We start from the raw sequence: 132,686 nt of genomic DNA, 5'->3' as shown, positions 1-132,686 counted from the left end.
CAAAGCGAAACATTTCTTGGCAATTACTATGTGGCAGGTGCCTTACTTTCATTATTTTACAGACTCCTTCCAATAACACTACGCGGTAAATATTATCTCTACTTCACAGACAAAGAAACAGAGGCTTGGATAATTTTTAAAAGGTTCTCAAGGTTAAAGCTTACAATTGATTTTAAAATCAAACAGATTCTTTCACAGACTAGTTACTAAATGGTTGAGGTCTCAGAAAATACCCCACGACTTCCCAAAGATTTTAAAAGATAAAAGAATACAAAGGTGCGAACCAGCTCCCTGAGGGGTTATCAGAGGAAGATCTCCAGGCAGGGAGGCTTTGAACATTGGCATGTACTGAAGATGAATAAATAATTACACAGACAAAAGAGAGAGAGAGAGAGAGAAAAAGGAAAAACACCATCAGGAAACAGTGTCGTCCATGGAGAGTCATGTATAAGGTACAGAAGAATAAATGGGGACAGGATAAGCCAGAAGATGCCTGGGGCCGGTTTGGAAAAGATCTCCTGGTGAATTAGAACGTACTGGTTGCAGAACTCTGAGGCTAAAGAAAGAGAAAAATGCATCCTTAAATCTGAAGAGAAGCTTCTCATGGATTTCAGTTTCAGACTTTTGTTTACCTAACAGAAGTTTGCCAACCTCTACCACTTAGTTTAAGCCACAGTTTTGATCATCTTCTTTAAAAAACTACCTTTGAAGTCGCCAAACAAGACAACGTTCCAACAACATTGAAGCGTCCGCTGTCCTCCTGCAGCGCTTGTCTGCGTATTTCCTGAGCCCCTTTCATAGATCACTCAACAGCCTCAGACCTGACCGCTCCCCTTCCCCTGCCCCCGGCGTTTGGAACACGGCCCGGTCCTCTCTCCCCTGCTCACCTCAAGTCTCCTCCTGCTCAGAAAGCGTCCCCAGGGCTACGGACACCCTCTCACTCCCAGCCCCGCTGCACTGGGATTCAGTGCCAAGTGCTCCTCTGGGACTGGGTCTCCCACCCTGGCTGCGTCCCTGGGTGCTTCCCGGCTGGGGCCTGGATACGCATTTTCGCAGGTCGTCTGGCTCACCACTAGACGCGGAACTCTCTTTTCTAATTTCTTCAGAATTATAAACTGGGGATCGTTGGGGACATCAGTTCACATGTCTCCCTCTGTTTCCTACCCCGGGCTCCCCTTTACAAAAGGAGTTTCATAATAATGATAGTAATAAGAACAGTAGCAACAATAATAAATTGTTCCTTATGGCATTTTTCAGTTTATAAAGAGGTTTTTTTCACGTACTATTTAACAGCGTAACAGGCCCACATATCAGTTCATTATTATCTCCACCTTGCAGATGGGGGACCTCAGACACCTAGGGTTAGGTGATCTGTCCACAATTAAAAGGTCACAGATCCAATCTTCTAATTCTAAGGCCAGTGTGATCTGTCCTAAACCACAACTGCCTGGGAAGCATCATGTCCACAAAACAGATAAGAAAAAGGATACTTAATTTTTTTGGCTTTGGTTGAAAAGAATTAATACATTTTCCTCACTCTGGGAATGAGATTACATTGAGGAAAAATCGGAAAACATTGGGTAAATGGGAAAAGTCTGGGGATGTTTAGCTAGATAAGTAGATGAAATACTGGCATATTAGTGACCATGTATGTCCATTCTCTTTGGCTTCATATTTCCACTTCAATTATTTATTTTAAGGAAATAATCAGGAATATGTATCAGGATGTATGTATAGAAAGTTTTCATGATATTATTTATAATAATAAAGACCAAAAATTATGTAAGTGGATAAAAGAATGATTACATAAATTGTAATATTTTCATCTGATCGGGAATTATGCAGCCATTACATACCTAAAAGGTGTGAACACGGCAAAATGGTAGCTACATAGACCATAATTTTGTAAAAATTTATAAAAAGGGAAAGAAGAAGGACTGAACAAAGGAAGGAGCACATTCAATGGCACACATGCCTTTAAAAAAGCTGGAAACAAATGTACCAAAATGCTAAAAATATTTTTTTTCTGGGTAGCTAATGGAGAATTTGAAATTATTTTATGTTCTCCATATAATCCAGACTTCCTGCCTAATGCTTCTCTTCTAAGAACACAAAGTTGGTACATGGAACTTTATAATGAGGTTGCAGAGAGGATTTAGGAGAAAACGTGGAAGTAGTGGGGTAGTTTCCCTTGGAGAAAGGAAGGCGACGGTGTCATGACCCACCTGAAGTCTCTGAACAGGCATTTGGTAGGAATTTGACCACCCAAGGGCCATCCAGAGAGAATCAGCTTCAGCTTTTAAAGACAGATTGTAGTTGCTAAAAAGAAAAACTTTCTGAACAGTGCTGGGGGCGGGGCAGGTGAGGCTCTCACCTTGTGTGCAAAACTTATGGCAGCGTCAAGGAAGTAATCAAGATGAATGAGAGCTTGCTGCACTATTTTTAAAAGTTGCTGCAGAATTCCATAGCGAACCAAATACTAAAATTTTACATAAAGGCCGGATCTGTTTTGACTATCACTACACTGGGATGCAAGCCTTTGAATAAGGGCAGACTTTGGAATGTCCTTCCTAAAGATTCTGAGAGACCGAAAGAGATAAAATATTTTCAAACTATAGAGAAAAAGGTAGAGCACAAATATGTGTTCGTTTTCCCCAGAGACGAAGGCCTAGCCTAGTCCTTACCGCTCCTGTTCACCCGAGATTCGCGATGCACTGCCCAGCAAGGTAAAACCCAAATCTTACGTAACTGGATAACCAATCCTACTTCTACTAGGAGGAATGAGAAAAATAAACTAGGCTATAGACGAGGAAAGACTGAATTTGCCGTCACATCGCCTCGCTCAGCAACCCCGCAGGAGAAGAAGGGCTGATGAAATGGCAGAGCTCCAGTGGATGACAGCACTCCAGGATGGCCGCCGTGAAATGGCAAGCCTCCCTCTGCGGGGCCCCTGCCACCAAGAAAAGCAACATGTGTACAGTTTTCTTAGATTCTGGATCTTCAGACAAAAATATCTCTCCCCACATAAAAAAAAAAAAAAAAAAATAAAAATATTTCCTTCTAGAGAAATCATTTTCTGCTCAGCCCTGACAACCAATCCTGGGCCAGGGGTTCATCTATCCATTTCATTATTCATGTCTTTCCAACTGGAAGCAAGCTGGAAATTCTCATGCGCTTGGTAGCTTTAAGACCTTTAAATAGAACTGAATCGTAGGACCTCAGAGTTAAGAGGTAATTTTAAAAGCACAGCATTCCTCACAAATAGTTCCCCAGATTCTGCGTTAAGTGCTCCCAAGGATTGGAAATTCATTATCTTACAAGTTAGCAACCCCCCACCTTTTTTTTTTTTTAAGATACCAAGTTTACTTAAAAATAAAAACTTGGCTTTTTATATTGTAAAAATGCTTAAGGAGGAAAAAAATCCATGTGTACAGGTATGAATAGGTTAGTTTTCTCCATCCCTACTGCATTTTCTGATCCAGAGGGAACCACGATTCATGGGCTTTTTGTTTTGTTTTGTTTTTTCTGTCTAGAAATTTTCTATGTACAATTATGCCTATTTCCATAGCCTTTCAATTTTATACAAATGGAATTAGACTGCACATACCAATTCACAACTAGCTTTTTTCATTTCGTATTACATCCCGAATACTTTCCATAATGGTACTGGAGATCTATCTCACTCTTCATTTCCAGTGATGCATTCTATCCCATTACAAGATCCACACAGATATACTACCATCAATTCTACTTCTGAATGGACTTAATTCTTATGAAACGTTACTTTCTATTGACTCAGTATCTGTCTCCCTGCAACTTGCCTCCCCCTCCACATTATCCCACCTTCTATTTCCCTTTCAACCTGATAGCATTTGAAATATCTGAAGATTAGTATCATGTCTCTGCTATATGTTTTGCCTTTGAATCCATCACCACAGCAAGATGAGCACGAAGAAATATAACATTAGTGGACGTGGGCATCAATACAACCAAACAAACACTGGAAACCAGAGAGAAAATAGGAAGATTTTGGAAAATACACATGGCATTCCATTTTCCTGTAGTTCTGCCCACAGCCACTCTCCTTCTGCCCTTGGCAATAGGAAGGAGTCACTTGCCAGACAGTGATCTGTGACAGGCATCCAAGGGGCTGAGTCTATTCAGAGGAAGCTGGTGAAAACACCTGTCTTCAAGAGACATTTGCAAGGGTTGCTGTGGGTGCATCGGCTCCTTTGTCTTGGGAAGCAGCCCAGCAAAAAAAAAAAAAAATCCAGTCTCTCATTTAAACTCTAGATTTCTGGAGCTCTGGGTATTCGTTTCCCCCAAGAAGAACAAATCTCTCTGCCCCAATTCTCCTGAGACCACCCCTTTGAAAATCCTGCCAGGGCTCCAAGAGGTAAAGAGGAGAGATCCCTAGAGCTTGTCTCAGGGCTTCATTAGGAACTTGGGTGGCAGGTGAGGGGGATGCGTTCCTTTGTTTTTACTTGCTGTTGGGGATTACTGTTGGGGTTTTGGAAACTATTACTGCACTGAGTTTCAGTCAAGTAAACCAGGGGAACACTGAGCAAACTTACAAAGAGAAGACCCTAAATTTTAGACCAGCCTAGTTCCTGAAACTTGTCCAAATAAGATCAGGGCAAGCAGAGGGTTAGAGGGGCAAGGGCTCCTCTTGTCCAGCTTCAGCCTATAGCCAGTATCCTTGTCTCATGGGCATACATGTCAGCCTAACTCTCCCATTAGGGTGATCCATCTCCCATGCTTGGAAAAGGCAGAGGATACTGTCCACCCGTTCCTCATGATCCCTTTGGTTCATGCTCAGATCTTGCTGGAGACAGTGCAGCAGCAGCAGATCTGTACTCCAGTGAGTTCATTTCCTGGCTCAGCCCAGCCCTGTCCACCAACATTCTCTGGACCCATGGGAGATGGTCAAGAAGTCATTTCAGCTCTGCCCTGTAAAAGGGAATTGCCATAAGAATCTTCAACCAAACTAAGAATTTTTTCTTCTAAAATAATCCTATTGTCCCTCTGATTTAAAAAGGTAGCACATGTTCATTACAGAAAACACAGAAAAGGGGAAAAGAAGACAGCATAAATCACTTATGATCTCCAACTTAGATAATTAACATTTTGATGACTAGTTTTCTAATCATTTTTCTATGCATCCATGTGTGTATGTATCTGTTTACACACACATACACTTATGTTTATGGAAGAGATGAAATGATTGTTATTTTTACAGTCCTTTATCCTTCTTAATAATATGAGATCATGGTATAGAAATCTCTTTATATTCAGCAATGTATTGTGAACTTTTTCATTATCATTGGACATTTTTCTAACTTACCATTTTTAAGTGGCTACCCTGCCTTCTATCATGGGAATGCTATTACAGTGTGGTTTCAAGATTCACATAAGCACCGTGCATTTATTGCATTTGGTTGTTAAGTCTTTAAAGTCTTTTTCAGTGGAGATCAGGGTTTCTCAGTAGTGGACATTTGGGGCCTGATGATTCTTCATTGAGCGTGTGGAGAGGGCGAGGCAGGCGAGAAGGGGAGGCGGCCCTGTGTGTTACAGATGCTCAGCGTCATCCTGGGGCCCCACCCACTAGATGCCAGTAGCATCTCTCCCCTCCTCCTCTCTATTGAAGAAGCCAAAACTGCCTCTGAATATTACCAAACACCCCCCCTGGGGGGCAAAACCACCCTCCTTTGAGCATCGTTGGTCCAGAGAATTCTACCGTCCTCCACCCTTTCCTCCCATTTCATTGACATGTTTAAAAATCAGGTCAAAGTCTCACTTTCTGGATATCTATTTACTCATTGTATCATTTTATTGGTTCTTTCATATCCTGCATATCCTATAGTCCCTGTAGATTGAAAGTCAGTTTTAAAGGCTTAGATTCAAGTTAAATGTAGTAAACTATATAAACTACATTATACTAAACTATCTGTGTAAACTAGATTTATAACTATATTAAATTATATATATACATAACTTTGTATTACATCAAGGATGGTTGTCAGATTTAATAAATAAGAATACAGGATGCCTAGTTAAATTTGAATTTTAAATAAAAAAATAAATAAATTTTTAAGAGTAAGAACATCCCAAACATTACAGGGGACATACTTGTTCTAAAAAATATGCATTGTTTATCTGTAATTCAAATTTACCTAGGCATCCTGTATTTTATGTGGCCACCCTAATTAAGACACACGTACCGTTTGGTTATCCCACTCTAAGCCATGCTAAATTGATTGGTGTTTCAGATGGCGATAGCTTGATGCTCTATTCAAAAAGATGCTGACAATCTTTTATCATTTAATCCTTTAATGACTTCTGTCTAAATCAATTTTTATCAGGGATTGCAAACAGTGCTTTTCTAATCCTGTCATTTCTTTTACATTTATTTTATAGAACTTTATCTTGTATAGAAGTTTTTTCATCAGTTAGGGCAAGAGAGCTGGATAGAACTAGGTGGATTTGGAATTCAAACCCAGGTCCTCCATTTCTGAGTCTAGTGTGCCTTCTATTCCATCCGGTGAAAAAATGATCTGCTTCTGACTTGATCATGTTACATGACTACAAGTAGTCATGATCCGGCAAGCCTATGTTTTATAATTAGCAGAGATGTAGGACACAGCATGGGGGAGGGGTGCTGCCTGCAAACCGAAAGATTCATAAGTGATCCTCTTAAGTAGAAAAAATTAAAGCTCTGGAAATAAGGTCAAAGGATGGCGTGCAAAACAGAAAAGACAATGAAAGGATCGGCGGCTTTTTCCCATTTTCCTTCCACGCTGGCCACAAATTCCGAGTAACACATTCCAGAATAATCCATGCAGCCAAGTATGTAGCCATGGATGTGCCAAAGAGAATCAAATTGCTTGTGGTTTCTGAAAAGACTATAGAGTTTCTGTTCACAAAGAAGACTGTGAAAGGCAGGTCAAAGGAGACTCCTCTTGTTCAGCTACTTGACATGTGACTGGGGTGAAGGGAGTCTATAGATCAGAATTCAGCAGCACAAGGAATTTCATCTTCCTTTTCATTTATTGACTTTATTATACTGTATTTCCAGTTAATTAAATTTATAGTTAATTATCCTGTGGCTAGAATATTAGAAAGAGTATTAAAAGACCATATCCTTTCCACATTTTACTTATCTCAATAGGGCTAGCAGGCCATCAGTCATAAAAGAAAATATTCTATGATACTAATTACCAAAGGAATTAATTGAAGACTATGGTCTTTGGTGCCAGTTTTCCTTAGTCCAGATAAAAAAGACAAGATTTGTGTCCTCACGCAAGATGAGCAATTGGAGGTAAAGCATTGTCTGGCATGTCTAGTGCACTTTAAGAGATATCTTTCTTTTTTAGAAATTGTCTCTGAGGAAGAGAAGGATGATTTATCAGGTTGCAACATAATGATAGGAATAAACAATGATTTAATTGCTCATTTATGTCTCTAATAAATATTTACTGGTGATCTAAACATGCCGTGAGCTGTGCTAAGTACCAGGTAAGGAGCAATGAATCAGACACACAATGTATGCGATGAAGAGCCTGACAGGAAAAGTTTTTATACATTGCGATGCACTCTTTGATATGGAGAATGGAGTGACATGGGTACAATAAGTAGCCTTTGGGCATGCATTTTAATATACTAAATGCCTTACATCCATCACGATGAAAAAGCCACACAGATGACTGGTCTGGTATATTTACCAGCACAAATGAATGGATTAGCCTTTGGGTTATCTAGTGTTTTAAGTAATGTCTCAGAGACTGGTCAGCTTCAGTGAGTTTACCACTGAGATGTGGGGCTTCCATGGCGGAGACACAGACCCTGGGTGATGGGGCTACAGCAAGATTTTTTGAATTTACCAGATTCATTGGGCTGTTGTTGACGCCTCTCCTACTTGATAACTCTGATGCATTCAACATCCTTCCAGTACTAATCACTCTTGTCTTGAAACTGCTCAGCCTCGATGTTGTGACATTACTATCTCCCGTTGTTGCTACTGAAGAGAAGCTTCCTAGCTGTGGCCATTTAGCATATGGTATATTATCTGTCAGTCTGCTCTGCAGAGGGGAGGGGAATGTCAATCTGGTGACGCAGTGGGCGGGACGTTGTTAACACAGATTCTACTGCACTGATATCACGTCAGTATGCGATTAACCTAAGTATATAAATTAACCACCCATTCGCTCTTTATCACATCACTCTGATTTAATTCTCTGCCTTGTTACTACCGGGTATTTTTTTGTTCATTTCTTTACTGTCTTCTCCCCCCACACTGGATTATAATGGCCCTTAAGAGCCCTTGGCCTCTCATCCTCCCCTCAGTCCTAAATCTTCGGCCAAAACAAACAAACAAAAGGATCCTCACAGCTTAGTTCTCTATTTGTCACTGATTAACTACCTAGATATGAAACTCACACAAACCACGTTCTGGGCTTCAAGCTTCTCAATCCCTAAAATGAAGGAATTTAAAATTGATTCTTTCAAAGGTTCTTCCCTATTTTAAAATTTTCTGATATTTTTCTCTACCTTTGGGCTTACGATACAAACGGAGCAGGAAGGTGACTATACCATCTTCCCCAAGTCACTTCCAACAAACGCCCTGTGGTCATCCTCCCAGCATTCTTTTACCTCCTTTCTTTCTTTGACTTCCACTTTCAAATCTGTCAGCACCTCCTGCTGCTTTCTCTTTTCACCTCTGCCAGCTCGGAGACAGAATCACAGAAGGCACCGTTACCGTATATCCTGAACTATCAACCTGGCGGACCAGATGGGAGAACGCCAGACTCATCAACCAGGCAGCAGGAGTCACTGCTCTTTGGGAACTGTCGCTGGGCCACACTGTCCCAGTAACTTATCTTCTCAAACTCCTACAATCCTCACTGCCAGACAGCGCTTGGATGTCAGACCTGCCGAGGAACTCGGAGTTCACATAGTCTGACCTTTCCATTTCACAGGCACAACTGCATAGAAAGGAGTCTCAACTTGTGAGATATAAATGTAGAACCTTTCTGTTTTCAGTTGCTACTACATTGGCCCTATTCCTGTTGGACAGCACACTCCCTTAAAGACGTTAGACCAATATCATAACCCTGTAATCACTCTGTGTTACTAAAACAGTCCCATTGGCACTATTAAACACAATCCTGTTACTTTCAAATTTTAATGTTATATTGTTTTAAATTCCCTCTGGTGTCCATCATCCCCTCCCCTCCTCCTGCCCCCAAATATAGAATATAGTTTGTGGCTCCAGTGGTTTGGTACATGTTGGGAGGTAAAGGGTGATGCCTTTACCTCCCCTCTCTCTTGCCACCCTCTCCTCTGTCCTCTTCTCAACCTCAGCCCTTTCCTTTTGGAGAGGAAAGGAAGAGAGAATGGAGACTGAAAGGCAATTATCCACAGTGTATTAGCCCTCGGCTCCTTGTTTTGCAGTAACTGCTGCCCCTGTATATGAACACCACTGCATAAGTGGGTTTCTGGGTTCTGGTGGTGTCCCCTTTTGTTAGTTGTCACCACTTCTTTAGCATTGATTGCTCTTTCTCCTTTGTCCATTATCCAAAGGTAGGCGCCCTCAGAAGCACAGCTTTGTAGGTTTCCAAGGGAATCCACGTCCCATCTGTCTGCACGGCTCCAGCCTGTCCACCTAAGGCTCCGCCTATGCTGGCTCTCACACAGGCTGCCCCCCCAACAGCCTCTTGTCGGAATCCCCATCGCCTGAAGAGTGGCCGCTTTGGAGGCACAGGCAAGATGGCTTAAGCCCGTCTAATCCATAGGACACAGGTTTAGCTTTGCCACATGAAATGGTAACAATATAGGCCAACTCCTGCCACCACCCCCCCTTGGGTCCATCACTTCTTTACAGGCCTTCCTGAAGGTGCTAGAAGCTTCAGACGCTGTCCCAGAATAATGCTTCATAAATTTCAGTCAAAGATGGCCCTGAGTTCCCACCTTCCTGGAGATGGAGGGAATGATTCAGCAATCCCAAATGGTGTGGAGAAGTGTTGGGGAAGACAGTTAGACAGCTGAGAGCCTTCCTTCCCCATACTTAAGAACCCGGCTTTTCAGACCTCTCACCCTCACACCCTGGCTCTGCCCTTCACCCTTTGTACATCTCTCTACTTCAAGAACAAACAAGGATGCTTACATTACCCACGTCATGGGGTTCTTATGTTAAATGAGATAAAGCACTCCGGCACACAGTACGTGCTCAGTAGATGGTAACAATTCTACTGTTGTTGGTATGTGTTTACTATTCTTACTGGAACATATTCTGGTTTCTCCTTTATTATTTCTACCTGTGGAAATGAAGATTTTGACAAAGTCAAATGTGGTTGGAGGAACCCCCTTTTTTGCATCTCTGCACCCCACACAGTACTCAGAATACTGCTATGCATATAGCAGCTGCTTAACAAGTCAAGAAATATATTACGGTTTATGTGAATCCGTGCATGTTTCTACATGCAAATACTCTATACCATATACTATTCATAAACCAAGTAATAATGTCAATATGAGGATGTTCCCTAGCATGCTGATGTCTTTTAGTATCAAAAAGTAGGAGCTGAACACCGACCATACTAGCACAGTGGACATAGCCAGGAATAAAGTTCCCTACACTACGATCTTTAAGGAATTTTTTCTTGACTTTGTGTCTGTCTCAAGAGTGTTTATTGCATGATTTTTTTCTGGCTTTGGGGCATTGTCTCCTTGTCACCTCCTTCTATCAACTTGCCTTTATCTTTGAAGATCAAGTCCTGTGTCTGCTATTGATTTTATTCATATATTAGAAATATAACATATCTTTTTAACTGCTGAATTTAGTGAGTAGAAATGTTGACGTTGATTTCAGTGTCTGGTTACAGTCCTGGCATGGTCTGCCACAGTATTTTTCCATCCAAAGACTTGTTGTTTTTAGTGTGCATTTTTGCAGAATGCAAGGTCTTTTTAAAATAAATGCGCATGACGTTAGAGCAGAAATACCTGTGTTATGTTCAAAACTATTAATTGAATTGAATGAGTAAAAACCATTTCTCCCTTTTTTGCTTATTCAAGGACTTAACTCTTTCAACTGTCTAACTTTGCCTTCCCTCATTCTCTGTCCCTAACTGGATTATTCCTATCAGCTGACCAATAGGATCCAGCGTCTGCTATGAGACACACCCCCTCTCATAACCCTGACTCTTCCTGTATCACCAGCCCACAGCAAAACTCAGAAAGTTATCTACACATACGGGCTCTACTTCTCCACCTCCTATTCATTTTTCAACTCTCTTCAACCTGGCCTCCATGCATGCTCATCCCCTGAAGTTGCCACTGTTAAGGTCCCCCCCAAAATTTCCATATTGCTAGATCAAATTTTTCCGTATTGCTAGATCCGAAGAATAATTTTACTCTCTTATCTTACTTTACCTCTCAGTATGATTCAATATAACCAGCCACTTCCTCTGGACCTGTACTCTCCCCTGGCTTCAGCGGCACACTTCTCCGGGATTCCTCTTCCCTACTGCTGCTTCCTCTGGTTTCTTTTCTGGGCCTGCTCCGACTACCTGTCCTCCAAATACTGGGATTCCTTATGGCTCTGTCCTGGGACCTCTTTCTCGGCAATATATGCCTCAAAGCCACCGGCTTGTCTGTTATGTAGGTATGTATGCGTATGTGTGTACATATACACCTGTAATGTATATGTACATGAAAAGCCGTCAAACCATTTAAACCGAGGCAATATATATTTGTGTGGACACGCAGACATGTATATCCATGTGTGTGTATATTCCCTTGCATAAAACAGTTCGACTGCTTTTCATGACCCTTCAAATAAAATCCTGACATTTTACCATGTACTCCTAAGTCCTCACCATTGGGCCCCTATACACATATCTAATCTCATTTTATGCCATTGTCCCCACTTGCTTACTACTATGCTTCAGACCCACTTGTCTTAATTCTTAGAGTTCTTGAGTTTTTCTTGTTATAGGGACTTTAAACTTCTTACTCGTGGAAATATTCTCACCACAGCTTTCAGTGTGGTCTATTCCATCTCATAGTTTAAGTCATTTTGTTGAAAGGCTTTCCTTAACTAAAATAAATTGCCCTTGAGATTATTTACTTCTTACCAATTTTAATTACACACTGTTACCACTTTATTTACTTGTTAATTGTCTATCTTTTCCAACAGAGGTCTCATTCCATACGCTTCTATCTAATTCTCTTTTGTATTACCAGCAACTTACAGAATGCTTAGCACATAAATGCTTGTTGAACAAATAAGGAAATGAATGCATGTGATGAATAATGTGCTAAAAAAAGTTTTCTTAGTGTTGGGTTTAATGGTAGAATGATCAAGTATCAGTTCTGGATCTATATTTAAGCCATTCTTATATTTCACCATAATAATTCAAGTTTAGGGATTGCCTATTTGGAAAAGCATGTTGCACAAAATGATACTAACATACTTCATGACTTAGTTTGTTCAACTCTGGGAAATTAGGGCATATAATTAACCAAAATACTACCAGGAATCTCTGTTCAAATGCTACCTTTAATGAGATGGCCCTTGATAACTCTACATAGCTCTCTTTCCTCTTAAAGATAAGATTAGCATTTTGACATTATCAAAATACATAGTAAGTTGATATAAATCCAATTTAGAAATTGGAAATATCAAAAGTTCATTATTTCATATTTACCCTTATACTTTCCTCCTAATTAACTGTTGCTCCGTGAGTCATGTGAAAAAAGGCTTTTCTTCACCGATCTTTCAGCAATGTGACTGCGGTATTAGCTGTGATAAAGAGGGTTGTTTTAGAAACAGACTCATCGATACAGGAAGCAAACTGTTGCCAAAGAGGGGAGGTGTTGTGGGGGCAGGTAAAGGGGATGAAGGTGAAGGGGATGAAGCGGTACAAACTTCTGGTTATAAAATAAACAAGTCACAGGGATGTGATGTACAGCATAGGAATATAGTCAATAATATTGCAACAACTTTGTACGGTGACAGGTGATAACGAAACTTACAGGAATCATTTCATGATGTACAAAAATACTTAATCATCATGATGTACAACTGAAACTAATAGGATGTTGTCCGCTATACTTCAATGAAACAAACAAGCAAAAGAGTGTCGTTTTGGGTCCTGCAGCCTATTTTGTGGTGGACCTTGTGTTGGTTCAATCTTCTCTCCACTTTCCTCTTTTCAAACCCACTTTCATGGGTGCAGCATGACTGAATTTGACAGTCCCTGGGTGCACTTGCAAACTGTAAACAAAAGCAAATAGGGGCACTGAAATCAAGCGGTCATTTTTGCTTATGGTATGGCCATCTGAACGATCCATAACGTATTTATACCAGTTTTAGGTAATCACCAATGAAAGATGTACAAATTTTCTCATGTAAAAAATTTGCAAATCCCTAATGAGAAACACTGGCCTCTAGAAATGGCCTCTAGAATGTCCTGAGTTTTCTAACATTGCATCTATTTCCAGTACTCCCAAAATCACATGCCAGACTGTACATTAAGGGTGGAGATTATATTGCTTTAAAATATCTGGTCAGACACTCAAATTCCCATGTTTTCTTGAAATGCATGATAATTTTGCCTGTTTTGAAGGAAAAGAAAAGTTTATTGAGAACTGTCTATGTTTATTGCCCCAATTTCACCTTCCTCTGGCCCTTTTCTCTTCTTCAAAATCCCATCAGAACCCATTTTATGGGACCCATTTTGTAACACTTTCTCTGTTTTCCTGAAAAGAAATTTGTAGATTTGGACTCAACTAGCAGAGATGGGTATGTTGAAGCTAATCTGAGTTTAGCCTCATGACCCCTCACTTGCAAGGGCCCCTTCAACGTCCTGGAAGAAGTCATACGTTTTTGTAAAATTTACAAAAGCGAGATATTTTAGCCACATTTGCATAAGACCACTGTCTTTTCCCACTGAAACTTCCCCTCTGCCACCCTTCCTCTCCCACAGGCAGTGTGGGAAGTAATGGCAGAAAGTTATTGGGATTCAGCTAAGGACAGCTTGAGTGGAGGGTATGTTTGGATCTGGTTTGGTGTAATACATGTACGTGGTTCGCAGTCACTTCCAGGTATGGTAAGACATGGTAAGATCCTGGCGTAGGAATCGCTTCCAGGAAAACTCCACCAAAGAGCCACCCTTTGTGGCTGCTGGGGGCCAAAGGTCAGGCTGCAGCTTGACCACACCCTCCAGTACTGGAAATTTGCGGCTGTGAAGGAAAGCCAGGGTCAAAATATCTGGAGTCAGAAGCTAATCTTGTCAAAAACTGTTTCCAGGCATCAGATGCGTGTAAAATTGTAAGCAGAGGATTTAGTTCATTTCTGTGTCCAGTGGAAATGGAAGTTCTCTCCCATCAGGAATATTCTCAGCTATGTTCGATACATTATAAAAACACCATGATGTTTCTGTCTTTTCTTGAGAGGAATAAAGCAATATCGAATTTATCAGAATTCCTGTGTTTGTTAGGCACAAACCTGTAGCAGTACTACAGATGGTAAGACTGTCTCATATAAATTGCATTTTCTATGCACCTCAACTATCAATAATAGAAAATAAATAGATGATAATAATAAATAAATATTAGAAAATAAATCTAGCATGCTGATCAGCAATGCTAGAGGCAAGAATGAAGCACATTTCTAGTTTCTCTATAAAAAAATGATACTAGAGTACACTGATAAAGAGATGGATGAGTAGGTAGGAAAAATATGTAGGAAAAGAGAAGTATTACAGTGGAGTGTAGCAGCACTTTAATTGTTATTTTTTCTGAATTTTATAATATTCATATCATTTTTTTCAGCTTTTATGTTTTGTGATTTGTTGTGGTTTATTTTCTTGTTCTAAAGAAATAATCGTTCTAATACCTGATGTATGCATAATTTTCTATTCAATTTTTTAAAGGAGGGGCCCCAAATTGTGGGTGTTTCAGGCACCTGAACCTGGCTCCTACCTGCACACACATATATATATATTTTAAAGCAATATAATTTCCACTCTTAATATAAAGAATAAAATGAATAGCCTTATCAGAACAAAATATATCGCTGATGAATGTGACAGCTAGAGAGGATGTGAGGGTCAGGTGTTGGTAATACAATTACCAGGAACCGGGTAGCTACTTGGTGATCTCATCTGGGGCAACAGGGAACGATGCAGGGACGCTGCTCCAGGAAAAGCAAAGAATAATCTTCCCTCAGTATACATGGCAGATTCCTTCCTAGTATATCCAGTGTATGTGAAAAAAATGTAAAAATACTTTGCATTTATTTGTCAAACAGTCATATTCAAAGCTCAGGTAATTACAAAATGTCTGGCTGGACACTCAAAACTTGGGCAGATGCAGAACGATTCTTTACTATGCGAGGCTATCCTGGCTACTGCGAGATGTTCAGTGCCCACTAGATGCTGAACAGGGGTGCTGCAAACCCGTCGCTGTGACTGGCAACATGCAGCTCCTCCCAACTCCCAGCCCAACACACACACATATGCACACACACTTTCTGATTGCCTTCTGCAGGGATAACACAGTCACTGTGATCTGAGAGGTTTAGATGACTCCCTCTGTCCTCGTTTCCCAACCCCCACTCACACCCACTTCATCCCCCAGAAACACACTTGTCCCAGTACTGCTTAGCCCTGTCCTGAAGGATTTAGGGCTTCAAAACTTACCTATTAAAATGCAAACGCCCTTGGCAGGGTTAAGACCTCTTGTCCTTATCTGCCAACAGCCTAAAGGGATTCCTAAAAAAGAAGGCTGTTTCCATTTTCTAACTGTGTAATTCTGGAAGGAAGGGTAAAATAAACCTGACCTACACTACTTTTGGCTCAAGGGCTTGTCTAGAATCCACAAGGGAAGGACCTCAGGACCCCAGGGAGTAACCCCACGCCCCACCTCCCTTTCAGGCCTCTGAGTGCGAGGTGCCATCTGCAACATGTGAGATGCGGGCTGCACCCCTGGCCTTCTGGACCCACCCGTGGTCCCCAGCTCTTTTCCCTCCAGATTGACCGGGAGCATGGGGCAGGGGCGTCTGTCTCTGCTGCTCTTAAGTCCAGAGGCACCTTACAAAATAATCATAACAACAATAATAACTAATATACCACCATCTGCCAGCTTCTGTTCTAAACCCCCCACTGTATTAACTCACGTAACACTCACATCAGCAGGTACTATTTCCATTTTACCGGAGAGGAGGCTGAGGCACAGAGCAGTGGAGTAATGTGCTGGCAGCCACGTAGCCAGTGAGTGGTCTGAGCTGGGAACCAGACTCCACGGTTCTGTTCAAAGGCTGGACTCTTCGTCGGTACTGCACTTAATCTCTTCAAAATATGCATGGATAATATTTCTTACATTTTTATTCTTTAAATTTTAAAATTTAATATAATAGTCCGGCATTTTATGAAACTTTTTTTTTTTTTTACCCACCACCATTCCCCCTGAAAATCTCCTCAGCAGCCTTATCATTCTGTCGTCCCCACTCTGAAGGAGAGATCAGCTCCCTTAACACGTGTATCTGTTGGAAGGGAGGTAGGAGTCAGTCTGAGGTCCTCTGGGGTCTCTAGGCTGGAACATGGAGTTTATAAGGCAAAGGTCATGGTCAATTTGCTTGAGCAGACCCTACGGTTCAGACTGCTCCCTAACTACAACATGCCACAGAGGTGCCTCATCTGGAAAGTGAGTGGCTGGTCACACATCACAGACAGGCAGCTTGATGTGCCGATACCCACCATATGCACTGTGACAACGGAACGGATTATGCTCAGTCAGTGGTCCAGCCCTCAAGAAATGTAAGAGACCTATTCAAGGATTTCCTCTGTCTTTTATACTTTTAGGGGATACCCAAGAATTGTAACAATTGCTAGGAAATCTTTTTCTAGTTTATCACATGTTTATGTCCACTCAGAATATGACCAATGTGCCTAAACCAGACCCTTTGACCTCTGGTCTTCCACTGATAACCTTTCATTGGCTGTCTGGTAGGACTTGCCTACAAACAGTGTGCAGGATATTAGCTACAGATAATATGCAAATGTATGGTCACTTTTGAATTTGAGCAATAGCCTATGTTATTAAAATCAGGTGCTTAAAATATATTTTGCAGCTAGTTTCCATCCAAATCTGTCTTTCTGTGAAAAATTCCACTGATTGTGCCTTCCATGTTAGAAAGCAGTTTGTCTCTAAAAATGAAAGGGAAAGTATCATCGTGGGGATAATTTCCTGAAGTCTCATTTTTCTTTTCTTGGGGGAAGAATCTCTGTCTACACCCAAGATTGCAGCTTGCCCTGTCTCCATCTCGTTCTGAGTGGCATTTACCTTGGGAGTCGTCGGAGATTCTGTTTCTTTCTTTTGGATCCACACAAAGCAGGTAACCATCCAGGTCAGGACAAGAAATTTAAGAAAGGATTAAAGCCACTGACTGTACTGTGAAAATCCACCAGACAGTCAGCACCCATATTGGGTGCTCTGTCCTGAGCAAACTCCTGTTCCAAGTGGCAGAGGAGCTGATGCCCTCCTGGACCTAAGGGTCTAGAATGAAAAGGCAAGAGTCTCTCCCCTCTTGTCTGTAGGCACACCTATGAAATATGCACAACGGATATGCAGCAGAGCCGACAGCACTGCCTGGCTACGGGCTTAGCAGTGACCTCCCAAAACCAAGCAAAGGCACTGTGGAGCAGGAGGTCGGACTACATCGGTGATTGCTCCAGTTGTGGGTTATGGCCCCCTGGGAATCCAAGGCATTTCTGCATGGGGACTAAGAATGCATGTGTACTTCAAGCACAATTGGGTGGATACACATTATATGGAAGTGGCCATGAGTACAGGCTGTTCAGCCAGTTGGCCTGGGTTCAAATCTTAACTTTCACTTAGGAGCTGCATGCCCAGATGAGTCGCTCAACCTCTCTGTGCATTCGTTCCCTCATTCTTTAACGACATAAAGTTGGTAGGCGGAGCTCAGCAGACAACACATGTTGCATACGTAACCTGGCACCTGGTCCTCAGGGAGAGATCGATATTTATCAAGAGCATACACACATGAGCAGACAGCTATTTTGCTTTTTTATCATTTCACATTCTATTTTATATGGACCTTGCCTGGTGTTAGAGCACATAGAGAGGAAGAAACCAGTAGATTGGCCCTTCTTTCTGTTTCCCAAGTTTGGAGAAGGGCACAAAGGCTCAGATACCCTGTGCACTGATCCCTCCTCTGCCAGCATGTCCCAAATCACAAAAGTTCTTGTCAAAAACCTTTGACTCTGTGACCTACATTCAAAAGACAAACAGCAACAAATGTTGGCAAGGATGTGGAGAAAGGGGAATCCTCCTACACTGCTGGTGGGAATGTAAACTAGTTCAACCATTGTGGAAGGCAGTATGGAGGTTCCTCAAAAACTAAAAATAGAAATAGCATTTGACCCAGGAATTTCCCTCCTAGGAATTTACCCTAAGAATGCAGCAGCCCAAGTTTGAAAAAGACATATGCACCCCTATGTTTATTGCAGCACTATTTACAACAGCCAAGAAACCTAAGATGTCTATCAGTAGATGAATGGATAAAGAAGAGGTGGTACATATACACAATGGAATATTATTCAGCCATAAGAAGACAACAAATCCTACCATTTGCAACAAGATGGATGGAGCTAGAGGGTATTATGCTCAGTGAAATAAGCCAGGTGGAGAAAGACAAGTACCAAATGATTTCACTCATCTGTGGAATATAAGAACAAAGAAAAAACTGAAGGAGCAAAACAGCAGCAGACTCACAGAACCCAAGAATGGACTAACAGTTACCAAAGGGAAAGGGACTGGGGAGGATGGGTGGGAAGGGAGGGATAAGGGGGAATACAGGGCATCACGATTAGCACACATAATATAGCGGGTGGGGGGGACACAGGAAAGGCAGTATATACAGAGAAGACAATGATTCTATAGCATCTTACTGTGCTGATGGACAGTGACTGTAATGGGGTATGTGGGGGGGGGACTTGATAATAGGGGGAGTCTAGTAACCATAATGTTGTTCAAGTAATTGTACATTAACGATAAAAAAAAAAAAAACCCTTTGACTCTGGATCTACCTGTAGGGACACCTTGCAGTTTGAAGGCCCTACAGAGCATGCATGGCCATTTAAGTTTCTTTCTCCACTGCTACAAAGTGAAATACAAATGAAGATTTCCAAGAACCAATAGGTCAACATTTGGGGATAGGAGTGCTATTTATGAGCGTTAAACACAGAAATATCCAGACTCGAAGCTCGTCATAAGAAGTGAGATTAAGACGCACTCCACTCATTTCCTGAGCACATGTTTCTGATACTGACGGGAGAGATACAAGATATCAACAGCATGTTCCACCTAGATAGTGGATATAAAATTTGGAGGACTTTTAAAAATTCTATTTGTAAGATAAAGGACGTGTGGAATTCAACTGGTACCTCTGCCAGTTCCGCCAGGATGGAATGGAGCTGTTCTTTCCTCTTAGGGTTGATGTGTTCCTTCCGAATTCTCGCTTTGCTCCTTTGGGTACATGTATACCGGGGGAATCAGCACAGGGCTTCCTCTTCCTGACGTTAGCCGGGGATGGATGGGTGGTTCGGTTGGTATCTGGGGCTTTAATGAGCTGCTTGTGTCGAATCTATTCAATCTGCATCACTGCTACCAAACACTACCCTCATTTCAATGCTGGATTGTGAAACAAAAGCTTTAGGATGGATGACAAAGCAAACAAAAGTGGTCTCTCTAACACCAAAGCTGACACTCTCCAAAGCAGGAAGCAGTTCACTCGAGCTGCACTTCCTGTCCATCCCCTTCAAGCAGCAGATGTTGGCGCACTGTGGCGCCTTAGGAGGAGGCCTTGAAATACACTAGTTGAGTCACAGACAAGCTATTGTCGCTGAAGGATAATTTCACTGCAGGATCATTGTCCTAACTCCACGTCGCCTGGATACACTCCCAATAAAGTGGAACCTGTCTCTTTGGGATCTTGGTATTCAAATATTGTCTCCGACAGCACCTTGAAAGCTGCGTCTTCCCCACTTCTTTCTCCTTCCCTCCCCCACCTCCATCAAACAATCTTTTATGTTCTAGTCTTTTCTCTTTTTCGTGACTATGGAGAGGCGTGAAATCACTTACATGAATTATACTGGCATCAGATACTGGTTATCAAATAAAGCATCCTATGTGGTGGCCAATGGCCTTAACCCAGTTGAGATGAATGTTTCTCCTAAGAGTCTCAAATAATAGTAATAAAAGAAGGGGATGATATATTTTATTCAGCATCCTTTACATACCAGATGCTGTGCTATGTACTTTCCACCTTTATTAAATTATTAAACCTTATAATAAAGCTGTGGTACGGATACCATTATTGTCCCTATTTGAATTCAGATCTTTAAACACAAACAACTTTGATTTTTTCAAAATAACCTGTTGCTTTCTTTAAAGATCCATTGCTAAAACATTGCATGACCTGGGACCAGTCACTAATCTTTCTTATCTGAAACTTTCTATTTATGAATTGTTAGTAGTGCTATATTTGCTATTACCATAGAAGCTGGAAGCTTTGGTTAGATCTTTACGTGGAGTAACTTCATGCTCAATTCAGTAGACTTCACTCAACAGCCCTGTGAGGAAGCATGGTACAATGGCAGGGGACATCACTGTCTGCGTATTGCCCCTGCCTACTTCAGAGTTTTGGTAAGGATTGAATCTAATACTGCCTGTGAAGAAAGCTTTGTGAATGGCAAACCACTGTAGATATTGGCGGGGTCAGCTCCAGTGTCATCATCAATACCAAATCCTGGAGGAAGGAGACCATCTCAAACAGAATAAACAGTCAGAGGGGTCCTGGAGGGAAGAGAGCTCATGTGGGTTTAGGGAGAAAAGGGAGATCATGCTGGAGGAAAAAAGATTGGGCAGAATCTGGGAAAGAAAAGAGAGTCAATTATGTGACCCACATCCCTGTAAGTTCTTGTTTAACTCTGCCTTCCTATGTTGTGAGCTCCATCAGGCCCCAGTGGGAGGGGAGAGTCTCCAGAAACATGTCCAGCTTGGCTGGTCAGAAAGAGGATCGTCAGGGAATCAGATGAAGATCTGAGCTTGTAGACTAAGGTATCAGCAGGAAGTGAGGTGCCAGGGGGGTTGGGAATTCTAGCGAGCAGGACGTGAGCAGTTGCTGGCTTGGGACGGGGAGAACAGTACAGGGGGCTGAATATAAAGCTGCCCAGTTAGGCTCCGCACTGAATATTATCTCCAGGGAAGGCGGCAAACCCAGGCGCAGCTGATGAGTTAACCAGATACGGTACAGAGAACACTTCCTTCTCCTTTTTGGCTGCAAGTCTATTTAAAGGCCCCGGATCCCTCCAGCCCAGCTGGCACCTGGAGGCCATGGCAGAGATGCTTACTCTGATGGGAGGCCCTGTGCTGCTGTGGACGGCTCTGCTGTTCTTCGGTAAGCAGAGGCTCAGCAACCCCTCCTGGAGGGACAAGATGGATCTGGGGAGCAGCTGGGGTGGGAACAGTTTGCGTGGTGACTCGTGTAGGCCGTGCGCAAACCAGGGAGTGTTTCCCCGGGATTCTGCGGTGGAGACAAGCAGGAGAGCAGGGGAACCTGGGCTGAGCAACAGCTGAGGGGAAGCGGACTGACAGCTCGGTCCTGGCAGCCACTCTGGTATCTCCCCGAGGGCGAGGAGACGAGCACAGAGAGCAGCTCTCCCCCGCTCTGGGTCAGATTCCCGAGGAGAAGGTTGGCTCTTAAAACTCCACAGGTGGAGGCCTCATCCGCTTCCCAGGTCCCAGGGCTCAAGAGCCCCAGAAGGCAGGGGAAGGACACTAACTTATCCTCTCTGAACTTTTTCAGCTCCAGAAAACATCCTGTCAGCAGGTGAGCCCTCTGTCCTTGTCCTCTCAGCCTGCCGGTGCGTCTGCACATTGTTCTGCCCTCATGGCTCCCTTCGGCCCATCCCCTCTGTCTGCTGACGGTTATGCATCTGCTCCTCCCTGTCCAACCTACCTCCGTTGCCGCTTCGCCCCGTCGTCCTTTGTTTCCTCATTCAAAAGTGCTGCACATACCCCTCCATTCTCTCAAGTCACCCCACTTCTTTTGATGCAACAGCCTGTCTGCGGAACATCCAAGGATCCCAGCCTCTCTTTCAGGCACTGTCACAAAACCTCTGCGGTTTTCACATCATCATCGTTGTTATTATTATTGCCATTTTATAACTGAGGATGCTGACACTCAGATTAAGCGATCTGCTGGTGGTTTCACAGCGTAGAAAGGACTAGATTCTAACACAAATTCCTTGGACCCAAGCCCACTTCTCTTTCGACTGCTTCACCCCTTCCTCATTACCACCTAGCCACTTCCCAGGCTTTCCCAGGTGTGGTTCAAATCTGAACCACATCTCTCTGTTCCCAAAAGCCTTTTGGGACTGATCCTCTTGGTGATTCTCACTACCTTGTAGAAGTGACACTTACTTTTCACTCCATAGCCACTCACAATTAAGAAGTCATAAAAATTTAGAGCTGGCAGAGACCTTATATTTCATCTAGTCCAACACCTTTATATTCATCGATAATTCACTCATTCATCCACTCAATAAATATTTAATGAACACTTACTATGTACCAGCCAGCATGCTGAGCTGTGGTTGCACATGACGGACATCATCTCTGCCTGGGGACTGCGATCCTCATTTACAGGTACTGAAATTGAAATCAAGAGAATTAGTGTGAGTTGTCCGATGATATCACATAGTAAATTTGTATGCTTACTTTTTTGTTTTCTGATATCCTGCATTTGTGTCTATCTTTCTCCCTAGGTTGGGAGCTCCCTGGGGCCACAACTCTATTTCCTCCTTCTTGTAATCCTCAGAATCAGGACAGTTTCTTATTTTCAGAAGTACTAGAGTAGACTGACCATTGATTGTCTGACTATTGGGTATGTCTGTACTTTAGAGCCTGGACATTTTTCAATTTTATTTTCCTTCTGTATCTGTCCACTGTTTGATCTTCTCAAAGACCCTAGGAAATCTGTGGTGTCCTTGAGTCCCCCATGGAATAGAATATTTAGAGAAGAGAATGTGAGCCTTAAATGTATTGTGAACAATTCCATTGAAGACAGCCCCACCCAGTGGACCCACAACGGCATTTTTTTGTCAAAGACTTCAGTTCTGGACATCGTGAACGCCCAAGTCAGCAACAGTGGGGAATACAGATGTCAGAACAGAGAGTTTATGTGGAGCGACCCTGTGTCCTTACAAATCTTCAGTGGTAAGTTTCAGGGTGGTGGAAATATAGATTCTTCCATGTGAGGAATGTCCCATCCGCAGATGGGGAGAAAGCTAGTCATGCCAAAGCTGAGGGCACAAGGGGGGACTCCGGGTGCCTCACTTCAGACGGGTCTCTCCCTTCCTCCGCCACGCCTCCTGCCTGCTCTTCGGCCTTCATTCAACCTTCTGGCCGTCTCCCAGTTTTCCCTCTACTCTGTTTCACCTCTACCTCTTCTACATAAGTTCAAATGCATACTATCTGGTCAAATGGAACACTGGATACGTGAACACTGCAAAGAGCTGAAATAGGATCAAAAGGTTTGATTTAAAGATTTGCTCTGCAGCTTCCAGGTGCTACAACCTGAATATTAGGTTGCACTCTTCATTTTAATAGATAATTTGTGAATATTCCTCATGTCCTTTTACTTAGGAACAAGTCTCGTGTCCACTTCTTACATCTTTATCACTCCCCCGCTGCCAGCAATTAGTGCAGCGTGCTGAGGCACGTGTGGGTTAGTTGGCAAATGCGAAATGAACAAAGTAATCATTTCATTGGCCTAGCTAGGTCACTGATACATTTTACTTCAAATTTTTAAATATATATATTTTAAGTATAAACACATTTTATACTTTTCTCTTGGGTGAAAAGAGATGTTTCAACATCCATATGCAAATTCCAAATACAAACTAAAGCAGCATAGAATAGCTTCTCCATTTCCTTGGAATAGATTCTAGAAAAGTCCTCAAGGATTGCTCCTAAACACAATGTGCAACCATATTTCCATTCAAAGTTCCTTGGTGAATGCTTTTCCGTTCTTAAAATGACGTTAGCCATGGAAGCAGACTCATATTTGACTGACTCATTATTGACAAATATTTGTTGAGTGCCTCCCAACTCCTAGGCATTGTATTAGGGACTGAGGACATAATGTAAGGATAGACATGGCCTCTGACCCCTTGAAGTATAAAGCCAAACAAGGAAAAGGACATTAAGTAATTATACAAATAATTAATTCAAATTTGATACATGTTCCTAGGAAGTTTGGGAGCCAATGGTGGCTAACACTAGAACTGGGGAGTCCCTCTGAGGTAAGAGGGGACAACACAGACACTCCCCTAGACTAGGTCTGCCCATCCAGAGTAGGCTGGCTTCCTCCTTAGTGCCCAGAACTAGCCACAAGGCTGCTGAAGGGAATACTGTTCTCAGACCTTCCTTGGACGGTCTCAGCAGAAATGCCTGAGAACTTTTCTGGGCCCAGACTTACTTTGCAGGAGGAGAGAGGATTTATCAATGTGGAAAACAGGCTAGAAGCTTAATTTTACATTTCACTTTTATTGACCCAATGAGATGAGAAATGGGTTAATGATAAGCCATGGTTTCTGATACTCCGTGCACGACCTCTTTTATCTATCTATCAATGATCTATCTATCTATCATCTATCGATCTACTCATCCGCTGTTAAATAACATAATGAATACTTTCCAGACTGGCTGCTCCTCCAGGCCTCTGCTGAGGTGGTGATGGAGGGTGAGCCGCTCTTCATCAGGTGCCACAGCTGGAAGAATCGGACCACCAAAAAGGTGACGTACTACAGGAACGGCGAGGCCCTCAAGTACTGGTATGAGAACCATGACATCTACATTGCCAACGCCACAGCGAACGACAACGGCATCTATTACTGCACCGGCTTCGTTTGGCGAATAAACTATACATCTATTCCCCTCAAAATTACTGTTATGAAAGGTGAGTTGGTAGAGGAAAGGGAAGTCTGTAGCAGGGGAAGAAAGAGAGGACGTCTGCGAGGTGGCCGCGGCCTGCAGGACGGGGGGCCCCGGCGGCACCTGGGAGAGTCTACTAGACTCCCTGTGAGGAGAGCTCAGGTGCAGTGTACCCCAGTCTCTGTCAGATTCCTTCCTTGTTCAATGGTGATAGTAACACCTGCTCACACTACGGAGTTTTTATGAAGATGAAGGTGGTAATACATGTGGAATGGATTTGTAAATTGTTAAGCGCGACCCAAGCATAACAGATTGCAATTACTGTTTTGATCTCAAAGTCATCTCTTGCTCCTCGGGAGAACACATATTTATCAAACTGAAAGGGAGTTTTTTCAAAGTGGAAGGGACAAAGGCTGTGGGGAGCTTGTAAACTGGCATTGGAGGGCTGGGAAGGGAAACCAGCAAGTGAATAATAGGCTGTGGACCGTGTACTGGGAGGTGAGCCCCAGGGCTTGAGGAGGCGAGGACAGGCAGGTGGGCTCCTCCTGGGACCAGTGGCAGAGGCTGCTCTTCCAAACTTCATCTAAGAGGGGGAGCCTTTGAAATACTTGCTTTGCAAAGAGGAAATGGGACTTTTCGCTTGGCAGCCTGTGCTCATACTAACGTCCAACAGAGCGGGAGACCAGCAGGCAGAATTCAGCTCTAATGGCAGTTTTCTGTTAACCAGCTGGAGACCTGAGTGCTATTCAATTGTTGCTGGACTTCCAGTATCCTTATTTGTAAAATAAAGAGGAGGTCTAGACACCTTTAAAATTGCTTGGGGGACTGCAAAAAGCACTGATGTCTGCATCTCCTCCCTTGAGATTCTGATAATTGGTCTGGAGCGAAGTCTGGGCATCAGTGTTTTAAAAGCCCCTTCAGGTAAATGGTAATGTGCAGCCAGTGTTGAAAGCCAGTGGTCTGCATGATCTCTAAGTGACATCTAGCTGTAACATTCTGGGGTTCCGTAATTCTAGAATAATCACACAAGTAAGTATTTTGCAAACAGAAGAACAAAACTACAAAATAGAACTAGAAGGTATCCTAAAGATGATCTAGACCAAGAACTTCATTTCACCCAACATGCACACAATAAATGACTGACTGAGAAATAAGACACTGGTGACCCCCTGCTATCTCCTTTCAACCCCCAAATCATATGTGGATGTTGGTCTTGTCAGCTTCAAGAAAGGGGTCATCTTTCCTGTGACCTTCCCCCTCGGGCACAATGGCTAGAGGACAATTGGCTGTCAGACAGGGGCTAGGGCTGGGGATACTCAGGACTCCCTAGGACTCAGGAAGCACAGACTGAAGAACCTGAATTCATGAGTGTTTTCTCTCTGCCTCTGGAGGCCATAGCATGCTAGAAGACAGAAGACTATGCCAGGCCCTTCTTCTAGGGAGGATGAAGCCCTGAGCCTCATTCTTCAATTCCTAATAGTGGTTATGTTTCTTGTTGCATCTAGCTTCTCCGTTTGACCAAAGCAAGTACTACTGGACACAATTACTTATCCCATTTTTGGTGATGATTCTGTTTGCTGTGGACACAGGGCTGTTAATCTCAACCCAGAAGCAATTCGCATTGCTCATGAAGAATAAGAAGACCAGGAACAGCGGCAAACTTATAGAAATACAGCCTGAGTCAGACCCCTAAAAGAGTTGGTGTCACTCAAGAAAGATGTGCAATAACAATTTCCTTCGGGTACCAGCAAGTGCTTCTCAATTGTCAAACAGCTCACAATAGAAAGTACATAGAAAGGTTTGTGCTCCAGGCTTTACAGAACTGTTTCATTGAACCAACTGACACTGGTTAAATGGCATGTAATAGTAGTGCTCAATAAACATCCGTTAAATAAATCTGAAAATGAATAGATTAACTTTTTAGCATCTGTTAGAAGTAAAATTTGAATAAAAGAAGTGTGAAACCATGTAACATGATGCTTCTAGGTAGTTTTTGAGGCTCGCTAGATTATGTTTGCTTCTAGAGGCAAAGGTCATGAAGTTCTCTGTAAGAAATGCTCTCTCTTAACCATTATAAATCTGAGCTAGAGATGAGGATGCTGGTGAAGTTGATCGTTGTATTCTCTCTTCAACTAACTGTCTGTGAGCTCCTAGTTCTTGGGGGCAGTCTTGAGCCACAGGACTCTGGGGATGAAGCTCAGTCTAAAATCCCCTGTGATTGTTTCACCTCTCTGAGATCTCCCAAACTCACATCATGAATAACCTCTTACAGCACCTAAACTGAGCATCTTGGAGAAATTTCAGTGGATAATAATTATCAGAACTCTCAGCTCTGAACACAGTCCAGGACTAAGTAAGAGCTCAGGCGAAGACCTAATCCTTGCTCTTCCCCATCCACTCCACCTCTGCCCGTGGAGATGGTTATACTAGGGGCTTGGAGAAAACACTAGGGAAGAGAGGCCACAAACCGTCGGAGCTGACCATGAGTTCAGAGCCACCAGGGAGGGGTCTCAGCACCTACAGTATAGCTCCTCTGCTTTAGGACAATTAATCACATAAGGAATAAGTGAACCTAGGGAGGAAATTTATAAATATCTGTGAGACTGACAAGCCTCATTTTCTCCAAAGGATGTTTCTGGGCCACAAAACAGAGAGGAATTATTGGAGCACTTTAAAAAGTAAATGTAGTATCGGGTATGAACTTCTTTAACACTCTCCAGTTTAAAAAAGTCATTTTGGACAGTTAAGACATGACCAGATTCCCACTGAACAGCCTTGTCACCTGGCTTCGAGTCAATAGGTCTGGTGGCTGGAGATTTTTTCCTGCAATAACGGGCCACGAAAGGTCCCTACAGGTGGCTCCTCGGCGCTGCTCCTGGACACTTACCCTGCCCTTAAGGAAAAGACAGGCGGTCTACTTTAGGTTATAGCCTTGGAACTGTAGTCTCGCCGCTGTGTTCTGGGCAGAGAATCACACGCATCAGGCCAGAGAGCAAGTTATTTACTCCTTTATTTGGTCTGAGGCCAAATGACCCCGACTGAAGAATTGAGAGATTATGTGATAAGGAAAGTCCAAGCCTGATCAATTTGAGATCCATCTTCTGGGGGATTTTCTGGATCCATGAGGGTCATGGTTCACCTTTACTTCCCCTTTCATCCTCACTCCAAGCTTGCAAGGGCAACGGACAGAGCCCAAACCTGGAAGTTTGAGCAACTGTTCACGAGCTGTGTGATTGTGGCAAGTCACTTGGGGTCTCTGAGATTCCATTTCTTCTTTGTAAAAAGACGGGCTTGGATTAGGTGGCCTCTCAGCTCCCTTTAAACCCAGACATTTGTCAATCATTCCTTGGGAGCCCAGTTCCCACGTGGCGACTACCTAGGCACAAAGGCTCGGGATGCATTCCGCAAAAACTCGGGCATGACTGTGTCCTTTGTCCTCCACACGCTGGTCTCTCCCTTCACTGCATCTTCCACGTATCTGAATTTCAGGTGTGTCTCAGACTTATGTCTACCATTTCTTTCTACCTCTTTCTTCTTGATGTTCATACATCTCTTGTCTGTGGAACACAGAGTTAGGGCTTGAGCATTTTGTGGACCCCCAAAGTATGACATTAACAAAGATGTATTTTTATTCTAATATACATGAAACACTTTGTGTCTATGCCAGAGAGGGAGTATGCATGTTATACAGGTGATGAGAATAGAAACAATCCGCCCCAGCTTCTCTCTCGGGGCGCTCTCCATTACCTTCAGTCTCTTACCAAATTGGTCTAGGTCAGTCCATAGAGCAGATTTTCTCTTGTATAATTGCCATTTCAAATTGGCTGCTACAAATTGTTATGAATTTCTAATAGTTAGGGATTGGTTTTTTTTGAAAATCGAGTTAGTATCTCCCAACTGGCGGCCAACTCAAGAGTAGAAACTCAAACACAAGACTCGCCTTGCCAGTATGCTGTGGCACGGAGTACTTGGAGAAAGGCTTTGCTCTTCCTCTTCTCATTAAGTGGGGAATGGGACCACAGGTTCATCTGCTTGAGTCCAGAGATGCCAGCTTTATGCTGAGAATGGCAGAGGCACCTGCCAGCCTGGGTCCCTCGGAGAGCACCGTCTTCCTGCCCTGTGTTGTCTGCCCAGCTCTGGCCAGTTACCAAGCTCAAGTCCCCACCTGGTGCTTCCATCAATTTCCAGGACATTCTCACTGCAGACCTTTTACTCTACAAATGTACCCAGGATCACTATGAAGTCTGCTTATTTCTACCACCTACAGCGCTCTTTCCCTTCTTGAAAACTGGCATGACATGCACTCACTTTTAGCCTTTCCTTTATTTGCAATTTAAAAAATATCACTGAGAGTGGTCAGCAATCTCACTGTAAGGTAAGGGTACCAATGAATTGAAATTGCTCAGAATGAAATTTTTTAAGACAAAGGAATCACTTTGTCTTAAAATCCAAAGGAGGATTCTGAGAAAAATTCCAATTTTTATTTTTTAACCAATTTCCAAGAGGATAATACTGCACTGCTGCCAAATAAATTGAGCCACAGTAAATACTGTTCAATTAATAGGACAGAATTATTTTTTTAGTTAAAATATAGGAGTCATTGGCCTTCTGCCTTCATTACATTATGTCAAGGCTGAAAATCTGAGTTTTCCAACGTACCAATTGCTGTTCTAGAAATGGGATCCTAAAATGTTGCCTATTAGGATCCCCAGGAAACAGATTCTGAAGCAGAGATTTGAATGCAGCACGTTTATTAGGGAGTGCCCTCAGCATCAATACCTGTGCGGGCATGAAGGAAGCAGAACTGGGCAAAGAGAGAAGTTGAAATGTGATGCAGTCATAGCAGAAACCTCAAACCGTCTCATGGCCGAGAGCCTGGAGCTGGGACAGCCCTTGGTAATCACCTTAAATTGAAGGAAGGGGGCCAATCTTTAAATCCTGAAATAGACAAGTCTTTAGAGGCAGTCTACCCCTGAGAAGGGCATGTGACTTTGGGGGAAGCATCTCTTTAACAAGGGCAATTCCTGGAGGACTCAATTGAGAGCTGTTGGCCCGAGACACTCCCCCCAGCTGGGGGATGCGTGGGTCCTACAGGGCTGCGATTTGGGTAGTTTGCCACGGCAGCCCCCGTCAGAACTTCATATAGCAGAGTTCTGGCCATCTGAACTTCAACTTAACAGCTTTTTGTCTAGATTAAGCAGAACTACTAAGCAAAAAATTTTATGATTGTTGTTTGTCCTCACAGCAAGGGACTGGCACTATCATTTCTAGAAATCTGGACACAGAGGCAAAGATATCATTCATCTTTGCTCAGACTTCATATGCAGCGTTTTTGCAAAGTGAGACATGTTAACTTGATTTGGAGGATTTGTTAATTTCCACTGACTCGCCCCATTCTCAGCACCCAACAGACTTCCTGACAGTCTCCCAAGCGATGTCTGGCCTCTGCAGGGTCACCGGATGGGGTCAGCTGGACTCTGGGGACTGCAGGAGTTGAGTTTGAAATTCTGGTTATGCTTGTTCATCATAAGAGGCCAGAGGGGAGCAGAAGGATGAAGGAAGGAGCATCCTTCCTTGCACCAGAGCACACGCTTCTTTGAGTCGCAGACACGAAATGCTGTTTTTAATTCAGGTCTTAAGTTGGGAGTATCTAACAAGAAATTTCTGAAGATTAACCTCGGCAGGCTTAGAGGCTTACTGAAATGGTTTTTATTTATTCAAGTCAAACTTCAGAACTTCTGCTCGTTAATAAATTTTTCAGAAATTGTAGTTGAAGTGCTTATATTTCTAACACTATCTCAAAGAGTTTAGGACTGCCCTGGAAAAGGAGCTATATTTTTGCATGGCTCCTTCCAAACTCCATCCTCTCTCCCTCTTGGGCTGGAAGAGTAAAAAGTGTTGAACTTCGCAGAATGTTCTTTACAATCGTTTTCTCACCCAAGCGCCCTGGGACCGTGGACAACCCACCTCTGTGTTCTCAGTAACTGATGACTTGTTGCTTCCCCACATTTGTACTTCCTCATTCCGAGGAATAGTCAGTCAGGGCAGTTATACTTGGAAAGTGTGTACCCAGCCTTCTGAAGATTCCTCAGGCCATGATGGGATACTGGCAGGCAGCAAGAACAGTTTACATGAAGGCCTTCAATGTCAACAGCGAAAGATATGCATGTGTCTGCTCACTTACTTGCTAAAAAAGTATTTGCACAAATTGCTCCTACATCCTTAACAACAGCAAAAGTCTTTCGGGGGTGGTTTCCAAACTCTTTGTTCATTAGCTTTTTAGAATCCCGCTGGATTTTGTGCCTTAACGTCGTTGTATAACAACATATTCTTGGACCCGTGGATAGCTGTGTGCATGCGTGTGTGACAGAACATGGAAATGAGTGACCCAGATGGTAATTCTTTCCCCAATCACCTCAAGCATATGACAAACCATTTTCTATCTTCTCTGAAAGAAAACATAGAGAACCATGACTAGTTCAAATGGAAGTCTCTAGTTTCAGCACCCAATTCAATTTAGTCTAGTCTTCTTGATCCCCATACTTAAAGGCATTATTCAAACAGTATTACAATTAAAACATATTTATAAAGTAAAAGAAAAGGTCTTCAACAACCTCTTCTCACTAAGAGGAGAGGGGTTTTTGCCCCAAGGCTCTGCACAGGGCATCCCTGACCTCCTTATTCCTCAGGCTGTACACAACAGGGTTCAGCAGGGGAGTGATGACGGTGTAGGTCACTGAGATGAGTCTGTCCTGCCCCAGGGAACTCTGGGACTTAGGCTTGAGGTAAATGATGGAGGCACAGCCATAGTGGATGATGACCACCGTGAGGTGGGAGGCGCAGGTGGCAAAGGCCTTCTTCCGGCCCTCAGCTGAAGCAATCTTAAGGATGGCAGAGATGATGAGGACGTAGGAGATGAAGACCAGGCCCATGGGTAGGACGAGGACACAGACACTGACGACAAAGTTGATGATCTCATTGACAGTGGTGTCCGTGCAAGCCAGCTTTAGCAGGGGCCTCACGTCACAGAAGAAGTGAGAGATGAGGGCATCACAGAAGGGCAGGCCAAACACAGATGTGACCTGGGCAATGGCCATGCCCAGGCCAAGTCCCAGTGACCCAGATGCCAGCTGGACACAGACCTCTTTACCCATGATGGCCGAATACCGTAGGGGGTTGCAGATGGCCACATAGCGGTCATACCCCATGGCCGTGAGGAGGAAGCAATTATTGATACCGAAGGTGAGATAGAAGAAGAGTTGAGCGGCACAGTCTTGGATAGCAATGGGCTGGTGAGGACTCAGGAGGCCGGAAAGCATACGGGGAATGATGGCCACAGTATAGCAGGTCTCAGAGAGGGACAGCGTGCTCAGGAAAAAGTACATGGGAGTATGGAGGTGACGGTCCAGGCGAATAATAGTCACAATGACGACATTGCCGGAGAGCGTCAGTAGGTACAGAGTTAGAAAGACAGCAAAGAAGACGAGCCTGTGCTGCCGCCCAAAGCTAGGGAAACCTTCCAAGAGGAACTCAGTCACAGCAGTGGAGTTTGACTTTGGCATCAGAGCGGGTCCAGGTCTCAAAGAGCTCAGCAAATGAAAGAAAGACGTGGTAAGTCAACAGTGAAAGACCATAGGCTGGACCAAGGCCTGCAGTCCAGGCGTGTCTGTCCTCTGAGCAGTGCCCCGGGCCTCAAGGGCCATCCACAAGTGTGTTTAGCTGTTGGCCAACTGCTCAGTCATCACCTTTGCCCACTCTGTCTTTGACTAAAGAAGTGTTAGCCCAGAACCCTGGGGGCAGACATAGACCTCAGAGGGAAGGCAGAGAACAATGAAAAGATTTGTAGAAATAATTACCCAGCCACTGAAGAGGTGAGGCCCAGTCAACGAAGAAGTCAGCTCTAAAGTTCCTACTTAAACACTTTGAATTAGCCCCTTAAGGACCCAATGAGGAACAGTGATCTAGGTGAAAGATAAAAGATCTGAGGTGGATATCCTCTCACTGTCCGTGTCAGATGCCCCATGAGGCTCCTAGGATGACTTCTCCCCCCCACCACCCCTCAGTCTTAGGCTTCACTGCCCTAAGCTCTGCACCTAAAATCTACTGTGATCATGAAAGCCTAGAAAAGGGAGTTTGTCCACTAGATAGTCCTCCTGGAAAACCCACGCCAAATATCCTCTAAGATCAGGAAAAATGGTTTGATAAGGCACTGTGGGTATTAAGTTTACCTCTTTGAATTGTAGCCAAAGGCAGGAAGGAGGATGGAATAAATCTGAGGATATCCTCTCACGTATGAAATGGGCTTTCCTAGTGTGAGAGCAAAGATAAAATTCATTCCATCAGACAAAGACCAGATGTTCTATTTTTTACTTCAGTTTTGCATATTCACAGTTGTGATGGGGATACAAATGAGCTTATCCCATGTGAGCTTGGAACTGGAGGCTGCACAGGGGTGGATTTAACCTTGCCCCTCAAACTCGTATCTATTCCTGATAAATCCCACCATGTTTAACCATTACTTCCTTTTAGAATGCTGAGAATCATCCCAAGTATCCACCCTCCCTTTTCCATCCTGAAGACAGTACCCCCTGAAATGCTCCCCTCTCCATTTCCGCCAACACCCAGCTGCTGACCACTGTCATCACTCTCTATGCCGTGGCCGGTCTCAAGGCGATGGTCTCCTAGCTAATCCCCCTCATTTCAGTTGACCTTAGTCTAAGTCCATGTCTTTCTCCTGAATGCTGTCAACACTGTTTTAAAAAATGCCAATGGAGCCCTCCTGCATAAATTCCTTCAGTAGCCTCTTGAAACTTTATGCATGTTTAAATGAATTTGTGGACTGAGTATAGTAATGGTCCATAGAGTTGCCGTGAGTATTAAATGGGTTAATGTATTTGAAAACTTTGACATAGCGCTCAGTACATAGGAAGCCCTTAACAAATAGTTTTACTAGTAGTTATTCCTTTTGATTTTCCACAAATGAGCCAGTTTAAATATCTAAGAGAATCAGGGTAGAGGTAGGAAAGCTTCACTCAGCATTCTAGGATTTGTTTTTAAAAAAAGCCTCTGATGATCCTAGCCTTGATTTTATAAAATTTATCATTTCTCTTACAATTGCTCATATGGACGTTCTCATGCTCTTTTAAAATCTTTCTTGAGGTGCACTGAAGAGAACCATGAACTGAAACAGGTACTATCCTGATATAGGTGTGGATTAGGCAGAGTAAGATGTTCAGTTTTGCTTCTAATCCCCTTCTTGAAATGCACAAAATTTTACTTCTCCCTTAGATCGCAGGAGCCCATCCTGCTCACGCACCAAGGAACAATTTGCAGTGACGTCTAAAATGTTTCCCTGGGTTATTATTGATAGTTTGGAACCCATCCCTGTAGAATCACAGTTTTCACTATAGTTGCATATTTGACTTGAAATTCATCCATGTTATTCTTTTAACTTAATCCCACTCTCTTGGCCAGAGATCTTACTCATGCCTATAGCCCACAATGTTTCTGTTTCCCTCCTCCTCCAGATCACTAGTCAGCCCTAAATTGCTAACATCCTATAACACTCCAGCCCAGCTCCATTTCGGGGGTGATTCCAGCAGAACAATCAGTAAAGGGGTGCAGAGTGGGATGGGAACACGGAAAACACCGGTGAGAACAGAATGACTCACCTAGGGTGTAGGAAATGTAGGTGACAAAGGCAAGATGAGAGATAAAATGGTAGGAATGGTACAGATGGACAGAAACCTCAAAATTCAGATCATGTCTTTGACTTCAGAGTCTTTATTACCCTTGCTTTCTTTCAAATAAATGACCAAAAAAAAAGTGAACAAAATCCTGCCTCTGACTCAACCGTGGATGACGATGCTGTTTACATTTTTCTCCAAGGAAGAGAAGTTACTTATCTCTATTCCTGTTTTTTTTTTAATCTCCAGTGAATAATTAAATTATACCTCAAATCCATTCAGAATCATTTCTTTAGTAGTTCAATGTGTTGAGTAAGTAACAAAAGTAACAAAGTATAACTTACTCAATACATGGTTTTTATGTCCTGGTACCAGGGAAACGGAGATGACTAAGAAATGGTCTTTGGCCTATTTCTTAGATTTCTCAACAGTCTTTTGTATAAGACCCAGTGAAAGGCCTGTGGTCTTATGTCCCTCTTTTTTGTGTGTCTGTGTTTATAAACAATTACTGTATATATTTGTATTTTTAAATTTTTTTTTTGAGAGGGCATATCTTATATTTATTGATCAAATGGTTGTTAACAACAATAAAATTCTGTATAGGGGACTCAATGCACAATCATTAATCAACCCCAAGCCTAATTCTCAACAGTCTCCAATCTTCTAAAGTATAATGAACAAGTTCTTACATGGTGAACAAATTCTTACATAGTGAATAAGTTCTTACATGGTGAACAGTGCAAGGGCAGTCATCACAGAAGCTTTCGGTTTTGATCACGCATTATGAACCATAAGCAATCAGGTCAAATATGAATATTCGTTTGATTTTTATACTTGATTTATATGTGGATCCCACATTTCTCCCTTTATTATTATTATTATTTTTTTTAATAAAATGCTGAAGTGGTAGGTAGATGTAAGATAAAGGTAGAAAACTTAGTTTAGTGTTGTAAGAGAGCAAATGTAGATGATCAGGTGTGTGCCTGTAGACTATGTGTTAATCCAAGCTAGCTTATGTCCCTCTTTTATACATAAGTTTACACATCCCCATTTCCAAAATCATAGAAATCATGGTACTCTCTATGAGAAATCATGTGCTTCCATCTATGGACTCCCACTGGCTATATGATAACTAAAGATACATTATGATAACCATTTCCCATCCCAGCAAGTAAGGAAGTGAAACTTATCGTGTGGCCTGTTTCTCTGGTCTTCTGGAGAGCTATACTCATGTAGGAGAGTCACACCCCCAATCTGGAAATGTGACTGCCTATCATAATAGAGACTTTTACTAATAGTTATAAAGTATCCCTAGACTTTTGCCAATGCCCTTCCAGAAATTATTTAAAACCCACCTTATTTGAGTGTAGATCACTTTGTAAAAATATTGCTACTTTACAAACAGTCTACAGATTTTCTTACCTGAGGGTCACCAATGTCTTACTGAGCAGAGCTATAGTTTAATAGGAACTCCCCACCCACTGGCAAACCTTCAGATGCCACCTAAAATGCGGTACCCAGAGAGGAAGGAAATCATGCCTGTCCCCTTCTTCCAGGGCCTAAGACTTTAAGTGAAGGATAGAAAAAGTCACATTAGGTTCCTCTAGATTCTCACACTCCCTCCTGCTGGGAGAAGCTCTTCTTTGGGTCACAAAGCAGTAATTGTGACTTGAGATTTCTTAATAAGGTGCAAAATCTTTGTCCCAGACTCCTGGGCTCCTCTACCAAACACCTCCCAAGTGATCAATAGCAAAAGAAAATCAAACAGCAGAGTGCCTGGAGACCTCATTACTCAGGAAGCTCATTTCCTAATCCTGAAATTAACGTTTTGGAGAGTAGCATTGTCTCAGTTTTTAGGAGAAATCTCTAGAGTAAAAAGCTGAATTCAAATTTTGTGGGCCATGGTCCTGCTAAGATACACAGTGTACTTTCTTTCCATTTCTCTGGTGCCAAAGGAGAAGAACGTAAAATATTATGGAATGACTCTCCATAAGTGGCAAAAGAGAAGCAAAAATCATGAAGTAGGGTTTCAGCAGGGACCCCCATTGCTGACCTTCAGTCACTCTGACACTTGCAGCCAGTTTAAAGCCTCAGGCTAGAATCATCAATCCTCTCCAAATTCTGCTGTAAGAAATGTTACACTTTTAACTGATCTCTCTCACCTCTGCTGTGCTTACCACACACCTTACATCATTTAGGGTCCCCTAGCTCGGTTCTGCCCAAGGCCTCAGCCTTGCTGGGTCACGGTTCATGTACTACATCCATCTTATTAAACACAGTCCACAAAGATGTTAATGAGGGTCAAGTCTTAAATATGTAGAAGTTAGCACTCAACTGTCACATACTTTTAACTCTTTAATCATTTTCTTTGCAGTAATCTTACATTTCTAACTCAACTGTAAGCACCTTTAGAGACTCTCATTCATGTTTTGTTCTCCCACTGTCCTTACAGCCATTACTACTAATAAAAATTTCTGACATTATATGTGCCTCTTATAGGCTAGGTACTAAACTACAACATACATATGTTGATTCATTTAATCCTAAGAATAAATCTACAGGAAGCATTAATACACTCATTGTCAGAAGGCCCAGGCACGGTGATGTTATGTAGCTTTCCCCAGGGCACTGAGCTGACGAATGGGAAACCAGAACATAAACCCAAGAAGCCCAGCTTCAGAAGTTGTACTAGCACAGTTCTGGACAAAAACAATTCTCAACAAATATTGGTTAGATTGATTTAACTTGAAATTGTGTTCAGTAATGGAACTGCTAGTGATAGCAATCTAAGAAAGCATCTTAGCTATGAGCAAAAAACATTAGACTAGGGATTCTGTCTACCCAGATTTTAGTTTCCAAATCTGCCACTAACTTGATTAGTGTTTGGATAGACACTTATCTGGGCCTCTATTTATTAATCTGTGAGTGATGATTATGATAACAATATAACAATATGATGATGATATGATGACGATGATGATGAAGCCGACAATAGTAATATCAAATCAGATTTGCCTCATACTCTGCATTCTTCACACTGTTTTATGGAATCTCCCAATAAAATGGTGAGGTAGGTATATATTTAAGTACTATTATCCCCATTTTACAAATGAAGAAACTAAGGTTAATTAAAAGAACTGGAGTAAGTGACCCTTAGCAGAGTTCTTTCCACCCTGCTACTCTTCATGTCCATATAAAACTGAAGGATAGCACCACTTCTCCTCCAACTCTAGAATGAAGTTATTATGACTATAAGATGTGGAAAGAGCTTCCAAGTCATGAATAGTTGAGAGGCCAAGACTCCAGAAAGAAAGGATATGTAGAAATATTAGCGTGACACCCACTCTTTGCAGTTTCCTCAAGGAACTATAATTTATAGTTTGTAGGCTTTGGTAAAAGACTAAAAAAATGAGCAGCTCAGCTCATTTGGCGGTGTCCATATGCTTAAGGGCTGCACCATAGGTGAAAGGGTAAGGTACAAATAAATTAACTCCCACACAGACTTGAAACCAGCTTCAATTTCACTTAATCCCTACTTGTATTAATATCCTCTCACCCTAATCTAACTACCAGTCAGGAGTAAAACAAAATCTTCTCTAGAGGAAGCTTATATAATGCAGAACCTTAATTTATCTTTACAGTTTTTTCATGTAGGACATTCATAGGTAAACTACAGCCTGCTGGCCCCTGAATCCACCACTGGTTTTGGCATAGACTTCAAGCTGTATTATGGTTTTTACATTTTTAAACGGTTGAGAAAAATCAAAAGAAGATTTTGTGACATGAAAATTGTATGAAATTCAAATTTCAGGGACCACAGGTTTTTTAAAACCATAGCCACACTCACTCACTTACATACCACCTACGTGCTACTAGGGCAGAATTTAATTGTTGCAACAGAGACTTATGGTCTACAAATCCTAAATTATTTACTAACTGGCCCCATTCAGGAAAAATCTGAGAACTCCTGATACAGAGTGTTGAGGATGCAATAAAAATGCACCAAGCATAAAAAAACAAAACAAAACAAAGAAACAAACAACAAAAAAATGCACCAAGCATACCAGGAGAGAACACTGAAGGGCTAAAAATCAAGGAAAGAAAAACACTAAATAGAAAGACTCAGAAACCACTATATTAAAGTCATCAGATACAACTTAAAGATAAACAGAGTGTGGGAGATGTATCCTAAGGTGACCTTCAGTGAGTCACATCCATGTATAATCCTTCCCTCTTAAGGGTGGCCAGAACTGTGACTTACGTCTACTTAATAGGATACAGCAAAGGTGATAGGATGTCACTCCCATGCTTACATTACATTATATAAAAATCTATCTTAGCAGACAGGAACAAGAGATTCTCCCTTGTTGGCTCTGAAGACGTAAGCTTCATGTTTTGAGAGGGCTTGTAAGAAGGACATGTGGCAAGAAATATGGGCGGCCTCTAGGATCTGAGAGCAATCTCAGTTAACAGCAAGTAAGAAAACACAACCTCAGTCCTTATAACTACAAGGAACCAATTTTACCAACAACCAAATGGGGTTGGAAGAAAACACCAAGCTCCAGAAAGGAGTATACTCGGGTGACACCTTGATTTCAGGTTTGTGAGACTCTAAGCAGAACACCCACTCAGACCATGCATAGGATACCTGACCCATGGAAACTGAGCTAATAAATATGTGCTGTTTTAAACTATTAAATTTATAGTTTTTTTCTTTATATGAGAAAATGAGTGTGAATATGCTACATGTAAAAAACTTGTGGTGATTTGATAGGAAGCAATAGAAAACTAATAAACTTTTGTTGTGTTGAAGAAATAGGCAACAAATTGTGGAACCACTACAAAGAACTGGAAAATATTTTTAATAAGAAAGTGAAAATATCAGATATATTTAAAATAAAAAATATAATAACTGAAACTAAGAATTCAATAGAATGTTTTAACAGCATATTAGAAACTAGAGATAAAAATCACTGAATTAGAAGCATGTAAGTAGGAAATATCCAAACTGAAGCATGGAGAGGAGAAAATGTAACATAAGAGCATAAGAGACAAAAAGAACCCATTGAAAAGGTCCAACATAAGTGTAACTGGAGCTCCAAATTGATAGGAGAGAGAGAATGTATCAGAAGTAATTATAGACACAAGTCTTTGAAATTAGACGAAAACATCAAGATACAAATTCAACAATCACTCTGAATTACATGCAGGATGTATATACATTCTCCTCCCAAACAAAATGCATGCAGACCTATCATATAAAATGGCTAAAATGTAAAGAAAAAACAAATCTCTAAAAGTGGTTAGGGGAAAAAAGGCACATTGTTTTCAAGGAATAATAATAGGACTAGTAAGTGACTTCTCAATAGCAAAATTGGAAAGAAGAAATCAATGGAATGACATCTGCAAAATGCTGAAAGAATATAACTGCCAAACTAGAATTCTATACTCAGGGGGACCGTCCTTCCTTAAGAAAAGCAAAACAAGACCAGTTTCAGAAATGGAAAAAATGCTCTCCTTCATCACCTGGAGCTCTGCATTAAAGAAATGGGAAATGGAGTTCTCTAGGGGGAAGGAATATCCATAACAGGAAAGATAAATGCATGGGCAAGTATAAATTAATATTACACTTCATATTATACAATAATAAATCTCTTACAGTTCTCTAAATATTTTAGAATCAAAATATGACATTAAAATGGGAACAAATTAGATTAAGGATTCATATAGTCTTTGCATTGTTTTTGAATCGGAATCTCTAAAATAACCATTAAAATGATACATATGCAACAAAATAAAAAGAAAAGAATAAAAAACTTGATTACTCTAAAATAAGATAAAAAGATAGGAAGAAGGTACATTAAAAAAATAGGAAAAATAGAAAAATCCTAATGTGATATAAACCCAAATCTATAAGTAACTTCATTAAATATAAAATGTAAATTTTTTAAAATGTAAACTAATAACCCAACTAGTAGAGAAAGTGTCTGACCGGATAGGAAAACAAACTTTCATTTACAAGAGACACACCTTAATTATCAGGATACAGAAATATTGAAAACAAAATAATGGAAAAATACATCATGCAAACACTAACTAAAAGAAAGTTATTGTTTTATGTTAACATCAAGGATGATTTCAATTTTTAAAAATCCATTAGTTTGTGACCTGTCATACAGTCTAGTCTGGATTAGAATGTTCCATATGTACTTGAAAAGCATATGTATTCTGCTCTTTTTGTGTGGAGTTTTCCAAAAATGTCAGGACAAGTTGGCTGATAGTGTTGTTCAAGTATTCTATATCCTTACAGATTCTCTTTCTGGTTGTTCTATAAAACTACTGAAATAGAATCACTGAACTCTCCAACTGTAATTGTTGAATTTCCTGTTTCTCCTGTCAATCCTGTCATTTTACTTCGTGGATTTTGGGGCTCTGCTGTCAGCTGCATAAACATTTGAAAGTCTGTATCTTCCTAACATATTGGCTCTTTTATCATAATTGTATTTGTCTCTTGTAATCCTTGTCTAAAAGTCTATATTTTGTCCTATGTTAACATAGCCATTTCAGCTCTCTTACAGTTAGTTTGCACGGTTTACTTACAACATTTACTTGCAAAATATTTGTATCTGATTCTGAAGTGTATCTCCTGTAAACAGCACACAGTTGAATCTTGCTTTTTAAAATCCAATTGGCCAATCTTTCCCTTTTGATCAAAGGCTTCAATGCATTCACTTTAATGTAATTAACGGTGTAAATGGATTAATGTCTTCCATTTTGCTGCTTGTTTTCTATGTTTCATATCTTTCTTTTTCCTTTAATTTTTTATTAAGGTATGATTGATATACATGCTTATGAAGGTTTCACATGGAAAAACAATGTGGTTACTACATTTACCCATATTATCAAGTCCCCATCCACACCCCAATGCAGTCACTGTCCATCAATGCAGCAAGTTGCCAGAGATCCACCAAGTCCTTTCTCTGTGATACACTGTTCTCCCCGTGACCCCTGACACCATGTGTACATAATTCCCCTCAGTCCCCTCCTCCCTCCCTCCCCACCTGCCCTCCCACACCCCTCCTCTTTGGTCACCACTAGTTCCTTCTTGGAGTCTCTGAGTCTGCTGCCATTTTGTTAGTCAGTTTTGTTTCATTGTTATACTCCACAAATGAGGGAAATCATTTGGCATTTGTCTTTCTCCACTTGGCTTATTTCACTGAGCATAATGCCCTCCAGCTCCATCCATGTGGTTGCAAATGGTAGGATTTGTTTTCTTCTTATGGCTGAATAATATTCCATTGTGTATATGTACCACCTCTTCTTTATCCATTCATCTACTGATGGACACTTAGGTTGCTTCCATTTCTTGGCTATTGTAAATAGTGCTGCGATAAACATAGGGGTGCATATGTCTTTTTCAAACTGGGCTGCTGCATTCTTAGGGTAAATTCCTAGGAGTGGAATTCCTGGGTCAAACAGTATTTCTATTTTTAGTTTTTTGAGGAACCTCCATACTGCTTTCCACAATGGTTGAACTAATTTACATTCCCACCAGCAGTGTAGGAGGGTTCCCCTTTCTCCACAACCTTGCCAACATTTGTTGTTGTCTGTCTTTTGGATGGTGGCCATCCTTATTGGTGTGAGGTGATATCTCATTGTGGTTTTAATTTGCATTTCTCTGATGACAAGCGATGTGGAGCATCTTTTAATGTCTGTTGGCCATCTGAATTTCTTCTTTGGATAAGTGTCTGTTCAGCTCCTCTGCCCATTTTTTTATTGGATTATTTGCCTTTTGTTTGTTGAGGTGTGTGAGCTCTTTATATATTTTGGATGTCAACCCTTTATCAGATCTGTTGTTTTATGAGTATATTCTCCCATACTGTAGGGTACCTTTTTGTTCTACTGGTGGTATCCTTTGCTGTACAGAAGCTTTTCAACTTGATATAGTCCCACTTGTTCATTTTTGCTTTTGTTTCCCTTGCCCGGGGAGATATTTTCATGAAGAAGTTTTTCATGTTTATGTCCAAGAGATTTTTGCCTATGGTTTTTTTCTAAGAGTTTTATGGTTTCATGACTTACATTCAGGTCTTAGAACCATTTCGAATTTGCTTTTGTGTATGGGGTTAAACAGTGATCCAGTTTCATTCTCTTACATGTGGCTGTCCAGTTTTGCCAGCACCATCTGTTGAAGGGACTGTCATTTCCCCATTGTATGTCCATGGCTCCTTTATCATATATTTATTGGCCATGTATATTTGGGTTAATATCTGGAGTCTATATTCTGTTCCACTGGTCTGCAGCTCTGTTCTTGTGCCAGTACAAAATTGTCTTGATTACTGTGGCTTTGTAGTAGAGCTTGAAGTTGGGAAGCGAGACCCCCCCCCCCCCCACTGCTTTATTCTTCCTTCTCAGGATTGCTTTGGCTATTTGGGGTCTTTTGTGGTTCCTTATGAATTTTAAAACTATTTGTTCCAGTTCGTTGAAGAATGCTGTTAGTATTTTGATAGGCATTGCATTGAATCTGTAGATTGCTTTAGGCAGGATGGCCATTTTGAGGATATTAATTCTTCCTAGCCAAGAGCATGGGATGAATTTCCATTTGTTAGTGTCCTCTTTAATTTCTCTTAGGAGTGCCTTGTGGTTTTCAGGATATAGGTCTTTCACTTCCTTGGTTAGGTTAACTCCTAGGTATTTTATTCTTTTTGACGCAATTTTGAGTGTATTTGTTTTCCTGATTTCTCTTTCTGTTAGTTCATTGTTAATGTATAGGAGAGCCACAGATTTCTGTGTATTAATTTTGTATCCTGCAACTTTGCTGAATTCAAATATTAGTTCTAGTAGTTTTGGAGTGGAGTCTTTAGGGTTTTTTATGTACAATATCATGTCATCAGCAAATAGTGACAGTTTGACTTCTTCCTTACCAGTCTGGATTTCTTGTATTTCTTTGTTTTGACTGATTGCCATGGCTAGGACCTCCAGTACTATGTTGAATAAAAACAGTGGGGAGAGTGGGCATCCCTGTCTTGTTCCCGATCGCAGAGGAAAAGTTTTCAGCTTCTCACTGTTAAGTATGATGTTGGCTGTGGGTTTGTCATATATGGCCTTTATTATGTTGAGGTACTTGCCCTCTATGCCCATTTTGCTGAGAGTTTTTATCATGAATGGATGTTGAATACATCTTTATTTTTATAAATACAAAAATACAGTGTTTTAACTACGTAACTGTTTTAAACGATATGTTTTTTAAAAAGAAATTATTAAGGAAGAAAACAGAAATGCAGGTACATAGACACACAGGCATACTCCTTTATAATGACATATATATTACATAGGTAGCATTTCTGGTTTTCATTTTTCCCTGTGGATATGAGTTACTGTCCACTGTCATTTCCTTTCAGCCTAAAGAACTTCCTTTAGAATTTCTTGTATGGTTGGTCTGCTAGCAACAAATTCTATCTTTATCTGGGTACACTTTTATTTTGTCTTCATTTTTAAAGGATATTGTTGCTAGATACAGATTTTTTGTTAAATTACCTTTTTCTTTTAGCAATTTGAATGCCGTTTCACTATCTTCTGGTCTCAATGTTTTTTCCTATTAAGAAGTGAACTGTTAATCATATTGTTTTTATTCTGGACATGCTGAGTCATTTTTCCTTAGTTGTTTTCAAGATTTTGTCTCTATATTTGGCTTTCAGCAGTTTGATGTGCCTAGAAATGATGAAATTGTGAATACATAGTTTACTACTTAGTGGTTAGCCAATGATTCGGGCAGAGATTGAATGCACACACCCAGAGCCCATAAGGGTCTACCTTCTGCTGATCAACCTCTGTGCAGGCATGGAACACACTCGAAGTTCCAGCCAGTTCTTAGGTCTCACTGAGCTTTTGATTTTGGTCAGGTTTTCTCAGATCTCCCTTGTGCATTCATGTTTTCTATGCAGCCAGAGATGTGTAGGGACTTATCCCAGTTTTTCTGTGGCTCTCTTATTCTCAGGATGTCCCAGTTAAATTTATGACATATTTGTTGCTTACCCACGTGAAAATTAATAAAGAGAAACCTCACTAAAGGGAAGCTAGAAGGGGGAGTCTCTTGACTTCCTATCCAGGAAGAACTGTTGATTTCAGACCCCAACAGAACTGTCAACAGGAAAGAATCATCAATTACCTGCCGGAACAGGCAAAGGTGTGTACACTGCATCTCCTTTAAGAAACTGACTACCCTTGCATCTCAGCCAATGAGAAACATCATCACCCTGAACTCTTGCTTTTCTCTGGACTTATATTCCAAACAACCCCTCCCAACTTTCTCCTTCCCCGTAAAATAACATTTCCTCTCCTTTGTTGGCTGGACTTGGCTATGGTTTTGCTGTGGCTTGCGTGTCCTGAATTGCAATTCTCTGCTATTCCCGAATAAAACCGTTTTGCTGGTAAAATAACTGACAGTTTTATTTTTAAGGTTAACACCCAGGACCAAGACCACAAGGTCAGGGTAGCAGAGCTGTGGGTTTTCTGTCCCCATTCCCAAATGGGTTGGTTGCACTGAGCCAGTGACGCTGCAGGGTTTTGCCCCACCTGCACTGCATGTACAGACTGAACCTCCTGACACCGAGGCTGCTGGTCCCCACCTCCACCAGCAGCTAAAACTGAAGTTCCTACCCACTCAGCGGGGAGTGCGGCAAGGGTGCGGAGGTGACTGATCGGAGCATCTAAGACAAAAAGGCAGCTGACTCCGGCCCTTCTTAACCTGAAGTTCTGGCAATTTTTTAAGCATAAATGTTTCTTGATTTGTTATCTGCTGTTGCTCAATTTCTAGTGCCCTGAAATCATTGTCGGTGATACATTATTCAGTCTTATACTTGTTTTTTGCACAAGGTAGTTGTTGGCCTCTGTTTTGCCACCATTACTGCAAGTTCTGTCTGCTCCACTTCCTGTCATTGTCTCCAGGTCCATACCTAGTGACAGGTCCCATAACATCAGAAACCTGGGAAGTGGGTGCAGGAATTTATTCTAAATCTGCTAGAAGAAAAAGAAATACCGTGTTCATATTGGTAACATATATTGATGTGTGCATTTAACCAGAGATTCTGGACTCAGTATATTTGTTTAAAGAGATGGGAGTAGTTCTTAAAGTTGCTTAGTTGGTTAACTAAAATACGGACTCAGTAGTGCCTGTTCCCTGCATCCTGTGGTTGAAGATGTGAGATGTTGCCACTGAGCGACTCCCTGACTTCAACAGGGTCGAAGAGAGCCCAGTGAATCAAAGGTCAAGCGGCACCACCTACCTATCAGATATAAAGAGTGTATGTGTTTACTAAAACAGGTGGCAGTAGTAATTAGAGCTGCTTGCTTAGGCCTCTTTGTGCATCTTATTGATCATAGTGTTTCTAAGACTGAGATAGAATGGAAACTGGATATATTTGATAGTAATAACACCCTTCTTCAATCTCGAGGACTGGTGAACATAATCCTACCTTTAGTCACCACAATGGAGAATCAAGGCCTCTCATCCAATTCCCAGACTAGAGCCAGTTCACATTCCTAGAGCCCTTTGAACGGCCATATCCCCTGAGGATGCACCCTCTGACATTGCTGCAAATACGTATTATTCATTTTCTTTGTAGCCTTCCCTAAGGAACTGCAACCATTTACCAGGGTAACTACCTCTGAACTGACACTTAACCCTGGACAGCAAACACAGTTTAGCATGGAAGCTCATGAATGGCAAGAAAAAAATGGACTTTGGGCCTGAATTCATTTCACAGTGAGCCCAGTGATTCCCAGACACAGTCTGGTTAATTCCCCCATTTCCAAATGCATTATCTACATAGACACACATGGCAACAAACTGCGCATTGTTAGTTCAGTCCATTCCCTTAGTAAACCAGGACACTGTCAATGGTGAGTAGGCTCCAGAATAAGAGAAAACTCTGAAGTCAGTCCAGGACATGGTGCAAACAATTCTACCACTAGAGCCTTATGACCCAGCAGATACAATATACACAGAGCATCGGGTTTTTTTCATAGAGATTGAGATTTATACACGTTTATACTATGTATTTGTAGCAATGTCACAAGGTCTGTCCTGAAGAGGACGTGGCCACCCTACACCCAAGGGCTCTAATCAGAGAATCAGGTGAGAAGCTATGATGATGTTTTGTTATTAAGAATCAAGTCAGGATTCTGTCAGCCCCAATAGGATCACAGGGCAAAGACCTCAGATTTCCGTAAAAAACCATACTTTTTCTAGACAAGCATTCACCCCTGAACCGCCTTTTGAGTCCCAGTAAAGGCAGACCACCCGACGTGTCCTAGGATGATGTTTCATGGTCTCGTTATGTCCCCACAAGCCAAGGTACAGCCAGGTCTACCACTCCAGATCCCAGTCCAGTCATGTGTCCACTGGAGAATCGCAGGAGCCTCCTAAAGGACCTGCTTGCTTCCAGACTTGTCATTTTCCACATTTCCACCAGACACTTTGAGATACACATCTGATCGCACCATTCACCTCCTTAAAAGCTTTGCTGGCTACGTATCAGCCTGAGAACAAGCTTGGAGTCGTATTAAGACCCTGCACGATCCAATCCCCTATGACCTTCACACTTCATTTCTCCCTTGGACTCTCTGTGCACAATTTGGCTTTCTTTCAGTTCTCAGAATGAATTATTCATTTATCAAGTCTTTCAGTCGTGTTTTTCTCTTGGGCTTAAATTCTCTTGCCTAGGTTTACCTAGTTGACCCATATTCACCTTAGAGATCCCAGTTTAAACATCATTCCTCAAAAAAAATATTTAAACTTTCCAGAATAGCAAAACTTACCCCCTTTTCTTATATGCTCTCATAAGCCCCTGTGTTTTTTCCTGATTGCATTTATTTTTGTTTGTGATAATGTGTGTGTTTGTGAGACTGTTTGAAACCTCCCTGGTGTGCAGGCTGTTCACTACACAGTGACACCCAATCAAGGGGAAGAATGAGGGATACAGTGTCGCCCACAGCCCACCTGGAAGGTCACACACCCTGCTGTAGTGCTCCATACGTGCACATGAAGCGATTCCCTTTCACGAATTGCAAAAATACAGTCCACTCACCAGGAGGCGTGCATATGCGCTGCACCTGCCCAGAAGAGGCTCCTTTAACTTATTCACACAAAGACAGCCAATGGATTAGCTACGGCTCTAGACTCCTGCCTCCTTGCTAAGCTCTATGAGAGCAGACAAGCACCATGACTTCCAGCTCCAATACGTATAGCACAGTGCCTGGAACATAAGTAGATGTTCAGTAATATTTATTACTACAGCAAATGAAGGTATGATCCTCAGATGTAGGATAACAGATATGTATTTTATTTCACATGTTTCTTTGGGGTTCATTGGTTTTTTTTTAACAAAACACATTTCAGTGTCTACAGTACAAGCTGCATTTGTGAGTCAAGCAGACAAAGGCAGAGTTTTGTTCTACTAATTGCCCAACTTCCTCATCAGGCCCCTGGGATGAAGCCTCAGGCTTCTTTCCCTGCTGCCCCCAGTGCCCTGGAATGAGTCTCAAAGGGAAGTCTCTAGAGTCCTGATCAGCGGATCTAGTTCTCTTCTGGGAATGGACAGAGTCCCTGGATTTGGGGTTTCAAGAGGCTTCAACCCTGCAGGAAGATCCTCTCAGGTCAGAGGAGTCAATGATTTGGGCCTTGAGTTACCGCCACACCCTGACCTATAGTCTCATTCAGGAAATAATGAACTTCTAGGCTGACTTTTGTTTCTCTCATATCAGCCTCTTGAAGAGAGCCCTATCTTTTTTTTTTTTTAAGTTCAGATGTACCATCAATTTAGAGTATTTCTCTCGTCTCCTTTGCTACCTTTGCAAGACGTAAGTGGTTTGCTAGTAGAAAAAAGGAAAAGAGAAGAGCTGATTTTTAATTTTCGGAGTTTCTTCCTTTTACCATCTGGTTTTCTGATGATTTTCTTGAACATTAGTAGTTCCTACTTTCCTTGTATTTTGCATGATGGCTGCTTGAGACCAGTGCCTATAAGGTGAAATAGTACGTATATAGTAATAAAAGAATCTGTGTAAAATCATGGGGGAGAGGGAGTAAATAAGACAGCCTCGAAAATCCCAAAGCTGTCATCTCCCACCGACGCCCCTGGGGTCTTCCGAGGCAGTGAGGCTGAGAGCCGGGCAGTTTCCACACGGCTGCGGCCTCCTTCCCCTCGAGCCCGAGCCTGGTGCCTGAACAGTCCCTGAGCGGGGCTTTGATTCAGCGCAAGGATATGGGTCTCAGAGTCAGACGTACCTGAGCTTCACACCTGGTGGAGCCAAATACTAAACAGGCAAGTCCGACAAGTAGCTTATCCTCCTGAGCCTTCAACTGCCCATCTGTAAAGCAGGCGTATTTTATTTCCTTGTAGAGTAATGACTACATGTTAAACTCTGTAGTCTGTCCTAACAGGGTGGCATATAGTATATTTTAACTGAATGTTAGTTCCTACTCTCTGGTTTCTAATTACCTCGGTCAGAGTGTAAGGGCAGCTTTCTGGTTCCATCAGTTTCTGGGGTCCACATGCTGGGACTCTGCTTACTCACTAGGCTCCATCCTCAGTCAGGTTCTCTGCCCTGCTCCCGTTCAGCAGGGAGGTACCCAACCACTACTTCCAGCAGAACATGCTTGGAAAATCTGTGTGTGTGTGTGTGTGTGTGTGTGTGCATGTGACTGCGTGTGAATTGGGCTGCAGCTGGAGGTTCTAGAGAGATAGATGCTATCTATCTATACCTGCAGCAGAAGAAAAGAAATAAAAGGAATGCCATTTTCCTCGGTGCCTTGCCCTCCCACCAGATGTTGGCAGCTACATTAAGAACTAAAAGGAAACAGGGTAATTCTTATCAAGTCCGGGTCCCTGCCTCTTCACAGAGACATCAAAAACAACTCAGAACAAGATATGGTGATTTCATCTCTTCTTTAAAGCCCTCTTAGAGAACGCTTATCAACGTGCATGTGGTACATGGATCATTATCTCAGCTGGGACAGAAAGAGTGTCTTCCTCCAGTACTGACATCTTTCAAGAGCAAAGGACTCAAGGTACAGGTGAAGAGAGCTGGGTTCCCACATTATCTCTGCCATGAACTAAATGTATGATATTAGGCAACTCTTTTACCCTTTATGGCATAGTTTCTTCCCATTTCTATCACATAGTTACTTTTGAGGAGTGAACATATTGCTACTTTGAAGAATAAAAGAAACTGTACAGCACAACAATTTATATAAATTTCATCTTTTTACAGAAAAGTGCTGGTCACTAAAAGTCAAGGATTGGAAAACTAATCCAAGATTAATTGTCTATCCCCCTTCTTAACGATAATGGTTTGCCAATATGTAGCTCATCCACCCATATTTTCCTACATTGTTCCTTCATGTCTTTTTTTTTTCCAACAGTCTCTCAACTTCTGCAACTTAATGAACTTTATAGGCTTCATTCGTTTCTCTCTACCTGTATGCCATTTTCTGTCTTTTGCTTGCATGCTTCCTATGCTCCATCTGCTTGTAAAGTCCCAATAAAAGAGACTGTGTTCTCCACCTCTCACTTCCTAGAGCTCTAGAGTCTAGATTTTCACTTCAATACATTGTCCTGATTTCCATGTGCCTGAGGCATGCTCCTATATGCATCTGGCAGAGGTGTGGGTCTCCTCCTTTAGACTAGAAGTACCTCAAGATTGCTCACATATTAGTTCGTTTAACACATAGTTATCAAAAGCTTAACATATGGCAAAAATTGAGCTAAGTTCTGGGTATGTGGAAATGACTAAGTATGATCTTTGTCATCAAAAAGCCTACAATCTAGTTGAAAAGTCAGATAACAAATCATTTCAATTGAATGTGACAAGTGCTATCATGCAAGAATGAATGAAATGTGGAGACAACTAAGATGAGAGAGATACTCAGATAGAAAGATGGTAAGAACGACCTCAAGGGAGGCTTTAAAAACTGAACTTTTCCTCCACCCCACTGCAAATTCTTACTCATCACAGACACTTCGGAAAAATTCAGGAGACAGGAGAAATTTACCCATAATTACACCATGCAGAATCAAGAACTACTAACGTTTTTATGATTTCCATTCATCTTGTTCCCTATGCACGTTTCATACAGTTGAGGCAGTTGGTATATATTATATCCTGCTTTGTAACTTATTTTTCATTGAGTTACAAAATTTCATATGCATCAATTAAAAGTTGCATAATATATAATTTAAAAATAATATTGTATTCGTTTGTTTACAAATGTCATGTATTTAATTTATATATCTTTAGTCTTTTTTCTGTACATACATATTCACCTATACATGGGTATATATCTTTGTTTTCTTTACAATATTGGGGTCATATGACCTTTATTGTTTTGTAATGTTTCTTCCATTTAATAATATCATAGACACTTTTTGTGTATATTAAAATTTTATTGTAAAATATGGTATGGATTAAAAAGAGTGTCCAAAACAATGTACATTTAAAAAAAATAACACAACAAATTCCCACATACCCTCTAACCAGGCTAAAAAATAGAACAGCACTATAGACCTAGAAGGCTCAGATATGCTCCTTTCAAATACTTCAAATATATGCCAAATAGTCACTGTCACGAATTTTAGGTTAAAGCATTTCCATGTTTTTAAAGAAACAGATTTTCCCTAAACAATGTATCATTTAATCTTGCCTTCTTTTGAATATTAAATAAATATTAAATAACACATACACACAAACATATATAGATATATATTTGATTGCTCTGGTGCTTTTACTATTATTCAACATTACGGTTTTGAGATTCTTCCATGTTGATCTGTGAAAATGTTAGTCCCTTTAATGATTTTCAGCAGGGGTCAGGGCACTTTTTCTGTAAAGGATCAGTTAGTAAACATCAGCAGGCCAAACCGTCTCTGTTGCAACCGCTCAACTCCACTGTTAGAGTGCAAGAGCAATTTTACACAATAGATACACAGATGGGTGTGACGTGTTCCAGTAAAGCTTTTATTTACAAGAACAGCTGACCTGTGGGCTGTAGTTTACTGCACACCTACTTTATAATCAGGTCATTTGATGCTAATACTTGATTGTGAGAAAAACATTTTATTTATTTTAGTTTTTTTTCTATTATAAACAAAACTGCCATAAACTTCTTTCGTGTCTCTTTAGTTCTTCTGGGTTAAATATTTAATGGTGGAATCGCTGGTTTCCAGGACACATTCATTTTCAACTTTAGCAGGTAATGTCAACCTGTTTTCCAAAATGATTTTATCAATGTACTCTCCCTCCAGTAGGGAACCGGGGCTTCCATTGCTCTGTATTTGTGATAGTTTTGATTTTTTGAAGTCTGATGTGTGTGAAATGCTCTATGGTCTTAAGCTGTAGTCTCTGGTTTTATTTTTCACTGGCTCCTAAAGATGATAAGAATCTCTTCATTTGACAATTGTGCTTCCCCTTACATGAAATTTCTACTGTATTTTTTTAACCTGTCAGTATATTAAGCTGGTTTTTAAAAATTTTTAGCAACTCCAGATACTCTCGATACTAGCATTTTATGTAGTTCTTGTTGTAAAGATCTTTGTTTTTTTTGTAATTTTTTTTTGAAAAATAACGTATCATTATTTTCTTTTATATTTTCTATCTTTTACTACTGTAAGGTCTTAAAAAATTCTTACACATTATCTTCTAAACATTTCAAAGGGTGTTTCTTCCTAACGTTTTTGATATATTTGAAACTGGTTACTTACCAATCTCATAAGGATAACCAATATCCCAGGACCTTATTTGACTCCTCTGAGTTTTCCATCAATCTGCAATGCCAGTTCTGGTAAAGAGTTTCCATATTTCAGAACTCCCATTTTCTCCCACTGGCACCAAACCACATCTTCTTATTTACTTTGCCTTATAAGTAATAATATTTGAAGGGCAAATCCTCCCATGTTTTTCTTCTTCAAGGGTGTTTTGGCTTCTCTTGAATCATGGAACTCCCATATAAATTTTAGTATCAGCTGTCAGTCCAATAGCCAACCAACCCAAAACCCATTTGAGAGTCTGACTGAATTGCACTGAGTTCATCAAAGATTTATGAAATCATATTTTTTTAATTGTGATCTTCATAATCCTAGCTCCGTAATTCGTAAGCACAGTGTATTGCTCCATTTATTTCAATCTTCCTTAGTGTTCTTCACTAAGGTTTTGTCATTTTCTGGATAAAGGTCTTCATTGCTAGGTACTTTATATTGTTAAGCTATTATAAAAGACAGCCTCCTTAAATTCAATTTGCTATCAGTTTGTTGAAGTAAAGAAATTTGATGGATTTTTATGTATAAATTTTGCAGCAGAAAGCTTGTTAAACTCTCTTAATTTATCAGTACTTTCTTCTGGAATTTCTACATGCACAATCGCACCATCTATAAAGAATGTCTTCTTTCTCAATCCTTGTATCTTTAATTTCTTTTTCTTGCCTTCCTGGGCCGGCTAGAATATTCAATGTAATGTTGAAGATAAGTGGATAGAACAGACCACCCTTATCCTGTTGCTAATCTTAAAGCGAATCCTTCAGTATCTCACCCCTGAGTATGAGTTGGCTGTGGAACCGCTGTACACATGCTTTATCAGCTTAAAGAAAGTCTTTTATTTGTATTTTACTAAGAGTTCTTCTCATAAAGTAGACACTGAATTTTAAAAATGCTTTTTGGGCAGCTATTGAAATAATCATAGGACTTTCTTCCTTTAAACAGTGTATTTGAGGAAATATATAATTGGACTATTTTAATGTTAAACTTTGCATTCGGAAATAAAACCAGCTTGGTCAGGTACCCATTTTATATGCTGCTAGATTTGGTTTGATGACACTTTGGTTAAGAATTTTACATCTACATCTGTGAGTGAGATAGGCCGGTTAAACTGAGTGTCAAGAGAATTCCACCTTTGTAAAATGGAGTGAGGAGTATTTCCTTTTTCCATTACCTAAAATAGTTTGAATAATACTGAAATTAATTCATCCTTGAATGTTTTATAGCACTTATTGGTAAACTTCACTTGGCCTGGAGGTTTATTTGTAGATCTTTTCACTATTGTCTTTATTTCTTAAAATAGTTTTCAGGTTTCTACTTTTTGAATCAATATTGGTGGCTTTTTTTTTCTAGATGGATCCATTTCATTAAAGTTTAAAAATGTATTGAGATAAAGGTGTTCATGTTATTTTCATCTTTCTGTGTCTGAAACTCATGTAATTGTCCTTTTATTAATTTATAACAGAGAGTTACACTTGTTCTTCCTGGTCCATTTCACTAGCAGTTTACCTAAAGTTCATAGATTTTCCCTTTGTGGATCTTCTCCATTTTATTTCTTTTAAATATCATTAACATCGGCTTCGTCATTACTGGTTTTTTCCTACTTTATTTATGGTGTTTTTACAACTTAGGATGGATGTTCAACTCATTCATTTTCAGGCTTTTTTTTCTTAATAAGATGCATTTTATACTATAAACTTCCTTTCTAAATGTATTGCACAGGGTGATATGTGATTCTTTAATTATTAATTCTAAACATTTTCTAATTCCCATTATGAGTTCCTCTTTGAACCATAGGTTAGATTATCAATATTTCTCATTTTTCAAGGTATATATTTTTTTGGTGACAATTTCTAACTTAATCACACTGTGGTCTGAGAATGTGGTCTACATGCTAAAAATTTCAGCTTCAATAAATTTTTGAGACCAACTTCATGGGCCATGCATAGATGGCCATTTTTTTTTTTAAGTCACCCAAGTGTTCTTGAAAAGAATGCTTTATCTCAAACTTTCAAGTAACGTTCCTCAAATTTTCTGTACCTTTACTTCCAGTTCTAGGACCTAGTGTGCCACGTCCCTGGGGAAGGCAGTTGATTCAGAAGCACTGAACTGGGTCTTGGCGATACTGAATCTTTGCCTTGGTGAGCCTTTGTGTTCAGGATGGGATGGTCTCTGTTGCCAAAGGATGGTGGGGATCTTTGCTTTATCTTTCAGATCTGAGACCCCCAATGAAGACAGCCAACCACACAGCAGTAAGAGAGTTTGTTTTCCAAGCTTTCTCCAACTTCCAAGAACATCAACTCATACTCTTTGTAGTGTTTCTCACCCTGTACACCCTAACTCTGGCTGGCAATGTCATCATTGTGGCTGTTATCCACGTTGACCAACACCTCCACACCCCAATGTACTTCTTTCTAAGTGTTCTCTCCACATCAGAGACTTTCTACTCCCTGGTCATTATCCCACGCATGCTTTGCAGCCTTGCAGGCCTAAGCCAGTCCATCTCCGTGGAGGGCTGTGGGGCTCAGCTCTTTTTCTTCCTCGGCTTCGCCATCACCAACTGCTTCCTGCTAGCAGTCATGGGGTATGACCGCTACGTGGCCATCTGCAACCCACTTCGGTACTCAGTCACTATGAGTTGGAGGGTCTGTACCATGCTGGCCTCCTCAGTCTGTACCACAGGGTTCTCACTCTCACTGGTTCAGGCCCTGGCCATCTTCAGACTGCCCTTTTGCAAGTCACTTATTAAGCATTTCTTCTGTGATGTTCAACCTGTGCTGGACCTGGCCTGTGCTACCCCAGTCATCAATGACATTTTGACCTTAATTATCAGCCTGTTGGCCATCATAGCACCTGCCACCTTCCTCTTCACCTCCTACGTCCTCATCATCTCCACCATCCTCAGGATCACCTCGGCTGAGGGCCGGAAGAAGGCCTTTGCCACCTGCGCCTCCCACCTCACGGTGGTCATTGTCCACTACGGCTGCGCCTCCATTGCCTACCTCAAGCCCAGGTCAGAGAACTCCCGGGATCAGGACCAGCTGATCTCAGTGACCTACACTGTCATCACCCCCCTACTGAACCCTGTGGTGTACACCCTGAGGAACAAAGATGTCCAGCATGCTCTACAAAGAGTGGTAGGTAGGAAATCCCTTCCCTAAGATAAAAATCTCTGCCCATATTGGCATGCATGTCTTTCAGATGGAAGCATATAGGTAAAATTACAGGGCCAGGGCTTCAAGTGCCTGGTGAAGTCTCATACATCACCGCCAGGTCCAGGGCAAAAGTAGAGCTGGGGCCAGCCTCTACTAATTGAGTCTCACTTCCTCAACCTCTATTAACATAATAGAAACATAGGTCACTCTGCATACCTGTAAACAGACACCCATTGGCCCTATTCCAGGAGATAATTACAAGGTCAGAGTGTGATCTCGTGTTCATCTCAAGCTTAAATTTAAAGTGACCAGTCCACTTTGCTGAAGTATAAACCACATTAAAATCACCACTCAACTGACTCTTCTTTTAACCCGTGTGAACAGAGCACACATGACTTGGTCTGATCCTTCGCGGCTTCTGGCTGAAGGTAAGAAGTCCTTGCAGGACTGAAAGAAATGTCTCCCTCATGGGCAGGACGAACAGGCTCAGAGGAACAGATGGACAGACAGCTCAGGGCAGAATGAACACTATGAAATTGGCTAAGACGAAACACAAAACAGCAGCAGATCCAAACTGGAGCTTCCAGTGACAGGAGAGTAAGAGAAGGTGGGAGGGCCAGGGGAGGGTCAGTAGGAGCAAAAAGAACTTAGGAAAGGTCCTTGAGACGGGAGCCTCTCTTGCCCTTTGTAAGCCCAGCCACAAAGACAAGGAAAGATAATTAAATGGGAGTATGAGAAAGAGTCGACATAACACCTTTCTGATAAATTGGGTCATTTCATTACTCCTGAAAAGCTGCAAGAAGTCAACAGTAAAGGATTTTGACATGAAAACTTTACTAAAACTAAAGTGACTGAGTTAAAAATGGATTAAAGACTATTTGCTGTTCCTCACTTCAAAAATATTAAAAAAGACTTTATAATAGGGGGAGTCTAGTAACCATAATATAGCTCATATAATTGTACATTAATGATAGCAAAATAAAAAAAATTAAAAAATCAGGGTGAACCTTAGAGTCTATTTGGGAGACAAAATAGATGCTGATTAAAACTATAATGATTAATAGAATCACTGAGCAAATAAAACTTATTATACTGAGCTATTTATAAAAAGGCACACAAGAAATGCATGAGCACACAGTATTCTCATTGTAGAGTATTTCTGAAACACAGGAATACCAAATAAAATGTGTAAACTGTGAATTTTATAGGCTACTGTATGCAGGCACATAAAAATCTAACTTTTAAAAAAGTTCTGCTCTTCGATCTATTTTGTAATTCTGAGCTCCCAATCTGAATGATGGAGAAAAAGCCATCTGTTCTTTTTCATGTAAGCAGACAATTTAGTGGTTAAGTCATTTTATGAGTAAAGACTATGCAATTCAAGGTCCTGCTTCTCCCCTTCTTCCCCATTATCCTTGGGGTAAATCAAGTTCTGGTCAAGGCTTCCAGTTTCTGTAGCAAGGAGGGAGAGGCACACGATCCTTGGCCACTCTGACCAGCTCCCATTGGATTCTATGGGATCAGCCTCGGTGGCACCCACTGTGATGACCCTGGTCTTGCCATGTTCTTCAGTCAGTGTGACCTCCTCTTCCTTGTGACTAGTCTAGGGCCACTGGCCCTCTCTCAGACACTTCCTGAGGTCACGCGGGCATTCAGGTGCACACTTGACACTGAAGTGGGGAGTGACTAGGCCTCAGTGAGGACTCACAAAGGGATCCCCCGGAAGCATCACTCACCTGTGTCCGCCCCACCAGGACTCAGGCTTTCTCTGAAAGGTTCCTCTGGGAGGTGAAGGGCACACCCTTTCTGCAGTTATCAGATCCCTTCTCCTCCTTGCCTTCAGCAGGGTTTAGCCAGTAAAGCGTGAGCCTGGGCCTCCCCTAATACCCAGCTAACCCTAGAGTTGTCTTCACAAAGCAGGATGCCTTCCTTTCAACAGAAGAACCTGAATTTTTCCTAACTCCAAAGTTATTTATTTATTTATACATTCAACACACAAAGTCTTTTAGTACTTAGACTTTTGATATTCAAAATTGTTCTTTAGAAAGTGAAAGAGGCTTTCCTCTCGAGGAAAGTTTGCTAAAGTTAAAACCTGTTTCAGTTCTTAAGACAAATATTTTAGTGATGAGTTAAGAAAAGTCCCTTTGAAATTCAAGTGACTTCTTTTTTTTCTGGATTCTTTGGGTTTACCCTTCTGAGGGGCAAGTAGTGAAGGTGCTTTGAAACAATGTGGATGGTGGAAACAATGTAGAATTTTTATTCTGTTGCATTTATATATTTATTCCATGTGTCAACATCAATTATAAGATTTTTTTATGTTTTATAATTGACTAGAGCTAGTTATCTGACATTATTCTTCAGAATTTTTTTTGGGGGGGGCACATTTTGTTTAAATTTTCATATAATTTTAGCAGTTGCTTCTTTTAATCCCCCTCACACCCCAACAAAGATCACATACTCAACACAGTTGCACACATACAAGCAAATCAACCTCTTGTATTATTTTATTGGAATCTATTGCACTTATAAAGTAATTTGTGGGAAATTGTATCTTAAAGATCTTGAGTCTCCCAATTCAAAAAAGTATTATTTTCCATTGGCTCAAGTCTCCTTTTCAATCAGACACTTTTACATTTTTCAATAATTTTTTTTCCTAAACGTTTTGTTTTACTTTCAAGCCCATGATCCATTTTGAGTTTTGTATAAGGTGTGAGGTCAGGGTTTAATTTTTGTTTATAGCTATCCAATTACTCCAGCCGTTTTTCCTAAAGGTGATCTCCTCCATTGAACTGAATTTGTATGTCTGTCAAAACTCAGTTGAGCACACTTCTGTGGATCAATTGCTGGGTTTTCGATTTTGTTCCAGTGATCTGTATGTCTACTGCTCCACCAGTACTACAATGTCCTGATCAATACAGCTGTATAATAAGCCTTAATATCAGCTAGAGTGATTCCTCTCACTTTATTCTTTGTTAAGATTGTTTTAGTCATTCTATGGCCTACGTGTTTCCACACCAGTTTTAGAATAACCTTGTCTATGTCTACAAAAAACCTTGTTGGCATTTTATAGGAATTGCATTAAATCTATTTAGATCAATGTAAGGAGAACTGATACCTTTACTATGTGGAGTCTTCCAATCCATTGATTGCAAGTGATAAGGAAAATATTCAACCCAGCCATCAAGGTCAGCAAACCGCTTTTCCCTCCGGCTGGCAAAGCCCTCCCAGCTCCCCCCTTCCCTCCTCCGGGCTCTTTTGCCCTGCGCATGCCAAAATGCCACATAGCAAAATAATATAAATTGCTCCCCTTGCTTGTGCTCAGGGCTCAGACCTTTGGAGATTTACTCTCCTCTGAGCCTGCCGGTGTAAAATAAAACCTCAACCCTCCAAGGCCTCCTAGTGCTGCTTGATTCTTCTGTCAGTGATCCAGAGCAGGTTTTCCAGTTTTTCTGTAACAGAAGCACAACGTGTCTCTCCATTTATTTGTCTTGATTTCTTTTATCATTTTGTAATTTTCAGCATACAAGTCTCCACGTTTTAAGTGTATACCTAAGAATTTCATTTTCTTTGGAGAAACTGTAAATGATATTGTGCTCCTGGTTTCCTCATGTTCAGTGTTAGGACAAAGAAATGTGATTGATTTTTACGTGTTAATACTGCATGTTGTGACCTCACTAGCTCTAGGATGTTTTTGTAGATACTTGGGTCTTTCTACATAGACAATTATGTCATTTGCATAAATAGGAACAGTTTTCTTTCTTACTTTCTGATATGCCTTTTATTTCCTTATCTTGTCTTATTGGAGTGACTAGGATGTCCATTACCATATTAATTAAGAGAGGTAAGAGCACACGTCCTTGCCTTGTTCCTGATCTTAGTGGCGAAGCATTCAGCCTTTCCCCATTAAGTATGATGCTATGGACAGGTCTTTTGGATATGATCTTTATTTGAATATGGTCTTTACCAAATTTATCAAATTCCTCTCTATTCTTAACTTGCTAAGAATGTTTGTCATGCACAGATGCTGGATTTTGTCAAATGTTTCTGTGTCAGTTAATAAAATTACATGATTTTTCTTCTTTAGCCTATGAAGATGATGGATACCATTGCTTTATTTGTGACTATTGATCCAGGATTGCATTCCTGGAATAAATCCAATCTGGTCGTGAAGTGTGATCCTTTTCATACATTGCTGGATTCGATTTTCTATTATTTTGTTAAGGAATTTTGCATCTAAGTTCATGAGGGATACTGATCTGCATTTTTATTTGTAGAGTCTTCATATGGTTTTGGTAACAGGATAATACAGGCCTCACAAATTATCAGCTCAGAGTGATTTGATAATTAACAGTTCTCTTTTGTTTCCTGGAAGACATTATGCAAACCTGATATTAATTTTTCTTTCAATGCCCCGTAGAATTCTCCAGTGAAACAGTCTGGACCTGGAAGTTCCTCTGTCAAGAGTTTTAAAATTATTAATCCAATTTCTTAATAGTTATAGGAGTACTAAGATTGTTGTCTATCTAATAGTTACAGGATTACTCAGATTACCTGGTTAAGTTTTGGTACTTTGAGTTTTTTGAAGATGTGATCTATTTATTTCAAGTTGGTGAATTTATAAACATACAGTTGCTTGAATATTTCCTTATTATCCTTTTAATAGCTGCAGAATCTGTAATGATAGCCCCTATTTCATCCTGATATTGGTGATTTATGTCTTTTAAAATTTTTGTTCGTTTAGATACTTCTCAATTTATTGATTTTTTTCAAAGGACTGTTTTGTTATATTGATTTTCTCTATTATTCTCCTATTTTTTATTTCATTGACTTTTGCTCTTTTCTTTGTTATTTCTTTCTGCTTGTTTTAGCTTTCTTTTGCTCTTCTTTCCTAGTTTCTCCTGGTAGCAACTTAGATTACTGATTTCTTTCCTCCTTTATGATGTAAGCATTTAGTGCCATAAATCCTCGTCAGCACTGTTTTAGTTGCATTCACATATATCATACATTCATTTTCATTATTTTCTATGTATTCACTTTATTTGAAAATTTGTCTTTGACCCATGGGTTTGTTAGTAGCTCACTGCTTTTCACATTTTTAGAGTTTTCCTATTGTCCTTCTGCTATGACTTTTAGCTTGCATCCCTGATATTTTGTCTGTTAGGAGACTGGATTCTATTTAAATCTTCTATTTTAGCAGGCAGTGCCCAGTGTAAAGTTAGCATACAGGGCCTAGGCCACTTCTGTGGGCTGTTTCCAGTGCCTGTTTAAATCTCAGGGCACTTTCTGTTATTTGAGTGTGCTGAGTTCATCTGAAGCTGTTGGAACTACCACTAGTCTCTGTTGGTGCTGCCTGAGGGGTAGAAAGGGTGTGTCCATGCAGGGCCTGATGCAGAGAAGGGTCTCAGCCTGTGGGCCGGCAGATTCCCTGGCCAGGTGCTGGTTAGGGTCATATACTCTGTGGGCGGGGCTACAATGCTTTTCTGACCAGTACTACACCCCCCACCCACTGTGTCTCTGGGTGGTGGAGAGGGAAAGGGGATTATCAATTCCACAGAGTCAAAGAGGCTTCCAGAACCTGGGTTTATTGTTGAGATCTGTACAAGTATTTCTGTTGGAGGAAAATCTCTGGCCTGCAGGGACAAAGCGACTTCCAGGGCCAGGCTGCTTGATGTATCTTCCCTGCTGCCCCTGTGGGTATCTCTCAGAGGGAGGGTGGTCACATGCCCTGCAGGGAGGGAGAACAATTTCCCTGACCATGTTAGCAAGGTCCCCTGATGGAGTCTCCTTGCTGGTGGTGCTGGGCTCACCTGGTGCTGTGGGTAAGACTTCTGTTTATTCCAGGATAGGAAGTAACCTACTTGGGCTGTCTTCTGTTGCTAGGTTGGGTGTCTGGGTGGCCTTATGGTGAGATGGCAAAAGTTAAGATTTCCTGCCACTGTGCTGTTCCTCCAGTTCTGGAGTCTAAAATAGGTTTGCCTTCCACCTGCCATTTCTCAGAGTTCTCCTTTGTTTGCTTCTTGGGTTATTTCCAGGGGTTATGGTTGTACTTAAGGAGGAGTGGTAGGGAGAAGTTTGTATCATGATTCATTTTTCTGTAATTTTTGCACAAGTCTTCATTCTTTGACATTGCTTGTAATTTTGCAATTAGAAATGTCTTTTTTCATTATATTTTTAATTGGCTCTTATGTCTATGTAGCTAGAATAATGACAAATTTGAACCCAGACCTGTTATGGAATCATTTTAATGCTGTAATAATTTTTAAGTAGATTCTTACAGTTTTTCCAGGTATATTATACCACCTGGAAATGATTATAAATCTACCTTTTCTTTTTCAGTTTTTATCCCTTTTAATTCTTTCTCTTGATTTAATTGTGTTGGTCAATATATGCAGAAAAAGGTAAGCAGTAAAGGGTATAGTAATCATTTTGTGTTGGTATTTTATTTAATGGGAGTATTTCTCATTTCCCTCTTTAAAGCATGATGACAGATTTTTAGTTGAGATACACACATTTTTATAATGTTAAGGAGTTATTCATCTTGGGTATTTTAAATGAAGAATGGATGTTACATTTTATCACATATCCTTTTCAGCATATGGAGAGAAAGGCATATACTTTTCCTTGCTTTATCTATTTATATGGTGAAATTTATTAACAGATTAAGAACATTCAGAGCCTTCTTTGTATAACTGGAATAACAGCTGATGTATAATGAACACTTACTTACTACATTTTTCTAAAAATGTATGTTAATTAACTCATTTTGTTAGGGGAGCATTCTTTATTTTCCTCTGTTCTTGACCCCGAGGAAGCTAAGAACTGAAGGGCAGAGAAAGAGTAGTGAAGCAGAGCAACAGTCTTGTGCAAAGTTACTTAATTGAAGAGACAAAGTACAAACGACCCCAGGGAGGACATGTGAGGTTGGGGCGCAGTTGGTTCGGAGATGCAGGGAAGTCAGAGGACAAAGTGAAGAAGGAATTTATTAAAGCGAGAGCGTCAGGGAATGACAGATCAGAATAATAAAGGAAGTTCATTGAACTGCTACTCAGCATGCGGCACATCCCCTGCTAACTCCTTAAGCCAGTGTCACCTGGCATCCAGTGTCTGCTTGGATCTGCACAGCGTGAGAACTGAGTCCCTACCACCCCAGGATTAGGGGGAGCCACAGAGCACTGGATGGAGTGAGATTAGGTTCTGCGAACTTCCTAGAGACAAAGAAAGGAGACTTTCAGGCAGACCACTAAAGAGCATGACCATGAGCTGCAGTTCCAACCTGGTTGCCCAGGCGACGGTAATTTGCAAGCCCAGGTCTGAGCTCTCAGCAACCTCTCCTTACTTATCCGAAATAGGACACAGGGAGTGAAGGTTTGAGCTTAAATCTGCAGAATGAGAATGACAAAGAACGGTAACAAAGAATTTAGCATTGGAAAAGCATACAGAGAAAACGTTAAGTTGAGCAGTGAGAAGTTTATTTCAAGCAAAAAGGTGCACACTTGGAGAAAGGGGAGTGTGGGCTACTTCAGAGAAGAGATGCGGAAAGACTGGGAAAAGCCTACACACTTAGAAAGTGTGGGTGACCTCAGAAAGAGGAGCACCTAAGGGTTTAGGTTCTGGGGTTTTATAGAAGCAACACTTAAAGGGGAGTGTGGACTTGTTAAGCGGCCCCAGAATGTTCATCTTTGATAAGACATCAAGTTTCTTCTTTTCACTTAACACAAGAAATGTACGGCTCTGATTTCTTCCCAGGATAGCAGTTTCTGTCAGGAAACCTACCAATCCAGACTGTCTGCCCTCCAAAGTGGGCGAAGTTATCATCTGTTTGATTAAAATGCAATCTTAGCTCTAAGATAGAATTCTTCTTGAATAAGCTGGGCTTTTTAGCAGGTGCTAATTGATACAATGAAAACATAGGTTATGCTGAGATACTCTTCTTTATCTGGGGGAGTATTCAACATTCCAACTCAAGTTGCTCCTGGCCTTCTGAGCTTTCTATTTTTTACTGGTTAACTCTTTGAGTCCCTCCTAATGGGCATTACTGGCCTTATTCTCTTTCCACGCTGCTCATATCTATTTTCCTAACAATTTCATATTAAAAATCCTAAGATTTCGATACTACTCTCCACTTGAATACTGTTGTTATGTACAGTTTACAGAAAGGGATACTGAGGCACCTAGAAGTTAAATAGCAGGCCTAAGACCATATAGTTTAAGAGTTCTGGATTCAAGATTTTTCTTCTTGGTTACATGCAATACTACATTACATTTTGCCATGATATACTATTTTTTAGTCTACTGCTAGTTTCTCTTTACTTAATGAAATCTATTTGCATTTTGTATGTGTGTGTGTACACATACATGTGTGTGCATTAATCAGATTTTTTCAATGCTGTACACTTCGTAAAATAATTTTAAGGGTTTTCTTTTTTCCTAGGACTGGTACCTTTAAAATACCATTGGAATAATTTATTACTTAAAGATTTGGTAGAATGATCCTCTGACTTTGTGTATCACTTTACAGCCTGGAATTATCTGAAGCTGAGACTTTTATTGTGGAGGGGTAGCTCTTTGATAACTTTCTCTATGACTTCTTCTAAAGAAAAGGTCACTTTAGATTGGTTCTTGTTGCTTTACGCTGATTATTCAGGGGAAATTCCAAATTTCTAATTCCAGCTGTGATATTTTCTTGATCCAGGCTTGTCTTTACTAGCTATATACTTTTGACATTTCCATCTAGATGTCTAGGATCACCCCAAATAAAACACATGAAAAAAAATCAATATACATTGCTCCAACTAGTCCATGGTACCTTCTCTACCCAGCTGTTCAATGTGAAAGCCAGTGAGTCTGTCCAATCCTCTCTTTTCCTCACAACACCCTGCCCCCTACGACTGACTCTGTCAGCACATTTGTATGTAAAATTGGATAAAAGACATACATACTACTAGGAAAACAGAGTACAGCAAACTAAGGTTACATGGAGAAAACCTTCAAGTAGAGATGTGGTAAATTGCACACAATGTCCCAAACTCTCACTAAGCTGTGCGTCGTAGATGGGCAGTACCTTAGGAGTGGTGTATTTATAAAAGAAGAGGAACAGGGACCATCTATGTGATCATGCAATAGAAGCTTCCTAGTTGAAAGAGCCTTGTGCTTTTTTTAAAAGGGAACATCAAGAGCTCAGCAGCTGGTGTCGGCCTGTTCTTCCCCTGGGGCACCGTGGATCTGCTGTTCAGCTCTCTGCCAAACTACTGCAAGGGGAGAGAAAATGAATATAGGAGGCCATTTAGACTGGTGTCTCCTGACAAGGTTCGTCGGCTCTACCTACAAAAGAGAATGTGAATTTATCCATTTCCTTCCTTCCCAACTGCAACTACTTTTATCCAGAAACAATCTTCTCCATCTACTCTCCTTTTTGATTCTGGTTCTTTTCCAATTCTTTACATAACAGCAAAGTTACATATGAAAAATGAACATCAGATCAGCCCCTTCTCCTAATTAAAACTATCCAATGAATTCCCATTGCACTTGGGAGAAAATCCACTTTCCTCATGATGGCCTGAAAGGCCTGTGCATGCCACTGCGTGCCACCAAGAATGACCTCATCTCTCACAGCTAAATGCTGACCTACTTCCAGGGACGACTCACTTAAATCCCTGTTTTAGAAGCAATGGAATGTTCTATTGGTAAGTGATACGTGTTTGCAGAAAAACAAAGCACAGGTCAAAAGGATGGTCTTCCCTGGCAGCAGGCAAAGTAGCTCCTTTAGGTGGGGTGGTCAGGGAAGGCTTTTCTGAGGAGGTGATGTCTGAGCAGGAGAGTGGACGAAGCGAAGGTATGAGTGTGCCACACGAGAACCTGGGGGAAGAGTGCCCCAGGCTGAGGTGAGAGCAAGGGAAAGGCCCTGTGAGGGGGAGGGGTCACCTCAGCATGTGTGAGGCACAACAACCCAGCAAGTGTGGCCGGACATAATAACCAAGGCAGTAAGGGGAAGATTCCAACTGTGCTCTGATAAGCTAAGGTAAGGATCTTGAACTTCATTCTAAGAGGGATGGAAAGTCATTGTACGGGTATCTGAGCAAGGGGATTAACTTGATTTGACTAGTGCACTGAAATCTTCACTCTGTTGCTACTGTATGGAAAATCAACCCCCAGCGCCGAAGGGGAAGTAGGGAGAGAGGGCAGTCAGGACCGTGTTGCTGGGATCCGCATCCAGGTGATGGTAGCTCAGAACAGGGCCCGCCTCTGAGTGAGGAGGTGACCGGTTCAGCTGAGGACATCTTCTGTATGACATGCCAAGTAGAGATCAAAGTAGAGACAACTGGCTGATTGTTGGACTGACAACTTTAGAGTTTGGGAAGAAGTGTGGATTGGAGATTTAACTTTGGAAACTGTTTAAAGCCAAAAGAGGAAGAGATCACTAGGTTTTAAGTGGAAATACAGAAGTGGTCTGTGGCTGAAATTTGAGGTATGCCAGCATCAAGAAATTGAAGAAAAGAGTCAAGAAAAAGGATACTAGGGGGGAAAAAACTGTGAATGAAAATTATAAAAATGATTTAAAAAGTCTGTCCTAGGAGCCTTGTGAAAAAAGGTTACTGAGAAAGAAATTAATCATTTGCATCAAATACTGCTGATGTAAGTGGATGGGTAAATGTGGCGGTGGGTATATGTCCTTAATCTCTTCTAATTGCTTTCAATTCTTAACAAAAGAGCAAACAAAATCATGTGCTACAAATATGGATTGAGGAAGAACTTCTGGAAACCGGAGGGTAGAAGACAATGTGTGCGAGATGCACAAGAGGGACAGAGAGCAGACGGTAGGCAGGAAGCACAGCAAGGCTGCCCAGCAAGAGCAAGACCCACTTACTGTTAAGTGTCATGAATTTCAGGTAAGGCCATGAGGGGTTGTGGTCACCAATTCCAATTTGTGTGGGGATGTTTTCACCCTGTAGGACCAACCAATTCTCTGACACCAGCTGGGTGTCCTACAATCCAACTTAGTTCTGGCAGTATTTACCCAGAGATTAGCATCAGATCACACAGGTTAAGGGCTTAGTCCTGCAAGACTGCCTTCCAACAATTTCAGATGCCAGTTGCAAGCCCAGGTCATCACCTATACTTCTGACTGACAGGCTATAAATCAGAGGTTCCCATGACCCCCTCCTTGGGTTCCATTAATTTGCTATAATGGTTCACAGAACTCAGAAAACCCATTCACTCACTAAATTACAAATTTATTACAATGCCTATTAAAGGATGCAAATCAGTAGCTAGATGAAGAGACACATACGTCAAGATTCCAAACAAAGGAGCTTCTGTCATGAGTTTGGGGCTCAGCATGACAGCATGCAGATTATGTTCTGGTTCCCCAACCTGGAAGCTATCTGAACCCCATTCTTTTGGGTTTTTATGGAGGCTTCACTACATAGGCACACTGGGGATTGGTTCAACCTCTAGCCCTCTTCTCTTCCCCGGAGGTCAGAGGGCTGGGAAAATTCTAGCCCTTTAACCACATGGTTCTCCAGCCACCAGCCTCCATCCTTAGGTGTTTTCCAATTGTCATCTCATTAACATAAACTCAGTTACATTGAAAGGGGGTTGTTATAAATAAATAACAAGATACTCATTTCACCCTGAAGGTTCTGAAGCCGAATACAAGAGAACAAATATTATAACAAAAGATGCTCCCATCGCTCTTATCACTCAGGAAATTCCAAGGGTTGGGAGCTGTGAGCCAGGAGGCCTGGAGGAGGACATATACATACGAGAAATGTCTGGTCATCTGAATGACCGAACGTACACTTCTTTTAAATCACAACATTGCAACCAATCATCATATCATGTGTTTCTCACCAGTGAAGTTCAGCTTCATCTGTGCTCCATGCAAGAGAAAAATTTGATTTAACCAAGGCTGGTATTATGCTAGGTAGGACGGTGACAGGTAAATTAGAAGTAAAACGCAGGGCAATAACTAAAATAATAGTCTGTGGAGTCCTAACATTTCAGTATGAGATCCTGAAAATGAGAGAAACAAACAGAATGTGGGACTTTACAAATTGAGAAATTATTTGGGTTACTGAGGGTTCCAGCAAGAATGAGCTGGAATGATAAGTGATAAAAAAAAATAATAGCTCTTTAGAAAATAAAACAGAAGATACCCCGTTTCTAAATGAAACAACAGATCAAATACATGAGCCTAGGAAATGAGCATTTTCTATATGAAGAATAATTTTAGAACTCTACTGAAACTCATAAAAGAAGACAAACATTTCCTTTTAAATTTACTTTGGGTAGAAAGCATCAATGTTGTGAAGACTAAAGATGTTTATTCTCCTTAAACTTCTATGAACAGAATGAGAAGTTAATAAAAATAGCATTACTTGTTAAATGTGAGAGCAACTAGGAAAATTCCAAAGGAGAATAATCGGGAGTCAGGCACATGTAACATTGGGCAGCATACTGTAGAAAACAACATGAGATGTTTTAATTATTCAATATGTGGTGTTGAGACAATGGCCTAGTTATTGGGAATAAGAAAAGGTACATCCTGTTTGATTTTAGGAAGTATATCTAACTTTGTTTCTTACAACCAGTTAAATTCCAAATGAATCATGTATCAAAACATAAGAAGTATAGATGAAAACACAGGTACTCTTTAAAAATAATCTTGGAGTTAGGAAGACCCCAATACACATGTAAATATAATACTAATAAAATTTCAAACCTATAAACTCAGAAAAAAATGATTAAAGAAAAATATTTGTAACATGTGTAATAAAAGGCTTCTTTTCTTATTAGAGAACTTGCGAGAAAATGACAATAGGAGAAATAAAAATAAAGGTGAGTGGAGCTCTTGAGTGATGAGTTCCCAAATATTTATTTTACTGTTAACACTTCACAATTTACCTATTTTAAACATAGTGTTTTGCAACTATAAAGCATTACATTAAAAATGATTTTAAAAACAAAACACTTTTAAATAAAGATCACAGCATAAGGTCACAAAACCCTGCAGGCTCACTGGAACTGATGGCTTCAGAACCTTCTTGTCAGCTTAGCCAGGTTCTTAATTTCAAAATTGCTCAGAATTTTTGTTTGCCTTTTATGGTTATCATCTAGTGTACTAAATGTATACTTCTTTTATTTCGAGCTCACAATGTCATCTCAAGATTAGCAGATCTAGATTCTCTAGATTCACACATCCCCTTCTATTTTCCAAGAATCCCTGGAACTTAAGCATTTCAAAAAGAGTCGTCTGGGTTACATGAACACCTAGCTAGGGAGAATGAAGATTTTGGTTAGTCTAATTTTGATTTTGTTTCTTGTTTTGATTTGAGGACAGCTAGCCCAAACTGTACTTTAGAAGATACTGGTCATCTGCTAATTTGGGTGGCAGACTGTTTTTTCAAAAAAATGGACGTAACAGCTCCCATCCACATGCTCTTGCAGGGCACCACCCCTGCCCCCCTGTAAGAGGTGAAGTTTGTGCCCCCTCCTAGAGGCTGGGTGGGCCTTTGTGACTGCCTGGGCCAAATCAGGGTAGTGGAAATGATGTCGTGTGGCTTCTAAGACTAGGTCACCAAGGACTGTGCAGCTGGCCAGGCCCTCTGGTGGGTGCCTGCTCATGGAGTCCAGAGCCCAGGCTGTGAGGAAGCCGAGGCCACACCGAGAAACTTTGTGCTGCTGTTTTAGTCGACAGTCAGTATCAAGGGGCTGGCATGTGAATAAGCAAACCCCAGCCACCTCGTGACCACAACTACATGAGACCCCATGTGAGAACAGAGGTGAATGAAAAAGGGCTGCCATTGCTTTATGTCACTAAGCTCGGGGTAGTTTGTTACACCACAGACTGGAACATCCAAGTTTCAGTACCAGCTACTTTGGATGTGGACAACGTGCAGGTGGACAAGCCTACCGAGGCCATGCCAGCCTGAGGCAAAGGCACGCCCTCCCAGGAGCACAGCACTTCCCGGAGCTCAGCCCTTTCAGGCATTTGCACAGCCATACATACCGTGAAAAACCTGCTGACCAGGACTCAGGCTGCTAGGCCATCAACCCCCTAACAGACCCCTAACCACTACCCTCCTTCCTTTCCTGATTATTCATAAACCTAGTATTCTGCTAGATTTCCTTTCTCACCTTGCATAAACAAAAGGACACCTCCTGTAATGGAAAATAAGGTTGTTAGTGCCTCCTCCTCCAGTGTGGCCTCCTAGTTGTAGACAGAGAGCTCGGAGAGTCACAGTCCTGTTCTCCCTGCCCTGACTGTGTTGACAGAGCTACCCTGCTTATCTCTGGTTAAAGAGGCTTCGTATCTGCTTCCCATTTGTGCCCCAGTGCTGATTTGTGTTTCCAGTGACAGGGTGACAATTTGGCTCTTTCCTCACTAGCACACAGAAAGGAAAACATAAGCTTAAGTAGCAGGATGACACAAAAATGGGGTCTGTTCACTCATACTTTGGCCCCCAAAACACTAAAGGCTGTAATGCATATGGAGATAGTCTTCAGCAGCAAACAACAGGGCAAAAGTTAAGATGCTAACTTTTATCGATGATCATTTTTTTAAAAATGCTTGAGTTTCCTAGGAAACTCTACTTTGGCTTGCATTTCCTCTTCTTATATCGCCAAAATCGATAGGGACAAAAGCAAATGTTATTAACATTTTTATATTTGCTAAACATTTTTCATTTTATGATACTTAATGTGATGAAGTGCTAATTATCACTACATGGGCAACCATGTTACAATATACAAAGGTATCAAATTAACATGTGGTTCACCTTAAATGTACACAAAGTTATATGTCAAATGTATTTTAATTTAAAAAAAAGGATTTTCTAAATTTACAAGTTACCACAAATTCAGTCGAGAAGGAAGAGGGAATAAAGAAAAAAAAAAAAAAGGAACAAGTACAGGGACACTTTTCAGGTTTAGCAAGATATGAAAGTAGGCACTTCATTTTTTTGCCAAGTGTGGAAAAACTATCTGGGAGAATGGTGGGGATCTGGGGAGGTGACGGATAAGAGTACATATAAAAGAAAACATAATGAGAATAAGATACTCTTAGGGAAAGAACAAGTGCCAGCGTTGGGGCAGGGACAGAGTTTGGGGGTAAGGCCAGACGGGGCTCCCAGGGCATTTAACCGTTTGCCTGATGGACCCTGAGCATGCGACCTTTGCTCAGATTTATTTGGACACCACAGGGGTCTCCTAGCTTTCCAGAGAAGCCTGTAGTGGCTGCCTTTGTGTCTACTACGCAGTGGTCTCTTGTTTCTGAATCCCACAGGACAGAACTAGAACCAGATTTGACTTCTTTGGTTCTGAAGGAGGAGTAGGGGGGCCGAGGAGAAGAAGGAGAGGCAGGCGGAAGGGGAGGAAGCAAAGGTAAAGGAAAACTGCTCCTAAAACTGGGTGGGGTTCTTGACTGCAAGCAAAGCTGTGCACTGCCTGGAAACCAAGACAGTGGCTCTTTGCTAGAGCGCCCTTGGGCTTTGTAACCATGGTTTTCCAAGGCCCAAAATGTATAAAAACAGAATATTCAAAAAATAAATAAAACCTGACAATAAGCTACTGCCATTTCTACTTGCAGTGGAAAATGCTGCAAGAGTCTCAAAGCAGAAGTCTGTGTAATCAGGTGAACGCGCCCTACACATAATGAGGTCCCCTGCCACTGGTGTCGGCTTCCTCCCCGCTCAGGGCGACTCCCAAAGGTACCAGGGAATGGCACCCGGAAACCTCATGAGGTGGCCCTCAGAGAGCCTTTCTTGGGCATCAAAATCTCCCCCTTCAGCTGGAGGGAATATCTAGTATCCAAGGAGCCCCTGAAACTTTCCTTCTACCTACATTCCTGGACTGGTCCTAGGACAGTCGGAAAGGCACATTCAGGTGACTTTAGTTAGTGACCGGTTTGGTGAATACTTGTGACCGATGGGCCACATCTCTGACCTCTACCTCCACTTCTCCAATGCGCCACAGATTTGCAGGAAGGAAAGTAAGTGAGATTTGGAAAAAAGACTTCTGTGATTTACCGAGGGTGCCATATGAGGAATAAAATACATATATATGGGTTTTAATTGTTAAAGATTCAAATTCCATTAACCTGGAAAGGATCCTGGTGTCTATGAATATTTGTCTTTCTTTTCCCTTGATTTCCTACTTTCAAAGATCCCCTGCTAATCCTGAGGAATCAAGGACTCCCCAGGACAGAAGAGTATCATGACTAATATGGAATTAAAGAATGCGGCTCTGCCACTTATCAGCTGTGTTTCCTTATCTCTGTCTTCAGACAAATCATAAGCCGCACACAGTGTTTATAAAGCCCACAGAGCAAGCTTACAGTGACTCACCACAGTATACACATCAAGGCCAAACAACATTCCCTGTTAACAATTGGTCCCTGGCATCTAACATAAAACTTGTTTTTTTGCAACCTCATACTGTTCCTTTTCATATAATGCTCTGAACAGTTGAAGCTGTGTACCAATCCCTTATAAATATCTTGCAGATTTTATTAAAAATGGCTTATTTCTGAAAAATAGGCTAATTTTAAAAGTATTAAAGAAGTTTACTTTGGAATTTACCAAATAAATCATTTTATAATGTGGCTAATTTGCTTTACTTCTAGCAAAATGCACTTTTTAAGCAACTCCACATATTCTATTATTGAATTAATTTTTTTTGTAGCTAACCTGTTACATAATTATATGTTGGTTAGTCATAGGATAAAGGCTACTAGAAAAGTTGCACTACCGGTATATTTTCCAATTAGATGGTAATAGTGCCACGCTTTCTTCTAGTGTTATAACTCCAATATTAAAATTTAGCCTCATTCTTTCCTTGGTTAGTTGCTGTCACAGGCAAAGACAGCCAGGGAAAGGAGCCAGAGGTTAAAAACATTTACCACTCCGCGTCATTGATTAAGAAAACCTCACTGTGGTACTTCAACGTTCTTCCTAACAGGCTATTTGTTTGATGGAGCAATGACCTGTAAATTCTATCAGCAGTTATCTGTGCTCTACATTGCAGTGGTCACACGGGGGTCATAAAGAGTTGGCATACATGGTCTCTATTCCCAAACATGATATAATCTAGCCACGCAGGTGAAGAGGAGTTCTAGAGTGGAGTTTTGTGTAGTTGGAAGGAACAGTGGACACAGGATCAGACGACATGGGTTCAAGTCTTGATTTTTGTCTCTCAACATCTGTGTGTGTTGGGTGAGTCCCTAAACAGAGCTGATCCTCAGTCTCTGCATCTGAAGAGAAATGGTAATCCTTGTCTTCCCTGCTCCACTGGATGGTAATGAAATTAAATGTATGTGAAGATGCTTTGTAATCACAAATGCATTATAAGGTGCTTTCGACACAAAGAGAGAAAAGTTCCATGCTACCTACATGTGCACAGGCCGGAGAGCAAGAGAGGAACAAAGGGAGGGAAAGGATTTTACGGAGGTCACGGGCTTTGTGTGGCTTTGTGTGGTTTTGCCAAATGAGTGGTAATTAGGAAAGAGGAGGTATGTAGGACAGCCGATGAGGGAGGAGTGCCATCAGGGTTCAAAGACAGGACTGAGAATGAAGAATGTGAACCATAGTGACAAGAACTCAGCTCAAACCCTAGAAGCTCAGGAATTGGTAGGAAGTTCCGGGACCTAGAGCTCTGGATGACACTACTGAATTTAAATGTATTCAGTAATTTTTTGAATTCTATGTAAATATAATATTTAACAGTTAAATGTAAATGTTTCTATCAGTTGAACAGTTAAAAATAGTTCTATCAACAATTCTATGATGATGCATTAATTCCTTGCCTAAGATAAGTCAGCACATGATGGAACCAGATATCAGTTTATAGCATTTGATTCTAAAAAGCCATATACTTTCTTCTTAACGAGAAAAGAACGTTCCTCCGCTCCCTATTCCCAACAGAAATAAGCATGAATCTGAATATAAACAAGCAGAGACCCAAAATAGACTAAGCACAAGAACTGAAAGAAATCATCCATCTAGGTTCCTTACGTACTTTTCTTTCTTAGATACCACCTATGATTTAGTGAAGAAACAGAATCACACTTTGCTGAGTGAGTTCACCTTCCAGGGCTTCTCCAGCTTCCGTGACCACCAGCTCGCCCTCTTTGTCGTGCTCCTTGTACTGTACATATTCACCCTGGCAGGCATATCATCATCGTGGCCATCGTTAGCCTTGACCGCCACCTCCACACCCCCATGTACTTCTTCCTCGGTGTGCTGTCAGCTTCAGAGACCACGTACACACTCGTCATTATACCCAAGATGCTCTGTGACCTCACAGGCCCGAGCCAGCCTATCTCCGTGCCAGCCTGTGCCACCCAGATGTTCTTCTTCATCACTCTGGCCATCAACAACTGCTTCCTGCTGGCAGCGATGGGGTACGACCGCTATGTGGCCATCTGCAACCCCTTGAGGTACATGGTTGTCATGAACAGGAGAGTGTGCTTCCAGTTGGTGTGGGTGGCCTGCAGCATTGGCCTAATTGTAGCCACAACCCAGGTGCTGGCTGTGTTCAGGCTGCCCTTCTGTACCACAAAGGTGGCCCACTTCTTCTGTGACATCACACCTGTGATGAAGCTCTCCTGCATCGACACGACCCTCAATGACATCCTGACTTTGATCATCAGTGTGTTGGTGATCCTGGTGCCCATGGGCCTGGTCTTCACCTCCTACGTCCTCATCATCTCCACCATCCTCAGGATCACCTCGGCTGAGGGCTGGAAGAAGGCCTTTGCCACCTGTGCCTCCCACCTCACGGTGGTCATCGTCCACTACGGCTGCGCCTCCATTGCCTACCTCAAGCCCAGGTCAGAGAACTCCAGGGATCAGGACCAGCTGATCTCGGTGACCTACACCGTCATCACCCCCCCACTGAACCCTGTGGTGTACACCCTGAGGAACAAGGAGGTCGGGGATGCCCTGTGCAGGGCCACCGGCAGGAAGCTTTCCTGACAAGATGGGCTTCCGTGAAGGTCTTAGGAGATTCTCTCAGGTGGGAAACGAGGAACAGTGCCCACAGTCCTTGGAGTTGCAATTCAGGAGCCTACAAAGCAGTGGGTAGGAAGAGGAAGAGAACAGCAGCCTACACACTCAGCCACTCAGGGAAGGGAGAGGGCTCTCCAAAGCACAAGAAGCTCGCATCTCACAAAAGAACATGAATGGTTATTGGACTTCAAATGCAGGAAAAGGAACTTGATACTAGAAAGTAGGTGGGCAGCCTGGACAGCCTGAGACGGACTGAGACTGGGATGGCAGGAAGAACGGCTGAGGGGAGGCTACGTGGGGCAGGGCTAAAATTTTAAACACATTCTATTACACTCTCTTTGGATGTGGGGTTTCCTCTTTTCCATTTAAGGCTACATAGTTTTGACACGTAACTGAAATAATTCCTTTATGGACAATTCAAGCTCCTTGTATCTTGGACACCATAAATAAATGGATACCAGAGATAATAAGCATCTATAAAATTCATTAGTTCTTGAATTTGGAACCTTTATCACATATGGGGAAATGGAGATCTCAGTTTTCATGGCATGTAAGAAACATTTTTGGCGAGTGAATAAAATCCCTTGATGATCTAGTTAAAGAAGGAGGTAGCACCTAAGTAATAAAATTGGCGTTTATATTAAGAGAATATACAAAGGCTGTCAGTGATGTTATGTGGAGGTCACTGACCCATTGAAAAAAGGATACCTCTGGATGCCCTGCCTCTGGAGAGGCTTTGGCAGAATGGATAGAAGCAACAAGCGAATGGGAGTAAAAGACAATCTACAGCAGGGATTAGTGACTGAGAAGATTGGACGGGTAAGGAGAATGCAGCCATCTGATAATCAGTAACTCAACGGAAGAAGAAGACTCAAACCATCAGTCCTATCACTTAAGACCCTCTAGGACCTGAATTAATACGTCATGTCTCACTAGGCACCTCCACTTCCAGCACCCCTCCCCTCAGCCTGCCATCCAGCTCCAGGCAGCCTACAATCAGTAACGCCAGGTGAGCTGTGCTTTCCCAGTCCCCATCTCCTGTTCTCATGCCTCTTTACCGCTTATCACCACTTACTAGCAATCCCTTACTTCCACCCTCGCCACCCGTGCGGCCAGGGTGCTCTCCTACTCGTGCTGAAACACCAGACTGAAGCATTTCTCTTTTTATGAACCTCTAATGAAGAAGAAATCACTCCCTCTACCCGCTCACACCTCCAAACCTACACATCCGTAGAGTACTGTAGTGAACAGTCCCCATGTTACCTTTATGGGTGGAAATGCAAAATGAGCAGTGAGGACGCAACCAGGCGGATCTCAGCCAGGTGGACAGTTCCACCTGCTGTTTAATTTCTCACCTGCACCAAGTGACATGTTTGTCTCAGGCTGCATTCTCCTCCATGTTAAGTTCAAAAGTTAAGGCTATGGAGCAAATATTTTAACTTCATAAATAAACTCATTATGGCTCAGTTTCACATATAACTGACTGTAGTTTTTTTGGGGGGGAGGGAATTTATGGTGAAATCCAAGAGAACCCCAAATAAAAGTGCTGTGATTACCAGTTGTCACTTTTACTCAGTAAAGAAAAAGATTTTTTAAATTCTAGGCTGTGACCTTGAAAATGCTGCCCTGTTCAACCTTCTCAATAACACATAACCTGTATTTGCAGATTATAGTCACTTAAAACATAAGGTAGCAGTTTTTGGAGGTCAGCAAAGTGAAGTGCATGTAACCTAAACACAGGAAGAAAAAGATTCCCTTTGGAGTCCTAGCTCTACTTCTTACTCACCATATATATTTGAACAAATTACAGAACTTCTCTAAGCCTCAGTTTCCCCATCTGTAAAATTTACGTCCAGGAGGAAGCAATCAGATACTGGAAGTGCTGATCTAAAAAGTAGTAATATTTTAGTTTTTATAAAAGAATTTATTATAAGAAAGTTAACCTCACTTTTCCTATTCAAGGTGAAGCTATACATATTAGCTAATATTAGTCATTATTTGAAACAAATAAATAGAAGTTATAAGAATTTTGTTAAATATAATTTAAGGGTAGACAGAATTCTGATAAAATATACATTATTTTTTACTTTTTCCTAAAAATCTACTGAATTCGAGTTAAGAATATTGAGTTAATATAATGAAAGTAATATACAAATATAAAAATATTACACAATGATCAATACATTTATATAAACAATATAATTTTTTTAAGGTGAGGAAGAGATAACAGAATTATCTGCAAGCCTTACAGGGTATGGACAATGAGGCTTACAGCTTCCAATCAGGAAATAAAGGATTTTCTCCATAGCAAAAGAAAATAGGAGATGACACCAAAAGAGTACGCAAAAATTTTGTAGCCTGGAAAGCATAATAATAAATTGTTATTGTCCCCGTGTGAATTAGCACAATGGAGGATGCTAGTGTAGAACGCTCAGGAGATGCCTGAGGCAGAGAAAACAACAAAAATGCCCATTTATCACACAAACTTCCAGAAGCATTCAGGAGATGTGGGGAGTAAGTACTTCCAGACAGAAGAGCATATGACTGGTCTGACAAAATAGAGCTGCTTGAAAATGGTTGAGAGATGCTATATAGGATCTGAACCTCTCCCCTGAGCAGGAGGCTGGAGGGATACTTTCTGGAGGGACCTACAAAGATGAGGTATAATAGTAACAAAATTTAAAGATATTTAAATAATAACATTGATATGATAACATAATATATAATAAGTGATAATGCTGTGACAATAAAATAGGGTATAATAATAAATTTGTATAAATAATATAATAATTTTTTTAAAGGAAAGGAAGAGATAAAAGAGTATCAGCAAACCTAATAGGGTATTAAAAAGGCTTACAGCTCCCAAACAGGAAACTGAAGATTTTCCACTGGGGAACTTCGTATTTCAAGAACAAAGACATATATGGACAGCTCAATGCCCTGTGTTGAAATGTAAGCTTACTGTAAGAAAGCCAGCTTCTCACATTACCTTCCCTTATCACTCTAGTAAATAAAGCCCACTCTTCAACATATCCCACACACCTCAGAGTTCCTAAACAGCTGGTTAGTGCAGCAGTCTAGCTATGAATGGACTGACAAGGATCACCAAGCATTTGAGGACATGTTAACATGAAAACAGACATCAGCCTGATAAACAGATAAGAAGAGAACATGGAAGAATCAGATACACTGCAGTGAGTAGATTAAACTCTTTCAAAAGTTATATATTTAACATTTTGGAAGGATACAAGATACTGACTCGGTGAAATAAAAGCAGTGTTATGTAAAAGGCATGTGCTGAGAAGCAGAAAGAGGTTTTTCAAATTAATACATGAGCTGAAATAAAAAAGCAGAGTTGCAAAAATTTGATGAAATATCTTGAATAGCAGAACAAAAAGACAAATAGGAGTGAAATAAGACAATATATGAATATTGAATATAAATACAAGATGTCTAATATTTGTCTACGTAGGACTTCAAAAAAAAAGCAGAGGAAATAGAGTTAGATTGTCAAAGAAACAGTAAAATAAAATTTCAAAGAGCAAAAGGACCGAAGCTTCCAGACCAATGACTATGACATTGAAAACAATCATGACCAACACAAAAAATCTATCTTCATAAAGTTTCTAAAAACTAGGTTAAAGGGATGACTTTAAAAGCTTCAAGGTAAAAAAACAAATATAGCAATAAGTAATGGATCAATAATCAGAATGGCTTTGGATTTTACATCAGAAGCTACAAGACACTAAAGTAATAATGGCTTAAAAACTCTAGTGGAAAATTATTCCCAAACTAGAATCCTAAATTCAGCAAATTATCAATCAAATGTGAGAGTAAAATAGCATTTTCAAACATGCAAGATCTCAAGAAATTTTCGTCTATTCCGTCTTTCTTGGGAAGCCATTAAAATGAGGATGTACAACAAGAAAGAAGATAAAGGATCAAGGAGATAGTGAATCCAGAAGAGAGGTCAGAGCAATTCCTGGATGGAATGGAAGGAAAGTGCCATGTTAACAGATGAAGGAAAGGAAATTAAGAGATGCCTGGTATTATAGACCACACAGAAAAAATTAGTTTAGCTTGCTTGTTCAAGAGAGATATATTTACAGAATGTGATATGAATCAGCTATGAGCTGTATTTATTTAATCATTAATATCAAAACACTAAATAATGACAACCAAATCAGAATATAAACATATTTTGAAAATATGTAAACATTTTGAGAAAGAGAAAGTGTATGTGTGTGTAAGTGACCTAGGAAATGATGGTAGACATATGTAACATGATTGAAAATATTGTGAAGGTTAATTTTATATGTCAACTTGGCTGGGCCATGGTGCCTTGATATTTGGTCAAACATTATTCTAGATATTTCCATGAGATTGTTTTTAGATGAGATTAAGATTTAAGTTGGTGGACTTTCAGTAAAGCAGATTGTCCTACAGAATGTGGGTGAGGTTCATTGAATCATGTGAAGACATGATGAGAACAAGACTGACTCTCACGAGCAAGAGGGAATTCGGCAGTAGGCAGTCTTCAGACTTGAACTGCAGTGATGGCTCTTCCCTTTGTGATTTGCCAGTCTCCATAATCATGTGAGCCAATTCATTACAATAAATTTTTATCTCCTCTCCTTTCTCTCTCCCTCTGTGTATGTGCTTTTCTACAGATCCCCAACACAAGTAGCCTCTACAGAATAGGAGAAAAGGGTAAGGAGGGATGGAGTAGAGAATTTTTTCCTTTTTCCTTTTTTTCTAACCTTTTAGTAATATTTGAATTTTTAAACTATTTATATGAACTATTCCTAAAAAATAAGAATAAAATGTTTAAGAAAGTTAAGGGTAATCACTAGGTAAACAGGCAAAACTTTCAAACCAATATGGAGCATAGAAAAGAGAGCAGATAAAAATTGATCAATGAAATTAAAAGCTTAGGAGGGGAAAACACAAGGAAGAACATGGTAAAAGGAAAACCCAAAATAAGAAGACAAGAATGAGCTTATAACAATTATATAAATATCGGTTAAACTAAAATTTGTGGAGGATAAAACACTAAAAGGAACAAAGAGGCACATTTAGTTCTGATAAAAATAATAATTCACCAAGAATGTATAGCTGCCACCAACTGGTAGGCCCAAAGAACCAAGCTTCAAAATATATCAAGCAAACACTAACAAAACTACAAAGAGAAAGTAGCATTTAAAAATAACTTAAGAGACATTAATTTTGCTACAACTGGTAAAGCAACAAAACATAAGAAAATTTAAAAGTCTACAAAAGGTGAGCAAAACACAATTAACAAATGATTTAAAATTCTTTTCAAATATACATGAATTTTTCACAAAAATTTGACCATACTTTGTGTCCCAAAGAGACTAAGTAAATCTCAACACATACATATTACTTTCACAATCAGTGCAATAAATTTAAGAAAGCAGTCCCAAAAATCAAAAAAATTTCTTGAGTGAAAGAGGAAATAAAATGTTAAAAATTATAAGCTATTTGGAATTAAAGGACAAAAATTCAGACTAGCAAAAACAGCACGGTACTAAAAGCAGTCCAGAGACAAGCTTATAATAATAAAAATATATTAATAATAAAATAATAAAAAGTTTTGTCCACTATGATCCAGAGCAGATGAGAAAAGGACCACCAAAACAAAATCACAAATGAACTAAGGACATACCTAGGGATATAAATAAAACTGCTAAAATTGTTAAGATAACAGCATGAAAAACTTTAGATCAGTAAACTTGAAAACACGTATCAAATGTACAATTTTAATGAAAATCTTAATTTATAATACTGGCTTGGGTATAATTAGAAAATTTTCACAGAAATTGTTAGAAAATGTTACACTATTTAATGACTAATAATCAAGAAAAATGGAAATGACAGTCATGGTATACTCTCCATCCCTATTCAAGAGAAAGACATGAAACCAAACTTTAAAGAGAAGATGCACATTTTTAAAAGTCTTATTGAAAGTGGAGAATCTCCCCAACTCAAATCATGAGACCACTAGCCTCAAAATTTTTTAATCAAATTAGAAATAAGCAGTTAAAAATACAAAATTAAACACCAAAGTCACCTACAAATAAGAGCAAATATCTTAACAAAAGGAATCCATGGCTTAAAAAAACACACACTAAACAGCATGCCCAAGTTAGGAATGCTTCAACATTATAAAGAATCTGTTGAAGTACAGTAACATTTACTGTATAACAATAAACAGAATAAAGGATTCATAATAAAGGATTCAACTCATGATTTATATCAAAAGATAAAAACATAAAACATTATATGTAAATCCAACATCCAGTTGATCATAAACATTTTTACCAAACTGAGACTAAAATAGAATTCCCTTTACTAATGGACATCTATCAGAAGTCTACACTAAACATTGTATTTCATGAAAAAAAATTTGAGCATCCCAACTAAAGTCACAAAAAAGACAAAAATATGTACACATAGCTGGATATAAAGGATAATATAGACATATTTTGTTTGCAACACTTGTCCTGACTTAAAATACAACTGCATAAAGCAATCACTGTGAAAATGTATATATGAACTTGTATGTATATATACATGGCAAAAATATATAAAGAAGTACTATGTATAACAATAATTGCATAAGAAGAGGTGAGGATATGGAACTATACTGGAGTAAAGTTTTTGTTTCTATGCAAATTAAGTTAGTATTAATAAGAACTAGATTTTTTTAAAGGTAAAAATTAATTGTAATCCTCCTCAGGGCAACCACTAAGAAATTAACCCCCCAAAATCTGGGAAAGACCAAACAAAGAATTAAAATGTTACACTAGAAAACATCTATTTAACAGCAAAGAAGGCAGTAATAGATGACTAGAGGGAAATAAGAGCATGACAGATAGAAAACCTGTAGTAAAATGGGAGATGTAGATCCTATCTGGTCAGTAACTACATTAAACAGAAGTAAGTTAAATAATCCAAACAACAGGTAGAAATTGGCAGAATGAATTAAAAAATATGATCTAACTATATGGTATCTATCAGAGACAGACTATAGAGTCAAAGATCCAAATAGTTTAAAAGTAAAAATATGGAAATATGTAATAAGATATGCCATGCAAACTGTAAGCAAAACAACATATTCAATGGCTGTATTAATATCAGACAAAACTGACATTAAGACCAAAATTATTAAAAGAGAAAAAGACATTTTATAGTGGTTGAAGTTCAATCCAACAGGAAGACATAACAATTATAAATTGTACCGGTAACCTAACAACACAGTCCCAAAATACTTAGAGCAAAAACTGACAGATTTGAAGGGAGAAACAGACAATTCAATAGTATATAGTAACAGCTGGAGACTTTAATACTTCATATTCAATAATGGTTAAAACAACTAGGCATAAGCTCAACATGGAAACAGAAGACTTGAACAACACTATGAACCAATTCGAAAAGACATCCTTAGAACATTCCAGTCCAAAATATAAAATTACACATTCTTCTCAAGTACACAAAGAACATTCTTCAGGATAGACCATATGTTAGACCATTAAGTAAGCCTCAATAAATTTAAAAGGATTGAAATCAAAGTATGTTCCCTGACTGCAGTGGAATTAATTAGAAATCACTAACAAAAGGGGATTTGGGAAATTCACAAACATGTGGATAGTAACACATTCCTAAATAATAACCTGAGTGTCAAAGAAAAATAAAGTTAAGTGCTTCAAGATAAATAAAAACACATCCCAAAAGTGATGGAATACAGCAAAAGCAGTGCTAAAAGAGAAATTTATAGATGTAAATGTGTATACTAAAAAAGGAAGAAATTTCTCGTCATTAACCTAAGATTCTGCCTTAAAAATCTAGAAAAGGAGGAGCAAACCAAATCCAAAGCAAACAGAAGAAAAATAAATCAAAAGATTGGAGGGGAAAAAAGGGTTTCTGTCGTGAGTGGCACACGTGGGGTAGCTCGTTTTCTCTTCATGTGGAATCAACATCAAGAGATTTTGGAAGCATAATTTTTTGGTATTTGGGCAGCTGGTGATGGTTGGTCCTGGTGCCCCATAAAAAAAAAAAGATTTGAAGGGAAATAAATGACATACATAATAGAAAACAACACAAAAATTAACAAAACCAGAAGTTGGTTCTTTAAAATGATCACCAAAGTTGATAAACCTTCAGCTAGACTGACCAATAGAAAAAGAGATAAGACACTAATTGCTAAAATCAGGAATTAAAGAGAGTATATCACCATTGACCTTAAAGAAATTTTTAAAAAAAGATTATAAGGGAATACTATGAACAACTGTATGCTAACAAATCAGAAAACCAATCAGATGAAATGGACAAATTCTCAGAAAGATACAAACTACCAAAATCAATTTACGAAGGAATAGAAAATTTGAATAGGTCTAATAAGTAGAGATTACATTAGTAATGAACAAACTTCCCACAAAGAATAGTCTAGGACCAGGTGGCTTCACTGGTAAAGTCTAAGGAACATTAAAGAATTACTACAAGTCCTTCACAAACTCTTCCAAAAAATAAGAGAGGAAATGCTTTCCAACTCATTCTATGAGGCCACCATTCTCCTAATACCAAAACTAAAGACACTGTAAGAGGAAAAAAAACTAGTATCTCTCATGAACATAAACGCAAAATCCTCAACAAAACACTAGTAAATTCATTCCAACAATATATAAAAACAATTATACACCATGACCAAGTGAGTTTCATCTCAGGTATGCAAGGCTGCTTCAACATTTGAAAATCAATTAATGTGATCCATTACATCAACAGGCTTAAAAAAAGAAATCACACGATCTCAATAGATGTAGAAAATGTTTTTGACAAAATCAATACCCATTCATGATTTTTAAAACTCTCATTAAACTAGTAATAGAGGGAAACTTCAACTTGATAAAGAACACTTTTTAAAATCCTATAGCTAATATATTTAAAAGTGAGAATCTAGAACTTTCCCAACTAAGGTCAGGTACAAGATAAAGATATCCTATCTCACCACTCCTTTTCAACATTGTCCTGGAAATCCTAGATAATGCAATAAGACAAGAAAAGGAAATAAAGTATATAGATTGGGAAGGAATAAATTAATCTGTACTTGTGACATGACATGATTGTGTTGAAAATCCAAAAGAATCAACACACTCCTGGAACTATTTAAGCAACAACAACAAGATTGCAGGGTACAAGGTTCACATACAAAAGTTGACTGCTTTCTTACATAGCAGCAGTAAACAAGTGGAGTTTGAAATTAAAAACACAATGCAATTTACATTAGCACTCCCCCAAAATGAAATACTCAGGTATAAATCCAGTAAAATACGTACAAGATCTATGTGAGGAAAACTACAAAACTCTGATGAATGAAATTAAAGAACTAAATAAACGGAGAGACATTCTAGGTTCACAGATAGGAAGACTCAAAACTGTCAAGAGGTCATTTTTCTCTAATTTGATATATATATTCAATGAAATTCCAATCAAAATTTCAGATAATTATTTTGTGAGTATCAACAAACTGATTCTAAGTTTATTTGGGGAGGCAAAAGATTCACAATATGTAAAGAAAAGAACAGTTAGAGGACTGACATTATCCAACTTCAAGAGTTATATTATAAAACTATGGCAATCAAGACAATACAGTGTTGGCAAAACAATAGACAGCTAGATCAGTGGAACAGAATAGACAAGAAATAGACCCACATATAGATAACCAACTAATATTTGACAAGGGAGCAAAGGCAATACAATAGAGCACAGACAGACTTTTCAAGAAATGATCCTGGAACAAAAGAACATCCACATTCAAAAACTGAATCTAGACACAGATCTAACAACAATCACAAAAATTAACTCAAAATGGGTCACATAACTAAATCAAAAATGTAAAACTGTAGCACTCCTAGAAAATAACATAGGAGAAAACCTAGATGACCTTAGATATGGTGACAACTTTTTAGATACAATACTGAAGGCACAATCCACAAAAGAAATAATTGATAAGCCAGACTTTATTAAAGTTAAAAACTTCGGCTCCGTGAAAGACCATGTCAAGAGAATGAAAAGACAAGCCCCAGATGGGGAGAAAATTTTTGCATAAGCCACATCTAATATATCCAAAATATACAAAGACCTTTTAAAACTCAACAATAAGAAAACAAACTGACTGAAAAATGGGCCTAAGACCTTAAGACACACTTCACCAAAGAAGATATACAGATGGCAAATAAGCACACAAAAATATGCTCCACATCATATGTTATCACAGAAATGTGCATTCAAACAAAGAGATAACACCACATATCTATTTGAATGGCCGAATTCCAGAATAATGCTGGTGAGGCTGTGAGCAACAGGAACTCTCCTCCATTGCTTGTAGAAACGCAAAATGGCGCAGCCACTTTGGAAGACAGTTTGGCAGTTTCTTACAATACTAAACATACTCTTACCATATGATCATGCAATTGTGCTTCTTGGTATTCACCCGAAGGATTTGAAAGCTTATGTTCATACAAACCATGCACATGGATGTTTATAGCAGCTTTAGTCACAATTGTCAAAGCTTAGTTGCAACCAAGATGCCTTTTTTCACTAGGTGAGGTGTTAAAAAAAAAATGGTGGTCCATCCAGACCACAGACTGTAATTCAGCCTTAAAATAAATAAGCTCTTAAGCCATGAAAAGATATGCAAGAAATTTAAATGCATATAACTAAGTGAAAGAAGTGAGAATGCTGGTGTATGATTACAACTATAAAACATTCTGGAAAAGATAAATCTATGGAAACAGTAAAAAAATCAGTATCATCAAGGGTTGAGGGGGGGGAAGGGATGAATAGGCAACGCATAGCAGAATAGCAGATTTTTAGACAGCGATAATACTCTGTATGACACTATAGTGGATAGATGTCATTCTACATTTGCCTAAATATACATAATATACAACACCAAGGGTAAATCCTAATGTAAATTGTGGACTTTGGGTGATTAGATGTATTAATGTAGGCTCATCAATTGTAACAAATGTACTACTCTCAGGGAGGACGCTGATAATGGGGGAGGCTGTGCATGTGTGCAGAGAGTATATGGGAAATCTCTATGCCTTCTCTCAATTTGGTATGAACCTAAAACTACTCTAAAGTATTAAGTTTTTAGAAAAAAATGTAGCTATGAGAACATACATATATACTGTATTTTACATAATTATTATAAGTGGTGCCCTTTATTTTTTTATGTGGGCTCAAGTTGTCCTGTCTCATTCCCTTTCAGCCTGAAGGATTTCCTTTTCTACTCTTATAAGGCAGGTTGGCTAGCAATGAATGTTTTCAGGTCTTTGGTTATCAGGAAATGTCTTTATTTTGCCTTCTAATTTTGCTGAGCATAGAATTCTTGATCTTAAGATCTTGGGCATTATTCTTCAAAAGCTACAGATTTTATTGAAGAGGAGGCTATAGATCTTCCTTCCTACAGACAACCAGGAGCTCAGCTCCACAGTTACCTGCAGTTCTTTTCTTGAAGTCACTTTTTCTGTTTGGGCACTTCAAACGTCTCCCTTAAAATAATATGGCAAAAAAAAAACAAAAACAAAAGCAAAAAAAGAATACTTGATTAACAGTTTTTCCCCCCAGCAATTTAAATATGTCATCCCACTGCCTGGTAAATCAGCTGTTAATCTTATTTTAGCTCCCTTGTATGTGATGGGTCATTTATCTCTTGCTGATTTCATGATTTTCTCTTTGTCTTTGCTTTTCAGCACTTTGACTATAATGTTTCCCCATGTGGCTTTCTTTATGTTTATCTTTTTTGGGTTTTTTGGATGGACAGATTAATTTTTTCATCAGATTTGGAAGGGCGAGTGGCCACTGAACCCATCAGTGGAAACTGTGGAAGGAAGATACAGTCGAACATCTTTTCTTGGGAGAAGGCAGTGTGAACTCGGTCTCTAACTTCACCTCCAGCTCTTCTCTCCTTCTGCACAGCACTTTCTCACCAGATAGGGTCCAGACCGCTGGATTTATTAAGGGACAAATGGCATGCCAGAATGGCAAGGTAACTCTATTCTCTGCCTTGGGGACCCATATTGCTGCAGCTGGAATCTGTCCTTCCTTCCAAAGAATGACTCATTTATTTTAGAAACAATGTGTTTAGTACAGGGGCATTCGAGTTTATTTGCCTCTTGTACCTCAGTTATTCTAGAATTCATGGAATTAAACCACATCCACAAGCATAAATTGCATTCCTCATCTCTCCCTTTCTTCTATAAATAACCTCACTACTATCTAAGTGATTTAAAGCACTCTGAGGTTTTTTTTTTTTAAATCAGTCTTACCACAGATGTGCTTTCTCTGTTGGTCGCTCCTGCTTTACCTCTAAATACTGAAATGGCAAAGGACTCCATCCAGGGCTTTTGTTTTACATTCTCTCCTGAAGTGTTTCTATCAAGTACCTTAGTTTCTTTCTTTCTTCCTTCCTTTCCTCCTGTTCCTTTGTTGTAAAGGTAATACACACATAGTGCACAAAATCCAAAAATAAATTAGTTTATAGTAAAATATTAGTCTTCCTTCAACTTTCTTTCTTCCCTTTCAGAATGCTGACTCCCTGAAAAATATGCCAAAGTAACCTGTTGATGAACAAAGCTGAGTTTATTCTCACCTTGATAAGTGAAGGGCCCCCTCCCATAAGATGGCGCAATTCCTGCTTCTCTTCTGGGTCGATTCCCGCCGGCGCCATCTGAACCCCAATCACCCCTCACCCCCCCTAATCCCAGCACCTAGCCAAAAGCCACCAGCCCCGTAGAAGTAACACCACAATCACCCCATGCCCCTTCCTATATAACCCAGCACCTTTCCCTAATAAAGCGGAATTCTCCCGTGAATTGCTGCTGTGTGTCGCTCCTTTCCTTTCAATAAGGAAGACCACCAACTCGATGGATTATTAGTTGTATCTGCTAGAGGGGAGCGCAAAGTTAGGCGATTTATGATGTTTTCGAGTATGGTTTATGGTTGATTTTTCAATTCAGGGACTTCAGTACAATTGGGTAAGGATCACGATAAATACTAGTTTAGCATTGGTGGACTCAACAAGGACTTCTGAGGTAAGAGTTTCAAGTACCTTGGCAAGCTAACCATCACTTACGCTGTTTATTAAAAAGCTGAACAGTTTGATGGTCACTGATGTGTTTTTGCAGAGATTACTAAGAAGAATAAAGTTATATACAACTTTTGTCTTCCCGGATAAGAACTTTTTTGGAATAGTAATGCCATGTTGATGAAGACAATGGAATAGTAATGTCATATTATTGAAAACAGCTGCATAGTAAAATCACATTAATGTAGTCAGTAAGCACACTCCCTCCATTCACCCCTCCACCCTATATTCCTTCCAGGGAATATACAACATATAAATACACAGATATGCCTTACATATACAAGCTCTTTCCTCACTATATTTAACAATATCTTGGATGTCTTTCCATAGAGTAAAAACTTACCTGAATTTTGTAATAGTAGAATAGTTCTCCATTTTATAGATATATCATGAGTAACTCAGCTCATTACAGATGGATTTTCTTCCAGCTATTGCCATTATAAGCAATTTTATTAATAGAAAACTTTGCAAACATGTCATTTCACATGTAAGTGAATACAAGGAAGTGAAAATGCAAAGTCAAAGGCTTTGAGCATCCTAAACTTTGATACAGTGTCATACCTTTCTCTGTAAAATTTTTACCAAGTGATCTCTTATAAAACAATGTATCAAAACACAGTTTCCCACCATTATGCTTCAAAGAGGAAATGCGGTGTAATGAGAGGCAATAGGACTCGGCGAAGAAAGGATATTCTCTGGAGCCACACTGCCCAGGACTGAATCTTCTTTCCTCCAATGCCTAACGTTGTAAGTATAGACAAGTTACTTAACATCTCTGTGTCTCAGTTTCTTTAACTCTGAAGTACTGTGAATGATAGTGCCTTCTTCACAGAGCTGTTGTGAGGATTAGACTAGTTACTATATGCAAAGTGGTTAGGAAAGGGTTGGCACATAGTAAATGCTATATAAGTAAACTTTGAGTACATACACGGTTTGAGGCTTCCCACCAGCAAAGATACTAATATGGAATGTTTAACCAGGAAAACTTCCAATGATCACTTTAGAGTGGGAATTGGAAGCTAAAGATAAAAGGCAATAATTACAGGAAGCTTGCATGAATGCAATTAATTTTTAACTTATTCAATGTGGTTATGCAATTAACACCTGTCTTTCTCTGTGAGATTATCAATAAAATTCACAATTGATCTTTAAGAGAGGAATCCCAATGAAGAGCATTTATTGATCCATTTGTTCATCAAATATTTCTTATTCCCCTACCATGTGTAAGGGTCTATGTATTTAGTGGCTAGTACATACTAGTTTCTCATAAATATTCATTGAATGTCAATGAATTGAAGAGAGTCCTTGAAGCTAAGGAACTCAGGACATCACTAGGGGAGAAAGATAAATAGGAATGACAGTACAGAATAATGAGTGCTATGATGGAGTTGGGAATACAATGCTGTGGAAGCATAAAGGAAGGGCACCCAACTCAGTCTTAGGGTAATAGTACACTATAAAATAGGTTATCCAAGCTTGTAAGGGAAAGGTGAATGATACATGTGTCACAGGGGCCATCTAGCTAGAGGGACCAGGATTTATGAAGATCTAGATGAAGCAGCAAGAAAGAATCACTACAGCTCAGTGGTTAATACAGAGGCTCCGGAGCCAGGGGATCCAGCCATTGAATCTTGTTTCACCTCTGATCCTCTCTATAACACACTTTCCTCATCTACACAATGGATAATATTAGTAACTAACTCAGAAGAATATTGTGAGGCTCAAACAGGTTAATGCATAAAATATTAAGCAAAGTGACATAGTAAGATCTCAAAAAAAAAATGTTGGCCAAAATTATTAGGGGCTGTCATGTCACATTTAGGAAATTAAGAGTGGTTCTGGATGGGTCTTGGGCCGTGGCTCATAGCAGCTTTAGAGAGAAGTCCTTGGGTCTACGGCAAGTGAGAAAGAGAAACCCAGCTGAGAACTGGGGCTGTACAGTGCCTTGGTGTGTGGGGTTTTCCAGAACACAAAGGCTGAATTTGGTTGAACTGGACATGTCATCATATACTTCCTAATATTGTAAGAGTTGAATGAGCCATATTAGACCTGTTCACACAGTTCATAACGCACTGAAGTGAATCACATCCTTCTGCCACTACAGACTTCAGAGTCCCTGTCTTACCAGGCTTCCTGCATATGGGAGCCCTTGCCACTCTCATAAGGGGGCTTCCCAATTCTTTTCTGAACCTTCCTGAGTAGTGTGGATGGGGGTCACCTGGGATTTGCATGAAGGTTCTTGCTTTTGATTTTATTGTTCCCTGATTGAACCCATCTCTCTTTTTTTAATCTCTTAGGCCCAAATACTTAGGAATAGCCCATAGGGGCTTCAAATTCTCTTTTCTTTTAAATTAATATCTCAGAGCACTTTGTGTTTTAATCACACTCTATGGCACTTTTTCTAATGTATTATTTCACATTTTCTCACTGAACCTTACCTGCCTCTATTTGTCATCTGCAAAGAATTCCTACCATTTTTCATTGACTTCATGTCTTTATGCCTTTGAGGAGTATATACATTTCTATTAAATATATATACATATTTATATACACACAATGTATACATGCTTATATATGTAATATCTACTTCCATATATAATAGAAATTTACATTTCAGTTAAGATAAATAACTATTTATCTTGACCTTTATTATCACTGCTAATCTAACCCAAGTAAAGATTCTTTACAATTTTAATGGCTCAAATGTTAGAGAGCCTTTCTAATTTCTGAAACCCAAAATATATGTTATTTCTTTTATTTTACAGCAAACGCTTCCTGCAGCCCCTAAAAGAATACATTCGCTTTCTAAAAGCCACACTGCTCCCCCCACCCCGTAGGTGACGCTCAGTGTTTTCACACTTGATTATAAAAGCCAACATTTACCCCTACCCACTGCCACACACAATGCATCTTCCTTCCTTTTGAGATTTTCTGTGCCTATTTGAACTGTGACAATTCTCCTTGAGTCTCTTGCATTTATCCACATCTTGTAAGCAGAGGCACTGACTGCCTTTTTCCAAGATGATTATTTCAAGGATATTTATGTAGTGAACAACTTTGGAATATAGAGATAGTGGCTTACTGAACATTATAATATATTCAGGTTCTGCAAACTCAGAGTTCCACTTTTCCAATGCAACTCACTGAAGGTGCAAATATTTCCCTGCCATCTTTGCATTCCTCTGTAAGAATTCAGGCCCAGAGAACCACTGCAAATGTCATTACTATTGCTGGGAGTAATAATGTCTTTTGTCTCAGACCCAGGAGTTTTGTGTCTTCTGCCTGCTTCCATGACACTATGGCCGGCTAACTTAGAGCTTGCAAGTAAAGTAAATATCAGATCTCAGACCCTTCATAGTTCTTGACAATGGTTTCATTCCAACATTCTAAAGTCTCTAAACATAGTTCTTCCATATTATGCAGAATGGGGGTTCCTTTGTAGTAAGATCATGCCCCTTCCACATTCAACTAAAATACTGGAGTTTACATTTTCCAGAGATATTTTCAGAAATGAGGGGAAATGCTGTGTATTAAATAAGATGAAAAGAAATTCCACATATCAAGCAGAGAGAATTCCGTCCCCCATCTCCTTCTCCTCCTCTGACTTCCACAATCCTGGCCACAAGATATGCAGCCACCTGAAAGAACATTAGAAGAATCTTCCCTGGGGAAATAGAGAATCCCAAGAGAACATATCTATAGATACCAGCATCTGGTTGCTTTCCAGTGAAAAATTACTTGTTACTTTATTGCCTATATACACAGATATATACCCAGAACTGTTTGGCTTGTTAGAACCTCTGAGATATAAATGGAAAATGAAGGTGATTTTTTAATATGGAAGACCACACTGGAACAAACAGAAAAAAGAAAAGTAGAAAAAATAAGAGATAATGCATAGAGAGGATGAAAATTTAAAAATATATATGCATTTGTACTTATACATATTTAATATCTCAAAGAGATGAGAGACTAGAATATATTCATGAAAAAAAGCAAGCTCCTATAATAAGATAGACAGATAGATAAAAATGACTTGGGAGAATTACCTGATATGTTTGACAATACCTATCTTTGGAATACTGTTCTGGTGGGGAATTTGAGGCTGGATTAATTGTAGATATTTGAAAACTAAACAAATAAAAGGGTCCAATTACTAAAACTTAGAAGGAAAACAAAAATTGTACTGGAAGAGATGCACACTTAGAATATGCTGCATGGCTCAGTTGTGAAAAATATTTGTGCATTATAATAATGTAATGTTCTGAAAATAGATTTAATTCCTACTTGGTGGATGACATGAAAAGTATGCTTGTGTTTGTGTTCATGTGTACATAGATGGTGTGATAAGTGAGCTAGGAAGCCAAGAGATAATGCCTAAAATTTAGGAATTAAGAAAACCATTATATGCATTGTATATATAATATAGCAGAAATATGGAGGTGAGTAACAGGAGAAACAGGTAAAAGAGTTGAAAGTATGTACTTTTAAGTAGCAAGAATTATGGGTAGATAGAGAACAAAATGTTTCAATAATGTAGTACTATTTTATTTTTTAACTCTACATTTGGATTATTTATCAAAAACCAAATTAAACTGGTAAGGACCTGGAAAATAGGAGAGCAAGGCAACAACCTCCTTGCACGTACACACCGAGGAAGCAACTACAGCAAAGCAAAATACACCTAATCCTGAAAACTGGAACAGACCACCAACACTTGGTGAGGAAGGGAGTACCACACTGAGAAGGGTAACGGGGCAGAGCCACAGCTTATCTGGACTCAAGGCCTTCCTCCTTCCCAGCCCACAAGCAGGAGAGAGGAATGGAGTGGGGAGGGGACAAATGCTCAGGAACCCTGTACACTTGGCCCTGGAGATCTGCTCTGGGAATACAACAAATCCACATTGCACTGGGCTTTGGGGATTAAGGAGGCTGGATACCAGGGAGAGCTGGAGCATGGTAGGCGGCCAAGAGTCCTGCTGCTTGTGGAGGAGAGGCATGCCTGTCACTCCTGCTAAGAATCAACACGGAAGTGGCAGTTTGAAAGATTTATCCCCAGCAGAAGGAACACCAGAGGGGCAGGGGTTGGCAGGAGCTCTCTCTGGAGGAGAAAGGGCAGGCAGAGTAGGTGTCCCAGCCCTCTCCCAGCCAGCTCCAAAATGCTCCATCATCCCTGACGGCAGCCCAACCCCCCAGAGGCAGTTCTCTGCATATGTGCTCCACCTGGCACAACTGGCCCCGCAGCAGTCCAACTTTGGTGAGTGGCAGGTGGAGGGCAGATGACACTTCCCTGGTGTTCCTGGCTCTCCCTCAGCCCACCTGGTCAGAGGCTTACAGCAGCCAGCTCTGAAACCCTCCAGCTCCCTTGCTGGCGGCTCAGCCCTGCAGCAGGGCTCCTATGCACACCTGCACCACCCAGAACCCTCAGCCCAGCAGCGGTCCAATCTTGCTAACTGGCAGGCAGAAGGCAGACTACACCTTCTCAGCTCTTGAGGCCCTCCCTCAGCCCCTCCAGCCAGACAACTGCAGAAGCCTGTTCTAAGCTCTCCACTAGCCCCACTGGCTCAACCCCAGCTGCCCACAGCAAGCCCGCCCATCTGCTGGGCCCACAGGCAGAGGATGATCCTGCCCACAACAAATCCCAGGGGAAGCACCTCACGTCACACAAAGGACACACAGAGGTGAGCTGTGGGGATCAGTTGCTGCTGGCACACAGCAGAAAGGTGGACCCACCCAGAGCCCACCAGCAGCAACTGTGGCTCAGCTGCAGGAGAGAACCAAGCACTGATGAGCAAAGTCTTGAGCTTCTGGGCACCACAGGATGCCCACACCTAAAGCTATTTTTTTCTTTCAAGACCAGGAGGTAAAGCAGATCTATCTAATAGAAAGGAAGAAGCACAGAAATCCAGATAAAATGAGGAGGCAGATGAATATGTCCCAAACAAAGCAAGATAAAATACCAGAAAAAGGGCTAAATGAAACAGAGATTAGAAGTCTTCCTGATAAACATTTTAAAGTAACAATCCTAAAGATGCTCACTGAACTGGGAAAAAGAATTAATGATCTCAGCAAGAACTTCAACAAAGAAACAGAAAATATGAAAAAGAGCCATTCAGAGCTGAGGAATTCAATAACTGAAATGAAAAATACAATAGAGGGAATGAATAACAGACAGCCGAACAGAGGAAAGAATATGGGAGGTGGAAGATAGAGAAGAGCAGAGTAATGAAGCTGAGGAACAGAGAGAAAAAATCTTTAAAAATGAAAGAATGCTAAGAGCTGTGTGACAACTCCAAATAAAACAGTATTTGCACGGCAGAGGTACCAGAAATAGGAGAGATACAGGAGTAGAAAGTCTCTTTGAAGAAAAAATAGCTGAAAATTTTCCCATCTTGGGGAGGAAATAGACATCAGGGTCTTGGAAGTGCAGAAAACCCCTAACAAGATGAACCCAGGAACACAACACTAAGACACATAGTAATTAAACTGGAAAAGATTAAAGATAAAGAGAATCTTAAAAGCAGCAAGAAACAGGCAGTTACCTATAAGGAAAACCCCATAAGGCAATCAGCAGATTTCTTAGCAGAAACTTTGCAAGCCAGAAGGGAGTAGTAGGAAATAGTCAAAGTATTGAAAGGGAAGACTAAGAATTCTCCACCCAGCAAGGTTGTCATTCAGAATTGAAGGAAAGATTAAAAGTTTCTCAGATGAATGAAGGTTAAAAGAATTCACTACCACTAAACTGACCTTGCAGGATACGTTAAAGGAACTTCTTTAGATGGAAATTTCTGCAGTCTAATTATTTTTCATCAGTGAAAATAAGCCTACAATAAAGGCAGTAGATCAATTATTCAGCAACTATGAAATTTTTAAAAAAGTAGTAAAATCAACAATACACACAGCTAGTCAAGGGATGCACAAAAGAAGTAGATCATGACATCTTAAAGTATGGAGGAGAAAGGAGAATTTAAAAATAGTACTTTTAGTACATAAAGGAAGTTGATGTAATATTACTAATGTTATACAAAATACTATTCAAAGTGAAAACTGCTAAGGGACTTATTGATAGGACAATTCATCAGGAAGGTATTTCATTCATGAATTTATAAAGTCCTAACAGCATAGCTTCAAAATATGTTATGGAAAAACTGATAAAACTACAAGAAGAAATTAAAAAGCACCCACTGTACAAGATAATACACTTGTCTTACTTAGAAGCTAATAAAATAATCAATGCATTTGAGGTTATAAAAGATACAACAGTTAACAAGCCTGATCTAAAACTCTAACCTTCATATATAAATATTCACTATTTTGACCCCAAAGGATGCGTCAACAAATTCTGAAACACTGATATTATATAAATAATTTTCATGGACTGTAATACAATGAGAAATCGAAACCGATTCTAGGGGCGGAAGATGGCGGCGTGAGTAGAGCAGCGGAAATCTCCTCCCAAAACCACATATATCTATGAAAATATAACAAAGACAACCCTTCCTAGAATAAAGACCAGAGGACACGGGACAATATCCAGACCACATCCGCACCTGAGAAAACCCAGCGCCTCGCGAAGGGGGTAAGATACAAGCCCCGGCCCCGGGGGAGCCGAGCGCCCCTCCCCCCAGCTCCCGGCGGGAGAAGAGCAGGCAGAGCGGGAGGGAGACGGAGCCCAGGACTGCCGAACACCCAGCCCCCACCATCCGGGCCAGAGCGCAGACACAGTGCGTGCGCGGGGCCCTGGATACTAGGGAAACAGGGCAGCAAGAACAGTGAGCGGGCACCGGAGGCTGGGCGCCGGAGGACATAAGAAAAGCGCGCGACCATTTTTTTTTTTTTTTTTTTTTGCTTTTTTGCTGTTTTGTTTTGGAGAGCGCTTTTTGGAAGTCTTAAAGGGATAGGGACCCCTTAAAGGGATAGGGATTCCCAATACTAGGGAAACAGGGCAGCAAGACCGGTGAGCAGAGGCCTGAGGCTGGCACTGGAGAATAAAGAAAAACGAGTGACCACCTTTTTTTTTTTAATTAAAAAAAATTTTTTTTTTGGTGGTCGTTGTTTTGTTTCGGCGGGTGCTTTTTGGAAGTCTTAAAGGGGCAGGGCGGGTCACTTAATCCAGAGGTAGGGAATCCGGGATCTCTGGGCACCCTAAGCCCTGGGCTGCAGGGAGCAGGGAGGCCCCTTACGGAGATAAATAGCCTCCCAGCCGCTCCTGCTCCAACGCGACTCCACCACTTTGGAGTAGCTGCCCGAGCCAGGCCACGCCCACAGCAACAGCGGAGATTAACTCCATAGCAGCCGGGCAGGAAGCAGAAACCCTGTCTGCACGCAGCTGCGCAGCACAAGCCACTAGAGGCCGCTGTTCTCCAGGGAGAGGAGGGCCACAAACCAACAAGAAAGGAAGTCCTTCCAGCCGTCACTCGTCCCAGCTCTGCAGACTATTCCTATCACCATGAAAAGGCAAAGCTACAGGCAGACAAAGATCACAGAGACAACACCAGAGAAGGAGACAGACCTAACCAGTCTTCCTGAAAAAGAATTCAAAATAAGAATCATAAACATGCTGACAGAGATGCAGAGAAATACGCAAGAGAAATGGGATGAAGTCCGGAAGGAGATCACAGATGCCAGAAAGGAGATCGCAGAAATGAAACAAACTCTGGAAGGGTTTATAAGCAGAATGGATAGAATGCAAGAGGCCATTGATGGAATTGAAATCAGAGAACAGGAACGCATAGAAGCTGACATAGAGAGAGACAAAAGGATCTCCAGGAATGAAACAATATTAAGAGAAGTGTGTGACCAATCCAAAAGGAACAATATCCGTATTATAGGGGTTCCAGAAGAAGAAGAGAGAGGAAAAGAGATGGAAAGTATCTTAGAGGAAATAATTGCTGAAAACTTCCCCACACTGGGGGAGGAAATAATCGAACAGACCACGGAAATACACAGAACCCCCAACAGAAAGGATCCAAGAAGGGCAACACCAAGACACATAATAATTAAAATGGCAAAGATCAAGGACAAGGAAAGAGTGTTAAAGGCAGCTAGAGAGAAAAAGGTCACCTATAAAGGGAAACCCATCAGGCTAACGTCAGATTTCTCAACAGAAACCCTACAGGCCAGAAGAGAATGGCATGATATATTTAATACAATGAAACAGAAGGGCCTTGAACCAAGGATACTGTATCCAGCACGACTATCATTCAAATATGACGGTGGGATTAAACAATTCCCAGACAAACAAAAGCTGAGGGAATTTACTTTCCACAAACCACCTCTACAGAACATCTTACAGGGACTGCTCTAGATGGGAGCACTCCTAGACAGAGCACAGCACAAAACACCCAAAATACGAAGAATCGAGGAAGAAGAACAAGAAGGGAGAGAAGAAAAGAATCTCCAGACAGTGTATATAACAGCTCAATAAGCGAGCTAAGTTAGGCAGTAAGATACTAAAGAGGCTAACCTTGAACCTTTGGTAACCAAGAATTTAAAGCCTGCAATGGCAATAAGTACATACCTTTCAATAATCACCCTAAATGTAAATGGACTGAATGCACCAATCAAAAGACACAGAGTAACAGAATGGATAGAAAAGCAAGACCCATCCATATGCTGCTTATAAGAGACTCACCTCAAACCCAAAGACACGCACAGACTTAAAATCAAGGGATGGAAAAAGATATTTCATGCAAACAACAGAGAGAAGAAAGCAGGTGTTGCATTACTAGTATCAGACAAAATAGACTTCAAAATAAAGAAATTAACAAAATATAAAGAAGGACATTACATAATGATAAAGGGCTCAGTCCAACAAGAGGATATAAACACTATAAATATATATGCACCCAATACGGGAGCACCAACATATGTGAAACAAATACTAACAGAACTAAAGGAGGAAATAGAATGCAATGCATTCATTCTGGGAGACTTCAACACATCACTGACTCCACAGGACAGATCCACCAGACAGAAAATAAGTAAGGACACAGAGGCACTGAACAACACACTAGAACACATGGACCTAATAGACATCTATAGAACTCTATATCCAAAAGCTACAGGATATACATTCTTCTCAAGTGCACATGGAACATTCTCCAGAATAGACCACATACTAGGCCACAAAAAGAGCCTCAGAAAATTCCAAAAGATTGAAATCCTACCAACCAACTTTTCAGACCACAAAGGCATAAAACTAGAAATAAACTGTACAAAGAAAGCAAAGAGGCTCACAAACACATGGAGGCTTAACAACACGCTCCTAAATAATCAATGGATCAATGACCAAATCAAAATGGAGATCCAGCAATATATGGAAACAAATGACAACAACAACACTAAGCCCCAACTTCTGTGGGACACAGCAAAAGCAGTCTTAAGAGGAAAGTATATAGCAATCCAAGCATATTTAAAAAAGGAAGAGCAATCCCAAATGAATGGTCTAATGTCACAATTATCAAAATTTGAAAAAGAAGAACAGATGAGGCCTAAGGTCAGCAGAAGGAGGGACATAATAAAGATCAGAGAAGAAATAAATAAAATTGAGAAGAATAAAACAATAGCAAAAATCAATGAAACCAAGAGCTGGTTCTTCGAAAAAATAAACAAAATAGATAAACCTCTAGCCAGACTTATTAAGAAGAAAAGAGAGTCAACACAAATCAACAGTATCAGAAACGAGAAAGGAAAAATCATGACGGACCCCACAGAAATACAAAGAATTATTAGAGAATACTATGAAAACCTATATGCTAACAAGCTGGGAAACTTAGGAGAAATGGACAACTTCCTAGAAAAATACAACCTTCCAAGATTGACCCAGGAAGAAACAGAAAATCGAAACAGACCAATTACCAGCAACGAAATTGAAGCGGTAATCAAAAAACTACCAAAGAACAAAACCCCCGGGCCAGATGGATTTACCTCGGAATTTTATCAGACATACAGGGAAGACATAATACCCATTCTCCTTAAAGTTTTCCAAAAAATAGAGGAGGAGGGGATACTCCCAAACTCATTCTATGAAGCTAACATCACCCTAATACCAAAACCAGGCAAAGACCCCACCAAAAAAGAAAACTACACACCAATATCCCTGATGAACGTAGATACAAAAATACTCAACAAAATATTAGTAAACCGAATTCAAAACTACATCAAAAGGATCATACACCATGACCAAGTGGGATTCATCCCAGGGATGCAAGGATGGTACAACATTCGAAAGTCCATCAACATCATCCACCACATCAACAAAAAGAAAGACAAAAACCACATGATCATCTCCATAGATGCTGAAAAAGCATTTGACAAAGTTCAACATCCCTTCATGTTAAAAACTCTCAGCAAAATGGGAATAGAGGGCAAGTACCTCAACATAATAAAGGCCATCTATGATAAACCCACAGGCAACATTATATTGAACAGCGAGAAGCTGAAAGCATTTCCTCTGAGATCGGGAACGAGACAGGGATGCCCACTCTCTCCACTGTTATTTAACATAGCACTGGAGGTCCTAGCCATGGCAATCAGACAAAATAAAGAAATACAAGGAATCCAGATTGGTAAAGAAGTTAAACTGTCACTATTTGCAGATGACATGATACTGTACATAAAAAACCCTAAAGACTCCACCCCAAAACTACTAGAACTGATATCGGAATACAGCAAAGTTGCAGGATACAAAATCAACACACAGAAATCTGTGGCTTTCCTATATACTAACAATGAACCAACAGAAAGAGAAATCAGGAAAACAACTCCATTCACAATTGCATCAAAAAAAATAAAATACCTAGGAATAAACCTAACCAAAGAAGTGAAAGACTTATACTCTGAAAACTACAAGTCACTCTTAAGAGAAATTAAAGGGGACACTAACAGATGGAAACTCATCCCATGCTCGTGGCTAGGAAGAATTAATATCGTCAAAATGGCCATCCTGCCCAAAGCAATATACAGATTTGATGCAATCCCTATGAAACTACCAGCAACATTCTTCAAAGAACTGGAACAAATAATTCAAAAATTCATATGGAAACACCAAAGACCCCGAATAGCCAAAGCAATCCTGAGAAACAAGAATAAAGTAGGGGGGATCTCACTCCCCAACTTCAAGCTCTACTATAAAGCCATAGTAATCAAGACAATTTGGTACTGGCACAAGAGCAGAGCCACAGACCAATGGAACAGACTAGAGAATCCAGACATTAACCCAGACATATATGGTCAATTAATATTTGATAAAGGAGCCATGGACATACAATGGCAAAATGACAGTCTCTTCAACAGGTGGTGCTGGCAAAACTGGACAGCTACATGTAGGAGAATGAAACTGGACCATTGTCTAACCCCATATACAAAAGTAAACTCAAAATGGATCAAAGACCTGAATGTAAGCCAGGAAACCATTAAACTCTTGGAAGAAAACATAGGCAAAAACCTCTTAGACATAAACATGAGTGACCTCTTCTTGAACATATCTCCCCAGGCAAGGAAAACAACAGCAAAAATGAGTAAGTGGGACTATATTAAGCTGAAAAGCTTCTGTACAGCAAAAGACACCATCAATAGAACAAGAAGGATCCCTACAGTATGGGAGAATATATTTGAAAATGACACATCCGATAAAGGCTTGACATCCAGAATATATAAAGAGCTCACACGCCTCAACAAACAAAAAACAAATAACCCAATTAAAAAATGGGCAGAGGAACTGAACAGACAGTTCTCCAAAAAAGAAATACAGATGGCCAACAGACACATGAAAAGATGCGCCACATCGCTAATTATCAGAGAAATGCAAATTAAAACTACAATGAGGTATCACCTCACACCAGTAAGGATGGCTGCCATCCAAAAGACAAACAACAACAAATGTTGGCGAGGCTGTGGAGAAAGGGGAACCCTCCTACACTGCTGGTGGGAATGTAAGTTAGTTCAACCATTGTGGAAAGCAGTATGGAGGTACATCAAAATGCTCAAAACAGACTTACCATTTGACCCAGGAATTCCACTCCTAGGAATTTACCCTAAGAATGCAGCAATCAAGTATGAGAAAGATCAGTGCACCCCTATGTTTATCGCAGCACTATTTACAATAGCCAAGAATAGGAAGCAACCTAAATGTCCATCGATAGATGAATGGATAAAGAAGATGTGGTACATATACACAATGGAATACTACTCAGCCATAAGAAAAGGGCAAATCCAATCATTTGCAGCAACATGGATGGAGCTGGAGGGTATTATGCTCAGTGAAACAAGCCAAGTGGAGAAAGAGAAATACCAAATGATTTCACTTATCTGTGGAATATAAGAACAAAGGAAAAACTGAAGGAACAAAACAGCACCAGAATCACAGAACTCAAGAATGGACTAACAGGTACCAAAGGGAAAGGGACTGGGGAGGATGGGTGGGTAGGGAGGGATAAGGGGGTGGGAGAAGTAGGGGGGTATTAAGATTAGCATGCATGGGGGGGTAGGAGAAAAGGGAGGGCTGTACAACACAGAGAAGGCAAGTAGTGATTCTACAACATTTTGCTATGCTGATGGACAGTGACTGTAAAGGGGTTTATAGGGGAGACCTGGTATAGGGGAGAGCCTAGTAAACATAATATTCGTCATGTAAGTGTAGATTAGTGATACCAAAAACAAAACAAAAAAGGGCAGTTCCTGTGTGGTAACCTCCAATGAGTTCTACACAAGAGTATAAAGGGCATATAAAAGTGTAGGCAAAGGGTCTGTTTGCGTTTATACAGAAGATCAAAGCCTAATTGGGCTACCCCAAAAATGAACTAAGATACGATATGAAAGAGAACTTCCAACATCAGCACTCTCGGGAAGACTCATGCCAGAAGATGATCATCAAAAAACCCCAACAAAGATCCACGCACTGCTACAGCTGTAGATGCACTCATCCCACCAGCTCCTGGACTTGCCATGGGAATGAAGGAGATATCTAAGCTGGCCTGTGCATACAGTAAAACAACAAATTTGACTGGATCTATACTGTTGGAACTCAACCAAGAATTAGGAGAAGTGCAAATTGTAGCGCTCCAAAATCTTACAACTACAGACTATTTACTGTTAAAAGAACATAAGGGATGTGAACATTCCCCTGGAATGGGTTGTTTTAATTTGTCTGATTTCTCTCAGACTGTTCAAGTTCAGTTGGACAATATCCACCATATCATAGATAAGTTTTCACAAATGCCTAAGGTGCCTAATCGGTTTTCTTGGTTTCACTGGATATGGCTGGTAATTACAGGTGTGCTTTGGTTATGTAACTATACTCCTATTATGTTAATGTGTGTGCGCAATTTAAGTAGTAGCTTTAAACCTATACATGCTGAAGTTACTCTACAAGAAGATATGTCAAAGAAATAAGCAATCTTCCCATGTTTTCTGCTGCCTGCTACTTCTATAGCTTTTCTTCTTCCTTCCTAATTATAACCCTTAAATAGAATTCATGCCTCATATCAAATTTACCGAGTATCATAATTCTTCCAAGTGGTAAAGATACCTCAAGACAAATGCTGGGCATAGAAGCTGCAGGGCATAAATATGCAAAGAAATAAAAAGCTAACCATTTCAAACAATAAGGCTTCTCTCTCACTTACCAACTTTACATTTCCCTGTATGGCCCCGGAAGATGACTGGTTAGCCAGAGACGGGTAAGATTCCTCAAGGGAGGAACAACCTAAGACAGGCACAGTCGTAGTGGGGTCATCAGGTGAGAAATTGGGGATCAACAGAGGTGAGGCTTAGAACCTCACCCCCCCCGTTCTGAGAGAAATCTTCTGCATACGTGGATGTTTTATTGCCCTTGTCTAGCTTGGATTAACACATAGTCTACAGGCACACACCTGATCATCTACATTTGCTCCCTTACAACACTAAACTATGTTTTCTACCTTTATCTTGTATCTACCTACCACTTCAGCATTTTATTAAAAATAATAATAAAAAAGAGAGAAATGTGGTATCCACATATAAATCAAGTATAAAAACCAAATGAGTATTCATATTTGAACTGACTGCTTATAGTTCATAATGCATGAGCAAAACCGAAAGTTTCTGTGATTACTGCCCTTGTACTGTTAACTATGTAACTTATTCATTATGTAAGAATTTGTTCTCCATGTAAGAACTGGTTTGTTATGCCTCAGAAGATTGGAGACTGACGAAAATTAGGCTTGGGGTGGATTAATGATTGTGCATTGAGCATTGACTCCCCTACACAGAATTTTATTGTTGTTAACAACCATTTGATCAATAAATATGAGAGATGCCCTCACAAAAAAAAAAAAGGACAGACTTTCAATGGTAAAATAAATAAGTAACCGGGATGTAATGTATAGCATAAGGAATATAGTCAAGATATTGTAACAGCTTGGTAGGGTGATAGCTGGAACCTAGAATTATGTATATAAATGTTTTATCACTGTGTTGTACACTTGAAACTAATGTAATGTAATACTGTGCGTCAACTACCCTTCAATAAAAAATAATTATCTGAAAAAAAAGAAATCGAAACCCACACAATAGTAGCCAAACCCTGTAATATTACCTGGCTTCATATATACGAATATTTACTCACAAACACAGAACATTTACTATATGCCAGCCACTATTCTAAACATTATCAAATATTTACTAAGTCAGTCCTTACAACAATTGTTTGAGGTAAGTATTGTTATTCCCCACATTTTACAAACAAGGAAACTGAGACAGGGTGAGACTTTGGAACTGACCCGAAGTCACAGACAGTAAGTAGCGGAGTGGAACACAGACCTAGGCATCCTGACTCCAGGGTTTGAGCTCTTGACTTTGTATTAAGCTTTTTTGATTAACATAAACACCTAAATAAACTGTGAGCTAAAGAAGAAATAAAAATGTAAAACTATACAGCACACCTTAACAAAAGCACTACATATCAAAAGAATGAAGTACATCCTAAGCAGCTCTCAGAAATTTGTAACTTTACATATTTACTGTAAACAAGAGGGAAAATGTTTCAATTTGAAATGCTTGAAAAATAATAACAAAATAAACCAAAATAAAGTAGAAACAAATAATAATGAAGTAGAAAATAATAAAAATACAAAAAGAATAGATAAAACAATAGAAATGTTATTTATTAAACTTTGAGTATTTGAGTATTTGTAAAAATTAATTTAAAAAACCTTTAACAGCTATGACAAATCAGAGACACAAGCAACAAAATAAAGTAGGAAAAAAGGATACAAGGGCAGATGAAGATGAGAAAAATAATTATAAAAGCATACTTTGAACAACAATCTATTTGAGAAAGCATATAAAGTGGACAAACTCAAATGAAGATATTAATTACCATAATTATACCAAAAAAAAAATAGAAGATTTTCTAGAATAATAACCCCCCTAAAATGGAAATGATGGCAGTGAAAAATCTACTCTTTCAAAAAACAAATAAGCAACAACAAAAAGATGCCAGGCTCAGAGCATAGAAAAGGTGTGAAGTCTCCCCAGCATTTAAAGAGGTTGCTAACTGCAAATCTTTGGTATCAAAAATAGATAAAGTAGGGAAAGATAATTAAAATATAATTATTGGCCAATAATGGATAGATTAAAAATATCCATTTTATACCAACATCAAATTTAATCACAAATTAAATTTAATAGTGTATATTGGTCTTGGTCTTTTGACAAAGTAGAATTTTCCTTGAAATATGTATGAATCAGTTAACAGTACAAAAAAAATCTATTCATGTAATTTTTACCACCCAAGACAATGAAAGAGTAAAAAGTATATCATTATATCAATGGTCACAGAAAAGGGACTAGCAGACAATTTAACAGACCATTCATGATAAACAGATAAGCAAACCCCAAACAGAAGGGAACTTCCTTAACCTGACAGAGGGTGTCTGCTACAGATCTACGGCAAGCATCACTTTTCATGGTGACTGAAACATGAGAAGCATTTAAAATTTGGAAAAAGACCAAAATGCCTTGTAACTGTTAGCGTTCAATGTTGTATTATAGTTCACAACTAAATGTAATCAAGTCAAGAGAAATAAAGGATATAAAACACCAGTAGGGAAAAGATAAAACTGCCAAAATACACAGATGACATAATCAGCAATATTTTTCCCCCTTTCAGGAAAAAACCTCCATCTACTCTAAATTTGCTTTTCAGTCTTTTTAGGCCTAAATCCGTTTTATTTCAGATAAACATTCAACAAGAATCACATATATTTTTAAAACTCAGTCATTTTTCAGTTCATAATATCAATATCTGGGTTTCATTTCCTTTTCCATGGTTTCAATTTCATACTATTGCTAATTCCAAAGAACTACATATTAAAACAGAAGGGACATTGACAAATTAGGCCCAAGATTAACTGCCGATCTGATGGTCTTGGTAAGACCTGCTGCCTACTTGAAGCCTTCTGTCCGCTGCTCTCCAGGGGATTTCAAACAGTTTCCAGGCAGTGATAAATACAGTGCGTGTGTCTCTCTCAGCTGTGGGTCCTCTGGATTTCAGTGGCTTAGGTGCTCAAGTATTTCCAGTTTCTCTTGGGTCAACATTTGAGGGCCTTTAAGGAGAATATCTGGAATTGAAGCGAATGCCTGGCGCCTGCGGAGTGCCTGTTAGTCTCTCAGTTTACTTGGCTGATCACAGACACCACAAACACGCACAGACCGCCCGCTTTCAAGTACTTGTTTCTCAGTCTGCTGGCACTCGGCCTTTCCTGCTTGGGGGTCTCTAAGAGAAAGGCACAAACTGGGCACCAGAACGAGGAACCACTGAAGGGCCCCGATCCCCGGGAACCTGGTACTTGGGTATCTGATTCTACTTCCGCCTTCCTAAGGGCTCACGGTAGGAACGGCAACTAAGGCTGAGTCTGCTGACCACCCAGATGTGGAGAGAGACAAAGAGGGGCGATCCAGGAATGACTCCAATGAGGACCTTCCTTCTGAGCTTCCTCAAGAAGATTCTCAGCTTTTCCTCAGCAGTACCAGGGATGCCTTGGAGTCTTAGGTGCACAGCCAGCAGAACTGGTATGTAGTACGGATGCCATGTCTCCAGTTTCTTACATTCCATGTACCTGGGGCATGAGAGGTGCTCATGAGGATTTGTTGAAGGAATCAATGAATGAATGACTCACAGTGCCCAGAACATTTGAATTGGAAGGGACCTCAGAGAGAGCCTTCAGCTCTCAGGCTACAGCCCCAGAGTGTGGCTTGCCTGATGAAGCTGCACCCTTAACAGGGGCTGAGGCCTGTTACAATGGTGGTCATGAGTCAAGAGCTCCTCCTGTTCATCCACCAAGCAGAGGACCATGGCTGATGTACAGCCTTCGTTTCTGTGGGAAACCCCACATTGCCTGCGTGATATCTATATGACTGCATTGATGAGCCCCTTTTCTAATGAGATCCCCAGATATCATGGTATTTGGCTCCTGTACTGGTGCCTTGGGGATAGTCACTGTGGCTTTGGGGAGAGGGACCCTGGAGTGCCAGGACCCAGGAGAATGGTCCTGACAGCCTGCAACCTAGACTTAAGGAGACAGGGCTTTGAGGAGGCACAGGGGAGCCTTGTGCTGCTCTGTCTCTTGTTACTTCCAGATCAGACTGCTCAGAGACATGAATTGACAGACGCTTGTAGGGTCTACATTTTTCTTCCAGTCCTCCCTCCAGAAGATTGTCTGTGTGTCGCGCCTGCCGCGGTTCAACAGGAGTCCGGGCAGTCTGGGTTCCAAGCTCCCAAGCCTCACTCTCCTGATGCCGGAGCGAGCCTCCGCCTGCCCGGGGAAACGTGAGTCACACGCTGTGACTCAGTCAGCAAGGTGCCTGTGACTACACGCGGCCCCATGACCCTGTTGTATGGGATACCACCTTCTCTTTTTCTTTCTTCTCCTGGGGATGTATTAAGTGGAAAAACAAATGCACAGCTGGGCCACAAAACTCAGGGAATAAGAAGTATTATAAATACTGAAAAATACCACTCAGAAAGTGTTAACTGGGCATCAGCCTTAGAAAATCTCAGGCAGAAGTTTTGAAGGGTTTAATCGGTCAATTTAACCCAAAATACAGTCTTCAGGGTGTCGTGAGTGAGCGAGGGGAACCGGGAGCACCCAATCCTGACCCCACTGTCCTCTATCACACTCCTGGTATGTGGGGCCTGGAAGCAAGAAACGGAACCTCTGAATCACTGAGTCAAACTAATTCCCCCTCTTTATACCAGAAAAAGAATATACTTCTATATTAACTGGACGTAGAAATTCCCATCTTTTCCTCCTTTTTCTTGCCCCAGATATCAACCAGAAGCCAGGAAAGTGAAGGTCAGTGAACGGCTGGCTGAAATATGGGGTTTCATCAGTGCAGGCGTCCAAGCAGGAGGTCCTGGGTGCAGGCATGCCCGCAGAATTCCAACCTGCATGCAGATCCCACATCCCCATCCTTGGGATTCTCTCCCTGGCTTGAATATTCTGTTTCCTTCTCTGCTACCTCTGTCTCATGCCTCCAAGAATTGGAGAAGCATCCCCTCGGGTGCGAGCTGCCGCACAGGGCTGGCTGGATGCAGTCAGGCTTGAGAGAGGAGTGAAGCCCAAGCAATGACCTAAGACACACATATTTTGAGATCTACGCTAGCCTTTGTCCACAGTGATCATTTACGGCAGACCCTATGCCAGGTCTCTGCTGAATGCCCTACAGGCAACGCCTCATGTAGTCCTTCCACCTGCCCTCTGAGGTAGATATTACTACTGTCTTCATCTTACCAGTGATGACACAGAGCCCTAAAGACATGAGGAAATGTTTCTGAGGTCACATGTGCAACAAGTGGAGCTGGGGCTTGATCACAGAGACGTCTGATTCCAGACCCCCCACCCTCATCACCAGCCTCACACATTTCCAAATCTGAGTTGGGGAGGAGGCAGAAAAGTGAGGACTGGACTTTCCAATCAATAGAGATTAGACTGGAACCATCAATATGAAAGAGAGAGAGAGAGAGAACGTGTGTGTGCACGTGTTTGAGTGGGTCTAACAAGTAGAACCCAGATTTATGGGGAGTAGGCATGAGGATGACATATGGAGAGAGGCCGAATATAATGTATTCTTTGCCTGTTAATGTATTAAGAACTGTGCTTGGCTACTACAAACAGTAATTCATATCATCTCAGTTACCACTATGAACAGACATTATTCTATTTTATAGATAAGCAAATGGAGATAAATGAAGTAAGCACAGAAAATCAAGTGTACCTCCACTTACTCTGGGCTAAAGCTGGAGATTTCTACAACTTAAATATTTTGTTGCTTTATCACTCTTTTCTAATAGTTACTGATACTTCAAACCCTTAAGAAATTTCAGACTATTGTGTTTAAGTAGAGACTAGACAATGGAGGTAGGAAACACCTTCTGCATAGAAGGAAGGAGACTCAGGTATTAAAACAAATGGTATTTGGGGAACACAGGAGGGAAGCAGGGTCGAAAAGAGAAATGGCTCTGGGTCACAGAACGCCCTGGGTCTACACACTAGACTCTCCTCAAGACAAAAACAAGTGAGGTTTCCTCTCTCTGCCTCTTCCACACATTAGGCATTTTGAACTTGAACTATGAAAGCAGGCGGTGACACGCACTTTGATTTACCAAGCACTTCTGAGCAGAGCTGGAGCTGGCCTCTTGCCTTCCAGAAGTAAGTGTGCCTCACACAGAGACCAGCCCCTGGCCTGAACTCACTCTGCAGGCATGTCCTCTGTGCTGGAACTCTGACACACGGTGGGCCACTGCTGGTCTAAACCAGGTGAGTCTGGGCGGCATTCCAAGGCTGCAATACACACTCGGTCTAGGGCCTTCTCTGCCCTTCACCCACTTCCAGCTAGGCTTGTTGGGTGGTCCCGCCAACCCTTTTACATAGTCACTCTCTCCCTGCCACCACTGCATGTGCCCCCAGTGCCAGGCCCCTGAGAACCCTGAGAGGTCTTTGAGAACTTGGCCTGTGTCTGAATGCTGAGAACTTCTGAAGCCCAGAGCTATACCCACTGTGAGTCCCTGCCTGTGGCTGATGACGACTCTGGGCCAGCCTTCCATTTCCAGCATGGATGCTCAACTTTCCCACTTCATCTCTTTCAAACCCAGATTCTCCTCAATGCCAAGACCCAATTTCACAGCTGTGACAGAGTTTATCTTTGAAGGCTTCTCCATTTTTGAATGGCACTCCAGACTCATCCTCTTTGTCGTCTTTTTGGCCTTATACCTGTTGACCCTTGCCAGCAATGCTCTCATCTTGACAGCTATCCGCCTCAACCGTCAACTTCACACACCCATGTACTTCTTCCTGAGTGTGCTGTCCATTTCCGAAACCTGTTATACACTGGCCATCATCCCCCGAATGCTATCCAGTCTCCTCAGCCCCCGACGAGCCATCTCCATTCGAGAATGTGCCACCCAGCTCTTCTTCTATCTCTCTTTTGGTGTCAACAACTGCTTTCTGCTCACAGCCATGGGGTATGACCGCTATGTGGCCATTTGCAACCCACTACGGTATTCAGTCATCATGGGCAAAAGGACCTGCATGCAACTGGCAAGTGGATCGTGCAGCATCGGCCTGAGCACAGCCATCATTCAAGCGTCATCTGTGTTCAGCCTGCCCTTCTGTGATGCGAACATCATCTCCCACTTCTTCTGTGACGTCCGGCCCCTGATGAAGCTCGCCTGTGCTGACACTACCATGAAAGAATTTGTCACTCTGTTCATCAGTCTCTGCGTCCTTGTCCTGCCCATGGTCTTGATCTTTATCTCCTATGTCCTAATTGTCACCACCATCCTCAAGATTGCCTCTGCTGAAGGTCGGAAAAAGGCCTTTGCCACCTGTGCCTCCCACCTCACTGTTGTCATTGTCCACTATGGCTGTACCTCCTTCATCTACCTAAAACCCAAATCCCAGAACTCCCTGCAGGACAGACTCATCTCCGTGACCTACACCGTCATTACCCCGCTACTAAACCCCGTCATCTACAGCCTGAGGAACAAGGAGGTCAAGGATGCCTTGCTCAGAGCACTGGGCAGGAAGCCACTCTCTTAGCGGCTGGTCAGTCTCGGTAATGATAAAACAAAAGGAGTTTGGTGAGTTGTCACAGTGAAAGAGCCAGTCAGATAAAAGACGGTATGAGGGCACCAGGTACCTGATGTGGGAAGCACCTGGGAATGACAGAGATACGGTGAAACAGGAAGGAAAAGATTAATGAGACAAGGGATCAGTGGATTTTCCAGAACTTGTAGATGGGTTGACCAAGCTTGATGAAAATCGAACAAGGCAGAGCATATTCAGGTGCTGTATTATGTTAGATATCATTTTGTTACTCTAGGAATTAAGTGCAGGTGGGAAGAATATGATATCTGATCACAGGAATTTATGTAATCTGAACCTGGTCTCAGCATGAAAATCAGGAAGTTTCTGAAACAAAATCAGGAGTTTCACTAAAATAACAAGGTCTCCAATATTTACAAGTAACACATCCTATAACACAACTTTTAAAAATTCATTCCATGTATTTACCTTGTGCCTATTACTATGTGTATGACCCCCAGACAGCTGTGTCAGACACAGGCTCTGACAGTCAGCTTACAAACTGGCCGAGAAGCATTCATTTTGAGCAACATGAGCAAATACCATAAAAATTGCTTCCTGGACATCTGAGAATTGCAAAAGAGCCCCGGTCTTTCATACTGCATCCCCTTCCCTGATACCCTAGAGAGGATAATGGACCCGGCTGCTGCTCTGCCTGGATCTCTGCTGGGCTGGCATGCCCATCCCTGCTGATGTGAATACCGGCGTGCCAACTACTCATAGCAACCCTCTGCTCTCAGGAATTGCCATAGGCTGAAAGGGGCTTTCTTAGAGGTGATACATACTCCGCCCAACCCCTCACAAGGGGCAGTTCACAGCCAACGCCTGCATGACACAGAAGGTACAAAAGGCCACTCACCTTGCCTCAAGACAGGACCAATATGGATTCAGAGTCCTCCTTTAGCTCAGACTGAAGTTAGCCACCAACTGAGACCAGAGCTCAGCTTGGCTCTTCCCCATCCCATCCTGCTTCTCCCTTTTCTCAGTCACTCGCACCCAGGTCCCTGCTCCAGGCTCTGCTCCGGGACACTGGGCCCAAGCCAGCGGCATCTGTGAGGCAGTCACTCAGGCTCCGATCTTCGACCGTTCTCTCGGCATCTGCTGCACCTACAACAGGGCCCAGTACAGAAAGGCTCATCAATAACTATTTATTAAGTGAAAGAGGGAAGAAGGGAAGGAAGACATCTGCAGGCAGCTAAAATACAATTAGCAAGAGTAGGCAGCTCTTTTCTCTTTTCCTTTTATTATTTTATTACTTTCGGGTTGTTTGCCTCCTTTCGTGACATCCCTTCTGATACATCTATTGAATGCATCCTAGACAGCAGGCATTTATTTAAGCACTCTACTCATTTAATCTTCACTATAAATCTATGAGGTATTTTATTAAACTTATTTTACAGATGAGAAACCTGAGGCCTGAAAAGATTAATTCCTCAAGGACATATAACTAGTACGTAGCAGAGCTAGGGCTTAAAAATAGGCTATCCAGCCCCCGAGCCTGTAGTTGGCATTTTAAACTCATGATTGTTACATTAACCAGCTTTCTCCTTTTTAATAACCAAAGAGAAGAATGAGTACCATACATTGCGGATTTACACAATGCTCAAATCCTATCAGAATGTCCTTGTTCTTGGAAATCAGTCTGAAGTTCAGACATTATGTATTGTAATATGCTTTTTCCTCAAATATATTGCAGATCCTTTCTCCACTCAGCACTGCTCCAAAGGTGAAAGGAGAAAGGGGGTCCCCAGTGGCCCCTGGGGAATGACAGGGCACAGGGCCCCTCAGTACTGACCTCTGTACCTCTCCTTTCCCTGACCTGCTTCCAGGAGCTGATGGCCTGAAGTAGAAGCACCTTAAATAGTGTGATACTGTAGGAGCACAGCCTTTGGGGCCGGACAGGCATGTGGCCCAATCTTAGCATGTGTCCCAGGGAATGTTACCTAATCTCTCCGGCCTTTGTTTCCTATCCGCTGACGGTACCAACCCCCAGGGAAACTGTCCGGCATCAAAAAATGTTATGGGCATAGGTTTGCATGGCGCATAAGAAGCAGTGATAGGAGTTAACACCTACTTTACCCCATCCCCATCCCCTCACCGCCCTCTAGGCCACTCTGAGGTCAACATCAAGGCACCCTTGGTAAGGACTCAGCCCTTAGTTCTCATTCATACAGTGAGCTCCCTCTTTCCAGGAGGAAACTATTCAACTATTTTTGCACGTACTATAATTCACTTAAAAGCACCAATTACTAAATTCTGTAAATGGCTTCCCCTTGTAGCCTCTGATGCCATGTTTCAATAAAAGGACTACTTTTTTGACCACTACTTTCAATAAAAGGACTACTTTGACTACTCTGCCAGGGTCTTCAAGACTTACTTCCTGGATACACCTGCCAGGTGTTAACAAACCACTCGGCCGCCTCTGCATTCCAACCCCAGGCTCGCTTCCCCACCACTGGCCGTCCAGTTACTTCTCACAGCACCATTCCCTCTTCTCTCCTGGTTACCTCAGAGTCACTGCAAGGAGTCCCAGGGTTCGTGTGTGCATCAATTGTCATATGCAGGCTGAATACTTACAGATACATGTCCAACTATTTCTGAATGTACCATAATTCACTTGAAAGCACCAGTTACTAAATTCATGGTTCTCTTTTCCAGAATTTTTCTGTCAATACTACTACTATTATCCAATTATTATCAAGCTGAAGGTCCACAAAATATTTTGAAATTAAGAACTTTTCACATGCAAAAACATTTGGAGACACCAGCTCTATGTGACAAGGGTAGGGTGGGGAACAGTGTGAGAGTAGATATAACTTCACTGCTAATGGACTGAATTGTGTCCCTCCAAATTCATATGTTGAAGCAATAACCCCCAATGTGATGTTATCTGGAGATGGAGCTTTTGGAAGGTAATTAGGTTCAGACAAGGACATGAGAGTGGGGTCCTCAAGATGGGATTAGGGCCCTTGAAGATGAGACTCTAGAGAGTACTCTCTTGCTCTCTCTCTACCATATGAGGATGTAGACAAAGCAAATATCTGCCATCCAGAAAGAGAGCTCTCACCAAGAAATGAATCTTCCAGCACCTTGATCTTGGATTCCCAGCCTCCAGGACTGAGAAATAAATACATGACGGTAAAGCTACCCATTCTATGGTATTTTGTTACAGCAGCCTGAACTAAGACATTCAGGAACAATGCTGACCTCACGTCTGTTGGGAGCCCTCCTCAGGGCTTTGAGAGATTCTCATTGGCAATTCTAACGTATCATTAGGAGAACTAGACCTGAGATCTCAAAACTAATGTGAATGCCGTCAATGAACTTTAGTAAGAACCACTTGGGCCCGTCCCCCAAATAAAGCGGTCTGCAGAACCGAGGGAGTTTATAGCAGGCTCCCTGGGCTGTTTTGCCAGCTTTGCTCCTACAGTCACCCCATCTCTTCATTTCTGTCTAGCACCAAATTCGAATGGATTTACTGTTGATGGCAGAGCATGCTCCTCATAATCACACAGTAAAATGGGGATCATGCCACTGACTTCATAGGGTCATTTGGAGGACTGAGACAAATATGCGTTAAAGTGCTTAGTCAATATTAGTTGATTCTGTAGCTGAATACTTCTTCTTTTCCCCAGGCACCACGCTGTTACACCATCTCCCCAGTGCCCCATTTCCAAAATCTTTCTAATTTGTCCCAAAGTGATGGCATCATAAAGCATTTTGCTCCTCTACTCCTTTCCTGCTGAGATCCCATAGCCAATTATATATAATGATGAACTACTGATATAGAGATCGTTTTGTTCAACTTACCTGTCACAACAGGAAGCTATGGATATTTGAATCATTAGGGAGTTGGCACGAATCAATCTGATCAGAGTTGTTTATGAAATAATTGGCTCTTTCCTCTTCCTTGATCTATGCATTGATTCAGTTCCAAGCCCGACTGATTCACCTCAAATGTCTCTCACCTGTCCCTCCTTTTTGGGCCACTGTACTTCTCTAGATCCATCCAAACTGATCTCTGGCCTGACCTATTACATCAACAATCTAGCTGAACTGCCTGCCTGTCTTGCCAATGGGTTTTGGCCCCGGGACAAGTTCACTATGGGTTCAGTGAGACCAAAAAATGACATGGCATATTCTTGGGGTGAAAGGACTTATACCCAACTTTATTCCCATGGTGGCAGGTCAATCACTAGACTCTCATCCACTCAGAGAAAGTCTGCATGTAGCAAGCTGGTCTCTGCCTCTGGGCCTCTCTGCCCCACAGTCATGTCAGTCCCTGTCTTCAGCACTGAAGCCACTTGTCTCTGCTCTCCTGCAGCCTTGCAGCCTTGCAGCCATGCAGCAGCCGTGTGGCCATGCCACCTATTGCCCAGACCACTGGGCAGAGCTCTTTATATAGAGAGTCAATAACAACGTATTGCCCATACGTGGGTGGTGAGTAACCCGACCAGGACCAGGTGAGAATCCTGGCCATAGGAACCTGCAGTTTCTCCACACCCAGTCTTACTTTACCTACAGTATTTTTTCTGTAATCGACCTGAGTTTAATCAAGGCCCATCCCTCCCCTGTCCCACTTACATATGTTTATTATAATTGTATATCATCTACAACTAAATGGTGAGCTCCTCAAAGGCTGATGAAGCATCTCATTTGTTTCTGTATTCCCAGAAACTAGCGTGGAGCCTGGCACATGCTCAAGGCTTGAAGAATGAACAGGCACAGATAAGCACCACATGTTAAAGCTTCAAAAAATGCTAAGAAACAGTAAACTGACTCATGGAAAGTCTTCAGGGGAAAGTAAATTTGGAATTGGGTTTTGACAGACTAGTACAAGTTTGCCAAATGGAAAAGAGAAGGTAATTCTGGGTAAAGACAACAGAATGTTCGAAGGTTCATCTCTGTCCCCTAGCCTCCAAGACAGGACTCTTAGGTCTAAAGAGACAATCCTTCCAATTCTGAATGCCACAGGGCAGAAAGGCAGCACGAACTGCCTTCTGCAGAACCGTGGCCATATTCAATTACTTTTATTCCAAAGAGAAAACCAGATTCTTAAACTGGGTAGACTTCCTGCCTCTCTAAGGAAAAGGGCCTGAACTTCCTGAGCTCCGAGGTGACATGGTTCTAAGGTTGAACTGCCTAGATCTGGAAACTATGGGTTTCCAAGGCACATCTGTAAGGAAGCACAAGGTATTCATTCAAACAAGTAAAGTTCAATGAAATAAACCAATTTTCTTTAATGCTGTTCCTACATGAAGCAAAAAGTTTCCCCAGGCTCCCAAAATGCTAACCCTGGATTTAGGTAAATAAGCGCCACGCATAATGAGGCCCCCTGGTACCTGCCGTCTGCAGGCCGCCTGCCCCAGGCTGTCTCCCAGGGTGTCTTTAGGGAGTGAGCTCCGGGCACCGCAAAGGCTGCTCCCTGGAGAGCATCTCCTCTGGCTTTGAAGACTTCCATGCGGAAGGGCTGCAAGGATGCCTGCAGCTCCCAAACCTCCCCTCATTCCTGCTGGGGCGTGTTTATCTGTGGCCTGCTTGGCCTCGGCCCGCCCTCAGCCCTCCTGATCACCCAGCTCTTCCCCTGCCCCTGCACACTGTGGCCAAGGGGGCCTGACATTTCCGTCTTCACTCCTCCACTGTCTCCATCCCAGCTCTCCGTTGTGCCTCCGCAGTAGGCAGACACGTAAGTGTTCTTTAGAAAAGGCAATGACATAGGGCTTATTGCCCATGGGCTCACTTTAATTTATTGTAGTAGAATGGGACTTATCACAGCTGAAGGAGGTCTTCATAAGATTGTGTCTGCTCTTCCTTCCTTTGATATCCTTGGAAGAATTAGAGGCTCCCAAGGGTGGAGGATGCTAACCGGCTCATTGCAGCCATTCTTCTACCTTAAGACAGACTTCAGCCAGATCAGATGACACTCTGGCCCAGAATTTCTTAATAGGAACCCTATCGGTATTCGGAACAGGACACTCCTTTCTTGGGCAGGCCCATCATATGTGCTGCGGACATTTAGCATCATTAGTTGCTAGCAGCACCTGTGTCCATCATGTCACCAATCAAAGCTCTGACATACATTTCTGATTTCACAGTAGAGCAGCCAGACCACCCCATGGCTGTACCACTGCTAGTTTATGCCCAGAGGCCTCCCAGAAGATAAATCAATGTCTGTACCCACATACTTTAGTGTGGAATGCCTTTCCCTATTGGGAAATATTTTCTTTCACAGCTTCACTCTTTTAGCATTCTTAGCATAAATGACTAACATCCGGCCACCAACTTCTTACAACTAAATTTTTATAAACTTGAAGGAGGTCTCCATGCCTACTAACCTTCATCACTCATGTGATTACTTTATGGAAAAAGTCTTTTTTTCTGAATATGCATATGCAAATCAGAATATAATTTAAACATCCTACAGGAGCTTACTGCCTAAAAAGACAAAAATGTGGAATATTACATAAATTGGATTGAGTCCCATCATTCAACAAAATGATGTCCTTTATATAACTGTTGTTTACATTTAGGGCTTGCTTTTGCTTTAGATGAAGACACTTCAATTTGCTGCATCCTCCCTAGTATAATTGTTTACCTCTGCAAAGTAGGCGTATGCCTACTCACAAAGTTATATGGGCTGTGAATTTGCCTTTTAGTTAAGGAAGGTGAATATGTAGCAGTTTACAATATACATGGGTCAGTGCTGTGAACTGTCAGCAGACTTCCATCATTCAGCAGCAGTAGGGAGAGGATGGTCTTGGTTAAGCTTCCAGTTTTTCCTTCTCGGAGACAAGATGAACCTTTCTCAGTTTGTTTTGTGTCCACTTCCTCAAACATGTGCAAGGGGATGATTCATAGTCTTGAGAAAGAATTCTCCAGTCAATCCCTCAACAAACTGTTTTCAGGCACCAAATTCATGCATAGTCCTGAGCTAGTGAAATACACAGACGTAAAGGTACAGTCACAGGGTGGGTGAGAGGAGAAAGCGGCACTGACGGGCGTAGACAACAATCCCAATACACATGAGAACAGAGGAGCGCAGCATCATTGATGGGGTACTGAACACTTGCATTATTTGTCCTTGAAAACTGGAGATTTAAATAAGAGAAAGGAGGAAGGGCATTCCAGATGTTAAGGAGGAAGACAGGGTGAAGTGAGAATGTACGTGGTTATGCTGTGGGAAAAATACTTATATGATTCTGGGATGCATATCAAATTGTAATAGATGGCCAGAGAGTAAAAATATTTTACGTAAAGTAAGCCTAGGGATTAACTTAAATCCACTGGGAAGTGTATCCTCCAGGTTTACAGCTGAGAACTAAGTTCAGTCAATTTTAGAATTGTGCTTAAACTGCTTCCCTGAAATTATTTCCCTTCTATTCTTCTACATTTCAGATTTAGTGGCCACTCAATGAAGAAAGAGAACCATACTCTCATAACAGAGTTTGTTTTCCAGGGTTTCTCCAGCTTTCATGAGCACCAGCTCACCCTTTTTGGGGTGTTCCTTGCGTTGTACATCTTGACCCTAGCAGGCAATGGCATCATCGTGACTATTATCCGAGTTGACCGTCACCTCCACACCCCCATGTACTTCTTCCTGAGCATGCTGTCCACTTCGGAGACTGTTTACACACTGGTCATTCTCCCAAGGATGCTGTCCAGCCTCATAAATATGAGCCAGCCCATCTCATTGGCAGGTTGTGCTACACAGATGTTCTTTTTTGTAACCTTTGGCATCACTAATTGCTTCCTGCTCACAGCAATGGGATATGACCGCTACATAGCCATCTGCAACCCCCTGAGATACACAATTATTATGAACAAGAGGGTGCGTGTGCAGCTGGTATGGGGGGCCTGCAGCATTGGTCTGATTGTAGCCATGACACAAGTGACAGCTGTATTCAGGTTACCTTTTTGTGCTACAAAGGTGGCCCATTTCTTCTGTGACATCAGACCTGTGATGAAGCTCTCCTGCATCGACACCACTGTTAATGAAATTCTGACTTTGATCATCAGTGTTTTGGTGCTTGTTGTACCCATGGGCCTGATTTTCATCTCCTACGTCCTCATCATCTCTGCCATCCTTAAGATTGCTTCAGCTGAGGGCCGGAAGAAGGCCTTTGCCACCTGCGCCTCCCACCTCACGGTGGTCATCGTCCACTATGGCTGTGCCTCCATTGCCTACCTCAAGCCCAAGTCAGAGAACTCCCGGGATCAGGACCAGCTGATCTCAGTGACCTACACCGTCATCACCCCCCTGCTGAACCCCGTGGTGTACACCCTGAGGAACAAGGAGGTCAGGGATGCCCTGTGCAGGGCCACCAGCAGGAAGCTTTCCTGACAACAGGGGGGTGTTCTCCTGAGGCATTTACATCCACTTTGGACAGAAATGTGAAGAGTAGAGGCACCTACCCCTGGATCCCGGAGACCTATCCCACGAGGAGGGGGCAGACAGGAAGAACAGCAGCTTCCAAATCAGAGTCTAAAAGCTTTAAATAAAGCCCCTGAATGAAGCACTGGCCCTGTTTTTGCGGGTCAAAGACCGACAAGGACAGGATTTGTCTGAAAAAGGGGTAAGGTAATAGTGTGAGCCAAGGATTCTTCATTCACCTCTGGCTTCCTAGCAGCTCTCCACCTAACAAAGGCAACAAAAAGGAAAATCAGATTCCAGGGCATACATTTTTCCCTCTAATTCCTTCCTTCCTGCTTAAGAGCAAGAGGAGTTCTCAAACTGGAGTCCTTGTTGGAATCTTTATAAAGGACATAACAAGTAATGTATGACTGTGTGGACAAGGAGAACGGCCTCGAGGTGGGATAGCCTAGGGGAAATAGATTTCCTACCCTACCTGCCTTAATTCATCCTAGTTTCCAGCAAAACTGCTCATTAAAGACAGTGACCACAGGCAGTTTAATCAGAGATCCTGACAATTCCAGACGTTGTCAGTCATGATGGCAGCCCTTTGAGGGCACATGCCAAGATCCTTCTGGGTCAGTTCGGCTGCTGTTAATTCAGAAAGCATGTAATGGGTAACAGCGAAGAACTGGGCTGTGTGTTGGGTCCTGGGGAAAGAAAGATTAAAAAACAAACAAACCCTTATTTCCCGACTTCAAGCAGCTCAAAATCTAGTGGCAAAGCCAAACATTTAAAAGTACGGTTTCCATTCTTTCTAAGTGGCATATACACAAAAGACCAAAGGAGAATGGGGGGGAGGGGAGGAAGAGGAAGAGAAATCTGCTGGAGATATCGGGGAGTCTCAGAGGAGGTCATCTGTAATCTGGTTTGGTTTTGAAAACACTTATAGGAGGTTGTCGAATGGACAAGTTGTTAGAAGAAAAGAATTCCAAAGAGAAGAGAATATATTCACAGGTATGAAAGCAAGAGGAATGGTGAGGAAATTAAAAGTGATTCAGCACACTGACTCCAAGGTCCAAGGGCAGGAAATGGGGATAAAGCCAGAAGGGCAGGCGGGGTTAGACTGTGAATGCCTTGTATAGTGAACTTAAAAAATTTTGGCTTTGACTTTTAAACAGTGAGAATTACCCAAGATTCAGAAAAAGCAGGATTCAGTTTATGCGGTGTCTGTGTGAACTCTTGGTACCCTTATAACCTGAATAAGACAATGAGAGAGAGAGAGTGTGGAACACAGGAGGGCCAAGGAGTAGCACCTAGATGGAGTTCAAGGTTCAAATGAGTGCTCAGGGAAGGAGAATGAGGACTTGCTGTTGAGTCAATGACTAGGCTAAACTCATCTGAATGGTCTACAGCATCACCCCAAATTCAGGAAAAGTATGATTCTGCTTATGAGGCACCTGTGTGAATTCTTGGCATCCTCTTCATCCTTACTTTCTCCATCGAGACTAAGAAGTTGTATGGATCTATAGACCCTTGGGGGCCCCAGGGCCCCAGGACAGACCTGTCATTAAATTAAATTAAAGGGCGGGCCCATTACTTGGAAAAGCCTTCCAAAGAAGATGCAGAGACCCAAACAGAACATATTGTGCTCTCCAGACATAACAGAACTACCAGTCCTCCTCTCAGGGTTAATAGAAGCAATGGCAAAAAAAATCAAACTATATCTAAACTTCTGTAAGAACAAAAAATGGCTAAAAGTAATTAAGAGAAGTTGTTTCTGCCAAAGAAAAAATTGAATTGTTAAAAGCAAAGTAATACAGGCAAAGGGTTTGACAGTCATTCAATAAACATCCATGGAGTCTTCACTACACGCCACATATTGTGCTCAACATGGAAAGTATCAAAATCAACTCTGCATGTTCCCTGAACAAAGAAGTTCTCAGGCTTGCAGGGAGACGGGCTTATGCAAACTCACCATAATGCAATGTGATAGAGAAATGGACAAAGCGTATTTAATATTTAGACAAAGATGGAAGCCTTGGGATATCTTTTTTTTGATCTACATAAAGCTGAATCTCATCAAGCTAAGAAAGGGCTCTGCATGCTGAAATTCAGTGATATAAATGTGTGTTACCTGGGCAATAAAGCTTGTGTAATCTATGTGGGGCCACCTCCTAGGGCCGAGGACTGTGCGGCTCCTGGCAGGCATCACGTAGAATACCTTACCACTGTGGACTTCTAGACCATTTATCACCCAGCTTTTTCAGAAATCTTGTTTGAACAGAACAGCTTCACAGACATGATGGAATTAGATGTTTTCAATAGCCCTTCTCGTCCCATGAGGGGCTGGCCACAGAATTTGTTCTGACCCGAGCAGTCACAGCATCTCACAGAATATTTAACTGGATTAAACCACCACACAGGAATCCTTCCCATTCCCCAGGATTATTTTGTTCACCAGTCATGCTCAGTATCACTTCATGGCAAACGCCTCTCCCACAATGTGTTCCTTTGCCACAAGACACTTTCCCAACCACGATCTCCCTAGGCCCTTAGAACAGCCCTGGGAGGAGCGCATGGATAAAGCTTTCTATCACACAAACAAGGCTGAGATAGAAAAAGGGAAAGCGGAACCGGAATTGACACTAGTTGGCTGGCATTTTCTGTTTACCAAGATATATCGCCACCCAAGGGCAACTTAGTAGGGATAGTGATGTACTTAGCTTGAGAAACCAAGCTAAGGAAAATTCAAATTCCTCAGGACCTCAAACTTCCCAAATAAAATAAAACGCCATCCCTGAATCTTTTCCAAGAGAGAAGAATCTGTACCTTTTACAAAAGGGCCACCTGGGACCCTCACTCTAGCCAGTGGACACATCAGAGGAAAAACACCTCCAGCAGCAGTTCAAGCTATAGTCTTATTCATGTAGAACCAGATAAGATTTTATGTAATATGACTATTTATTTTCTCCAATATTAAAGCAAATCAGAAAAAAATCTTTTAGAGTTCCAAAAGCTAACCTAGCCCTTACTTAAAGGAATTACATCCAGTGCTAGGTGATAGGAGTAGTGGTGAGTCATGCTAAATTTACTGCCTCTAGACACAAATACATACATACAGTTATATATGTATATATACATAAAAGATATTTGGCAGACTGTTAAGTGCTAAATGAGAACTTTAAACAGGTAACAGGAACAAAGAGGTGAGAAAGATTCAGCTCTAACTAAAGGTTTTAAATTATAAATAGGGAAATCAAATTCAGATCTTGGCCAGTCCCCCAGTTCCCTTCTCCCCAACCACATGTCACACCCTAATGGCAGCTAAGGGTGACACCGTGTAGAAGAGAAACTTCAGGTGTCTGCTGCGGTCCACAGCTCTCTTGCATGGAAGAAAACTTCCAGAAGCCTAAACTGTAAATTTGGTAAGAAACTCAATTCCACCTCTAAAGAAAAATAAGTATTCTTCATTCTCAACCTTGCTGAGCAAATCCTATTTATTTAACCAAATCTACTTCCCTTAAAGGGAACTTTTTTTTTTTGAGAATTCTGGGATCTCACAGTGGACTTTGGTTTGGAGTCCATTTTCACCAGTCCCACACTGCAGCAACATGAGGAATAGGAAGACATGACATCAGGACACTGGATTCAAGCCCTGGTTCTCTATCTTATTTGTTCTGCATTTGTGGTTGACTCACTAAAATTTTCTGACTCTCAACTTCACAAGGTCTTGTGGGTGAATCATTAATCACCATCCCAGCTCAGGGAAGTGAGGAGAAAGGAAACGTCTTTAGGATGAAAGTAAACTATGAGATGAAATGGAGAGGCAGGAGAGAATATTTAAATACTTTTCTGACTCATTTCTCTATCCTTTCACTTGATTTATGATCTTTCGATTTTGTATGCAGACTCTACACTTTCTCTTACTGGGCAATTTTAGCTAAATTTCTTATTTCCTTTTTTACCCCATCTGCTTTCTTTTTATCTTTGGATCCCTTTCACCCATTTTTCCCAACCCCTTAATCCCCAGCTCTGGCAACCACCAAAATGTCCTCTGTATCTCTGAGCCCTTTATTGTTAAGATTCCACATATAAGACAATCATACGTAACTGTCTTTGACTTATTTCACTTAGGTCTATCTATATTGCCACAAATGGCAAGATTTCATCTTTTTTTATGTTTGAATAATATTCTATTATACAAATATGTGTAAGTAGATTAGATATAGATAGATAGATAGATAGATAGATAGATAGATAGATAGATAGATAGATAGATAGATAGATAGATGATAGATAATAGACAAACACCACAATTTCTTTAACCACTTATCCATCAATGGACACAGGTTGTTTCTACCTTGGCTATTGTAAATAATGCTACAGTGAACATGGGGTGCATATATCTTTTTTGAATTAGCACTTTCACTTTCTTGGATAAATATCCAGCAGTAGAATTGCTGGACTAAATGGTAGGCCTATTTTTAATTTTTGAGAAACTTCCATACTGGTGTCCACTTTAGTTATATTTTACATTCCCAGCAACAGTGCACAAGGGTTCCCTTTACTCTACATCCTCTCACCAATGTTATTTCTTGTCTTTTTGACAACAACCACTTTAACAGGTATGAGATGGCATCTATTGTGGTTTTGATTTGCATTTTCCTGATGATTAATTATGATGAGCATCTTTCATGAACCTGTTGGCCATCTGTATATTTTCTGTGGAAAAATGTTTATTGAGAACTTCTGCCCATTTTTAATGAGTTTTTTAAATTGGGTTGAGTTCTTTATATATTTTGATTATTAGTCCCTTATTAGATACAGTTTACAAGTATTTTTCCCATTCAGTAGATTGTCTTTTCATTTTGTTGATAGTTTCCTTTGCTATACACAAGCTTTTTAGTATAATATAGCCCCATTTATTTATTTTTGTTTTAGTTTATTTTACTTTTGATGTCAGATTCAAAAAATTACTCCCAGGACCTAAATCAGAGAACTTAACAATTGTTTCCTTCTAAGAGCTTTATGGTTTCAGGTCTTAAGTCACTTTGAGTTAATTTTTGTGTAAAGTATAAAATAATGGTCAACTTTCATTATTTTGCATGCAGCTGTCCAGTTTTGCCAACACCAATTATTGAAGAGACCACCCTTTCCACGCTGTATAACCTTGGCTCCTTTGTAGTAAATTAACTGACCATATAATTGTGAGTTTATTTTTGGGCTCTATATTCTGTTCTCTTGATCTATATATCTGTTTTTATGCCAATACCATACTAATTTAACTACAAGAGTTTTGTAAATAGAGTTTGAAATCAGGGTGCATGATGCCTTTTATTTTGTTTTAGTTTTGGCTATTTGTGTTTTTTGTGGTTCCATACAGATTTTAGGATTATTTGTTCTATTTATTTGAAAAATGCCATTGAAATTTTGATAGGTATTGCATTTGATTCTGTAATTGCTTTGGGCAATATGGACATTTAAACAATACTGATGCATCCAATCCATGAACATGGCATGTCTTTCCATTTATTTTTGTCTCTTCAATTTCTTTAATTAATGTCTTGTATTTTCCCATATACACGTTTTTCACCTCCTTTGTTAAATTTATTTCTAGGTATTCTATTCTTTCCAATGCAATTGTAAATGGGACTGTTTTCTTAACTTATCTTTGGTGATAGCTCTTTATTAGTGTAAAAAAATGCAACAGATTTTTGCATATTGATTTTGTATCCTAACACCTTACTGAATTCATTTCTTAGTTCTAATAGTTTTTTGGTGGAGTCTTCAGGACTTGCTATGTGTACTATCATGTCACCTGCAAATAGTGGCAGCTTTACTTCTTTTCCAGTTGGAATGCCTTTATTTCTTTTTCTGGACTAATTGCTCGGCTAGAACTGCTAATATTATGTTGAACAGAAGTGGTAAGTGGGCATCCTTGTCTTGCTCCTGATCTTATCAGAAAGTCTTTCAGCTTTTCACTACTGAGTAAGATGCAGCCGTGGTCTTGTCATATATGGCCTTTATTATAGAAACATTTCCTCTATACCTGCTTTGTTGAGAGTTTTTATCATAAATGGATGAATTTTGTCAAATGCTTTTTCTGCATCTCCTGAGGTGATCAGTTTTATCTTACATTTTGTTAATAGGGTGTATCAAATTGATTGATTTGTGGGTATTGAAACCTCCTCACATATTAAAATAAATTCCAGTTGACCATAGTTATTATCCTTTCAATGTATTCTTGAGTTTTTTTTTGTTGATATTTTGTTGAAGATTTTTGCATTTATGTTCACTAGAGATATTGGCCTGTAATTCTTTCTTCTTGTGGTATCCTTGTCTGGTTTTGGTCTAATAGTAATCCTGGCCTCATAAAATGAGCTTGGACAAATTCCCTCCCATTCTATTTTTTGGGAGAGTTTGAGAAAGATCAGTATTAATTCTTCTCTGACTGTTTAGTAGAATCCATCAGTGTAGCCATCTGGTCGTAAGCCATCAGTTTGTTGGGAGGTTTCTGATACTGATTCAATCTTATTAGTAATCAGTCTGTTCAGACTTTCTATTTCATCATGATTCAGTTTTGGTAGATTGTATGTTTCTAGAAATGCATCCATTTCTTTTAGGTTGTCCAATTTGTTGCCATATAATTGTTCACAGCAGTCTTTTATGATCCTTTGGATTTCTGTGGCATCAGTTGTAACATCTTTCATTTAAGAATTTGAGTATCTTTTTTTCTTAATAAGTCTAGCTAAAGGTTTGTTAATTTTCTTTATCTTTCCAAAGACAAGCTCTAAGTTTTATTGATCTTTATTGTCTTTTTAGTCTCTTTTTCATTTATTTCTGCTCTAATGTTTGTTATTTCCTTTCTTCCACTAATTTTGAGATTCATTTGTTCTTTTTTCCTAGTCCATTGAGGTGCAAAGTTAGGTAGTGTATTTGAGACTTTTCTTTTTCCTGAGTTAAGCATTTATCACTATGCACCTCTCTCTTAGAACTGCTTTTGCTTCATCCTACAAATTTTGGTATGTTGTATTTCCATTTGGGTTTGTTTCAAGGTATTTGATTTCTCTTTTGATTTCTTCTTTAATTCATTTGTTTCATTTGTTGCTCACCATGTTGCTTAATTTCTGCATATTTGTGAATTGTCCAGTTTTTATTGTATAATTAATTTCTAGTTTCATACCACTGTGGTCAGAAAAAATGCTTCATATGATTTCAGTCCTCTTAAATTAAATAAGACTTGTTTTGTTGCCTATATTCTAATCTGGAAAATGTTCCATATGTTCTTGACAAGAATATATGTTCTATTGTTTTTGGAAGTAAGGTTAATTCCTATATATCTGTTAAGTTCATCTGGTCTAATGTGGTATTTAAGGCCCCTGTTTCTTTATTGATTTTTTTGCCTGGAAGATCTATCCATTTGATATAAGTAGGGTATTAAATCCCCTATTATTATTGTACTGCTGTCTCTTTCTCTTTTAAGGTCTGTTAATATTTGCTTTATATAGTTAGGCACTCCTATGTTGGATCTATAAATATTTACAAATGTTATATCCTCTTGTTGAATTGAGTCCTTTATCATTATGTAATGTTCACCTTTATCTCTTATTACAGCCTCTGTTTTAAAGTCAATTTAATCTTGTATATCTACTCCAGCTTTCAACAATTCAATGGCAAAAGGATAATCTTTTCAAAAAATAGTGCTGGAACAAGTGGATATACCAAAAACAACAAAAACAATAAAACCTATAGATGCAAATGTTACACCTTACACAAAAATTAACTCAAAATGGATCAGAAACTTTAAATGTAAAATGAAAAACTATAAAATTTTTGCAACAAAATATAGGAAAAATAGATACACCCCCAAAATGATGACCCATGGAAAGATGTGCTAAATTGGACTTTATTAAAATTAAAAACTTCTTGTGAAAGACACTGTTAAGAGATGATAAAATAAGTCACAGACAGGGAGAAAATACTTCCAAAACATAAATCTGACAAGGGACTTGTATCCAAAATACATAAAGAACCCTTAAAACTCAACATTAAGAAAACAAATAATCCAATTTAAAAATGGGCAAAAGAGCTGACAGCTCATGATAGAAAATCTACAGATGGCAAATAAGCATATTAAAAGATGCTTGACATGATTTTTCATTAGGGAAATGCAAATTAAAACAGCAAGGAGACACCATTACAAACCTACTAGAACGGCTAAAATCCAAAACACTGACAACAATTTCTGGCGAGGATGCAGGACAGCAGGAACTCTCACTCGCTGGGGGGCGAATTGCGAAACAATACACCCCCTCTGGAGAGAAGTTTGGCAGTTCCATACAAAGGTAAATGTATTCTACCATCTGATCTGGTATATAACCATACCGATAGGTATTTACCCAAATGAATTAAAACTGACATCCATACAAAAAAACTGCACACAAAAGTTTATGGTAGCTTTCTTTATAATTGCCAAAACCTGGAAACAACCAAGATTTCCTTTAATAGGCGAATGGATAAATAGTTATACACCCATACAATGGAATACTATTCAGTGATAAAAGTTAATGACCTACCAAACCATTTAAAGACACGGATATATCTTATCCGATGTATATTGCTAAATAAAAATACCCAGTCTGACCTGGCTATTTACTAACTGTATGGTTCCATTTATATGACATTTTGGAAAAGGCAAAACTGTAGATAACAAGCAGGTCAGTGGTTGTCAGGGATTTGAGAATGAGGGAAGGTTGAATAGAGGGAGCACAGAGAATTATTTTAGGGCAGTGAAACTATTCTGCATAGTACCATAATGGTGGACACATGACATCATACATTCGTCAAAACCCACAAAAACTTAATGTACGAAAATGAAAGAAAAATCATTTATGAGATTGAAATCCCAGAATGGAATGCAGGCTGAGGCAAAAGAATCTAACTGTACTGCAAAAGCCCCTAAATATGAAGTGATAATAAAGGCATTTGTCCTGTGGTCTTCCTCCCCAAATCTATATAACCCCTGGTAATTTTTTTTCTCTGAAGTCTACTTTATCTGATACTAATATAGCCATTCTTACTTCTTTTTGATTGATGTTTGTATTATTATTATTTTCCATCCTTTTATTTTCTACTGGTTAGTATCATAATATTTAGTTTTTTCTAGACAGCATGTAGTTGGGTGATGTTATTAAATCCATTCTACCAATCTGTTTTAACAAGGTATATTTGGACCACTTATATTTAATGTAATTATTGATATGTTAGGGTTTAAGTCCACTATTGTATGTTTTCTATCTTATATGCTTTGTTTCATACCTTCCTGTGAGTTACTTAAACCTATTTTAGAATTCCATTTTGATTTTTCTATAGAATTTTGAGTAGATCTCTTTGAATAGATTTTTTAGTGGTTGCTCATTGGGGTAAATAACAAGAAATGGGTTTCTAGGTCATATAGTAAGTATATGTTTTACTTTATAAGAAATTCTCTGTTTTCCAGAGTGGCTATATCAATTTTCATTCCCAATATGAGAATTCCAGTTGCTTTCCATCCTTGTAAGCTGTTGGAATTATTTTTATTTTAGCCATTCTGATAGGTATGAAGTTGCATCTTAGTGGTTTTATTTTATATTTCTCTAATGGCTAATAATGTTGAAAAGATTTTCATGTGTTTGTCATCCTATTTCTTTTTTGGTGAAGTGTCCAAATATTCTGCCATTTTTAATTGAATTGCTTGTCTTTCTACTCTTAAATTTTGAGAGTTCTTCATATATTCTGGATACAAGTCTATTGTCAGGTATGTTATTGCAAATATTTTATACTAGTCTATTGCTTATATTTTCATTTTTGTTATACTTTCACAGAACAAATTTTAAAAATTATGATGAAGTTCAGTTTATCAATTTTGTCTTTAATCATTGTTTTTGGTATCCTGTCTGAAAACTTGTCTAACTCCAGTTCAGGAAGATTTTCTCCTATTAGTTTCATAGTTTCAGGTTTTACATACAGATACAGGATACACTTGGATTAGTTTTATATAAGATGTGAGGTTTAGGTCAAGGCTCATTTTTGTTACATATAGATATCCAATTGTTCCAACATCCCTTGTTGGAATGATGATTGTTTCTCCACTGAATTGTTTCTGCACCTTTGTCAAAAATCAACTCCACATATTGTATAATATTGACTAGTTCCTCTCAGAAATATGACATGTCACTTTAAAGATCCACCCACCCACACACCCACACCCACACACCCCTCCCCACAACACACACCTTTTGTGCATTGCTTCATTCTGTTTTCATTTGGTTCAATTATTTCTAGTAACTTGAGCAACAAACAGGCCCTATGCTGACTTCCACTGTGTCTCTGCAGTCTTCTCACAGAGTGGAGAAACTTCCCCAACCTACATTGCTTATTATCTTAAAGCAGAGACAGATTTTCTTATGAATAACAGTGCTCCTCGTGGAACTGGCTTGTCCTGCAGCCTGTCTTCCTGATATCACACTAGGAAACAGAACACACGCTCTTCCTCTCCAGCCTCTTTCCTCACCCCCTCTCCCTCACACAAACCCCTTCATAGAAATCTTTCACATACAGACTATTTTATGTAATGGATTCTTGGGGGCCTGACCCTGATATGTCTAAATCCAAATGGAAACACAACTTAGTCTCAAACTGAGACCCTCATACTTCATTCAGAATACTTTTCCATGTTTTCAAAATGTCATCAATAATGAGATAACTGGGACCTGTACCAAAGTGATGAGAGCAGGAATATAGAGGAAGTGTCATTACAAAGGATAAATATGACTCCGGTACCAGATCCAACATAGAGTACAAGGAAGCAGGTGGAATGAAAGATCAGTGCTATCACTCAATGGAAAAATCATGAGGTGATTCATAAAAATGTGAAATATGGGTAAGTTCAACTGTAAACACATGTTGAATTTGACAGGATTTTAAAGAAGAGACAAAAAGTGGAAATACTCAGAAGAAAGTAGAAAATGTAGGTGAGAGCCTTTGAGAATAGGAAATGAGGAGCTATCAATATAAGGTGAAAAAGTTAAGCTGTGAGAATGAATGATTTCTGCAAGGGAAAGGTCATATAAGAGAAAAACCAAAGACTGAGGATTGAGCCTTGAAATTAACGAGCAACATTCCAGTGACTGACTGTAAAGACCAGGTGGCAAAAGGTGTCCATGTAAGCAGAAAAGGGGTAATTGAAAAGTGGCAAAGAGCTTTCCTCTGGTGCTGGCATTAAATTAATTTTGGTTTTAATGTAAGGGATTTTTTGTTTTGTTTGCTGTGAGAGTTGTTTTCACATGTTTGCTCTGCTAACTAATACTCAGTAGCATCACTGTCTACCTAGTTCACCTTCCTTTAGCCTCTTGAAGAAAGAAGAAAGAGCTTTCTGGTATGTATATGGTCTGAGAAAGCCAGAGGACTGAAATTCTACACTAACACCAACAAAATCCTGTAATAATCATTTTCCAATTTTATACTTCCAAAAAGGAGATCTCCCCTACTTTCAGCAGCTCTATTGCTACCAGATATTTTGATTATTTGTATCTACACACACTATTCTTTTTAAAATAATCCCAACATATTCCTTATATACCCAGGAATCCCACAGACTTACACAAAAGGTTTTCAAAATAAGTATTTAGTTTTCCAACTATAAAGTAATATATGTCCTTTCTGGAATATTTAAAGTAATATAAAAATGCATAAGAATATATGAATGATTCAAAAACCAAATTAACTGGACATTACAGTAAGCACATTTTCTTCAGTCTGTCTTTCTACCTTATTGAGATGTTTTATATAAAAAATCACATTTTCCTTTACACTTAATATAGTAAAACCTTTTTTATACTATTACAGACTCTTCATAAGCATGATGTATAAAGGCTTCAAAATCCTCTATCGTTTAGAAGTCCAATATTTTCTTAGTCACTAATTAGTTTTCAGCATTTGGATTGACATCTCATTTTTCTTTTATATGAAAAAACATGTATAGGAAATTGTGGTTTCTAATTTTTAAAATAATCCACTTCACTCATTCTCACATGAAACAGATTTAATATGAATACCAATTTCCATTAAATGCAAAAGGGTGATACTTCACTGGGTTCTGATATGTTCAGGTCCTCTCTGCATGTGAAGTCCTCACAGTGCACAAAAATAGTCCCAGTGATTTTTTTCTGGGTAATGGATACAAACCTACAGTTAATCCTTCATGTTCAATAACCCCAAATCTCTTTTTTAATAACTCTATTTCCTTTCCCTTAAAAAAGATCCTAATTACTTGCAGTCATTTTCTGCCATAAAGTTTTGGTTATTTACAGGTATCCTACACAAGGATGAAAGAACACTTAGCTTTACTATATTCAAAGTATTCAGATCAATGTGCCTGAAGTGTAAGATACTAAGGATTTTCTGATGTTTTCTCTTGGGCCTTGATTCTAACAAAAAGTGCACATAGGAGCTGAGGTACGTGAAATCCTAGGCAGAGAGTTGTGAATGTGGGATAAAAATTTGTTGACCAATAGTGCATAAAATTTTTCAACTTGTCAATTTTTAAAAACATGTAATCAGAGTATAAGATAGTTTCAAAACAGAGCTGCACAGTGTTTTCTCTACAAACATCTCCCACTTCTCCTCCTATGCCTTATTAGAGTTCTACTTTTGCCTCCTTTACCCCACTTTACTTCCAAAATTATAGTGCAGATCTGAAGTTTGGCTCTTTTGCAGAATCATCAGACTAGAAGAGACATGGGAAGGTTCTAGTACAAAGCCCTCCTTTTATAAACATTACAACTGAGTCCAGAAAAATTTAAGGGACCTGTCCACTAACATGCAGCTAGCTAGTCCATGGCTGATTTGAAACCAGTGTATTTTCCAAAATACTATGCTGCATTGCAAAGATGGATAATTAAAAGTTAATTGAAAACATATTTCTCTTGGGAGGATAAATCATTCAGTGGGAAAATGTGAGATGACTTTAGGCTTTAATTAAATTTTTTTTTGAAACTACAAATGTAAAGGCAAGAATGAGAAAGAGTAAGAGCTCGAATGTAAGTCTGACTCACGATTTATCTGCCCCGCCCCAGCCGTGGTGATGGGATGGAAGGAGAAGGATCTCCTCCTGTCTTACCATTTCCGTCACTGTGAATGAAGACTTTAGGGACCTTGTCCTGTCCAGCAGTCCTCTTGGGCTACATACTTGGGTTAGGGTTACGGCATTTTTGTCAGGCCATCAATAACTGTACATATTCTCTCTGACCCCAGGATAAAAGTTCCAAAATATTTTCAGGGTCAATAAGATACCTTAAGTAATTCTTCCTAAAACAAATGAGCTCTTCCCCAAGGTGGCTTTTTCTCCATTATTATTTACATAAATAACTGGAACTTTAAAATGGCAACTTGTCTTAATGAAGAAAAAAAGAGAAAAACAAAAAGAACAACATTAGGTTCTGCCTTTGGGGGCATTCAACTACACAAGTCAATAAAGGTTTAAAAACAAGATACCTCCTTCTCCCTCAGGGTGATTAACTACCAAACCAGGTCACCACTAAGTCTCTATGAAAGGAAACAAATATCTACAGAAAGGAGAAAAAAAGGACAGAGGGGAGCAAAGAGAAAGTATTTGATTTACAGACAAAGAAGAGAAAAAGAACCAACATAACTGAAAACTAACCAGTGTTGAACATTTGACTGCCAGTTTTATTTTATCCTAACAAATAAAAAAGGAATTTTATCTGAAGTAGCTATTGAAGGAAATGAAGCTCAAAGTTCATGTACAGTTAAGGGGCCGAGGAGATTCAAGCTGCTGCGCTTACCGTCCCCGTCCTCACTGCCGTACTTCACTTGGATAGCTGAACAGTTTCCCGGCAGATCTCCTTGCTTTCACTCTTGCCCCGCTCAGTCACTACTCAGCCACTAGAGTCTTAGTAAAATGTAAATCAGACTGTGTCACTTTCCCCTGCTCAAATCGTCTGGTGGCTTCCCTTTGGACTTAAAATAAAATGCAAATGTGTTTCCCAAGTCGGCAAAGACCAACTGACCTGATGATCTTTATGTCTTATCTTCAACCTCACATTCTCACCTCACTGCCCTCCAGTCACACTACCTTCCATCTCTTCCAAGAAAACAAAGCCTAAATCCAGTTCAAAGTCTTTCAATTTGCTTTTCCCCCTGCCTGCAATGTCCTTTCTCCTAGATCAGGGGATGGCAAGTCATGCCCTGCAGGCCAGGTTCAACAACCCCACCCCTGCCTGGTTTTGTAAATAAAGTTTTATTGGTACACAGCCATACCCATTCTTTTGTTTTACCCAGAGCTGCTTTCACACTACAATGACAGAGTT

At 40.4% G+C, this 132,686-nt stretch overlaps 5 protein-coding genes, 1 non-coding gene and 1 pseudogene across 8 annotated transcripts; 6 read left to right on the top strand and 1 right to left on the bottom strand.

Annotated features, from left to right (window-relative positions):
* Positions 1-21,370: 21,370 nt before the first annotated feature.
* FCER1A (Fc epsilon receptor Ia) lies at positions 21,371-26,924 on the top strand. 2 transcript variants are annotated; one of them, XM_057494930.1, is made up of 6 exons: positions 21,392-21,481; positions 21,890-21,913; positions 22,661-22,731; positions 23,050-23,301; positions 24,788-25,045; positions 26,526-26,924. In XM_057494930.1, the coding sequence occupies exons 3-6, from the start codon at positions 22,686-22,688 to the stop codon at positions 26,711-26,713; spliced, it is 744 nt and encodes a 247-aa protein (XP_057350913.1). In that variant the 5' UTR covers positions 21,392-21,481; positions 21,890-21,913; positions 22,661-22,685; the 3' UTR covers positions 26,714-26,924. The 2 variants fall into 2 exon arrangements, with proteins under 2 accessions (XP_036778565.2, XP_057350913.1); XM_036922670.2 differs by lacking the exon at positions 22,661-22,731 and having other exon boundaries at positions 21,371-21,481.
* Positions 26,925-31,643: 4,719 nt separating this feature from the next.
* LOC118930759 (olfactory receptor 10J3) lies at positions 31,644-32,582 on the bottom strand. Its single transcript, XM_036922666.1, has one exon. The coding sequence runs from the start codon at positions 32,580-32,582 to the stop codon at positions 31,644-31,646; it is 939 nt and encodes a 312-aa protein (XP_036778561.1).
* Positions 32,583-51,749: 19,167 nt separating this feature from the next.
* LOC118930757 (olfactory receptor 10J1-like) lies at positions 51,750-56,651 on the top strand. 2 transcript variants are annotated; one of them, XM_057494929.1, is made up of 3 exons: positions 51,750-51,951; positions 54,722-55,644; positions 56,047-56,651. In XM_057494929.1, exons 1-3 carry the CDS (start codon positions 51,903-51,905, stop codon positions 56,065-56,067), a joined length of 993 nt encoding a protein of 330 aa, XP_057350912.1. In that variant the 5' UTR covers positions 51,750-51,902; the 3' UTR covers positions 56,068-56,651. The 2 variants fall into 2 exon arrangements, with proteins under 2 accessions (XP_057350912.1, XP_057350911.1); XM_057494928.1 differs by having other exon boundaries at positions 54,722-56,651.
* Positions 56,652-72,360: 15,709 nt separating this feature from the next.
* LOC118930758 (olfactory receptor 10J1-like) lies at positions 72,361-75,095 on the top strand (annotated as a pseudogene).
* Positions 75,096-82,599: 7,504 nt separating this feature from the next.
* LOC118930915 (U11 spliceosomal RNA) lies at positions 82,600-82,733 on the top strand. Its single transcript, XR_005032208.2, has one exon. It is a non-coding gene; the product is annotated as a U11 spliceosomal RNA (small nuclear RNA).
* Positions 82,734-108,574: 25,841 nt separating this feature from the next.
* LOC118930760 (olfactory receptor 10J4) lies at positions 108,575-109,919 on the top strand. The gene has a single exon (XM_036922667.2). It carries the CDS (start codon positions 108,900-108,902, stop codon positions 109,917-109,919), a length of 1,020 nt encoding a protein of 339 aa, XP_036778562.2. The 5' UTR covers positions 108,575-108,899.
* Positions 109,920-117,148: 7,229 nt separating this feature from the next.
* LOC118930762 (olfactory receptor 10J1) lies at positions 117,149-118,305 on the top strand. Its single transcript, XM_036922668.2, has one exon. It carries the CDS (start codon positions 117,376-117,378, stop codon positions 118,303-118,305), a length of 930 nt encoding a protein of 309 aa, XP_036778563.2. The 5' UTR covers positions 117,149-117,375.
* The last annotated feature ends 14,381 nt before the right edge of the window (positions 118,306-132,686 follow it).

This window comes from Manis pentadactyla, chromosome 19 (genome assembly GCF_030020395.1).
Source record: "Manis pentadactyla isolate mManPen7 chromosome 19, mManPen7.hap1, whole genome shotgun sequence".
NCBI classification, from domain to species: Eukaryota; Metazoa; Chordata; class Mammalia; order Pholidota; family Manidae; genus Manis; species Manis pentadactyla.
This window is presented reverse-complemented; position numbering and strand designations above follow the sequence as displayed.

What these genes read in the sequence shown, in the direction of transcription:
- FCER1A (XM_036922670.2), top strand. Translation starts at nt 21,418, where the DNA reads ATGGCAGAGATGCTTACTCTGATGGGAGGCCCTGTGCTGCTGTGGACG. An exon ending in GACGGCTCTGCTGTTCTTCG is followed by an intron (nt 21,482 to 21,889) that starts GTAAGCAGAGGC and finishes GAACTTTTTCAG; the next exon opens with CTCCAGAAAACATCCTGTCA. An exon ending in GTCCTTACAAATCTTCAGTG is followed by an intron (nt 23,302 to 24,787) that starts GTAAGTTTCAGG and finishes AATACTTTCCAG; the next exon opens with ACTGGCTGCTCCTCCAGGCC.
- LOC118930759 (XM_036922666.1), bottom strand. Translation starts at nt 32,582, where the DNA reads ATGCCAAAGTCAAACTCCACTGCTGTGACTGAGTTCCTCTTGGAAGGT.
- LOC118930757 (XM_057494928.1), top strand. Translation starts at nt 51,903, where the DNA reads ATGGTGGAATCGCTGGTTTCCAGGACACATTCATTTTCAACTTTAGCA. An exon ending in TTCATTTTCAACTTTAGCAG is followed by an intron (nt 51,952 to 54,721) that starts GTAATGTCAACC and finishes TTTATCTTTCAG; the next exon opens with ATCTGAGACCCCCAATGAAG.
- LOC118930760 (XM_036922667.2), top strand. Translation starts at nt 108,900, where the DNA reads ATGACGACTCTGGGCCAGCCTTCCATTTCCAGCATGGATGCTCAACTT.
- LOC118930762 (XM_036922668.2), top strand. Translation starts at nt 117,376, where the DNA reads ATGAAGAAAGAGAACCATACTCTCATAACAGAGTTTGTTTTCCAGGGT.